A 122,565-nucleotide genomic window follows, 5' to 3' on the forward strand; every position below is an offset into this window, starting at 1 on the left:
TAGCCCACTTTTCGTATCTAGCTAACTCCAAGTATCTTTCACCCTAATATCTACCTTCTCCATTAGACTGTCAAATTCAGCTTGTGTGTATGCTTTTGCCATCGAGAAGTATATCTCGCTTAACTTGGCATGGCCCCTTTTGAATTTCTTATATATGTTGTTCCATAGATGCCATATACAAGCAAAATGTGGTACATCTGGATACACTCTCGATACAGATTTAATGATACTCTCATTTCTATCTGAAATGATGCACATGTTTTCCCTGTCACCGTATACTTTCTTGAATTGCTCAAAGAACCACGTCCAAGCAGCATCGTTCTCTGAATCAATAACACCATATGCTAGTGGCAATATATGACCTGTAAAGACAGTTGAATACATATTTTTAAAACATGTATTTCAATCTTTAAAATATTAACAGATTTTATTATAATTCACGTACTCACCTGCACCATCCAACGTGCCGAAACGAATGTCCCGGTGTAATAAGATTTTAGGTGACTTCCATACACAACAACAATGGGTCTACGATGATCAAACCCCTTTATAAAGGCATACAAAGATATATACACGTACATGAATTCATTTTTGGGCAATTTTACCATTTTGATGTGGGAACCTGGATATGTCATGTCCATTGTATATAAGTATCCTGGTAATTTTTGTATGAATTAGCCGGTTCACCTCTCAAAAAATTCATTGCCTTTTCTTTAGCCATCCACGCCAACATGTAGCTAACATCTACACCTAAATCTGATTTCACATCATCAATAATATCCTTTGGGGTGTATTTCCTCTTATGATTAGTAAGCTTAGGCCTAATCATACCACCTATAAGGCTGCTACTTGCCTGCCGCTGCTCATACACCTTGTCTTTCAGTGGACATGTATGGTTATCAGTGAACTCTCTCACTTTGAATAGTTTTGATTTGTTAATGCTTGAAGCCTTAAACCTCCATTCACAATCTTCTGACATACATAATAATGCATAGATGCAAAGAATTAATCATTGTACATATGATTAGCATAACTGTTTACAAAAAAATGCACTCATATACACACGAATACAATCTGACATGAATACATTCTGACATATATATATATAAATTATTATACAACTGAATTCAATTATAGTTATATGCATTTAAATACAATGAATACAACTGAATACAATTATTGTTATATGCATACACTTACAAAGTACAGTAAAAAAATACGAAAACAATTAGAGATACTGTAATGTAATTATATCAGTAAAATACATATAATTACATGTATTTAAGGACCATAAACAAACATATGTTAAACACATCAGTGATGATCAAGTGGAAATCCACAAATACGCATAAATACATCAACGTTTAACTTACAGCTCGAACCTATAATACAAAATACAAAAAAAAATAATATTAAATACACGCAAACCTGACAGCATTAGACCTATCAACCCGGAATTGAAACCTTTGAGATATAGCATAATTCTCCATCACCTCTTTCAATGTACCCTTATCCTTATATACTTGTCCAACAATAACCTCCCTTTGATTAGTTTTTGAAATTATCTAATCCGTGTTCAGTTTAAACACCCCAATTGCTTCTCCTGAATTGACAAGATCTAGAGCAAGTGTATCATCTGTACCAGAATCATACCTTTGGAGTGATTCGTCTATTTGCACAATATCTCCTTCACTTAAACTACCACAGGATACAAGTTCTTTTTCAATCGTTGTTATGCACAAAGGATACATCCCGAATCCTCTGTTCTCTTTTTTTCAACTCTATATATACCCTGTAACCCATGTCATTGTGTATTTCCATTGGCGTGCTATTCCCTTCTACTTTGTGTTGAATTTTAATGGACTTTGTGCTCAAATCTATGCTCAGTTGATTAGAAATTGAAGCAACCAAATCATTATACGACGCATACTCCTTTATCAGTATTCCCTCAATTGAAAAATCGACGTAATTGCCCTCATCGTTCCACTTGCCAGAATGATGCAACAACACTGTTAAACTTGCCATATGTATAATGGAAATATACCGTATTTGTATACAATTGTATCAATCGTAATTTTCCGTGGTTGAATTGAGAACTGCGGACAGAGAAAAGGGAGAAGTGAATGGAAGAACTGTGAACAGATGTTGCTCTTGTATTCGCTAATTTTTTTGTTGAATCGTGAATGGAAGAATACAGATTAATGGGTAATAGTTTTTGTTTGTTGAGTTAAATTAGGAGAATATAAGGTAATTTGATTTCCTTTCCGTTTTTAACTAGTTCAACCTTCCAGGTTTTACGCAAGTACCTTACTGTATTCACGATAAGATCGCGTGAATACAGTCAAATACATATCAACCTTAGCTGGAATTCCCTTTTTAACGCTTATTTTTGCTATTGTATTAATGAATACAATAGCTTAAATACATCAAATACATTATATAACCACATAAAAGGTATCTATAACACGTAATATAGAAAAAGGTATCTATAAATGACTAATTAGACCTAAAAGATGATGCTTTATGAAAAATTCTCAAAGAAAAAAGATTTGCTTTCAATAACAATTGTTCTGCTTTTAAATGTCCAAACTTGATTATTTTGCTTATTAAAGCGATGCGAAACTCTATACAGTTAGTATAATAGTATCGCTATATAACAACTATTCACTATAAAAGTTAATTTTTTTATAGAATCAATTTTCATATTATATTATAATATATGTTTTATATAACAACACTTCGCTATAATAATAATAAAAAAAAAAACAAATAAAGTTGTTTATAAAGAGGTTTGACAGTACATAGGGGCAGACGCACCTCAACTCAAACGGTGCGACACCACTTGTCGGAAAATTATACTAAATATATGAATAACTGATATGCAAAGATAAATGCATACAAATAAAATGAAGTTACAATGCCCAACAGAAAGTGCTCCGAGCTCGGTTGGTCGAGCGTTGTTCATTTGTTAGAATGATCTAGAGTACGATTTCTAGTTGCGGTAGTTCTTTGTAAATTTAAATTTTTTTAATCCATATAGTATACGGTTAAAAAGATAAAAGGGAAACAAAGCCAGTAAATTATGATGTGCTTGCAATATTTGAGCCACAATAAATTATTTTAAAGGTAATTATTTTAGCCATTAGGTGCAAGTTGCGATTTTGAGAATTGAGCATGCTATTTGCAGAATCAAATGAATGGCGTGTTTTTGAGTGAGATGTTTGATGCATTATACAAAAAAGTATTTAGTATTAATTCTAACAAGACTATTATAATACATTTAAAATATTGAAAACTTATCGAGTAGAATTGTAGTAATGTACATGAATTGTGTTTTATTCATTTATTATAGTTTGTGTTCTTAAAATTTTAATATGATATCATTACAATGATTTGTTCAGTTTATCATGTCTTCAAATATCGACACTGTTTATAAAAATTTCTGCGTACGCCCCTGACGATACAACAACAAGATATGTCTCACTCGTAAGATATGAATCATCACTAATTATACTCTTATTATAATAAAAAATAAAAACTAACTAAAGGAAAAAAAAAAAGATTCTCTCACGATAATCTAAAGATTAGCTTTCTAAAAAGCAAATTCAAACACTCACCAAAACAAAACTAGAATTAAGTATATTAGTATAGTACCCGCGCGATGCGCGAATCACATTAAAAATATTAATCTTAGCAAATTACAATTTTACTTGTTTAAGTACATGAGATTATACTGCTTTAACAAAATTAAACTATCTTCTTAATTTATTTCAGTATACCCAATAGATAAACTCTATGATGTCATACTTCATTCAAAATGTACTAATGAACTATTCCAAAAAACATATATATTAGAAGTTCTTGATAGTAAGAGATCTACGCCATTGTTTATTTTTTAACCCATATACAGATTCTTTTCTTATATTTTTTGTTCCTAAAAATATGTGTTTAGAAAACGATTGTGTTGAAGACAAACCAATTATTTTTCAAAAAATTATTCTCATTATTCTAGAAAATAGAGTTTTATTTTTATGAAACAAAAAGCTTATTGTTACCCATGAATAGCATGGGTTTAATTTGCTAATGAATATTTTTTAATTAAAATTCAAAAACTAACGACAATTGACTCAAATATTTTATCTTTTAATTAATAAATACTTACACTTAATTCAAAAATTAATTTATACCCAATTTTGTTATATTGCAATTAATATTGACCAAAATTTATCCTGTCAAATTTTTAATAGCTTGTCATTTGACTTAATATTTTTATCGACTATTCTCCTCTTACAATAGTTCTTAAAGATTGGTTATGCTCTAACACACATCTAAATGCTTAGTAGTCTATTTATGATTTATCTGATATTTTATATTTTTCGCAATGCCTTTTTGGTTAATCTGTTGAGATTAACATTAAAGGACTTGTTCTTGTCGATTCATTTTCATTTATAGATTATTAACGAAGCATCTATTTATGTATAAATATCACGACCCGAATTTCCTACCATCGGGTATTGTGATGGCGCCTACTATCGGAGCTAGGCAAGCCAAATATATAAATCACTTTTCCTGCTTTCTTCCATCAATAGAATAAACGAGCCAAAATTTAAGCGGAAGACTTTAAATCTAAAGCAACTGAAAACCAAAAGTGCGGAAGTTTAATACACATCACTACCCAAGGTCTGGTGTCACTAGCTCATGGACTACTACAGAATACTACAAACAATGTCTGAAAGGAAATACATCATGTTTGTCTGATACAAGATGAACAAACGAAAAACATGGAAAGGGACTTCGGCCTGCGAACGCCAGCTAGGCTACCTCGAGAGTCCCTGGACTGAAGATAGCTCCCAGAAGTCCTACTGTTGTGGTCCGTAAGATGCTCCCTGATCTGTGCACAAAAATGTACAGAGTGTAGCATCAGCACAACCGACCCCATGTGCTGGTGAGTGCCTGGCCTAACCCCGGCGAAGTAGTGACGAGGCTAGACAAGACCTACCACAATTAACCTGTACATATTTATATATACAAGTGCAAGAAAACAATAACAAGATAATACAAAGTAAAGCTAGGAGGGGACATACTATCGGGGAGTAACAGATAAAAATGAAATATTGGAAATAAACAGAAGAAACTCCGGTTCCCATGATATATATATACGGCGTGCCATACGATCCCATAATATCATATATAAGTGGACGGCGTGCCACAGGATCCCAATTTTCATATACCACATGGTAGGCGTACCACTCGTTCCCATTTCATCTTTATCACAATTCGCAATATGTCACCGACAATGGAGGTCAATAACCAATAATCACTCTAATTTGTGGAAGGAGTACCACTCGAACCCATTTCGTAAAATCATACGTGGACGGCGTGCCACACGATCCCATAATATCATATATAAGTGGACGGCGTGACACACGATCCCATAATATCATATATAAGTGGACGGCATGCCACACGATCCCATAATATCATATATAAGTGGACGGCGTGCCACACGATCCCATAGTATCATATATAAGTGGACAACGTGCCACACGATCCCATAATATCATACTCCCTTCATTTTAATTTATGTGAACCTATTTCCGTTTTAGTAAGTGCCAAAAAGAATGACCTTTTTCCCTATTTGGAAATAATTTACCTTTATGCAATGATTTATAACCACACAAAATATATGTGCTTCATTTTACACCACAAGTTCAAAAGTCTTCTCTCTTTTCTTAAACTCCGTGTCCAGTCAAATGGGTTCACATAAATTGAAACGGAGGGAGTATATAAGTGGACGGCGTGCCACACGATCCCATAATCTAATTCGAAACATCTGATTTAGTAAGGAGAGTTCCATTAGGGAAAATCAACAACATATCACTCTAACCCGGCAAGGGTACAACTAACAGCCCAAAATATTCCGACAATGGAGAGTATATATATCGGTCTACACATCCCGGCAAGGGAGTAATCACAACACATTCTCTTTTTAAATCCATTCTCCCTCAACTAACACATTCATGTTCGAGCTAACGCACCAAAAGTACACCAATCACAATTTTACCTCAACCGTTCACATTATATGAAACTCATCAAATAAACAAGGAGATTGTGTCACGTTATTCGAATTAAAAGCAATTAAGACTCACGGTCATGCTAGACTCCGGTGCATAGATAACCGTCACCATGCCTATACACCGTACTCCACATTAGCAAGTAGCAAATAACATCCTAATCCTATTCCCTCAAGCCAAAGTTAGAACAAACACTTACCTCGAATGCTCCAAACTCAACTCACGCTTCTAGTATAGCTTTACCTCTTGATTCCACCACCAATCCGCTCGAATCTAGTCATAAGTTACTTAATCACATTAATAATTACTAAATGAATCATCCCCAATGCATGAAAATAGATTTTTCAAGGTTTTTCCCAAAAAGGTCAAAAATACCCCCGGACCCACGTGGTCGAAACTCGAGGTTCGGACCAAAACCCGGTTACCCATTCTCCCACGAATCCAAATATATGATTTGTTTTGAAATCGGACCTCAAATTGAGGTACTTCTCAATTTGTAGAAAACCTAGGTTCTCCCCAAAGCACCCAATTTCTCCCATGAAAATCTTTGATTTGAATTTGAAATCATGTTAAAAGATGTCAAAGAATAAAGAAATTAAGTTAGAAATCACTTACCAATCGTTTTGGAGAAGAAAAGTTGTTTGGAAAATCGCCTCTTAGGTTTTGGGTTTTTGAAAAGTGGAAAAATGACTGAAAATCCCGAGTTTATATACTTTGCTGGGGGCTGGCGCGGACCGCGCAGAAATGCACCGCGGCCGCGTGGCTGCCAGCGCGGACCGCGCGGAAATGTACCGCGACCGCACCGAGGGAGGGAAGAAGTGGGTTCTCTGAACCCACCCAGCGCGGACCGCACTGATTTGGTGCCAGCCGCGCTGGTCGACCTGGCTACCGACCCTCTGAACCCCCACCACGCGGATCGCACAGAAAAAGCACCGTAGCCGCTTGGCTGCTAGCGCAGACCGCGCGGAAACGGCCGCGGCCGCGCTGGGCCTGCAACACCTGAACCTGCATTTTTTTAAGTCTAAGACCTCCCGGGCCCCACTCAAAACTCACCCGAGCCCTCGGGGCTCCAAACCAAACATACATATGATCTAAAAAACATCTTACTGTCTCATTTATGCGATCAAATAGCCAAAATAACATCATATACATAGAATCAAGCCTCAAAACACATGATTTTCTTTCAACTTTCATAAAACTCAAATTCCCCACTTTAAATCCGAAACACGTCATATGACGTCCGTTTTTAGCCAAACTTTACAGATAGTGCTTAAAACATATTTAAGACTCGTACCGGGCATCTGAACCAAAATACGAGCCCGATACCACAGTTTTCTGATCAATTTCCTTCTTCATTTTCCTTAATTAATTTCAGAAAACAATTTCACACAAAAATTCATTTCTCTGGCTTGGGACCTCGGAATTTAATTCTGGGCACACGCCCAAGTCCCATATTTTTCGACGGACCCTTCAGGACCGTCGAATCACAGGTTCGGGTCCGTTTACCCAAAATATTGACCGAAGTCAATATTATGCATATTAATATCAAAATCCATCAATTATTTCACATAATTCACTTATTCTAACATAAAACTTTCCGGCTACGCGCCCGAATTACGCACGCAAATCGAGGCAACTAAAAGAGAGGTTTTCAAGGCCTTGGAAGTGCGAAACAAGGAAGAACTACGGTGATGACCCTTTGGGTCGTCACATTCTCCACCTCTAAAACAACTGTTCGTCCTCGAACGGACAAAATAAAGAAGTACCTGAGTCGGGAAATAAATGAGGATAACGGCCCCGCATATCGGACTCGGACTCCCAGGTCGATGCCTCAGGAGGCTGACCTCTCCACTGAACACGCACCGAAGGAAAACTCTTCGACCTCAACTATCGAACCTGCCGGTCTAGAATAGCCACCGGCTCCTCCTCATATGACAGATTCTTGTCCAATTGGACAATGCTGAAATCCAACACGTGCGATGGATCGCCGTGATACTTCCGGAGCATAGATACATGAAACACGGGATGCACAACTGACAAGCTAGGTTGAAATGCAAGTCTATAAGCCACCTCTCCCACACGATCAAGAATCTCAAATGGACCGATGAACCTAGGGCTGAGCTTGCCCTTCTTCCCAAATGTCAGCACGTCCTTCATAGGCGATACACAGAGCAATACCCGCTCCCCAACCATGAAAGCAACATCTCTGACCTTGCGGTCTGCATAACTCTTTTGTCTGGACTGAGCTGTACGAAGTATATCCTGAATAATCCTGACCTTTTCCAAGGCCTCCTGAACCAGATCCGTACCCAATAATCGAGCCTCTCCCAGCTCAAACCATCCAACTGGAGACTGACATCGCCTACCATACAACGCCTCATACGGAGCCATCTGAATGCTGGACTAGTAGCTGTTGTTGCAGGCGAACTCTGCTAAAGGCAAAAACTGGTGCCACGAGCCTCCAAAATCAATGACACATGCTCGGAGCATGTCCTCAAGAATCTGAATAGTCCTCTCGGACTGACCGTCCGTCTGGGGATGAAATGTTGTACTCAACTCAACCTGGGTGCCCAACTCTGGCTGAACCGCTCTCCAGAAATGCGAGGTAAACTGCGTACCCCGATCCGAAATGATAGATAGTGGCACCCCATGAAGGCGAACAATCTCCCTGATATAAATCTCGGCTAAACTTTCGGATGAAATAGGTGGCTGCAACATGAACAAAATACGCTGACTTGGTCAGCCTATCAACAATGACCCAAACTGCATCAAACTTCTTCCGAGTCAACGGAAGTTCAGTAACAAAATCCATCGTAATCCTCTCCCACTTCCACTCGGGAAGAGCAATCCTCTGAAATAGATCACCAGGTCTTTGATGCTCGTACTTAACCTGCTGACAATTCAAACACCGAGCCACATGCGCAACGATGTCTTTCTTCATCTTGCACCACCAATAGTGCTGCCTCATATCCTGATACATCTTCACGGCGCCCGGGTGAATAGAATACCGAGAACTGTGGGCCTCCGCTAAGATCAACTCTCGAATCCCATCAACATTGGGCACACAAACTCGCCCTTGCAATCTCAATACGCCGTCATCATCTAAGGTTACTTTCTTGGCACCTCCATGCTGCACCGTGTCTCTCAAGACACACAAATAGGGATCATCGAATTGTCGATCACGGATACTCTCCAATAACGAAGAACGAGTGACCGTGCAAGCTAATACTCGACTAGGCTCAGAAATGTCCAACCTCACAAACTGATTGGCCAAAGCCTGAACGTCCAAAGCAAGCGGTCTCTCACCGACCGGAATATAAGCAAGACTGCCCATACTGGCTGACTTCCTACTCAAGGCATCGGCCACCACATTGGCCTTTCCCGGGTGATATAAGATAGTGATGTCATAATCTTTCAACAATTCCAACCACCTCCTCTGCCTCAAATTCAACTCCTTTTGCTTGAACAAATACTAAAGACTCTTATGATCCATGAACACATCACATGTCACACCATATAAGTAATGCCTCCAGATCTTTAAGGCATGAACGATGGCTGCCAACTCAAGATCATGCACCGAATAATTCTTCTCGTAGATCTTCAACTGCCTCGAAGCATAGGTAATGACTTTGCCATCTTGCATCAACACTGCACCAAGTCCAATACGAGATGCATCACAATAGACTGTATAAGGCCCTAAACCTGTGGGCAAAACCAATACCGGTGCCATAGTCAGAGCTGTCTTGAGCTTATGAAAGCTCGCCTCACACTCGTCTGACCATCTGAACTAGGCACCTTTCTGGGTCAATCTGGTCATAGGGGCTACAATGGATGAAAACCCCTCCACGAACCGACGGTAGTATCCTGCTAACCCTAGGAAACTCCGAATCTCCGTAGCTGAAGCTGGTCGAGGCTAGTTCTTGACTGCCTCTATCTTCTTCGGGTCTACCTGAATACCCTCTACTGACATGACATGACCCAGGAATGCGACCGAACTCAACCAAAATGCGCACTTTGAGAACTTGGCATACAACTGACTATCCTTCAGGGTCTGAAGAACCGCTCTGAGGTGCTGCTCATTCTCCTCCTGACTGCGGGAGTATATAGGAATATCGTCAATAAAGACTATCACGAACAAGTCCAAATAAGGTCTGAACACTCGGTTCATCAACTCTATGAACGCTGATGGGGCATTAGTCAATCCAAATGACATGACCAAAAAACTCATAGTGCCCATACCGAGTGCGAAATGCTGTCTTAGGTACATTAGACGCCCTAATCCTCAGCTGGTGGTAGCCAGATCTCAAATCTATCTTTGAAAACACCCTCGCACCCTGAAGCTGGTCGAATAAATTGTCGATCCTCGACAGTGGGTACTTGTTCTTAATCATCACCTTGTTCAATTACCAGTAATCAATGCACATCCTCATCGAACCATCCTTTTTCTTCACAAATAACACCGGTACGCCCCAAGGAGAAACACTAGGTCTAATGAAACCCTTCTCAAGCAAATCCTGAAGCTGACCCTTTAACTCTTTCAGTTCTGGCGGCGCCATACGATACGGCGGAATGGAAATAGGCTGAGTGCCCGGAGCCAGATCAATACAAAAATCAATATCCCTGTCGGGCGGCATGCCCGACAGGTCTGAAGGGAAGACATCGGGAAACTCCCGAACAATAGGAACAAAATCAATAGACGGGACCTCAGCGCTGGAGTCGCGAACATAAGCCAAATAGCTAGACACCCCTTCTCGACCATGCGTCGAGCCTTCACAGAAGAAATAACGCTGTGAGTGGTATGACCTGGGGTCCCTCTCCACTCTAGTCGGGGTAAATCTGGAAACGTCAAGGTCACGGTCTTGGCATGGAAATCCAAGATCGCATGATACGGGGACAACCAATCCATCCCTAATATGACGTTGAAATCCACCATATCCAAGAGCAATAAGTCAACACGGGTCTCAAGACCCCTGAATACCACAACACAGGAATGATGAACCCGGTCCACCACTATAGAATCCCCCGCTGGTGTAGACACATATACAGGAATACTCAAGGTCTCACTAGGCATAACCAAATAAGGTGCAAAATAGGACGACACATATGAATACGTAGATCCGGGATCAAATAGCATAGAAGTATCCCTATCACAGACCAGAATGGTACCTGTAATCACAGCATCTGATAACTCAGCCTCTGGCCTGGCTAGCAAAGCATAGCAACGGGGCTGGGCCCTACCTCTCTCAATTACATCCCTGGGATAATCCGCTGCTGACTGACCCCTACCTCTGGCGGTCTGAGCTCCACCTCTAAGACCTCTGCCTCCACCTCTATGTCCTCTAACCCCGCCTCTAGCTGGCTGGGCAGGCTGTGGGGCAACTAGTGCCTGAGTCATAGGGCGAGGTCCCTGCTGCTGAGAGTTGTCGGAAGCTCGAGGGCAATACCTGGCAATGTTCCTCACATCGCCGCAAGTGAAACAAGCCCTCGGCTGCTGAGAGTAATGAAGTGGCGGGGCACTGATAGTTGCTGATGGAGAACTGAAGAGCTGCTGGTCAGAATACTGCGGCTGAGAACCATGACTCATTGGTGAACCATGAGAAGTCTGGAGAGCTGACTGAAAGGGCCTCGGAGGATGGCCTCTACTATAAGAATCCCTACCTCCAGATGAGGTACCGCTGAATCTACCAGAATGGCGGGGCCTCTTATCAGACCCATGACCACCTCCCTGAGAAAGTGCTAGCTCTATCCAGCGGGCACCATCTGCCGCCTCCTGAAAGGTAATCTCACTCCCGGCACTCATGGCCATCTGAACACAGATCGGCTGAACCAACCCATCAACAAACCTCCGCACCCTCTCTCTCTCTTTCTCGGTGGGGAATATCACAATGGCATGGCGTGCAAGATCAATAAACTGTGTCTCATACTCGGTAACTGACATCGAACCCTGCTGGAGACGCTCAAACTGCCTGCGAAGGGCATCCCGCTGAGTAACTAGGAGAAACTTCCCCAGAAATAACTCTGAAAACTGATCCCAGGACAATGATGGCGACCCTGCTGGCCTGTCTAAACAGAAATCTCTCCACCAAGTCTTGGCGGATCCTGCTAGGCAAAAAGTGGCGAAGTCGACCCCATTGGTCTCTAAAATACCCATAGTCCGAAGAACCTCATGACAGCTGAATATGAAATCCTGAGCATCCTCTGAGGGGGTGACACTATATGTGGTTGTGAAGAGCTTGGTGAAACGATCAAGCCTCCACAAAGCATCCGCGGACATAGCCGCACCATCGTTGGACTGAGCCGCAATACCTGGCTGGGCTGCCACAGCTGGCTGAACTGCTGGAACCTGAGCTTGAGGAGCCACCGGCTTTGGAGTACGAGTATCAGGAGTCTGAACTCCTCCCCCATCCTGAGATGTGGCTGGAGCTACGGGAAGCAAACCCACTCTAGAAATGCCCTCTATAAAGCCTACCAGTCGGACCAAAGCATCCTGAAGCACTGGAGTGGCTATGAAACCCTCTGGGATCTGAGTTGGGCCCGCCGGAGCTGCTGGAGTCGGAACCCCTTCGTCGTAGTCAAGATGAGGCTCCACCTCTGGGACTGCCGCTCGGGGATGAGCTCTGCCCCGGCCTCGCCCCCTGCCCCTGATAGGAGTTGCTACTGGGGGCTTGGGCTGCTGTGCGGTAGAAGAGGAAGCACGTGTCCTCGCCATCTGCGAAAGAACAGAGTGGAAAGACAATCAGTACTTGAGAAACAGAATCGCACGACAAAAATGAACAAAGTGAAGTTTTCCTAACTTAGTAGCCTATGCGGGATAAATACAGACGTCTCCGTACCGATCCCTCAGACTCTACCGAGCTGTCCGTGAGTTGTGAGACCTAAGTAACCTAGTGCTTTGATACCAACTTGTCACGACCCGGATTTCCCACCATCGGGTGTCGTGATGGCGCCTACTATCGGATCTAGGCAAGCCAAATATATAAAACACTTTTCCTGCTTTCTTCCATCAATAGAATAAACGATACAAAATTTAAGCGGAAGACTTTAAATCTAAAGCAACTGAAAACTAAAAGTGCGGAAGTTTAATACATATCACTACCCAAGGTCTGGTGTCACTAGCTCACGGACTACTATAGAATACTACAAACAATGTCTGAAAGGAAATACATCATGTTTGTCTGATACAAGATGAACAAACGAAAAACATGGAAAGGAACTTCGGCCTGCGAACGCCAGCTAGGCTACCTCGAGAGTCCCTGGACTGAAGATAGCTCCCAGAAGTCCTACTGTTGTGATCCGTAAGCTGCTCCCTGATCTATGTACAAAAATGCACAGAGTGTAGCATCAGCACAACCGACCCCATGTGCTGGTGTGTGCCTGGCCTAACCCCGGCGAAGTAGTGACGAGGCTAGACAGGACCTACCACAATTAACCTGTACAGATATATATACAAGTGCAAGAAAACAATAACAAGATAATACAAAGTAAAGCTAGGAGGGGACATGCTACCGGGGAGTAACAGATAAAAATGAAATATCGGAAATAAACAGAAGAAACTCCGGTTCCCATGATATATATAGTGGACGGCGGCCACACGATCCCAAAATATCATATATAAGTGGACGGCGTGCCACATGATCCCAATTTTCATATACCACGTGGTAGGCGTACCACTCGTTCCCATTTCATCTTTATCACAGTGCACAATATGTCACCGGCAACGGAGGCCAATAACCAATAATCACTCTAATTTGTGGTAGGCGTACCACTCGATCCCATTTCGTAAAATCATACGTGGACGGCGTGCCACACGATCCCATAATATCATATATAAGTGGACGGCGTGACACACGATCCCATAATATCATATATAAGTGGACGGCGTGCCACACGATCCCATAGTATCATATATAAGTGGACGGCGTGCCACACGATCCCATAGTATCATATATAAGTGGACGGTGTGCCACACGATCCCATAATATCATATATAAGTGGACGGCGTGCCACACGATCCCATAATATCATATATAAGTGGACAACGTGCCACACGATCCCATAATATCATACTCCCTTCATTTTAATTTATGTTAACCTATTTCCGTTTTAGTAAGTGCCAAAAAGAATGACATTTTTCCCTATTTGGAAATAATTTACCTTTATGCAATGATTTATAACCACACAAAATATATGTGCTTCATTTTACACCACAAGTTCAAAAGTCTTCTCTCTTTTCTTAAACTCCGTGTCCAGTCAAATGGGTTCACATAAATTGAAACGGAGGGAGTATATAAGTGGACGGCGTGCCACACGATCCCATAATCTAATTCGAAACATCTGATTTAGTAAGGAGAGTTCCATTAGGGAAAATCAACAACATATCACTCTAACCCGGCAAGGGTACAACTAACAGCCCAAAATATTCCGACAATGGAGAGTATATATATCGGTCTACACATCCCGGCAAGGGAGTAATCACAACACATTCTCTTTTTAAATCCCTTCTCCCTCAACTAACACATTCATGTTCGAGCTAACGCTCCAAAAGTACACCAATCACAATTTTACCTCAACCGTTCACATTATATGAAACTCATCAAATAAACAAGGAGATTGTGTCACGTTATTCGAATTAAAAGCAATTAAGACTCACGGTCATGCTAGACTCCGGTGCATAGATAACCGTCACCATGCCTATACACCGTACTCCACATTAGCAAGTAGCAAATAACATCCTAATCCTATTCCCTCAAGCCAAAGTTAGAACAAACACTTACCTCGAATGCTCCAAACTCAACTCACGCTTCTAGTATAGCTTTACCTCTTGATTCCACCACCAATCCGCTCGAATCTAGTCATAAGTTACTTAATCACATTAATAATTACTAAATGAATCACTCCCCATGCATGAAAATAAATTTTACAAGGTTTTTCCCAAAATGGTCAAAAATACCCCTGGACCCACGTGGTCGAAACTCGAGGTTCGAACCAAAACCCGGTTACCCATTCTCCCACGAATCCAAATATATGATTTGTTTTGAAATCGGACCTCAAATTGAGGTACTTCTCAATTTGTAGAAAACCTAGGTTCTCCCCAAAGCACCCAATTTCTCCCATGAAAATCTTTGATTTGAATTTGAAATCATGTTAAAAGATGTCAAAGAATAAAGAAATTAAGTTAGAAATCACTTACCAATCGTTTTGGAGAAGAAAAGTTGTTTGGAAAATCGCCTCTTAGGTTTTGGGTTTTTGAAAAGTGGAAAAATGACTGAAAATCCCGAGTTTATATACTTTGCTGGGGGCTGGCGCGGACCGCGCAGAAATGCACCGCGGCTGCGTGGCTGCCAGCGCGGACCGCGCGGAAATGTACCGCGACCGCACCGAGGGAGGGAAGAAGTGGGTTCTCTGAACCCACCCAGCGCGGACCGCACTGATTTGGTGCCAGCCGCGCTGGTCGACCTGGCTACCGACCCTCTGAACCCCCACCACGCGGATCGCACAGAAAAGCACCGCAGCCGCTTGGCTGCTAGCGCAGACCGCGCGGAAACGGCCGCGGCCGCGCTGGGCCTGCAACACCTGAACCTGCATTTTTTTAAGTCTAAGACCTCCCGGGCCCCACTCAAAACTCACCCGAGCCCTCGGGACTCCAAACCAAACATACATATGATCTAAAAAACATCTTACTGTCTCATTTGTGCGATCAAATCGCCAAAATAACATCATATACATAGAATCAAGCCTCAAAACACATGATTTTCTTTCAACTTTCATAAAACTCAAATTCCCCACTTTAAATCCGAAACACGTCATATGACGTCCGTTTTTAGCCAAACTTTACAGATAGTGCTTAAAACATATTTAAGACTCATACCGGGCGTCGGAACCAAAATATGAGCCCGATACCACAGTTTTCTGATCAATTTCCTTCTTCATTTTTCTTAATTAATTTCAGAAAATAATTTCACACAAAAATTCATTTCTCAGGCTTGGGACCTCGGAATTTAATTCCGGGCACACGTCCAAGTCCCATATTTTTCTACGGACCCTCCGGGACCGTCGAATCACAGGTTCGGGTCCGTTTACCCAAAATATTGACCGAAGTCAATATTATGCATATTAATATCAAAATCCATCAATTTTTTCACATAATTCACTTATTCTAACATAAAACTTTCCGGCTACGCGCCCGAATTACGCACGCAAATCGAGGCAACTAAAAGAGAGGTTTTCAAGGCCTTGGAAGCGCGGAACAAGAAAGAACTACGGTGATGACCCTTTGGGACGTCACAATAAAAAATAGTTTTCTTGATATAGCACTGTGGAAGTTTATGTTGCCAGAATAAAATTGATTTCCTCGATGCAACCTTTACACTGTTTTATTCACATTTTTTTTTTTTTTGATATTGATCTCATTTTTATGATTCATTTCTTGCTACTAAATAAGAAGTGCTAGACGTTCTTGAGAACTAATTTTCAAATAACTATGTCAAGTTGGAAAAAAAAATTCAAATGCAGTACCTCGTCTTTTTTCTTAATACCTATTGGCAAAATCTATAAAAAAAAATTAAGGTAAATGAATCATTATTGATCAAACCTTGTCAAAAAACTTGAGGGCAAAGGAAATTATTATTAATATTGTATCCTGAATTTTTATGTATATTTCAATTTTACCTATTACTTGAAGAAAGAATAAAATATTTACCAAAAAAATCATATAATTATTGAATAACTCTATGTTCATTATTTTTATATGATATTATGCACTCTTATTATTAAATTATTAATAACTTTTATTACCTTGTCACTTGGATTAACATTCCGTTCACTGCTCTCCTTTTAATATAATATAAGTATATTTGTTTTACTCCGAAATTACTTATTATTTATTTATTTTTCACAATTTTGTAATTTTCTGTCTATATTCAAATTATAAATATCCACATATTATTTCTATTTCCTGTTTGTATTTTTTTCTACATGATATTTTAATTGATTTTTCCTATTTAATCTACCTTTAATAAAAGTAATGTCATATTTAAAGCTAAGATTTGATTTTTACTTCATTCAAAGTATAAACAAAAATGTCATATTGATTTTTTGGTGTGTGTGTTTTGTTAACATAGGCAAAAGATCTAGAGCAATTAGTATCAAAATCGCATGCTTGACCCAAAAAAAAATTGAAAAATTAAAAAGTTAAAATATTCACTAATTGATTACATTTTCTTTAACTTAGTTTTGAAATTAGTAATTATTACTCTAAATTTTTTGATTCTTTTCTTTTCATGTTTTATTAAAATGAGAAAAATATTGGATCAATTAGTAACAAAATCTTACTTTACATTCAACGTTAGATTATATTTGATTGGTATGATTTAGTGTTGATTGATGAATGCACCATTTATGGGTATGGAATATAGGTATTAATTCAAAAAATTTATTGATATTTCTTATTAGATTTTATCCCGATTCTTATTAGATTTTGTTCAAAATCTATTTAGATTATGTTCAAAATCTATTTAGATTTATGTTTTAAAAGTGCCAAGTGACATTTTCTCAATACACTACTTGGATTAAATACATGCTTCACTACCCTGCTTTTAATATAATATAGATATGGCTCAATACTGCTTCAATGCAATGGCCTATCATATTTAATTAACCATTAAGTTAATTAAACAAGATTACAAAGATAATTAAACCTCATCATATTTAATTTAAGGAATTTTTACCTCCTATAGCAAAGGTTGAACCTTATTTATTTTAAATAAATACCCTTTTAAGAAATTATATTACATAGCTACCTTTTGATTTTTATAGCCAAATATCTATTTACGGTCACCTCCTACTCTTAAGCCATAAAATACGCATTGTATTATTTTTCTCTCTCATTCTTTCAGATTTTTCTCCACCCTCTCTCTCTCAACTCCAGTCTTTCTCCATGAATACAACCACAATTTGTCACGACCCAAAAATCCCTCCGAAGAAGTTGTGATGGCACCTAGTCTCTAAACTAGGTAAGCCTAACATTAACTGAAATAACCTTGATATTTATTAACTTTAAATTAAATTACTCTGATCAAATTACAATTCCCAAAACCGGTGGTACTAGTCATAAGCCTTTCTAAGAATAGCTATACAAAATAAATACATCATTGTTTCGAACAAAAAGAACATATAGAAATAAGTACAATTGAAGGTGACTCCGAGGCCTGCGAACGTACTACAACAGGTTTACCTTGAGTCTCCACTGCAATGATCCGCACAGCCACTAACGATCAAATACCCGGATCTGTACACAAAAAAATATACAGAAGTGTAGTATCAGCACAACCGGCCCCATGTGTTGGTAAGTGCCTAGCCTAACCTCGGCGAAGTAGTGATGAGGCTAGGACCAGACTACCAAATAAACCTGTGCAATATAGCGTACAAAATAATAGGAAGCAGATAACAATGATGGCAACAATGATCAACCAGTGATATAAGTAGCAGGCAACAAGAATACCATAAATGCTTCTCAACAAATAATAAATACAAGTGCAATCAATTAATCGAGTCGTTCAAATATAAATCTTTCGCCTATAAATCCTTCAAGTAATAATCTCTAAGATAATATGTTTTTCAATAAATATATTTCGAATATTTTTCCTTCAAATAAGTAACTTCCAAGTAAGCATCTTTTGAATATAATTCTTTCAAGTGAAGGTCACCTTGTGACACCTCAGTTTATAATCATAAACAATATAGGTCTCAACCTACTTTCATATTTTCATGGCACCTCGTGCCCATATTTTTCTGCCTCATATTGCACAACAATATCCTCATATTACTCGATTCATAGGTTCCATAACCCAATACAATTAAGAGTGTTCAAGGAGCCTCATTCACTTAACATAAAGTAGAGTACAACTCCCAACACAAATAGGAAATCAACAAGAAAAGATGAAGTTATTTTTTTGAAATCATTTGATAAAGGAAATACCATTTTCAATTAAAGTACAATATCGAATGAATTATTACCTTTAATACGATAAATCAATAAATCAAAACATAGAAGAAATTCCTTTTTAAGTAAAGTACAACCTCAAACGGTTTAAGGAAAATTTAACTGAGAAATTAATTGAGTTAAAAATGTAACAATTGTTGAAATTTGAAGTATTGAATATATATATATATATAACAAATAGGGCGAGGTATATATATATATATATATAACAAATAGGGCGAGGTATTGTCAACACTATAGATTCCCACATAAAAGATCACAGCCGTAAAGGAATCTAAACCATTAAAACACTTGAATTGATAACCACAATTTCAACGGAGACAGAATAATCACGGAAGGAGTACAGCGGCTAGGGCCCTACTGAGATAAAATAAGATATAAAGTATGACAGATAAGATAAGCAATTCAGTGGCAAGCTAACAATAAGAATGTTAATACGAGAAAGTAAGGAATGCAATAACCGAAACAGAGGCTAAAACAATCACTACGATAAGAACCGACATCTCTCAGTATCCCGAGGATCTCTTGGTATCCTCAATCTGTACCAGGGATCTCTTGGTATCCCGAGGATCTCTGGGTATCCTCATTATATACTAGGGATCTCTTGGCATCCCGAGGATCTCTTGGTATCCTCATTACATACTAGGGATCTCTTGGTATCCCGAGGATCTCTTGGTACCCTCATTACATACTAGTGATCTCTTGGTATCCCGAGGATCTCTTGGTATCCTCAATATGAATGCTAGGGATCTCTTGGTATCTTCACTATGAATGCTAGGGATCTCTTGGTATCCCGAGGATCTCTTGGTATCCTCAATATGAATGTGCAGGGGGATCTCTCGAGAATCTAACCCGTAGTCCCAAAGTAAATACACAACACAACCAACAGAATCAACAGTTACATCACAACAGAAGGATCAGATATCACCGCAATACATATAACAATAACAAATGATAATAATACAAGGTAAGACGAGTAAATCAACTCAGGGGCTATAAATCACGAGAAAAATAGTAGGACCAGCTCAAGGAATAACCACAGAAAAGAATACTGGCATAAATGAAATAGTTCAATAATGGGGAAACTAACACATAACAATAGTCCTACTATATATAAGTCAATAATAAGGAAAGCAACACGAATCAAGTAGCTATGAAAATATAACACAACAATAGGAGAGGCGAAACTCTTTAGTTAAGTCAAATAAGAGTCACATTAATCAAAGTATAAGACTCACGTGCATGCTTGACTCCAACGTATAGATACTACCATGCCTGTACGTCATACTCGACAAATAACACATAACAATTATGACACAATTCCTAATCCCTCAAGCTAAGGTTAGACCAAACACTTACCTCGCTTTGCAACCAAATTCAAGATTCCAATAAACCTTTGCCTTGAAAATCGTGTTTAAAGGCTTCAAATCTAGTCACAAATAATTTAATATACTCAATACAAATAGTAGAAATTAATTCCATATGAATTTACTAATTTTTCGAATTAAAATCTGAAATTTAACTCAAAAATTGCCCGTGGGGCCCACTTCTCGGAATCATACGAAACTCACAAAATGTGATAACCCATTCCGATACGAGTTCAGCCATACAAAAATTATCGAATTCCGACATCGGATTGGCTTTCAAATCTTATATTTTCGTCTTTGGAAGATTTGGAAAAAAATCTGATTTTTCTTCCATAAATTCATAGATTCATGATGTAAATGAGTGTAGAATCATTATCTATAAAGGATTTATGATAAATAACACTTACCTCATTCAAATTTGTGAAAACCCTTCTGAAAATCGCCCAAACCAAGCTCCCCCAACTCTATTTTTGTCAAAAAATGGCCAAAACCCCTGTTTTATAACATTTTACGATTCGGGCGCCACAGGTGGCGCCGGACGCTTCCTGTGGCGCCGGTTCCAGTAGCCAAAAATAATCCCGGCGCCATGGATGGCGCCCCGCGCTACCCTGGGCGCTGGCGATGGGAAATTATTTTTCCCCGACACGAAAATGGGCATAACTCTCTCATACGATGTCCGAATTGGACGATTCTTTTTGCTATGGCTCCAAAATTTCGATACGCATCTAATGCTTCAATCAAAACTGAATTTGGAGCTCATTTTCTTAATATGATACCACTTATTCTTGAAGAAACGACATCGAAACATTCTTGAAATGCCCAAGTTAAACTCCATCAACCATCCAAAATCCACTTGAGGCCCTCGGGAATTCAACAAATATATTAACAAGTCTTAAAACATCATATGGACTTACCTAGGGTTTCAAATCATTCCAAGCAAATATTGAAACGTCAATTCACACCTCGATTCGGACTTATGAGTTTCAAACTTTTCAATTTACAAAACTTGTGCCAAAACATATCAAATGAATCTGGAATGACTTCAAATTTGGCACACAAGTAATAAATGACATAATGGAGCTATTTTAATTTTCAGAATCGGATTCCGACCCCGATATCAAAAAGTCAACTCTCGGTCAAACTTTCCAAAAATCATCTATTTCCCAACTTTTGCCAAAATGCGCCGTATTATCATACGGACTTCCAAATCCAAATCCGAATATGCGCATAAGTCCAAAATCATCATACGAAGCTATTGGAATCATCAAAATTCCATTCCAAAGTCATTTACATAAAAGTCAACTCTCTGGTCAACTGTTTTCTTTTAAGCTTCTTAAATTAGAATTTTTCTTCCAATTGATCCCAAATTATCTGAAAACCAAACTTGATTACACACGCGAGTTATAATACATGTTACGAAGCTTTTCAAGGTCTTAAGCCGTTGAATGGGACGCTAATTCTTAAAACGACTAGTCAGGTCATTACACAATTCTCCCAAATACAAATCGAAACGGGAATGAGAGAGAAAAATTGACGAAAGCATTGTAATGCTAGAAAGTTGTTTGCTGCTCGGATCGAAACATGAGGGTTCTAGGGTTCTGCGTCTTCCTTTTCTCTTCAGATTATATTACCAATCTGGAATTTAGAAACAAAACTCTATATAAATCTCTGTCTTCCTCTTTTCTTCGTCGTTCTAGGGTTCTGCCCAATCTGGGGTTTTCCATCCCAATCCACAAGCGCCATTCAAATTCATTTGTAAAGAATAGGTTTTTTAAAGCGCACGTGAGGGTATTATGGTGACAGGAACAATGGCGTTTCGAGTCAGAATCGCGGCCCTCTCAACGAGACGACATTAGGGTTGTTCTTAAACAAAGACGACGGAGTTTGGGGCTGAGCAACTTGAATTTTCTGTTAATATATTTCAATGTATCTCGCTGTATTTCCATGTGTTTTATTGTATTCATTGTCTTTTTTTTATTGTATTTCAATGTATCTCACCATATTTCATGTATTTTATTGTATTCACTGTCTCGCTGTATTCCATGAATGTATTCATATATTTTTTTAATTAAAATAATTTATGTATTCAGATGTATATATATATATATATATATATATATATATTCAAATTGCTCTGTTTTTGTTGTATTTATCGACTGGAAAAAATATTCAGCATATTTTCTCTATATTTTTGGGGTGTTTTTCGGTTGAGAATCTTTTTTGTAACTGAAAATACAAATTTTGTTTGTTATAATTGAGTTTGTTGAGTTATATTAGGAGTCTATTATGTTAATTGATTCACTTTCTGTTTAAAAATAGCTGTAATCCCCTATTTTACGTCGGGAATACAGTCGAATACAAAAATCTGTCTAGCTGTAATCCCCTATTTCACGTATAAAAATGCTACTGTATTCATGAATACAATAGCTTAAATACATTGAATACACTCTAAAAAACCTGAAAAAATAGCTATAGGAAGTAATATAGTAAATGATAGGTATAACTAGCTAATAACCACTAAAACATAGTGGTTTATGAAAGTTTCTCTTAATTTAACAAGTCCTTAACGGGAGATTAGTTATAACTTGGGCCATCTGCTCTTTCTTAAGGGAGAAATTCAAAAATTGGTAGATTTACAAGTGGTCATTCAAAAATAGCCACAGTTTTAAAAGTAATCGAAATTTAGTCACTTTTCATGTAAAGATAAATCTGAACGAAAACACTGTTCAAAATCCGGAAAAATACTCCAGCATAATATAGTGGAGTTCCAGTATAATATACCGGTCCAACATAACATACTGGAGTTTGGAGCACCAGTGCTCCAGTCTCCAGTATATTATATTGGAGCCAGCAAAGTATACCGGTCCAGCATAATATGCTGGAAGTTCATACACAGGTGCACCAAACTCCAGTATATTATGCTGGACCGGTCTTTGTTGCAACAAAATAGTGGGAGATTAGTTATAACTTGGGCCATCTACTCTTTCTTAAGGGAGAAATTAAAAAATTGCCAGATTTACAAGTGGTCATTCAAAAATAGCCACAGTTTCAAAAGTAATAGAAATTTAGTCACTTTTCATGTAAAGATAAATCTGAACGAAAATACTGTCCAAAATCCGGAAAAATACTCCAGCATAATATAGTGGAATTCCAGTATAATATACCGGTCCAGCATAACATACTGGAGTTTGGAGCACCGGTGCTCCAGTCTCCAGTATATTATATTGGAGCCAGCAAAGTATACTGGTCCAACATAATATGCTGGAAGTTCATACACAGGTGCACCGAACTCCAGTATATTATGCTGGACCGGTCTTTGTTGCAGCAAAATAGTGGCTAATTTTTAATGACTTGGTAAGCGCTGACTATTTTTGAAGACCAGTCCGAAAACTAGCTAGACCGTGCTATTTTAACCTTTCTTAAATAATGAATCAAGCCCAATTATTTTTCTTTGGGTATTTCTGTTTTCCTGTTTTGATATCTAGCTTTTATTTCTTTGAGAAAATTATTTGTGTTATAAATATATTATATTATGGATGTTCATTTAGTACTCCATTGTAAATAAGCTTCCTGAAGAAGCTTATCATTTTGGTACTCCGTTATGGATAAATATTACCCCCGACAGAAGATTATCTATATCTGGTACAGTAGAAGCTTACAAGCAACTTACAAGAAGCTTACACAACAGCTTACAAACAACTTACAAGCAGCTTACACAGCAGCTTGTAGTAGCAGCATAGCTTCCTTTCTTCTATAAATAGAGGAGATTTCAGTTCATTATGCACATGAATTTGAAGTTGAATAATAAATCTTTCTCTGTATCTCTACTTGTCTTTGATTTTACTTTAAAGTTCTTTATTTTATAACACGTTATCAGAACGAGACTCTGCCATTTTGAGCACTTACTTCAAATTTAATTTCTATTTCAGTGTTTATCTTTGATGTAAGATGATGCTTTTACATCCGTGGTTTGATCTTGTTCATTCCGAGCATCATAAGGCAGATTATATCCTTGAGGTGGTGAGCTTTTCTTCTTGGCGGTAGAGATGTGGATATCACTTACGTCTGGAGTGGCCAAATTTATGTAAAGTAACTTGTGTCTTTTGCTTATATTTGCTTTAATATCTTTATCATCACTTGCTTGGTTATATGCTACGTATACAATACCTATTTTGGTATTTATTTTCTTCATCCTAATTATCTTAATAAAGGATTACAAAGTGGATAACATTGTTAGATCCACTTAAACTCCAGCAGAGTTTGCAAGAAATATATAACCACCAGAAGTGGTTATGTTTTGTATATCTCATTGTAACTAAAATTTGTTAACCACCAGAAGTGGTATATGCCTATAACCACCAAAAGTGATAATTTAAGCTTTCTATGGTTACAATTGAAGATAAGTTAGAGAAAATTTCTCTACTGTACTTGCATGCCTCGATTTGCTCCTAAAGTAGCAATTTCTTAAAAGAGGTTCTAAGCCATCACACAATTTGGTGTGATTAATTCACGTTCAAATAATTATGTTCCGTTCCCTGAAGGATGAGAACTTTTGATAAATATTAATCCATTCCTGAAGTAAATGTGACAATATTAATAAAGCTCGTAAATATGAACGCGCTTTTGATGTGAATATATTACAATTCACCTCCAGAAGAGGTAATATGATTGAAGGAATATATACTCAATATTTCGTATTTTAAATTTGCTCCTCAAGAAGTAACACAATTGAAATTATCTCCTGACGCAGGAAAATATTATGAAACTGTGTCTTTCTGTGCTTAAACAAAATAAGAAGCTATTCAAAATTATTTTTGAAGCACATTTTCATTCCCTAGAGTGAATGAAGAAATACCACAACTCACCTCCTGAAGAGGTAGAATAACAAAGGATATAAAATTTATTTTTGTGGCATAAAGATCATTGCCGCACGTACCCGTTGTACGTAAAATATCTTAAATAATTTTATTAATAATCATTCTAAGGCAAAAAGCATTCTTCTAGAATGCTTTGTACTACAACCACATTAATATGTTATGGTTAGTTATCGAGTTCCCCGAAGGAAATAACAACTCATGTATCTTTCCCTGAAGGATGTAATGATTATGTGGTTGCCGCTTTGATATAAAATATTCAGATGTTAATGACATTTCTCCCTGAAAGAGATATTTGTCACAAAGTTGGTGGTAAATATACTGAAATTCTTAATTTCTTACATTTATAAATTTAGAATTGTCTTTATAATGTTCATTTTATTATGATTTTCTCTCATGATACCGGAAGTGTCTGAGCAATATTTGATAGTACAAAATATATCAACAACTCCTGAAGAGCTAACTGTTTGTCTAGAAAACATATGACACCAATAGTGTCTGATAAATATTAAATTATGGATAATAAATGAAGGCTTTCGAAGAGTTTATATACAAATATGTCATTCATATTATATGATTATGGTCAAAACATATGTTGTAGTAAACCTGAAGTTTACTAATACAACTGACTATCATATTGAGACTACAAATGATTGGAAGATTGAAAATCTTCATGTTTCCACAATCATATGGGGTAAAATAATATGTATATGAGAAGTTACCCGCCTTATTCTTCAATTTTGTACTATATCATATATCAGAGTAAACCAGAAGTTTACTAATGCAAAAGCAATCACAATAAATCAGAAGTTTACTAATGCAAAAGTTTATGTCATAGTAAACCAGAAGTTTATTAAGAGATAACACATGCCATGATAAACTTGAAGTTTTTATTTGCAATTTTTAAATGAGCTATTTGAGATTCAGATAAGCATATACTGAAGAACTAGAAGACTCTTCAAGAATTCTCTTGTGCTACTTGTTCTCATAATAAATTGGTTATACCAGCTAAAGTTGGGACTAAGACCCCTGAATTCTGGAATATATAAAAGGTGAATATGGGCTCATTCACCTATCATGTGAACCACTTATAGATGCATATATAAGATGATTACATGTGTGTTCATTGTCAACCTTCAGTTTGACATTTGAAATTGCTTTTCTCAACTAAGAGCAAAACTTTCAGATTATGAAATCAAGACAGTTCATCTTGATAATGCTGGTTTACATCCAAGCTGGTTTAGCATTGAATACCTCCTATTAATGGCTAAACCATTGCTTATGAGAACAAAGCTTATGTGTTGGTCTAAGATTTTCTAAATTGCATATAACAACACTTGTATGCATCAGACCAACAATATATGATAAGTCCTCCCCCCCACAATTGGTTTAAGATCAGAAACCAAATATTTTTACTATCTTTTGATGTGTGGTATATGATTAATTTCTCTATCACAATGCACAAAGATATGTTTCCCAAAGAAGATTGAGAATATATGTTAGTTTTCTAATATTTGGAGGATGGAATAAACAGCTGAAAAATATGCTATATGAATCGAATTATCATTAATATGATCCTCACTTAGAAGATAATTCAAGTCAAATGCCAGAAGCATTTGCTGATCCAAAATCAAATATCATATTTTAGTTGTAAATGCTCCTATTAAAAATTTAAAGTCCCTGAAGGATAGAGTTTACTGTACGCATGAAGCGTGGTAGACCAATCTGTTCCAAAGGTAACAATCCTTGAAAAATGATAAGGAGCTAATGATCAAATGATCATAATGAGGAGGAAATGAGCTCTAGAAGAGCTCACAACATAACATTTCATGAAACTCCAGAAGAAATTCAGGTACCTGAATATAAAGAAAGTGATGAGATCTCAACAAGTTATGTCTCTTGCGAACCGATACAAAATGATCCTCGACGATATATTTGATACAATATAGTGAAAAATACTGTGAAATATTGTGAGGATCGAACCAGTAGTCCAGACGCCTGAAGATGTCATGCCATTTAAATGCGAGTCATAACCTATGTGACTCATTTGATCAAATCTCTATAAAGATCCCCGAATGATTTAAAATGCCTGAAGCATATTCAAATCTCAGGAAATGTACTCAATCAGATTACAAAGATCTTTGTACGGTTTAAAGCAATCTGGGTGTATGTGGTATTATCGCCTCAGTGAATATTTACTGAAAGAAAGTTACATATATGATATTATTTGTCTATGTATTCAGAATTTGATATACTTGCTATTTATGCTGATGACATAAATCTTGTTGGAACTCCAGAAGAGCTCCAAAAGACAATTGAATATCTTAAGAAAGATCTTGATGAGACAAATTTTTGTCTTGGTCTGCAAATTGTACATTTAGCGGACATGATCTTTATCCATCAATCTGCCTATGCAGAAAGGGTCTTAAAACGCTTTTACATGGACAAAGCGCCCATTGAGTACAAAATAGTTGTTCGATCACTTGAAGTGGATAAGGATTTGTTACGACCTCCAGAAGAGGACGAGGAACTCATTGGTCCCGAAGTACCCTATCTCAGTGCAATTGGTGCATTAATGTATCTTGCTAGTGCTACAAGGCCTGACATAGCATTTTCTGTTAATTTACTAGCAAGATATAGTTCTTCTCCTACACGGATTAAGGATCCGTTCTTACCTCCAGAAGAGAATGATGAACTTCTTGGTCCAGATATACCCAAGTCTCTGCACTGTACTATTTTTCCCTTGCTCGGGTTTTTTCCCACTGAATTTTTCCTGGTAAGGTTTTATTATCCATTTAGTACTCCACTGAAGTTTTATACAAGCAGCTGATGCCGGCAGGTTGCAAGCAACTCAATGAAATGACTTGTAGCAGCTTCTTCGTTTGATGAGATTAATTTAAATCGATCTGAAATAGTGGTGGATAATATTCTCTACAAATTCAAATTTTGAGAAGATGATATACAAGATTGGAATGCGGAGACTCGAATATTTGAAACAAGGTTTTCATCAAGGGGAGTAAAATACGCGATGCACTCGTTTTTTCTTGCTAAGGTTTTTTCCCACGGGGTTTTCCTTATAAGGTTTTTAATGAGACACCTAGCAATGCGTATTACTAAATATGTGTACTCTTTTTCCTTCACTAGGATTTTTTTCCACGGGGTTTTTCTAGTAAGGTATTAATGAGGCACATTATCTTTTAATGAACATCCAAGGGGGAGTGTTATAAATAGATATTATATTATGGATGTTCATTTAGTACTCCGTTGTAAATAAGCTTCCTGAAGAAGCTTATCATTTCGGTACTCCGTTATGGATAAATATTACCCCCGACAGAAGATTATCTATATCTGGTACTGTAGCAGCTTACAAGAAGCTTACACAGCAGCTTGCAGTAGCAGCTTACAAGCAACTTACAAATCGCTTACACAGCAGCTTGCAGTAGCAACTTACACATCAACTTTTTTTCTTCTATAGATAAAAGAGATTTCAGTTCATTATGTAAATGAATTTGAAGTTGAATAATAAATCTTTATGTCTCTCTACTTATCTTTGATTTCTTTACTTTAAAGTCTTTATTTTATAACAATTTGAACACATGAGAGAGTAGAGTTACCTTATTTCCTCAAATAAAATTCATGTAATTTCTAAAATCGATTCTTTAGATTCTACGGCGGAATCTTCTAGGTGAGATTCTCATTTTCCTTAAACTTCTTTCATAAGCTGTAAAGACTCTTTAGTTAGTTTTTATTTCTTTTTCATTTTCAAACATCCCCCCCCCCCCCCGGCCCCTTATCTTATTTCCTGGCCATTCTCAGGTAAAATTCTTTTGCTTTTAGCTTCCATGATTATTCTTTTATTCTATGTAAACTGATTTTTTATTTTTATATACTTCTTTGCCTAATTTTTGTGGAGTTTTTTTTTTTTTTGTTGAAAGAACTTATTTTTACCAAATTCTTGATCTTTTTCTGCTCTCCCTTTTGTTGATCAATTTGGGTTTTTAGTTTTCTAGTTCTTGTAGTTTTTCAGATTTTTTTGGTGGAGTGAAGTTTTAATTTTATTGGGTTTTCAGTATTTGTTTTTGTGCAGATAGTTTTGTGGGTCTGCAGCGTATGATTGAAGAGCCATAGCACAATTGAATTAGGTTAGTGTAGATTTTGGAACTTATATTGTGGTTCATGAATTGTTTATTGTTGTAGTTCCCTGTTGGTTTGGTTAATATATGTTTGTAGAATCTTAATTATCTTTATAATAAATGCATGTAGATTGTATAGATCCCCTACTTTATTGGTTTTGTTTGCTAGAACTTTTTCATGATTTATGTCATCAAATATTTTCTTTTTTGGGGTACTTTTAGGGTTGGTTTCTTTTTGGGTGAGGGGAGGGGTGAGAGTGCGTAACCTATCGCAACCCTCCTCCTTTACCTAGGCTTGAGATTGGCAATGTGAGCAAGCACACACAGGCATAATGTAGTATGGGTCTAAGATAAGCTTAAATGGAACTACTTAGTTTGGGAGGATTCATATAGCCAAACCCAACTTGCTTGGTGTCGAGGTGTAGTAGTTGTTAAGATTTTGGTTTATTTGTCTCGTGTTTTCTTATTTTTGGATTTCAGAGTACTTCATATTGTTTCTTTCTCTTGGGTCATTTTACTATTTTGCTTTTGTTACTGTTTCTTTTCATGCTTAATACATTACCGAATTCCTTTTTGTTATTGTTGTGTTTATGCTTTCCTTGAGCTGAAGGTCTATTGGAAACAACCTCTCTACCCCCACAAGGGTAGGGATAAGGTTTGCATACATACATACTACTATCCCCAGAACCCACGATGTGGGATTACACTGGGTATGTTGTTATTGTTGTTGTTGTTTATGGAGATGGGTTGGAAGAGGGATGAGGTTGCTTGGGTGGAGTGGAAGGGCTAAACCAATAGTTAAAGCTTGCAACTTTATTAGGACAAGCTTGTTTATGGATAATTCTAACAATTTGACATCAGTTATCAGAAATATTTAGTTGAGTTGTCACGATGGATCTTTGGCAGCTCTTTGAGATTGTTTATCAACAATACTACGGCTACGGCTCAATGCCAAGCTAGATTTTTTCACATATTTTAAATGATTTGAGAATATTTGGGATATTGCTGAAGTTTAAATAGCTTGCCTATTTGGAATTTCTTTTGAATGGGAAGCAGTGGGACTAAGAGTACGGATTAAGTATAGCTTGTGTACTTGCATGTGTACGTGTGCAATATATATATATATATAGGTTTTGTTATTCCAAGCTTATAGTTTAAAATTATACAGTATGTATTTAACCCTACTTAGCATCTAATCATCTATGTGCATGTTATAAGCCATTATGTGATCATAGTCGAGATGGAATAGGTCATATTTGCAACTTCTTTTTTCATGCATTACTAGTGTAGGATAAAATAATAGTAACCATTTTCCTAAGGTACAAATAATAGCTACCATATGGTGACATGCCATTCATCAGATTTGGATCAACACACAAAATTTTACTTGGACAACAGTAAGATACGCATTTTCGGTGAAAATTTGGAAGATTTCTGTGGGCTCTATTTGCAACTGGAAATCAGACCTACTTAGTGTTAATTCAGTGAAGTTGATGAATTTTTATCTTATGAACATGAAAATGGCATCAGGAGACATGACGTGCACAGAGAATTAACAAGAAATATGTTGATTGGATTGGATAAAAAATCCTTGGTTAGAGGCAATTCAATCAAGAGGTGAGAGTCTTTCGCTGAATACTGCATAAGAATACATGTTGCTATGCTAAACTAGAATGCTCTTCATGCAGTTTAGTTATAGTTTGCTGTCTCTCTCTCTCTGGGAGTTCTGGGGTTCTCTCACTTGGACTTGTGAATTTATCCGTGTAAACCTGAAGAGATCTTGTAGACATTTTTATGATTTAGCCTAGCTGCTTATGATAATTGGAAAGTTTCAAGGATCATAAAGAGGCAACCTTTTCTCATTTGCACAATTACTGGAAGCTACTGTTATTAGTTATATTTTCATAGAAATTCTTCCTTTCCTCATCATTATTTTACTTTTGAGAAGAATGGAGACCAGATGGAGTCAAATAAATTAGGTATTTGTAGTCATTTCATAATTGCAACTTTTGATGGAAAATTTATTATAGATAGAATGGAGGCCCTTGCAATTTTATAATCGTACATGGATAATGGATTATCCTTCATTGCTGTGGAGTGTTTTTCATCATTGTTTGGGTTTGAAATACCATATATATCATTATTTAATACACGTAGAAATTTTTATTGTTGTACATGGATTGTGATTCATTGCTGTGGATCGTTTCATTCATCATTGTTTGGGCTCTTGATATATGAGATACCATGTACATTATAAATATTCAATGCATGCCGAAAGTTTGATGGGTCTTTTCATATTTTCGGTCAAACTTATAATTGTCGGGTTGGTAGAGGAAGTTCCATTTTGGGATTGTATAACATTGCTATTTGAGAGCGTGACATCACTTTCAAGGGTTGCACTGATGTTGCACCTAATCTAAAGATATTGCAGTGAGAAATGCCTACTTTGGGTTGGGATACTGGAAACCCAGAGGTATACTAGACGTAATCTACCTTGATTAAGTGGATTAGCTTTCCAGATTATGTAGCTGAGAGAGAGAGAGGATATTTATGTGAATTGTAGTTTGAAGGTGGGGCCTACCTTTTTCACTGGATTTGTTTCCTTCTTCTGCTTCTAGAACATGGAGAATGCTATTGAAGCGCATGCTTTCCATTTTCAAGACAAAGTTAAAAGAAAGTTTATATGATTTTAAGTTTTGAATAGGAAGTAATAGTTACATTTGTTCAGCAAAATGATTTCAGAGTGGTTTCTCATTGATATGCAGAATGTGATTTTCTGTTTCTCCTTCCGCCCCCCCCCCCCCCCCAAAAAAAAAAAGAAAAAAGAAAAAAAGAAAACCAAAATAAAAATAAAAGAAGCCCTTTTTCTCTTTTCCGCCGTAGCTTGTCCCCAAGTAGAGAGAAAGCGAGGTGGTTTCAGAACCTTCAGGTTTACGATTGATTTGTTGAAATGGGATGTAGTGTATTAGATATCATTCAGTAGAATGATTTCACTAAGGTTTCTTAATGATATAAAGTATGATTTCATATTGTTCTATTTCCCTTTTCTTTCTTTCTCCCTAAATTTTCTCATTTGCTGTAGATATTAGAATGATTAGTTTGTTCACAAGGAGCTGGAGTCTAATTTTGATACCATGGGGCTTAGATTTGGACCCATAACCACTAAACCATCCCTTAGCTTAAGCACATATATCAAGTGGAGGCAGGGTGATTAGTTTGTAGCCTATGCTTGGAGGAGTTCTTTGTGATGACAGAATTAAAAGCTCTTCCATCACTGATACCTGATTTTTGGCTAGGTTGTGGGACCGAATTGGGAAGAATTGAGTTTGATTATATTGGAGGAAATTTCCTATATTGGAGTTTAAGGTAGGAGAATGTGAGTCCTGTGCAGGTACTTTGGTGGATAAGTGTGTGTCAGCTTGAAGGTTCTTGGTCAACTGTTTAAAGGACAAAGTAGGTTAGCGCGCACCATTATTTCTTATTCTCATTGATACTAAGAGATTTTAGTCCTGTGTTGTTGCGTTCCGTGAAACGCTTTTTATCTCTCTCTCTCTCTCTTGGTTACTCATTTAGGGTATATTGGCATCTGCGTTTTTAGTGGAAGTCGATACTTTCTTTCATATTCAATGTGTTTCAAGTGCTCGTATTAATTAAGAGCAGCTGAGACTCTGTAGTTTTGACCTCTTGTAAGCAGTGAAGCGCTTTCTCCAATGTAACTTCATAGTCGCAATCATGTGACGTCCATTTGAACTTGACATGTTTCGGGAGAGTAGCTCTATAGATCTTGCATGAAGGTTTCTGCCAAGGGAATACCTTCATTGGATCGAGGTTTGATAGGATTAGGATGTTGTTTTAAACATTTTTGAGAAGCTTTTATAGTAGAAAAGAATTGCTTGAATCCATGAATCCATGAATCCGGCCATCTTAGTTTAAAACCGTCATTGAACAAGGTCATTCTCTTCCATTGCAGGTGCCATGTATAATTAGGAACATAATGTATCATGTCTTTGTTCATCTGAACTGCATAATTCTTCTTGGTTTCCATTTAGGATATCTTTTTTTTTGAGTATCTGTTTAGTATTTTATCTAATTTGTATATATCATTATTTTCCATTTGGTAAGCTTATTATATTTAGCCTTTTAAAATATATGCTCTTGCTTTAATGAGTGGATGACACCTGAATAGTTAGTAATTTAAGGCCTTGATTCATTTCAAGCTAAAGGATTCAATCTCTCCTTTTTCAGGTTATTGATTCCTCCTCGTGCAGCTTTGACCATCTTAGGTGGTTTGTGCTACTCTTCATTGAAGCAAACATGAATCAACCACATCAATATGGTGAAGATCAAGTAAGCTGCAAATTTCCTGTTAGTAATTGTATCACTGTTTCTTAAACTATGCCTTAATTCTAAGTTATGCTCGACAGGATGAACCCACTGTGATAGGTTTCGAAGTTCCAAGATCACCCGATGCAAGTTACAACAACGTGTATCCTGGGAATGAAGATGAAGGGCGGGAACCGCCAATGCTCCCGTCACATCTGCACCATACCTTGTTAAACCACCAAGCGACTAGAGATCAATCTGCATCCCTCCCCTTGCCACAAAATGTGGTTTTAAACCATCTCTATATCGAGAACAGAGAAGCCCCAAGATCAGTTGTGGCACTAGGGGTAACACATCGTTTTCGTTCAAAATATGTTACAGTTGTGCTTTACAAACCAGTTCAAAGGAGAGGAGGTAGTAACAACGCCTAAAGCACGTGATGGAAGCACCATCTTTGTTTGTTTTGATGGAAACAATAGAGGTAAATACACAGCAATTGAGCAGCGGGAGAACATTTACTTCTACACAGCTGCCTGTAAAAGTAGGAAAAATTTAGGATCTTGATCATCCTTGGACTTGAATAGTTGAAATTAGATTTTGGTTGGTTTCAAAAAATTTGCTTGTACTATGGAAAAAATTAGTCATGTTCTTGGGGTGAGCTTGGGGTAAGCAGAGTTTTATGGTTGTGCATTGCACTGTAGCACCAGATTGATGAAAATTGAAACAGTGAAGTTTCTGATGATTATATATTCAATATGTATGATGCACTTTACAATTATGTACTCTTCGCCTATTCTACAAAACTATTTGAGCTATCATATATGAAGAAAAAAGATGTTGATAATGGCTCAATAGACAAGTAGCTGCTGATTTTCCCATTGGGGTTGTAAAGATGTTAATCTGCAACATGAATTGATTGAGAGTAGCAATGCTTTGTTAACTTCTCCAGCAGCTGCTCCTTTCTTGATTAACAAAATGATGTGATCCATGAAAAGTGAATCACATGGCAATGTAATAGGCCCACAACTAGGCAGCCCAAATTCTTCTTCAAACATTTGCAAAAGTTGCCTAATGGCCTCATTTTCCAGATAAGATAATGGTATCGCAAAGCGCATTTGATCAGCTGTGTACACTACAAAATGGCCTTTCTCAACTATAGATGATGATGTTGTACTGCAGTTGTCTGCATCATTGCCATTTTTTGGAAGTGAAATCCTCTTCCTCTGCATGCGCACAAACTTGTGCCATTTCATGGCCATCTTGATGAGTTTCTTAGCGCTTAGCATTGTTTGACAGTAAACTAAATAAAACTGAAAACTTTGAAGGAAATTGATACTGCTTGTCTTGGATGATGAGAAGTTTCATAAAAGAGGATTATTTATACTAGAGGCCTTAGATAGGCTTTGAGTTGCAGCTGAAGCTTTTGCAACTATTCACCAAAGGCAAAACCATGTGGTGATGCCTGTTGGTAATGTTTGATATGGGGTCATTTAGATTGTGGATAAAGCTAGTTTGAATCATAAATGATATGTTTCTCCCTGTCTTCTCTTTGGTAGAAAGAAGACATTATTAGTCAAAATTCAATCCTTTTGGACAAGTTAGGAGAGCTAATACCCAAGGTTATGAGAAAAGGTAGGGCCTTTTGACAACATTACCAAATGCTTGTCAGTCAGTATGAAGGCAATCCATGTGTGCTACATATGGTATTTTTGTTCTAGTTGGGGTTACCAAATCCTTTCCCAATCTTTTACCAGTAAATATCAGGATGTCTTATGACATTACTTGTTATAAATACACATCCAATTTTTCAAAAATTTTCTTTTCTTTTCACTCTTCTAGACAAATAAAATAATCTTATAGTTCCAGGGTCTGTTGTCAAAGGGTTGCAGCCATTTTCATTTGATCAAATTTGTTCCACTAAAATTGACTAAAAGAATTAAACTTTGTCTATAGTCATGGTTCCTCCTTCAGTTTTGTTTGCAAATATAATATGTGCTACAATGTTCAGACCAATGTGCCTGATATTTTATGTGACCTTACTCCTGGTTTTATTGGCTGCAGCAACTAGAATTATTTACAGCTCTCATCCCCTCCCTTATGTGGTTGTACATTGAACTGCCTCATTATACAAAGTTCCTAAGTCGACCAATGTATATAATACATAAGAACAATAACAACAACAATAACAAACTCAGTGGAGTCCCACAAGTGGGGTCTGGGGAGGATAATGTATACGCATGCCTTACTCCTACCCTTGGGAGGTAGAGATGTTGTTTCTGATAGACCCTTGACTCAACAAGATGAAAAGCAACACTAGAAACAAGCAATATCAACCACAAAGGCCAGAAAGATAATAACAACAATCTAAGAACCAGAAAAATAGACAGAAGGAAGCTTGTTTCAATATTTTGTTTCAGTGTGTCTGTCTAAAAATAGATAATGCCTGAAGGCGTTCATCATTATACATTTGGATATGAATGATTTGTTGCTAGAAACCAAAATCCAAGTGGAGCTGGGGTAAGTATGAGGTATGATCAGTCAACCATTGAAATTTTTTATAACGTTCCAAATGATTGCTGCGATCTGCAGCTTCCTTCTCAATCTAGTGTTATCAAGTATGAGATTTTGCTGCAGTTAAAGGGGAGCACTTCTACTATTACACTTCATTTACTCTTTTGAGTTAATTTCATATCAGCATGACTTGCTTGGACATTATTCGTATATCTGAAAGTCTTGATCGACAAAGTTGACTATTCGGATAAAAAATAAGTGTATTTCTGTAAATAGTGCCAGATCAAGATGAGAATCTAAAAGTCCTCAATCACCAAATTGGAAGCTATAAATCTAAATCTGGTTAAATTCAGAAAAATCTCTATTGCATTTACACACTTTCAATTGCCTACTTTTCATCTGCTATACAATCTGTTTTGATCTATCATTTACTAAAGATAATCATCATGACTTAATAAACAAGAAGCTGCTGGTTTCCCCATTCTTGGTGTAAAGAAGAAGTTGAACAACAGCATGAAGTAACTGATAGGAGCAATGCTTTGTGAATATCTCCAGCAGCTGCACCTTTCTTTATTAGTGAAATGATGTAGTCCATGAATGCTGAATCACAAGGTAATGTAATAGGGCCTCCACTTGGCAGCCCGAACTCTTCCTCAGACATGTTTAAAAGTTGCAAAATGGCCTCATTTCCCAGATAAGCCAAGGGAATTACAAAGCACCTTTGATCAGTTGTATACACTACAAATTGGCCTTTTCCGGCTATAAAGGTTGAAGGTGTACTACAACTGTCTGCATCATTGAGATTTCTTGGAAGTGAAATCCTTTTCCTCTGCATGGATGCAAACTTTTGCCATCTCCTTGCCAGCTTGATGAGATTTTTTAACACTGACCATCGTTCTTTTCTCCGAAAGATTGGAACACAAGAAGGTAATTCATATATATATATATATATATATATATATATATATATATATATATATATATATATATATATATATATCTAGAGACCTTTGATGGCTGAAACGATAATGCTTGTGGTTGATGATGAAAAGGTCATGGAAGGGGTATTATTTATACAAGAGGTTGGAAACAGTAGTTGAGTTGGATCTGAAGTTTTTGCCTGTTGGCCATGTTGATATGGGGCCTTCAATTTATGGATGAAGCTAGTTTGGATTCATGTAAGATGATAAGTTTCTTCCTTTGTCCGCTTTGGTTGACACCAGAATGGACATATTAGTTCTGATATCAACTCATATGTAGGATTTCTCATATGTGCCAATAGTTAAAGACCTTTAAATGAAGATTTGATTTTCAGTGGTAGATTTATGTTTTTGCTGGGGAAAGGGAAAACCATGTGGTGCTGCCTTCTTAGACATGTAAATAGGGAACATTTAAATTGCGACAATGGCTGGTTGTGCTATAAAAACCACAAAGAAGGATTAAGTTTGTTCTGGTTCTGCTTTGCTTTTGCCTATATCTTTTGGGGCTTATCCATTCCAGTGGCAGCTGTTGGTTAGCTTAATGATTATGCAAAATAAAGTGTGTGTTCTAAATCAGCAATCTTTTTATAACCAAAATAAGCCTTCATCAACATGAACGAGATGAACGATATCGATTTGATGGTAAAAATGGTTTTATGCTGCTTTTTACATAACTTTCTTCTGAGTTAGTCATATCACCACCTCATCCATTAATTGTGAAAGCCACAAGATGGACCAGTTGCGCGACCAGCTGGGTAGATAAATACTTGTAATGATTTTTGTCCTATGGAGAGATATATTGCCCCAAAATAAAAAAGAAAAAAAGAAAGAAAAAAAGAAAGAAAAAAAGAAAGAAAGACCTATAATGAATGCACCATAATACCAGTGGTTCATAATTTATTGAATTTGAGGCTTGCTATACTCTTCATTTTCATCTATGCATATTGTAGAACTATGATCTTGTTAGTCAACAGAAATGCACCATTCAAAGTAATCATACTTGATTTCATTACTTAGTCCAACTTACTAAGACCACTTGTTTTAGAAAATATATCGTAAGTAGTAAACTAGTTTACCAATTAGTCGACTAGAAATAGAAACAAGATAATAGTAATGCAGAAATAAAGTATAGAAATTAAAGACACCAGAATTTTATACTGGTTCGGATTCAATGTGAATCCTAGTCCAGTCCCCTTGGGTTGCAAGGGTGTTCTCTTTCAGTGATTGAAGTTTCTTGCGTACAGAATGGTTGATGTAGCTTTACACCAACAAAACAATCTCTATGTCACTTTTCTCTTCTTTGATACAAAGCTTTTCCAGTGTTTATCTCTACAAAGCTTTTCCAATGTTTATCTCTTTTTCTTCTCTCACTAATTACACAACAGATCTATAAGAACTACAATGCTTGTTTGGAGTAGAACAAAATGAGTGAAAATGGTTCGTTCAAAGTATGTTCGCTTCAAGTCTGGAACGTATGTATATATACACTTTATGAGGCCTTCTTGACTCGTGAATCTGGAGAGATTGCAAACCCACGGGAATTGATCTTTGAAAGGAATCACAGATTGATTTTTTCTAAGAATAACGTCAGATTTTCGTTGATCTTCCTTGATTTGTGGTCTTGATGAGCTTCTTATCCGCTAGGCATATCTTTTTGTTACTTGAAGTGTATCCGCTAGATCCCTTAATTTTTGGCTTCATCGGTCTTCACTGCTTCCCTTTGCAATCTCGTTTCCCTTTGATTTCGGGACCTTTCAGTAATAGCTTCCATCAATCATTTATAGAATTATAGAATCACTGATTGATTCTTCTTCCGGATCTCCGTTGCTTCTTCCTTTTTCATCGCTAATCATTGATTCCTTTTCTTGCGTTGCTAATTGTTTCCTTAATCTATTCTTGATTGGTATTGCTTCTTGATTCCTTTGTTTTATTCCTTGTGATCCTGCACCAAATGTGATATATTATTTTTTATCATTGAAAATTATAGTTAACAATCTCCCCCCCTTTTGATGATGACAAATATATATATAAAAAATAATATATAAACAACAGTTAATTTTCCTGTAGTCGACTCCCCCTCAATAGGTGCTGCATATACTTTAGTTGACTCTCCCTCAATAGGTGCTTCAGTCGACTCCCCCTCAACATGTGACTCCCCTTCAACAGATGCTTCAGTCGACTTCCCTTCAACATTTCCAACAGTCTGTCCTGCAATGTACAAACTTCTTTCTCCCCTGTTTTGACATCAGCAAAGAGGGGATATACAAATATACTAATTATAGGCCAATATTATACATCATAGGCAAATATTATAGGCATGCAGAGTTTAGAAAAACATCTAGCGACTGGTTATCCAGTCTAAAACAACAAAACATCAAAAAAAAATTGTTTGAAACTTTCACAATTAACACCTTAAGAAATAAGTAAGAGTGTTGCAAATCGCCTCCTTCGGACGTTCCAAGCTAGCATTAGCTGAAACTGCCACCCCATCAATCCTGTTTCCTTCAAAGCTTTGTCTGCATTTTCTCCAAGTTTGAAAATTTTAACTCTCATCTTTGAAACATCGGACCTAGTCTCCTTGGAGATCGCATGGATGTCCCCAACAATGGATTGAGTTGCAGCAAGAAGATCCTTGATGATGATCAACTTGTTGTCAATAGCAGTTAGTTTCTCCATAAGATCAGGATCACTTACACTATGATGGGAAACAAAGGCTTTGATCTTGGAATCAGGATGAACATTCTTGACTTCACCTTCCTGTTTATTCACCCAGGAACCCTTAGCACACACATACCCCATACTAACGAAAGCCCGAGAGTTGTAGGATTTTGAAACAGAGACAAAAGGGTATTATGAGATAGAGATGTTGTGGGCTTCCAAAATGTGGGTGATAGCCATACCATAGGGTAAACTGGTGGGATCATCAGCACTCTCAATTATGAAATTTATGACCCATGAAGATAGTTTAACCTTGAGTTTGATCACAAGACAGTAGACAAGAAAGGTATCACGTTGAGAGAAGGTCGAGAATGATCCAGTATGAGAAAGTAGAGTAGTTGCCACAATGTCGTCCAGAACTCGGGTCTCAAAACTAACATCACTAGGACCTAACTAGTTAGGAAGGAAGTGAGATTGACACTCAGCAATACAACATTTTGCTTGATCAAAAGAGATTTCAAAGTCATCAGGACAAGCATTCTTGAAAAGCATAGAAAAACAAGAGCAGTTACACTGAAAAATTGAGTCAAACATGGCACAATCAAAGATGCGTTTTCCTAAAACTAGGGATTCCAACTTATCAGGCTTGCTAGAGTGAACATTAGCATTAAATATTCTCACTAAAGGTTCATAGACTTTGGATGGGGTACAAAGAGGAATTTAGACCATCCTTGAAAAACAAACAGATCTTTTACCTTGAAATTGAGGGCCTCCATATCGTCAAGGTAAACTATTCTGCCATGAGCAATGGGCTTGTCTTTCAAAGCAACAGAGAAATCCCTATTTGGAGTATCCCAGAAATTGAGGTCGGACTCAAGAGAACTCGAGAGGTCTACTTTGGATTTCCTAGGGGGTAAGAGATTCAAAGGGATGTTCCATAGGCCTTTTTCCAGGGGCTTTTCTCCTATTTGGTGAGAATGGTCTGATAATTCTGCCTGAGATGAGGAAAACCCTTCTGAGTGGTCGGGCCCTAGGTCTACTTGCTCTAGGGGCTGAGAGGAGGATTTTCCCTTGGAACGAGTACTTTTTCTAGTGGAGGCAGACGAATTCTTGGAGTGTTTAGCCATGAAAAAATTTGAGAAAGATTTCAAAGAATTTTGAAGAGGGTTTCTTGAGAGATAGGAACAATGAAGTCAGAGAAGACTGGTTTAGAGGATTAAAAAGAACAGGATTTTGACGGTTGAGTGCAGGAAAGGAAAGGGTGTCAGTGAAAGGTCATGATGATTGCTTTTCCTTTCTTGAAAGTTGTGGTTGATGGGAAAGAGAGGGAAAACAAATTTGCTAAATTAATGCATACTTACACAAAAAAAAACTTTACAACATTAGACATACAAGAATTAAAACTAACACATAGGTCCTAATTTTATGATTAAGAGAAATAATACCAAGTAATTCTCTTAGAGAGCAAAATCTATCTTCAAGTAAAGGCTTAGTAAAAATGTCTGCTAATTGATCAGTGGTGCCAACAAATGACAATTCTATATCTCCTTTGAGGACATGATCTCTAAAGAAATGATGTTTGATATCTATATGCTTAGCCCTAGAATGATGCACAAGATTATTTGAAAGACATATAACGCTAGAGTTGTCACAAAATATTTGAATAAGTTTAAAAAATAATTCATAGTCACCTAGTTGATGAGACATCCATAGTAACTGTGCACAACATTATCTATTGGTAATATATTCTGCCTCTGTTATGGATAATACAACTGAGCCTTGTTTCTTACTATTACATGATATTAAATCCTTTTCCAATAATTAGCATGTCCCGCTAGTGCCTTTTCTGTCTTTTTTATCACCTGCAAGATCAACATCTGAAAAACCTTTCAACTTAAAATTGTTAGAACGTGGATACCATAGTCCATAAGAAATAGTTCTGATGAGATAATGAATTATTCTCCTTACTACAGTTAGATGCGACTCCTTAGGAGCTGACTTAAACCTGACACATTTACATATACTAAATATAATATCTGGTCGACTGGCAGTTAAATAAAGCAAAGAGCCAATCATTCCGCGATATTTAGTTTCATCAATAGGATTTCCTTTTTCATCCTTGTCAAGACTTGTTGCTGGGCTCATAGGCATGGCAATTGCTTTAGCACTGCTCATACTAAACTTCTAGATTAACTCCTTTGTATATTTTGTCTGTCACACAAACGTTCCTTCTTCAGATTGTTGAATTTGTAGTCCAAGAAAAAACATAAGTTCTCCCATCATGCTCATTTCAAACTCACTTTGCATAAGATTAGCAAATTCCTTGCAAAAAAGAGGATTAACACTTCCAAAAATAATATCATCAACATAAACTTGAATAATAAGATTACCTTTTAATGATCTTTTGATGAATAATGTAGTATCTACTTTACCTCTTATAAACCAATGATCAAGTAGAAATGAACTGAGCCTTTCATACCAGACTCGTGGAGCTTGTTTAAGTCCATACAGAGCTTTAGTCAACTTATACACATGGTAAGGGAATTTTGAGTCTTCAAAATCAGGTGGTTATTTTACATATACCTCCTCATCAATAAAACCATTTAAAAAGGTACTTTTGATATCCATCTGAAAAAGTCTAAATCGTTTGAAGGATGTGTATGCAAGAAGAATCCATATAGATTGTAGTCGTGCTACTGGTGCAAAGGTTTCATCGTAGTCAACTCCTTCTTGCTGTGAGTATCCTTGAGCTACTAATCTGGCTTTGTTTCTCACAATTTTTCCATCCTCATTAAACTTATTTTTGAAAACCCATTTTGTTCCAATTATAGTAGCATCTGTAGGCTTAGGCAGTAGTTTCTAAACTTGGTTTTTATCAAATTGATCTAGCTCTTTCCGCATTGCTTGTGTTACATCTCGCGTTTTCGTACATTAAAAGTTTCGTCTTCAGTTAATCGACGTAAACTCGAGGATGAGATTATCTTGAGGTTAACGTATTTATGCTAGTTATAACAAGCGATAAGTAAGTGTCATGAAGGATAATTTATACACGAATAAAAAAATAGGTTTTGTTGAAGGTTGCCGATTTGGGATAAAATACGGGTTGAGCGATGATATCCGATATTTATGGACTAATACCATACAATGTACCATATGACTGTGATAATATGATGTATAAAGTATATTAAAAATGAGTAGTATTTTTAGGTAATTTGAGATAATTCTTAATTATGCGGGTAATGGGTAATTATTAAAATATGTGATAAAAATTAATTCTCCCCCCCCCCCAAATAAAATGTGGCAGAAGGCCACAAATTAAGGTAATGACTCTTAGTCATTCCATGAATAGGTGGAAATCTAAAGATAATTAGAATTTCCCAAATAAGACTTAATTACAAGTTCCATCATTTGGACAAAAAGAACCAAACGTACTTAATTCAAAAGCAAGGAACATATATCTTTCCTAGTTCAGTACTACAAGAACAGAAGCTTAGTTCGTTCAAAATACTTCAAAGAACATAAGATTAATTCCATCCAAATTTTACGGTTCTAAATTCAATTCCAACGAGAATTGTTAGAATCATAGCAACGTAAAATTTTGTGGTTCTAAAAGAGTACGGTACAATCTTCGCCAAGAATATTATACGGAGTTTTACCTACTCCAGGTATGTTAAGGCCATTCTTTCTTTCTTTTTGGCATGGTCCAAGTTATACAGAAGAAATGAGCAAACACACAGTTTTCATAAACGACTCTATTCATAGAAATATTAGGGGTCTTTGTGTTCTTGATTCCCCATGTGACATATTATTATATCTTTTGTTCATGGGTCTCAAAATAATACGCAGTTGATAAAGCTTATCCGAGAAGAATATTGAGATTTTAAACATATTTTCATGCATTATATTCATTTATGCATGTACATTGATCCATGACCAGATGACATTATATACACATATTTATATGTGTATATTTACATATATGGGATATGAAAAAAGGTTGTGGCATTATATCACAACACCACTTGATCAGCTGGTATATGTTGATGATGTTGCCCATAGTGGCCGAGACGATATGATGAGATGCCCTCAGAGGCTTGATGATATTATGTACACCTATACCTATGCATAACACAACATTTATATGCGCGTGCATGACATTATAAATGTTTTCAGAATTTTAAAAAATATTCAGATTTACAGATGGATTTCTTTATTTCATGTTTCATCTATGTCTTTAACGTACTGATTTTCATGCCTTACATACTCAGTACATTTTTCGTACTGGCGCCCTATTTCACGGGCCTTGCATTTCATGCCCGCATGTATAGGTAGGCAAGCTGACAGTCCCCCTTTTTAGGATCCTTGATCAGCGAGAGTTGGCATGCTCCACTTGATCTGGAGCTGCTTTTGATTTTGGTACGATATATTTGTATATATATGGGTATAGTGTGGCTCAGTCCTATCTTTGTATAGTTATATTTCTACTAGAGGTCTGTAGACAGTATGTCTAGTTGGATAGTATGTGGCCTTACCGACTTCCAGTTTTGAGGTACATAGTTGTCTATAGCAGCCTGGTCGGCTCGCCCTATGTATGTTGCACGTATATGTACATATGCCTTTTTGGGCAATTTTCCTTCATGTATATTATTCTCGTAATTCAGTAGATGTTATTCAGGTTTATATCTTAGATGCATACTTAGGGGTGTTTGACAAGTAGGACTCAGGCACCCGTCGCGACCCATTATTTTGGGTCGTGACAAAAGTGGTATCAGAGCAGTTCTGTCCTAGCATTTTCTCCAAACCGTGTCTAGTAGAGTCTTGTTTATAGGTTTGATGTGCACCACACTTATAGACATGAGACTACAGGACATATAGGATGTTATCCTCTCTTTTTATCTTAGATCGTGCGAAATAAGAATTCATGTTCCTAACAATATATTACGTTTTCAACAATGCCTCCGAAGACTACAGCTGCCTAGAAGGGAAAGTCCTTGGCTGGCAAAACTACTAGTCGAGTGCCACGAGTTACCAAAGCTCAGGGAGAGTCTCATAATGAGATTCTATCTCAGACTTCACATACCCCGCCCTTTCCAGAAGAACTCCGAGGGGCACTAGCTCTAGTGCCCGCCCCTGTACATTCAGCACCTCAGCCAGATACACCGAGTTAGGAGATGAGAGATGCTATTCAGCTATTAACCCAATTAGTAGCCGCATAGGCTCATCGTCAGGAGGTAGGTATTGGTCATGCAGATAGGTTCGTCAGTGCGAGAGTTCGTGACTTCATTAATTTAGACACTCCAGTATTCACTGGAGCATATCCAAACAAGGACCCTCAGGTATTTATTGATAGAGTGCAAAGGACGTTAAGGTTAATGAAGGCCACTACGACTGAGTTAGTTGAGCTAGCTTCCTATAGACTCCGAGATGTTGCAGTTAAGTGGTACGAGTCTTCGGAATTGTCCAGAGGTAAGGATGCCCCTCCAGCAGTAATGCAGGAGTTTATAGAAGCTTTTCTTCGTCATTATCTGCCACCAAAGCTTAGATGGGCTAGAGTTGATAGGTTCTTGACCCTTCGACAAGGTAACATGAGTGTTCAGAAGTACAGTCTTCAGTTTGATTCGTTGGCTAGGTATGATCTCACTATTGTATCTAAGATAGAGGATCGGGTTCATCGGTTCGTTATGGAATTAACAACTTACTTGGTTAACGATTGTATGTCGGTCTCACTTTAGCCAAACATGGATATTTCTTGTATTTAGGCATACACTCAGGATGTAGAGGAGCGTAGGAAGAAACAGAGGGCCGATCGTGAGCATGATAGGGCCCAGAATAAGAGAGCAAGGTGTTCAGGTCCTTTTAGTGAGTTTCAAGGTGGTCAGAGACAACAATACCCGATATATCCAGCGCAGCCATCGACTAGCGTATCCCCTCATTTTGGTGGTAAGAGATTTGATCATTTCACATATTCAGGGTCTGGTCAGAATTTCAAGGCCTCAGATTCTCAGTATAGGGGTGAGTCAAGTGTGATGACCCGACCGGTCGTCTTAAGAATTAATGCCCTGATCCCCTATTAACTACTTTTTCTGTGTTTATTTATGCTATTTTGATTTGCCGGGATGTTCGGTTTTGAGTTTCGGAGAGTTTTGGGACGCTTAGTCCCTAAATCAGAGCTTAAGTGTTGGAAATTTGACTATAGTTGGAATAGTGTGAAGACGACCTCAAAATAGAATTCCGATGGTTCCATTAGCTCCGTTGGGAAATCTAGGGCTTAGGGGCATGTTCAAATTTTATTTTGGAGATCCGTAGCTAATTTAGGCTTGAAATAGTGAGATTTTGATCCGAGGGTCGGAATGGAATTCCGGAAGTTGGAGTAGCTCCGTAGTGTTGAATGTGACGTGTGCACAAAATTTCAGGTCATTCGGATGAGGGTTGGTAGACTTTTTGATCGAAAGCGTATTTTTAGAGTTTTGGAGTTCTTACGCTTGAATTCGTGGTTGATTCGTCGTTTCGATGTTGTATTAGGTGTTTTAAGGATTAGTATAAGTTTGGACATGGGTATTGACTTGTTGGTGCCTTTGGTTGAGGTCCCGAGGGCCTCGAGATGATTTCAGATGGTTGACGGAAGGATTTTGAGTTTGGAGTTTGTCACGACCCAATTTAGGATTGTGACCGGCGCTTAGGAGCAAGTGCTCCCAAGTAAGCCTCATCGGTAATTTTACAGAAAATCGGACAGAGTTTCCCCTGTTTTTGGACCATCCCAAAAATTTTCCTGTCTCAAATCAACAACCAAACATCCTAATATCATACCAAACTATCGACAACTTGTCAATTAACCAATACAAGTCTCCACCATAACTAAACCACCAACTAACCACTACAAATACTAATTTATCTACAACTTTGATAAATGAGAACGATACTCAACATAAGACTACAATAACAAAAGAATACTCATGACACTAAAATAATGACTATGGAGCGACTCTATGAATTCAATGAAAAGACCATAACAATAAATGAAATCTCTGCCCACGCGAACAAGTGAGACGCTCACCGAGAAATATCGACCTGTGCGCTCTAATTAACGAAATCCTCGCCTGTGTCAACTTCTGTCTCTGTAAAAAAAATTAGCGGGAATGAGTCGCTAGCTCAGTGAGTAATAACAATTAACCACAACCGTTTTTATTTGGGGACAAGTCAGAAACATGCTAGTATCTCAAAGAGAAAATACACAAAAATTCCCTTTCAGAAACAATCAATAATTTTCAGTCTCATCACACTTTTCTTGTAGTAAAATATAATCAACAATTCAGTAATAAGCTCGATAACCACTGTATAATATCAGTATTCACATTTTTAGGAGGTTTCAATGAACGGCTCATGTAATCGGTATAACTGTGGACTTCTTTGCAAGGAGTCAAATATAACGGTAGTCCCTACTCAAGGGAAATCAGTAACGATATGCTAGTTCTACCTTCCTACTAGAGAGGGCTATAACGGTAATTTGTAATTATAAGGTGCACCAAGTCTAACGAACCCGCCGTTAGCTACGGTATCCTTCAATGACTACTCCCATTTATACTTGTCTCTGTAATCCATATATACTCGTAGAAAATATAGGGCATTTCGGTTCTTATCAAATCATATAATTTCATTTCGATAATAGTAAATTCAAGTAACGGTAAAATAGATCTAGTGACAACGAAAATATTTAAAACCACGGTAATCATCTCAAATAACTATTTCAGTATTATATCGAGTAAAAGACTTGTCCCACATGCAGCTCAAAATAATCGATAACATATTCATATTAAAAATCATGTGTAAATCATGCAAGTTATGAAAACACAAATTGTGGTAAGATTACTACTCACAGTACTTGTGTCGAAATACCAACTGCTTCACATCAAGCAACTCGTACAAATTCCTCCAATCAATCTATAATTACATAATATAGATCTCATATTAATTGCCTCATTTATGCTAAATCCATCACTAATTTAGAATACTCAATCATCGGGGTTCATGTTTGAGTATTAGTTTGTGAATTTATATTTAATCATAGAACTAGTCCATAATTCTATCAATTTCAAACTATTTAGTATAATTTATCCCTCTAAAACTAGACCTATCAGTGCTTAAACCAAACCTTTATAGCCTTATTATCTCCATAGTAATTGTATATATAAGAGAAAGGTGATATTGAATTCTTTTATACTACATGAAATTGCATAGATTCAGTGAAATAATTCAACAGATGAGAAGAAGAAGGTTAACCTCTTGAGTCGAAGGAGAACTTTAATACTTTCAATTTTCACTCCCAATTCTTCTTAAGCCTTTGCCCAAAGCTTTCTTCTTCTTCTCTTTTCTTTTTCTTCTTCTGTGGTTTCGTTTTGTTTTCCGTTTTCCTATAGAAGCCTTGGCTTCTTTTGTTTGCTAACCCTTGCCAACCTTGGCAGGTTATTTTTCTAATGGGCTTCGGTCCCTTTTTTGTTTCTTTCTTTTCCCTTTTTTTTGTTTTGTTTCATTTTGTTTCATTGTTTTTTTAAGTTACTTTCTTATAGTTATTATTATTATTATTATTATTATTATTATTATTATTATTATTATGACCAATACACCCTTATTTACAAAAATATAGGGTATTACATCCTCCTCACCTTATGAAATTCGGTCCCCGAATTTAACTCAAGTACGTACCTGTAGACTGAAACAAATGGGGGTACTTGACTCGCATAGTATCTTCTATTTCCCAAGTAGCTTCTTCAACTATATGATTTCTCCATAAGACTCTCACGAACACGATTTATTTTGATCGTAGTTTTCTTATTTGTCTATTAATAATAGCCATTGGCTCCTCCTCGTAAGACAACCTCTCATCGAGTGGTATAGTCAGTGCTTCAATCACTTGAGATGAGTCTGATATACATTTTCTTAGCATTGAGACGTGAAACACTGGCTGAATAAAGGACAACTCAACAGGAAGTGCCAAACGAAAAGCCACAACTCCCACTCGGCCTAGTATCTCATATGGTCCTATAAACCTGGGGCTCAACTTGCCTCTTTTCCCAAACCGCATCACACCTTTCATAGGGGAGACTCGTAGGAACACTTTGTCCCCAATTGTGAACACTAAATCTCTTCTTCTCTTATCAGCATAAGACTTTTGTCTACTTTGAGCTGTAAGCAATCTCTGTCTGATCAACTGGACCTTGTTTATAGCTTCTTGTACTAGGTCGGGTCCCAATAAATTAGTCTCACCAGCTTCAAACCATCCGAAAGGAGAACGACATCTTATACCATACAATGCTTTGTACGATGCCATTTGAATACTAGACTGGAAGCTATTGTTGTAAGCAAATTCAGCTAAAGGTAGATAAGCATCCCAACTACCTCCAAACTCAAGAATGCAAGCTCTCAACATATCCTCCAAAATCTGTATAGTACGTTCAGACTGCCCGTCTGTCTGTGGATGAAATGCAGTACTAAGATCTACTCGTGTACCCAATACTTTTTGAAAAGATTTCCAAAAGCCTAAGGTAAATTGTGATCCTCTATCAGAGATGATGGATATTGGAACTCCGTGAAGCCGGACAATTTCGTTCATAAATATCTGTGCATACCTAACTCCACCATATATAGTCTTCACCGGCAAAAAGTGTGCTAATTTTGTCAGTCGATCTACAATCACCCATACCGAGTCATAACCTCTAAGGGTTCGTGGTAGCCCGGTGACAAAATCCATAGTAATTCTTTCCCATTTCCACTATGGAATCTCAATTTGTTGTAGTAGTCCTGCGGGTAGCTGATGCTCAGCCTTGGCCTGCTGACAAGTCAAACAACTAGAAACAAAGTTAGCAACATCTTTCTTCATACCTTCCCACCAATAAAATTGCTTCAGGTCATGGTACATTTTTGTGGATCCAGGATGTATAGTGTATTTAGAGTTGTGGGCTTCTTCAAGAATAGCATGTCTCAACCTATCTACGTCTGCTACACATAGCCTGTCACCCATTCGAAGAATACCATCACTTTCAACAATCATATCCTTGCTTTTACCAGTTAAGACCTCATCTATGTATTTACATAATTGTTCATCCTTATATTGGGTAGCCTTAATGCGCTTAACTAATGAAGACTTAGCCTGAGCACAAGCTAACAATGCCTCTGAATTTCTGACACTAAATCTGATACCTGTATCTTCTAGTCTCTGAATATCTTTGGCCAAAAGTCTCTTTGCAGGGGCTATATGTGCCAAACTCCCCATAAATTTTCGACTCAATACATCAGCCACCACATTGGCTTTTCCAGGATGATACAAAATAGAACAATCATAGTCTTTGAGTAGTTCTATGATGCTGCCAAAGATTTAGATCTCTCTGCTGAAAGATATACTTCAGACTTTTATGGTAAGTATAAATCTCACAAGTTTCGCCGTATAAATAATGTCTCCAAATTTTAGAGCAAATACCACTACATCTATCTCCAAATCATGTGTAGGATAGTGTTTCTCGTGCTTTTTCAATTATCTCGAAGCATAAGCTATAACACAACTATTTTTCATGAGAACACATCCTAATCCCACCCTCGAGGCGTCACAGAATACTGTAAATCCTCCAGAACCTGATGCTAAGACTAATATTGGTGCAATTGTCAAACATGTTTTGAGTTTTTGAAATCTCTGCTCACATTCCTCCATCCACTGAAACTTTGCATTTTTCTGTGTTAGCTTGGTCAGCGGCGCTGCTATTCTGGAGAAATCCTGCACAAAATGCCTATAATAGCCTGCTAAGCCTAAAAAGCTGTGAATCTCTGTAGGAGAAGTAGGTTTGGGCCATTTCTACACAACTTCAATCTTCTTAGGATCTACCATAATTCCATCTTTGGATACAACATTCCCCAAAAATGCTACCAAGTCTAGCCAAAATTCACACTTCGAGAACTTAGCATAAAGCCGATGTTCTCGCAAAGCCTGCAATACAGTCTTGAGATGATCCTCGTGTTCTCCTTGGCTACAAGAATATATTAGGATATCATAAATAAATACTATTACAAATCTATCCAGAAACGACTTGAACACCCTATTCATTAAATTCATGAATGCCGCTGGAGCATTAGTCAGTCTGAAAGGCATCACAAGAAACTCATAGTGCCCGTATCGAGTTCTGAAAGCAATCTTAGAAATATCTTCGTCTTTGATTCTAAGTTGATGATAACCAGAACAGAGGTCAATCTTTGAAAAGTGGACAGCTCCTTGTAACTGATCAAACATGTCATCTATACGGGGCAAAAGATATTTATTGCGTATTTTTATCTTGTTTAACTGCTTGTAGTCAATGCACATTCTCAGGGATCCGTCTTTCTTCTTTACGAACAGTACTGGTGCACCCTATGGTGATACACTAGGTCTAATAAAACCCTTATCTAACAAATCTTGTAACTTTTGCTTTAGCTCCCTCAACTCTGCTGGTGCCATTCGATATGGGGGTATCAATATGGGTTGTGTGTCAGGTATCAAATCAATACCAAAGTCTATTTCTCGTACTGGAGGCAATCCTGGTAAATCCTCAGGAAATACATCAGAAAATTCTCTCACTACTGGTACATTTTCTATACTAACTGTTTCCTTTCTTGTGTCATTTACAATAGCTAAGAGACCCAAACAACCTTTCTTTAGAAGTCGTTGAGCCTTTATAAAAGATACAATTTTGCAAGTCTCTGGAACCTGACTCCCTCTTAGAATAAAACTGCGTTCATTTGGTATCTCAAACCTTACTATCTTTGCATGACAATTGACTATAGCATAGCAAGAAGATAACCAATCCATTCCCACCAGCATGTCAAAGTCAATCATATTAAGTACAATAAGGTCATCTAGAGTATCTCTACCCTCAACCCGAATCTGACAAGCACAATACACGTATTCAGCTAATAGAAACTCTCCAACAGGAGAAACAACTAGAAAAGGATCATTCAATAGCTCAGGCTGTCTACTAAACCTCACAACAAAGTACGAGGACACATAAGAGTGAGTAAATCCCGAATCAATCAACGCAAGTGCATCAAATGAACAGACAGAAAGAATACCTGTAACCACTGCATTCGATGCCTGAGCATCCTATCTAGTAAATGCAAAAAACTCTCGCCTGACCTCTACCAGCATTCCCTTGACCTTGATTCACAGTAGCACGGTCTGCATCACCTCGACCTTTGTTTCATGTACCTGTAGCACCTGAAGTATTACGAGTAGTCTGAGTCGGTGCAGCTGACTGAATAGAAGCCTGGTTGAAATTTCTCGGAGGCTGAGGGCAATCCCTCAAGTGATGTCCCAACTGGCCACACGGAAAGCACTCTCCCATCAGAACACGACATTGGACCAAATGTGATCTACCACAGGTCTGGCAGACTGGAGTAGTGGCATATATCTACCTAGAATTACGATGTCCAGAAGATGATGGTGCCCTATTACCTTGTCTATAATGTGGTCTGTATGTGGACTGTGAAGACATGTGTGTCCTTGTTTGAGAACCCTGTTGTTGTTGTTGTCCCTGATTTCCTGCTCTTCTATTTTCACTAAAATCGCCATTGAAAGCCCCTCTTGTCTTGGCCTTCTTACATAATTCACTAGCTGCACACTCTTCACGTCCCTTGTTTTCAATCTTTCTAGCAAGGTCGACTATAATCAGAGTAGGATAAAGTCTTCATCTGTGGGGCTATTGCAGTGTATAGATGACCAACCAATCCATCAACAAACCTCTGAATTCGAGCTTCTTCGGTAGGCACTAAGTGAGGAGCATATATAGCCAGCTTACAAAACTTAGTGTTATATGTTGACACATCCATATCTGGAGTTTGAACCAATCTCTTAACGTCTCTAGCATATTGTTGCATCAGACTGTCTGGAAGAAAATAATTCTTGAACAACTTAGTGAACTCGTCCCATGTCAGTGGTGGTGCTCTTGCTGGCTTTCCTAGCAATACAGTTTCATACCATGTGTTGGCCATATCCTCTAGTTTATATGCTGCGAGCTTCACAGCTCTCTCACTAGAACATCCAAGAGCACGTAATGCCTTAAGTGTCCTATCCAAGAAACTTTGAGGATCTGCTGAATTATCGTAACCTATGAATTTTGGTGATTTCAGTTTTAGGAACTCGTGTAGAGATACTTCCTTATTCCCGAAAGATTGAGTCTGTGTAGGTTCTTGTGTCTGTAAAGTAGCCTGAGGAGCTGAACTTCTGCCCTGAGTAGGCACCAATGCCTCTAACATATTCAATAACCTTGCCATTATATCTGCAGGTAAGGCAACAGTAGGTACAACAGTTGGCACTGGTGATGGAGTGTTCTGAACTCCCTTCTCTTGCACTTGATCTGGCACAACAGCTTGGGTTTGACCCATGTTCCCAACTTGAGGTTGAGGAGCATTCTGTATTCTAGCTTGATGAACCCCAACTTGACCGCCACCCCGAGTAGCACCACGACCAGCACGACGTCCAACAGATGAAGGTGTGCGTGTCCTATCCATCTGCAAAAGAAATATTCCAAAGTCAATCTCAAGTTATCTCAACGCACGATCAAAGAATGAAAGAAGGGAAAACATTCCTAGATGTTCAGTAGCCTCAAGATCATAAGTATGGGTGCCTATATACCCATGAACAAGACTCAACTAAGCATTGCTCCATGCCTCGGGACTTAAAGCCTAAGCTCTAATACCAACTTTGTCACGACCCAATTTAGGATTGTGACCGGCGCTTAGGAGCAGATGCTCCCAAGTAAGCCTCATTGGTAATTTTACAGAAAATCGGACAGAGTTTTCCCTGTTTTTGGACCATCCCAAAAAATTTCCTGTCTCAAATCAACAACCAAACATCCTAATATCATACTAAACTATCGACAACTTGTCAATTAACCAATACAAGTCTCCACCATAACTAAACCACCAACTAACCACTAAAATACTAAGAAAAATAATTTTCAGTAATAAGTACTGAAACAAAAAAATGCCCTTTTAGAAACAATCAATAATTTTTAGTCTCATCACGGTTTTCTTGGAGTAAAATATAATTAACAATTCAGTAATAAGCCCGATAACCACTGTATAATATCAGTATTCACATTTTTAGGAGGTTTCAATGAACGAATCATGTAATCGGTATAATTGTGGACTTCTTTGCAAGAAGTCAAATATAACGGTAGTCCTTACTCAAGGGAAATCGGTAACGGTATGCTAGTTCTACCTTCCCACTAGCGAGGACTATAACGGTAAATTGTAATTACAAGGTGCACCAGGTCTAACGAATCCGACGTTAGCTACGGGATTCTTCAATGACTACTCCCATTTATACTTGTCTCTATAATCCATATATACTCGTAGAAAATATTTTAAAACAATATAGGGCATTTCGGTTCTTATCAAATCATATAATTTCATTTCGATAATAGTAAATTCAAGTAACGATAAAACAGATCTAGTGACAACGAAAATATTTAAAACCACGGTAATCATCTCAAATAACTATTTCGGTATCATATCGAGTAAAAGACTTGTCCCACATGCAACTCAAAATAATCGGTAACATATTCATATCAAAAATCATGTGTAAATCATGCAAGTTATGAAAACACAAATTGCGGTAAGATTACTACTCACAGTATTCATGCCGAAATACCAACTGATTCACCTCAAGCAACTCGTACAAATTCCTCCAATAAATCTATAATTACATAATATCGATCTCATATTAATTGCCTCATTTATGCTAAATCCATCACTAATTTTGATGCACAGTGTGTTCCAGCCATATCTTGACTCGTTCGTCATTGTCTTTATTGATGATATTCTGGTGTATTCTCGGAGTCGGGAAGATCATGAGCAACACCTGTGGACAGTGCTCCAAACCTTGAGAGAAAAGAAGTTATATGCTAAGTTCTTGAAATGTGAGTTTTGGTTGGATTCCATGGCATTCTTAGGCCACGTTATGTCGAGTGAGGGTATTCAAGTGGATCCGAAGAATGTAGAGGCCGTGTAGAGTTGGCCCTGACCATCCTCAGCTACAGAGATCCGCAGTTTTCTTGGCTTGGCGAGTTATTACCGTCTCTTTATTGAGGGGTTTTCATCGATTGCAGCCCTTATGACCAGACTGACCTAGAAGGGTGCTCCGTCCTAGTGGACATAAGAGTGTGAGGCAAGCTTTCAGAAGCTCAAGACAGCTTTGACTACAACCCCGATTTTGATATTACCTACATGTTCGGGGTCTTACACTGTTTATTGTGATGCCTCGAGGATTGGCCTTATAGCGTTTTTGATGCAGGATGGTAGGGTGATTGCCTACACGTTCAGATAGTTGAAGGTTCATGAGAAGAATTATCCGGTCCACGACCTAGAGTTAGCTGCCATTGTTCACGCCCTAAAGATCTGGCATCATTATTTGTACGGTATGCCTAGTGAGATTTATACGGATCATCGGAGCTTGCAATAGCTGTTCAAGTAAAAGAATCTAAATTTGCACCAAAAGAGGTTGTTAGAGTTGCTGAAGGACTATGATATCACTATTTTATATCACCCGGTCAAGGCCAATGTGGTAGCCGATGCCTTGAGTCACCGGGCAGAGAGTTTTGGGAGTTTGGCTTATTTACCAGCATCGAAGAGGCCTATGGCGATGGACGTTTAGGCCTTAGCCAGCAAGTTTGTGAGATTGGATCTTTCGGAGCCCAGTCGGGTTCTAGCTTACGTGGTTTCTCGATATTCCTTATTTGATCATATTAGGGAGCGTCATTATGATGACCCTCATTTGCTTGTCCTCAAGGACAAGGTCCAGCATGGTGATGCTAGAGATGTGACTATTGGTAATGACGTGTATTGAGGATGCAGGGTTGGATTTGTGTACTCAATATTGATGGGCTTCGGGAGTTGATTTTGGAGGAGGCCCACAGTTCGCGGTATTCCATTCATCCGGGTGCCACCAAAATGTATCAGAATTTGAGGCAACACTATTGGTGGAGGTGGATGAAGAAGGATATAGTTGGATTTGTAGCTCGGTGCCTCAACTGTCAGCATGTGAAGTATGAGCACCAGAGACTGGGTGGGTTGCTTCAACAAATAGAGATTCCAGAGTGGAAGTGGGAGCGGATCACCATGGACTTTGTAGTTGGGCTCCCACGGACTTTGAGAAAGTTCGATGCTATTTGGGTGATCGTGGATCGGCTGACCAAGTCCGCGCACTTCATTACTGTGTGTACTACCTATTCTTCGGAGCATCTAGCGGAGATTTATATCCGGGAGATTGTTCGTCTTCATGGTATTCCAATTTCCATCATTTCAGATATAGGTACTCAGTTCACATCACGGTTTTGGAGGGCCGTTCAGCATGAGTTGGGTACTCAGGTGGAGTTGAGTACAACATTTCACCCTCAGACAGACGGAAAGTCCAAGCGCACTATTCAGATTCTTGAGGACATGCTCCGTGCATGTGTGATTGAGTTTGGAGGGTCTTGGGATCAGTTCTTTCCATTGGAGGAGTTTGCTTACAACAACAACTATCAGTCCAACATTCAGATGGAACAGTATAAGGCTGTATATAATATGCGGTGTAGATACCCGGTGGGTTGGTTTGAGCCGGGTGAGGCTAGATTGTTGGGCACAAACTTGGTTCAGGATACTTTGGAGAAGGTCAAGGTGATTCAGGATAGACTCCGTACAACCCAGTACCTACAGAAGAGTTATGCGGATCAAAAGGTTTGTGATGTTTCCTATATGGTTGGAGAGCGGGTTCTACTTCGGGTTTCGCCTATGAAGGGCGTTATGAGATTCGGGAAGCAAGGAAAGTTGAGTCCGAGGTTTATTGGTCCTTTTGAGATATTACAGCATGTTGGGGAGGTTGCTTATGAGCTTGCCTTACCTCCCAGCTTGGCAGAAGTTCATCCGATATTTCATATTTCGATGCTCCAGAGGTATCACGGTGATCCGTCGCACGTGTTAGATTTTAGTTCAGTGCAATTGGACAAGGATCTATCCTGTGTTGAGGAGCTAGTGGCAATATTGGACAGGTAGGTTAGAAAGCTGAGGTCAAAGAACATTGCATCAGTAAAAGTTCAATGGCGGGGTCAGCCGGTCGAGGAGGCGACCTGGGAGATTAAGTAAGATATGCGCAGCCGTTACCCTCATCTTTTCACTACTTCAGGTATGTCTCTATGCTCGTTCGAGGATAAACAAATGTTTCAGTGTAGGAGGATGTGATGACTCAGCCGATCGTCTTAAGAATTAACACCCCGACCCCCTATTAACTACTTTCCCCGTGTTTATTTCTGCTATTTTGATTTGTCGGGATGTTCGGTTTTGAATTTCAGAGAGTTTTGGGACACTTAGTCCCTAAATGAGACCTTAAGTGTTGGAAATTTGATCGTAGTTAGAACAATGTGAAGACGCTGGTTCCGTTAGCTCCGTTGGGTGATTTCGGGCTTAGGGGCTTTTTCGGATTTTGTTTTGGAGGTCCGTAGCTAATTTAGGCTTGAAATGCCAAAAGGTCGAATTTTGAAGTTTCCAGTTCGATAGTGAGATTTTGATCCGATGGTCGGAATGGAATTCCGGAAGTTGGAGTAGCTCCGTAGTGTTGAATGTGACGTGTGTGCAAATTTTTAGGTCATTCGGACGAGGGTTGGTAGACGTTTTTGATCGAAAGCGTATTTTTAGAGTTTTGGAGTTCTTAGGCTTGAATTCGTGGTTGATTTGTCGTTTCGATGTTGTTTTAGGTGTTTTAAGGATTGGTATAAGTTTGGACAGGGCTATTGGACTTGTTGGTGCCTTTAGTTGAGGTCTCGGGGCCTCGGGATGATTTCGGATGGTTGACGGAAGGATTTTGAGTTTGGAATTGCAGCTGAAGCTGCTGATTCTATCATACCCGCACCTGCAGTTGGGTCCCGCAGGTGCGTAGCCGTAGAAGCGATATTTTTCATCGCAGAAGCGGAATTGGGTAGGAGCAGCAGGGTCCGCAGATGCGGGAAATTTACCGCAAAAGAGGTACCGCATCTGCGAATGGGGAATCGCAGGAGCGGAAACAGGCTGGGTTAGTGATTGCCGCAGATGCGACCGTTGGTCTGCAAAACCGGGAGTGCAGGTGCGGTCCCATGACCGCAAAAGCGGATTAATTGGGCAGAAACATATAAATTCTTGCCTTCGCGAATTTGAGCTATTTTTCACCTCTTTTCAAACGGGAAGAAGGCTTGGGGGAGCATTTTCAAGAGAGATTTTTAGAGGAGTTCATTGGGGTAAGGTATTTGGTCCCTAAACTCGTTATTGGAGAGATTTTTATCATTATAAGCATGAAAAAATTAAGAAAAATCAGTGGTAATTTGGGGGTTAGGGCTTGATTAATTAGAGACTTTTGAGTGATGATTTGAAGGACCATTTGAGGTCCGATTTTGGTACTTTTGGTATGAATGAACTCGTGAGAGTGTGAAGATTCTGGAAATGTAAATTTTACTTGATTTCGAGACGTGGGCCCGAGGGGCATTTTGGTTATTTTACCTAATTTCGCAACTTGCTTAGAATGTCTTTGTAGAATAAGTTACTTGAAGTGTTATTTACATTATGAAATTGAATTGAATATATTTGGGCCATTTAGGGTCGAGTACTCGTGGCAAGAACGTGGTCTCGGGTTGATTTTTGAGCCGGTTCGAGGTAAGTGGCTTGCCTAACCTTGTGTGAGGGACCTTCCCCTTAGGATTTGGTATTACTGTTAATTGAAATGCCTTGTACGTGAGGTGACGAGTGTGTACTTGTGCTAATTGTTGAAAATCCGGTTTTTATTAAGTAATTACTAGTATGTTTCTTTTCCTATTTATATTACCTGCACTTAAATCCTGTTATATCAAGTCAGATGAGGCCGCCCTTGCCACGATGTGCTCAATGTGGTAAGCAGCATACCGGGAAGTACCGTATGTGATTAGGTGTTTGTTATACATGTGGTTATCTGGGCCACATTATGAGGGATTTGCCGACGAGAGGCAATGCAAGCATGGCTCAGGCAGTAGGATCTATAGCTGGTTCGTCATTATCCGTACGCCCCTATGGGCAAGGTCCATAAGCACCAATGAGTCGTGGTAGAGGTAGAGGTAGAACATCTAGCTCGAACAGTCCTCAGAATCGCATTTATGCGTTGGCAGGACAACAAGATCAGGAGTCATCGCCTAATGTTGTTACAGGTATATTATCAGTCTCCTTATATGATATATATGCAATGATTGACCCAGGTTCCACCTTATCATATGTTACTCCGTTTGTTGCTAGTAAGTTTGGAATAAAATCTAAATTGGCTAAACCTTTTGAGGTGTCTACACCTATTGGGGACTCAGTGATAGCTAAGCAAGTACATAGGGTTTGTATAAAAGTAGTTCATAATCGATCTACCGTACCGGTCTTAATTGAGTTAGATATGGTAGAATTTGATATTATAATGGGTATGGATTGGTTGGCTTCTTGTCATGTCAATGTTTATTGTAGATCAAAGATAGTCCGGTTTCAATATCTAGGGGAGCCTGTTTTGGAGTGGAAAGGTAATACGGCATCACCGAGAGGAAGATTTATTTCCTATCTCAAGGCAAGGAAGATGATCAGAAAGGGCTTTATTTATCACTTAGTTCGGGTTTAGGATGTGGAAGTAGAGTCACTAACCATTCAGTTCATCCCTGTGGTTAATGAGTTTACCGATGTTTTTCCCGATGAGCTTTCGGGTCTCCCGCCAGAGCGAGAAATTGAGTTTGCTATTGACCTACTACCAAATACTCATCCAATTTATATTCCTCCTTATAGAATAGCCCCCACAGAGCTGAAAGAGTTGAAGGAACAACTAAAGGATTTGCTTGAAAAAGGCTTTATCAGACCTAGCATATCACCATGGGGAGCACCTGTGTTATTTTTGAGGAAGAAAGATGGTTCCTTACGGATGTGTATTGATTATAGATAGTTGAATAAGGTGAAGATCAAGAATAAGTACCCGCTCCTGAGGATTGATGATTTATTTGATCAATTACAAAGTGCCAAGTGTTTTTCAAAGATAGACTTGAGGTCCGGGTACCATCAGGTAAGGGTTAAGGAGGATGATTAACCAATACCCCAGCAGTATTCATGGATTTGATTAACCGTGTGTTCAGGCACTTTTTAGATCTGTTCGTAATTGTATTTATCGATGATATATTGGTATATTCTCATTCAGAGTCTGAGCATGCAGATCACTTGCGTATTGTGCTCAGAGTTCTACAAGAAGGGAAGTTGTATGCAAAATTCTCTAAATGTGACTTTTGGTTGAACTCTGTAGCTTTCCTTGGGCATATCATTTTGGGTGAAGGAATCCGGGTGGATACACAAAAGATTGAGGCAGTAAAGACTGGGCCTAGACCCACAACACCGACGGAGGTTCGTAGCTTTCTCGGTTTGGCAGACTATTACAAGAGATTTGTGGAGGGATTTTCTTCCCTTTCAGCACCTTTGACAAAGTTGACTCAGAAGGGAGCAAAGCTTCAATGGACCGATGCTTGCGAACGGAGTTTCCAGGCATTAAAGGACAGATTAACTTCAGCACCGGTTATAATGCTCCAGAAGGGACCAATGGTTATGTGATCTATTGTGATGCTTCAAGCATTGGATTGGGTTGTGTGCTTATGCAACATGGTAAGGTCGTAGCTTGTGCTTCTTGACAACTAAGAAAGCACGAGAAGAACTATCCAACCCACGATTTAGAGCTAGCCACGATAATTCATGCACAAAAGATGTGGAGGCACTACTTGTATGGAATTCATGTTGATATCTATACGGATCATAAGAGCATGCAATATATCTTCAAGCAAAAGGAATTAAATTTACGTCAAAGGAGACGGTTGGAGCTACTTAAATACTATGATGTTGATATTTTATACCATCCAGGGAAGGCAAACGTAGTAGCTAACGCCCTCAGGCGTATATCTATGGGTAGTCTGTCATATTTATAGCTAGAAAAGAGGGGAATAGCCCATGAGGTTCATCAGCTAGCTAGTCTTGTAGTTCGGTTACTGGACTCAGGTGATATTGGAATTACTATTCAGGATACGACAACGTCCTCTTTAGTAACTAAAGTAAAGGAACACCAATACGAAGATCCTGTGTTAGTTCATTATAGGGATACCACCCCTCAGAAGGAGGAGACACCATTTGAAATTACAAAAGATTGGTCCTCAGATATTAAGGACGATTATGTGTCCCTAATGTTACAGGGCTGCATCGGCAGGTTATGGGAAAAACTCACTATTCTTGTTATTCTGTCCATCCATGAGCGACAAAGATGTATCATGATATCAGGGAAGTGTATTGGTGGGACGGAATGAAAAAGGATATAGTAGAGTTTGTTTCTCAGTGTCCTAACTGTCAGCAGGTTAAGATTGAACATCAAAAACCCGGTGAATTATTGCAGGCTATGGAGATTTCGACTTGAAAATGAGAAGTAATCAATACGGATTTCATCGTAGGCTTACCTCGTACCCAGTGTAAGTTCTACTCGATATGTGTGATTGTTGATAGTCTTCAAAGTCAGCCCATGTTTTGCCCGTTAGGACTACATATTCCACAGAGGATTATGCAAGGCTTTATATTAAGGAGATAGTACGACTTCATGGTGTCCCTGTTTCTATTATCTCTAATTGAGGAGCTCAATTTACAGCTAACTTCTGGAGGTCCTTCCAAAAAGGATTGGGGACTCAAGTAAGTCTTAGTACATCATTTCATCCCCAGACAGATGGACAGGTTGAGCGTACTATTTAACACTGGAGGATATGTTACGAGCTTGTGTAATAGACTTAAAAGGTAGCTGGGATGATCATCTACCGCTTATTGAGTTCGCATATAATAATAGCTACCATTCTAGTATTCAGATGGCTCCATACGAAGCTCTTTACAAACGAAAGTGTAGGTCGCCTATAGGGTGGTTTGATGTTGGAGAATCTGGATTACACGGGCCAGACCTGGTTCAACAAGCCATAAAAAAGTAAAGCTTATCCAAGATCGACTATTGACAGCTCAGAGTCATCAAAAGTCATATTCTGACGTGCGGTGACGAGATTTAGAGTTCAGGGTTAATGATTGGGTATTCTTCAAAGTGTCACCTATGAAGGGTGTGATGAAGTTTGGAAAGAAAGTCAAACTTAGCCCATGATATATTGGGCCTTATAGGATCATTCGGAGAGTGGGCCAAGTAGCTTATGAGTAAGAATTGCCCTCGGAATTGGAGTCTGTCCATACGATTTTTCACGTATCTATGGTACAAAAGTGCATTGGCGATCCTACCCGAGTGGTGCCCATGAGTGATGTACATATTACAGAGGACTTATCATATAAGGAATTCCGGTTGCCGTCCTAGACCGACAAATCCGCAAGCTACGGAATAAGGAGGTAGCCTCCGTGAAAGTACTTTGGAGAAACAACAATGTGAAAGAAATGACTTGGGAGGCCGAGGAAGACATAAGGTCTAGATATCCCTACTTATTTCCTCCTCTAGAGAAGGGTCCGACTGGAACATCACAACCATAAGGTACGTGTATAAATTCTTGTGTTGGTTATTGTCGTTGGTCGTGTGAGTCAATTATCGTTATTGATGATAATGGTCCTATGTGGCGTTAAATTATTGAGTTTCTACAGGAAGAGTGGGTAGTACCGTTGTTACAAAGGCGACCCTGCCAAAGTTATATAGATCCCGGGGAGTTGAACATTCGAGGACGAATATTTCTAAGGGGGGGGAAAGATGTTACATCTCATGTTTTCGTACGTTAAAAGTTTCGTCTTCAGTTGATCGATGTAGACTCGGGGATGAGATTATCTTGAGGTTAACGTATTTATGCTATTTATAACAAGCGATAAGTAAGTGTCATGAAGGATAAAGGATACACGAATTAAAGAAAACGGGTTTCGTTGAAGGTTGCCGATTTGGGATAAAATACGAGTCGAGCGATAATACCCGATATTTATGGACTAATACCATACAAGGTACCATATGACCATGATAATATAATATATAAAGTATATTAAAAATGAGTAGTATTTTTAGGTAATTTGAGATAATTCTTAATTATTCGGGTAATGGATTAATTACCGGGTAACAGGACATTACCTAGTTAATTATTAAAATATGTGATAAAGATTAATTTCCCTCCTCCCCCCCCCCCAAAAAAAATGTGGTAGAAGGCCACAAATTAAGGGAATGACTCTTAGTCATTCCATAAATAGGTGGCAATCTAAGGATAATTAGAATTTCCCAAATAAGACTTAATTACAAGTCTTGTTCCATCATTTGGACAAAAAGAACCAAACGTTCTTAATTCAAAAGTAGGAACATATATCTTTCCTAGTTCAGTACTACAAGAACAAAAGCTTAGTTCGTTCAAAATACTTTGAAGAACAGAAGCTTAATTCCATCCAAATTTTGCGGTTCCAAATTTAATTCCAACGAGAATTGTTGGAATCGTAGCAACGTAAAATTTTGTGGTTCTAAAAGAGTATGGTGCAATCTTCGCCAAGAATATTATACGGATTTCTTCCTACTCCAGGTATGTTAAGACCATCACTTCTTTCTTTTTGGCATGGTCCAAGTTATACAAAAGAAACGAGCAAACGCACAGTTTTCATAAACGACTATATTCATAGAAATATTAGGGGTCTCTGTGTTCTTGATTCCCGATATGACATATTATTATATCTTTTGTTCATAGGTCTCAAAACAATACGTAGTTGATAAAGCTTATTCGAAAAGAATATTGAGATTTTTAACATATTTTCATGCATTTTATTCATTTATACATGTACATTGATCCAGGACCAGACGACATTATATACACGTATTTATATGTGTATATTTACGTATATGTTATATGGGAAAAAGGTTATGGCTTTATATACGCCTCACCACCTGATTAGCTAGTATATGTTGATGTTGTTGCCCACAGTAACCGAGACAATATGATGGGATGCCCTCAGAGGCTTGATGATATTATGTACACCTATACCTATGCATGACACGACATTCATATGCATGTGCATGACATTATAAATATTTTAGAATTTACAAAAATATTCAGATTTACAGATTGATTTCTTTATTCCATGTTTCATCTATGTCTTTTACGTACTGATTTTCATGCCTTACATACTAAGTATATTTTTCGTACCGACGCCCTATTTCATGGGGCTTGAGTTTCATGCCCGTAGATGTAGGTAGGCAAGCTGATGGTCCCCCTTCTTAGGATCCTTGATCAGCAAGAGTTGGCGTGCTCCACTTGATTTGGAGCTGTTTTTGATTTTGGTACGATATGTTTGTATATATATGGGTATGACGTGGCTCAGTCCTGTCTTTGTACAGTTATGTTTCTATTAGAGGTCTGCAGACAGTATGTCTAGTTAGATAGTATGTGGTCTTGCCAGTTTCCAGTTTTGAGGTACATAGTTGTCTATAGAAGCTTGGCCGGCTCGCCCTACGTATGTTGCACGTATATGTACATATGCCTTTTTGGGCAGGTTTCCTTCATGTATATTATTCTCGTAATTCAGCAGATGTTATTCAGGTTTATGATTCATTCTTAGGGGTGTTTGACAAGTAGGACTCCGGCACCCGTCGCGGCCCATCGATTTGGGCAGTGACAGCTTGTATCCAGTTGGAGTCTTTTAGAGATTTCTCAACCTTTTTTGGTTCAATCTGGGAGATGAGTGCTACATTTGCCTTTTTCTTGAGAGCTCCCATAGTTTTCATTCCTTCACTTGGATCTCCTATGATAAACTTTTGAGGATATTCTAGTTCACTTCTCCACTCATTAGGACGTGTTGCACTCGATGAGTTGTTGACTCCTTCTATGATTCTGGTAGACTATTGACAGGCTCATTAGTCGACTCTGTGACTCCGTCTAGCCTATCAGTTGACTTTTGAGTTTTTCTTTACTATGGTGTTTCTTGACTGATATCTTCATCACCTACAATAATTCCTTTCTTGGCCGTAGTATTATTTTCATCAAATATGTCATGTACTGATTCTTCTACAGATAAAGTACGTTTATTATAAACTCTGAAAGATCTACTGTTAATGGAATAACCCAAAAAATATCTTCATCTCTTCTTGGATTGTTGTGGATAAAACATTTGCTACCAAAAGGATGAAAATAACCTATGTTGGGCCATTTACCTTTCCATAGTTCATATGGAGTCTTCTTCAAAATAGGTCTTATAAAACATCCGTTGAGAATGTGGCAGGCTGTGCTGACTGCTTCTGCCCAAAAATGGTTTGTCAAGGAATATTCTAATATCATTGTTCTTGTCATATCTTGTAGAATTCTATTTTTCCACTCAACTACTCCATTCCGTTGAGGTGATCTTGGATATGAAAAGTTGTGGATATATCCTTGATTATTGCAGAAATCTTCAAATGCTCTGCTTTCGAATTCTCCTCCATGATCACTTTGAATAGTTGTAATCAAATACCCCTTTTCTCTTTCAACTTTCTTACAAACGATCTTAAAGTTTTTCAAAGCTTCATCTTTGTGAGATAGAAAATTACCCATGTAAAACGTGAGTAGTCATCAACAATAACAAAAGCATATCGTTTTCCTCCTATACTAACAATTTTGGTGGGTCCAAACAAATTCATATAGAGCAATTGTAAAGGCTTGGTGGTAGACACAATGTCTTTATTTTTGAAGGAGTTTCTACTTTGTTTACCAATTTACCATGCATCACATACATGATTTCTAAAAAAGTTGAGTTTAGGGAGACTAGTAACTAAATCTTGCCTGGAGAGTTTCTCAATAAGATGCATGCTTGCATGACCAAGTTTCTTATGCCACAACCATGGATCATCAGATATAGATGCTAAGCAAATGTGACTATCTATATTTTCAAAACCATCAAGAATATAAACATTTCCATACCTTTTTCTTAGGAGTATTATTTTACCTGTCTCATCTTCTATGGCACACCCTTTTTTCTTGAATTTAACTTCGTACCTTGAATCACATAGTTGACTTATACTTAGGAGATTGTAGTTGAGTCCATCTAGATACACTTCAGTAATATCACAATTGTTATTGAATGGAATTGTGCCAGTGCCAACTATCTTTCCTTTTGAGTCATCGCCAAATTTGACACTCACTCCATTTATCTTTGTAGCTTCTTTGAATAGGTTTTTGTCACCTGTCATGTGGTTGAAACACGCACTATCTAAGTATCATTTTTCTTTGCGGCAGTTCCTATGGTGTTCCTGCAAAACAAAATTATCACTTTCTTTTAGGTACCCAAACTTGCTTGGGTCCTTGTTGGTTAGTTCTACTAAGATCAGGATTATTTTTGGGTTTCCAAATCCATCCTGAAATATTAGATTTACGAAATCGACAGTAAGAGTATTTATGTCCACTTTTATTACAGTAGTGACACATAGGGGCTGATCCATTTTTTGATCTTCCACATGTGTTAGTACTTGTGGTTGTGGACTTAGTTCTAACAAGTCTTTTTCCAGTTAACTTGTAAGTCACTTGATTATACTTGACAGAACTGTGACTGGTGGACTTGCGCATGCCATTAAGTTGCATTCGCAATTCTTGAATTTCATCTTAAAGTACTTCTTTTTTAATTTCACATACTTCAAGCTTGAGTTCCCAGTCTTTCTTTTCCCTATTGAGTCTCCTTAGTTCATTCATCATTTTTTGAGACTCCTTTAGAGTAAGGTCAAGAATATCTTGCAATTCATTACATCTATCACAATTATAAGGTCTTACCTCACTTGTTTCACCTCGTTTCATAAAACAATTTTCATTATCATCTTTGCATTCGTCGTCTGATGCATCTTCATCGGTCCAGGAGCCATAGAGTTTGTTCATGTCGTTTTCCAGAATTGTCATGAAGCAAAAATTTTCTATTTCCTCGTGTTCCGAACTGTCTTCATCACTCCAACTTCCAAAAGATTTATTTTTATTGAATCTTCTGGAAATTTTTCTTTTAAGATTTGGGCATTCAGCTTGAACATGCCCATATCTTCCATACTCATAACATTTTTCGTCATTCTTGTCTTGTTCATTATATTGCCTGGTTCTCCTGAGGGCATCCTACCTCTTCTTTTGTTTATGTATCTTCTCATTAGACCATCTATGTTCCTTGATACCATGGAAATATCTTCTTTAAGAGCTTCTAGGTCGTCATCAATATCATTTTTTGGTCTTTTAGTTGTAGCTTTGAAGGCGATTGTTTTCTTCTTTTCTTCCTAGTTTGTTTTCTTAAGGCGAATTTTCTCGAATGCTATAAGATCTCCTCGAAGCTCATTATATGAAAGTTTGTTTAGATCTTGTGATTCGAGTGCAACTACTTTTTGAATGGCCTACTTTTAACTTGCTATACAATCTGTTTTGATCTATCATTTACTAAAGATAATGATCATGACTCAATAAACAAGTAGCTGTTGGTTTCCCGGTTCTTGATGCAAAGAAGAAGTTGAACAACAACTTGAAGTAATTGAGAAAAGCAATGCTTTGTGAAGATCTCCAGCTGCTGCTCCTTTCTTAATTAGCAAAATGATGTAATCCAAGAAAAATGAATCACATGGCAACATAATAGGTCCACAACTTGGCAGCCCAAATTCTTCTTCAGACATTTCCAAGAGTTGCCTAATGACCTCATTTTCCAGGTAGGACAATGGAATCACAAAGCGCCTTTGATCAGCTGCGTACACTACAAAATGGCCTTTCTCAACTATAGATGATGATGTTGTACTGCAGTTGTCTGCATCATTAACATTTCTTGGAAGTGAAATCCTCTTCCTCTGCATTGCTGCAAACTTCTGCCATTTTTTGGCCATCTTGATGAGTTTCTTAGCACTGAGCATTGTTTGACAGTAACCTAGATAAAATTGAAAACTTTGGAGGAAACTGATACTGCTTGTCTTGGATGATGAGAAGTTTAATAAAAGAGGATTACTTATACTAGAGGCCTTAGATAGGCTTTGAGTTGCAGCTGAAGCTTTTGAAACTATTCACCAAAGGCAAAACCATGTGGTGGTACCTGTTGGTCATTTAGAGTGTGAATAAAGCTAGTTTCAATCATAGATGGTATGTTTCTCCCTGTCTTCTCTTTGGTAGAACGAAGACATTATTGGTCAAAATTCAATTCTTGGAACAAGTTAGGAAGAGCTAATTCTTGGGCCTTCTGTCTCTCAAATTTGGCCTGATAAGCAACATTACCAAATGCTTGTCTGTCAGTAGGAAGGCAGTTCCATGTTTGCTACATGTGGTATTGTTGGTCTAGTTGGGCTTACCAAATGCTTTACCAGTCTTTCACCAGTAAATTTCAGGATGTCTTATGACATTACTTATTATAAATACACATCCAATTTTTCAAAAATTTCTTTCTTTTTACTCTTCTAGACAAAAAAATAATCCTATTGTTCCAGGGTCTGTTGTCAAAGTGTTGCAGCCATTTTCATTTGATCAAATTTGTTCCACTAAAATTGACTAAATGAATTAAACTTTGTCTATAGTCATGGTTCCTCCTTCAGTTTTGTTTGCAAATATAATATGCGCTACAATGTTCAGACCAATGTGCCTGATATTTTATGTGATCTTACTCCTGGTTTTGTTGGCTGCAGCAACTAGAATTATTTACAGCTCTCATCCCCTCCCCTATGTGGTTGTACATTGAACTGCCTCATTATACAAAGTTCCTAAGTGACCAATGTATATAATGTATTAGAATCTTGTTTCAATATTATGTTTTAGTGTGTCTGTCTAAAGAATGAAATTATTCACCACTATACATTTGGATATGAATGGTAACAATTTTTGTAAAAACTAAAATCCAAATGGAGTTGGGATAAGTATGCGGTATGACCAAAGCCAACGGTTGAGTTTTTCTATAAGATTCCAAATAATTGTTGTAATCTGCAGCTTCCATTTCAATCTAGTTTGATCAGGTATGAGATTTTTCTACCGTTAGTGTTAGGATATACTATAAACCATGCATATTGTCATAGTATTCTTTATAGAATAATTATTTATTTATTTATTCAATACAATAAAGTTTTATTTAAAATAGATCATGTATTTGTCTGTGCGTCCGTTGATTATATAGTAGATGATTTAGTGTATAGAGTTTAGCTTATACACGAAAGATTAAATAATCGGTTCTTATAAGTCATAAAGTTTATGTTCACAATCTAATAATGGAATTGGACAAACCATCGGAATGATTGTAGCACGAGATTAAATGTAATTTATCTTGATTTGTTTAATTCTAACTTCTTGTGCTAGTACATTTTGTATGTATTGAACGGATCAAGTAGAGATAAGTATTTTATATTGACTCAATAAAATAATTTTTCTAATCCATTCAATGTACTTATAGTCTTAATCTTGATATAATTATTATTAGTTGTGTGTGTCATTTATTGCTTTAATTTATTAAAAGACGAGATTCTTTGTGGGTCAATAAGCTTGGGAAATTAGACAATAATAATATACATTGGTGAAGTAATAATTAGTTGATAGAATCCATGTCTCAGTTTTTGAGATTGATGATACTCCTTTATGAAAGCTTATAAGTTTTCATGTGTAAATCCGGCCAGTGGATTTTGTATCCGACACATGAAATAAGTTAAGCAAAAATCTAAAGGAAGTAATCAATAAATTAATTGTCAGTAATTTAATTTGATTGGTTAGTATCTGAATCTTAACATTGGGAGTTAAATAAGGTTTTATGAAAGAATTTCGAAATTGAACTAAGGAGTGCAATTACAAATTTTTAGTGGAATAATTCGTAATTTATTATGGTAGAAATTAATTTTAAAATTTTGAAATTAATTCCATAATAGGAAGGCTTGTTAATTAAATTATGTGGTCCCTACTGTGCCTAAATAATACTCCTTGTGTTCCAATTTATGTGAATCTATTTTCTTTTTGGTATGTTCCAAAAAGAATGACCCCTTTCTAAATTTGGAAATAATTTAGCTTAAACTCCCAATTCTACCCTTCTGAGAAGCTTTTATAACCACACAAATACTTTGGACCCCTTTTTGACTTGAGGACCACACATTCTAAAAGTCTTTTTTTTTTCTAAACTTCGTGCCCAGTCAAACAAGTTCACATAAATTGGAACAGAGAGAGTAGAAAATAAAGGAAACCTTCCTTAGTGGAAGAAAAAAACCTAACAGGTTTTGGAAAATGGTTTTAACTTAAAAAATGTAGCTATATATACTCCATATAGGGCTGGCCGTTTTTTGCAATGGTTTTTACACGTTTTCTTCCTTGAAATTTCGCCCACCCGAAATTCTCCCTTTCCGAATATTATTTGAATAACACGGTAGAAGACTGTAGAGGTTTTACTGAGATCCCGGACTTGCAACTCTAGAACTGGAGACTGAGATTAATCTGCTTTGTTCACGCTTCAAGAGGTAACTCGAATAATCTCCATATGTGCTAATTATTTAATTTACACGTGAATATGATACTGTAATTGCTTCCGCTGCGGTATATAATCCAACAAATTGTATCATAGCCTACTCACGTCTAATTAAATGATTAGGATGAACAATGAAAAGTAGTATCATGTTAATATACAAGTTTTGAATTACATGCAAAGATTGTTTTTCTGTAAAATGGCATTATTTTTAGCATGAATATTTGTTTTGCGTATTATGCTTATTCTGAAAATCATGTAATAACTGATTATTTTGATGATATTTGATTATAATAATCTGAAAATTTTGTTAATCCATGAAAAACGCAAAAGTCACTATATGGCCGAATTGGCCAGAAAATCGAAGGTCAACATGTTGAAAGACTCCGATTGACCTGAAACTTGGCAGGTCCATGCGAAATGGTCTAGTGAGCAATACTCATCATCTTTGCTCATGATGCAAGCCATTTTGGACTTTCGGGTTCGTTTAGATTGTGTTTTGGATTTTTTTAATTTTCTGGAAATTTTTCAAAATATTTTTGAGTTGTTTTTAATCCAATGGTGGTAGGGATCATTTCCTATGGAATCCAGGGTTAAATTCTGGTGATATAATGTTTTTACACGTTGGCATAGGTCTTCTTCCATATCGGATAAAATCATTACGGATAATCACTAGGTTATACTAGTTGTTGATTATTTGTATTTATTCTCCATCTGAGTATGCATGTTGTTTCAATGGGACTAGTATATATTGAATGTTGATATTCACTTGACTTAAATTAACTATTTACTCTCCATCTGAGCATGAGCTGTTTAAATTCATGGAGTGAATAATTTGTCATTACATATGTATATTGCAAGAATAACTCTTTTTCCATCCAAATTTGTTGTTCAAGGTGCATGGGTTATATTTATGTAGTGTGTTTTGAATTTTAATATTCAATAACACATGACTGATTTTGATCTATTTATTTAATTGTCTCTCAGATTAACAATGACTGCTTTCAATCCCCTTACTGCTATTTTTACTCAAAACAAACTTGAGAGTCCGAATTATGCTAATTGGAAACGAAACTTGGATATTGCCCTAATTGTTGAAGAGTAAAAATTTGTGTTCGATGAGGTGTGTTCAGAAAAACTTGGAGACGATGCTACGAATGATGAACGAAAGGCTTACCGAAAAAGGGTTAAGGCTGATGAGATGGCGTGATGTTACATTCTGGCATCTATGTCAAATATTCTACAACATCAGCATCAGTCTATGGAGTCTTCTTATGACATTCTAGAAAATCTCAAAGAAATGTTTGGAGATCAGAATCGTGAGGCTAAGCAGACTGCCATGAAAGCTCTTCTGAATACCAAAATGGTTGAAGGTTCATCTGTTAGGGATCATGTTCTAAAGATGATCAGTCTTCTGAATGAACTGGAGGTCCTTGGAGCTAACATTGATAAGGATACGCAGGTTGAAATGATCCTACAGACTCTGCCAGACATTTTTCAGCAGTTTCGCCTTAATTATAACATGAACAAAAAGGATTTGTCACTTGCGAAATTTATTGAATGAGCTGCAGTCGGCAGTGACTATTATCAAGCAACAAGCTCCTCCCGTGGCATTGAATTTTAAAGCAGGTTCTTCTTCTAAGCCGAGAGGCAGGTAGAAGAATAAAAAGGCTAAAAAACTCTCTGCTGGTGGTAGAACTGCTGGTGTGAAGAAGGTTAAGGGCAAGTGTTATTACTGCAAGAAGCCTGAGCATCATAAGAAGCGGTGTCCGGCTTATCTGGCCAAGCTGAATAATAAATCAGGTGATTTACATCTACTTGTCATTAAAACTCTCTTAGCGGCTGTTTCTACCATGTCATGGTGTGTAGATTTGGGAGCCACTAATCGTGCCTGCGCTTATTTATAGGGGTTTTAGGTAACACGGTGGCTAAGTAGAGAAGAAATGAATGTTTATCAAGTAGATGGTTCTACAACCCCAACTTTAGCATTAGGAAATACTAGACGGGTCGTGCCCGTGCTATGCACAGGCTATGCCCGATATCTCAGTTCAATATTGATAATTTGTTTCTACATTAAACTTTCAACTCACTATTAACAACTCAAGTGGAGCAATGAAAATATGACTGCCATCTGAAAAATTGGTACTTGATACCTCGGATATGCAACTCAGGGTGTCTCGTTTGAAAATTTTGAAGTCCAGTCTAGCGAAATAGTGGCATTGCATCAACAGAAATATTTAAATTAATGCGATATCGACATTTACTTGTTGTACATTATATGTCTGCTACAAATGATATGTTAATTATCCTCTCTCTTCAAAAACGAGAGCTTGAAATAATTCAATAATTTTATTCTGCAACTCTTCAATCTCCGTACATTGGAGTGCTAGCAATAAGTAGATCTTTAAGAGCGATCGGGCGATGTAACTTCTGAGTGTAGACACTTTAAGGTTCTAAGATCGCTAGTAAAGATTAGTCTTCTACAGTTGTGCTAATCGGTCAGCAAATGTTGAAGCAACAACTATCAAGGCATTTGACATACTTTGGTTACCCTTAATCCACTTGGTTTCCAACTGCATCTTCAGAATATTCTAAATCTGATGTAATCAACCTACAAATGATTAAGTTATGCTTTAATTCAAATATTTTATCTAAAGAGGCAAACCAATTTAAAATAACCTCATCTATGCATGAAATTCATATTACCCAAACTCTCCAAAGAAAACAAATAGAAGTTGTAAAATAAAATCAAAAGTGTGCGGATGCAAAAAATTATTGAAAAAAAAAAACTAATAGAGAACGTTTTACATAATAGCTTAGAGAACCTAGATTCTTTCTAAAAGAATCTACTTAATATAACTGCAGAAACACTTGCACGAAAATCGACTTTGTAGTGGCATGAAACCTCTGCATATATGTAATGTGTTGGTTGTTACCAAAACTGGAAACAAACTAAGCCAATCCATTAAAGAGTTACGTCTACAACAAAATAGTTAAGTTCATTCACGAAAAGTACTTTAAGTCGTAAAATATGTTAGACTTCTTCCATAGCATCACTAAATCAAATTTAGCAAAGAAATAAATAATAGTAGGACAACCAAAATTGAAGTCATGAATCATTTTTTTCCTATTCTCCCTATGTAAAGGGCAAACTCGAAAAGGATTGAACTGTAAAATATCATGCAACACACGGCAATGCACTTTCCCAAGAAGTTAAAGTGCATTTACTTTCATCAAAGAGTTGGAAGTGCCCCAACACATTGAACTTTTCAGTATCCTTCTATTTCTATTTTTTGCAATAAAGTTTTATAGTCCATCTTAATCTAAAGATTTACAGAATTAATCAATCTGATTTGCTTCAGTCTATATAGTGCACAAACAATTTAGTTAAAAAAATCCTATATCGGATAATATTTTATAAGTGATTGATGCATCCATCTTCAAAGGCATATTACTGCTAGAATCAACTTACTTGCCATCAGTAGAAGATTTTAGGAGTGTGCACGGCAAGAGGTCCTTTTTTGTTGAGACCAAAAGTATTTGGAAACAGAGAGGAATCAAGCATGGGTAGAGGAAAAAAATTTATCTTACGACACTATGTTCAATAACCAGGAAAACGCTAGAAGGATATTGACAACTCTGAATCACTTATAAATAATAACATGGTACAATATTTGTCCCAACAGACTTGAAGTGACAGACCATAAAACTTTATCCTATGTAAGGAACAATTCTCAAATTCTTTTTGCATAAGAGAAAGAACCATGAATTATATGAAATAGTTGTCAAGGGGGTGAAAAAAGGATGACAAATTGATGGATCTCACAAGGCATTGCTCTTGTTGCTAAGTGTTTCCATTTCATTTTAAAGAAGTTGCAATATCCTTATTTGCATTCTTTTGAAACTTGAATATGGAGTTCATTTATTGTTGAATCATGTATCCAAAGTTTAAGAAATGCCTCATAAGACTCAGAAAAATATGCACAACACTTTATCTATGACACATATTTATTGTCACATTAATATGTCATCAGTCTTTGAAAGTTATCTTCTTTTCTTGCTACTAACATCTGAAATTTTGAGGCTCAGTTACCTGATGATAGATTTGGGGAAGCAATAGCAACTTCTTATCATGATAATCCTGAGAGTCGCAGCTTGCTGACATATTTCAAGTGCAAAGCGAGCATATTTTTTATCTGGATTGATGCGTAAAGTGCATGGTTCAATAATAATAGCCTAATCACATTAATACCATATTATAAGCTCAAATGTACCTGAGATTATTAGAATTAGCTAATAAATTCTCATGAAGAAAATTCAGTTGTCATTGTTTATGTATTTTTTAATCCAACTATTATACATCTAGTAACCACACTTCCATTAATTTTCCAAGAGTATCCAGGATATCATATGAAAAAGTAGTACATTCATGTAAATACTTTAGTGTTCTAACAGTGATATCATATGAAAAAGGAGCACATTCATGTAAATACTTCAGTGTTCTAATAGATACGATGTATAAAGGGATACAGTAATGAATAAAAGACATAAAGTCTTTTTATTGACAAAAAAACTGACAAAGGGCTATAGTAATTGCAGTGTTATAAATAGCGCTCGCCTCAACGCTAATAGCGTGAGACGAGGCGATGCGAGCAGCCTGCGCTATTTTTCCTCTGTTGCATTGCGATTGTAAAAGGCGAGCGCCTCTGCTTGTGTAGCAAGAGGTGCTATGTAGCGAGAGGCGAGCTGTGGCATCGCTTTTTGAAAAAAAGAACGAAAAAGGCGCAGATTAGGGCTTAAAACATTAGGGCTTGCAGTGATTTCACGTTTCTTTCTTCTTCAACCTTCAAACAACAGAGCACCCAAGTCTACCCAGCCTAGGTAAGCTTCTCTTCTTCTTTCTCCTCTCTTTCTTTCTTTTTTTCCTTCTTCTTCTGTAATGATCCGACCTGTTGTTTTAAGAATTTACGCCCCGATCCCCTATTAACTGCATTCCCGAGTTGTTTCTGCTATTGTGAGTTGCCGAGAGGAATTATCTGGAGTTTCGGAGAGTTTTGGGATACTTGGTCCTTAAATGAGAGCTTAAGTTCTCGAAATTTCACCGTAGTCGGAATAGTGTGAAGACGGCCACAGAACGGAATTCTGATGGTTCCATTAGCTACGTTGGGTGATTTCGGGTTTAGGAGCGTGTTCAGATTGTATTTTGGAGGTCTCTAGCTAATTTAGGCTTGAAAAGCCGAAAGTTAAATTTTTGAAGTTTTCGGTTCGATAGTGAGATTTTGATCCGAGGGCCGGAATGAAATTCCGGAAGTTGGAGTAGCTTCGTAGTGTTGAATATGACTTGTGTGAAAATTTCAGGTCATTCGGACGAGGTTTGATAGAATTTTTGATTGAAAGCATAATTTGAGAGTTTTTGGAATTCTTAGGCTTGAATCCGATGTAAAATTTGTGTTTTGATGTTGTTTTGAGTGTTATGAAGATTGGAACACGTTTGAATGATGTTTTAAGATTGATTGGCATGTTTGGTTGAGGTCCCGAAGGCCTCGGGTGTGTTTCGGGGTGGTTTCGGATCATTTCGGGCTGTTTTGCAATAGCTGAAGCTGGTATTTGGTGTTGTTCTTCGCGTCCACGAGGGTCCTCTCACGTTCACGAAGAAGGATTTGGCTTCTGGGATTTTGTTCTTCGCGTTCGCGAAGAAGAAGAAATTCTGTTACGCAGGTCTTACTTCGGAGGCTCATATCTCTCAATCTAGAATGAATTTTGAGATGATTCAAAAACAAAAGTTGTAGAACTTTGAATCTAGTTTCCAAAAACTTATTATATTAGTCATTTGGATATATAAAGCAAAAGTTATGGCCATTATACTAGAGGCTATCCGAGAAGAGTTTGGAAAATGATTTTTTGAAATTTTGTTCTTCGCGAACGTGAGAGGAGAACCGCGAACGCGAAGAACAAATCCCTGGGCAGCAGAATAAAGTCCAAACCCGTCTCACTCTTCCATTTTTGGACCAAGGGAGCTCGGGTGAGGCGATATTTTGAGAGATTTTCAAGGAAAACATCGGGGTAAGTGTTCTTAACTCAATTTTAGTTAAATTACTCGAATCCGTCGTTGTTTTTAACATTTAATTGGTGATTTTAGTTGGTAAAATCTTGAAAACCCTCTTGGTTTAATTTGAAGATTTGAGGGTCGAGTTGATGTCGGATTTTGGTAAAATTGATATGGTTAGGCTCGTGGTTGAATGGGTTGTCGGATTTTGTGAGTTTCGTCGGATTCCGAGACGTGGCCCCACGGGCAAATTTTGGGTTAATTTCGGATTTTGTTATATTTGTATTTTCATATGGAATTAATGCCTATAATTAGTATTGACTGAATTGAATTAAATATGGCTAGATTCGGATCGATTGGAGGCCGATTCGAGGGGAAAAGGCATTTCAAAGTAGGATTTTTCTCGGATTGAGGTGAGTAATGATTGTAAATGATGCTATGAGGGTTTGAAACCCCGGATTGCACATCGTAGTGCTATATTGATGTGAGACACACGTTTGATGACGAGTGTATGGTCGTATACTATTGGGAATTGTGACTTGGTCCATCCCGCATTGATGATTTTACCGCGTATTTGACTGAGCCTTATTTGTTTTCATTATGCTTTGGGATAATTGCCATATTTGGGCTTCGTACCAACTATTTGAATCCTTCGGGGATTTTTACTACCATTTCCTCACTGTTTTAACTTATTACTTGAACTCAGTTCTGTTATTTTTCCACTGTTTTACTACTCAATCATTTTACTCAGTTTTGAGATTTAAATGATATTCTAAATTATGTTTTGGGCTGAGAAATGTTGTTTTACTATTGCCCGAGGGGCTTGTGATGATTTTGGACTGATTAAAGGCCGAGGGCATAGTTGTGAGGATACACTGGTACTGATATGAGGCCGAGGGCATGGGATACTTATATACGCCACGAGGTGGCTTGATTGATATGAGGCCGAGGGCCTAGATTTGATGCCACGAGATGGCTTGATATTGTGCTTGGGCCGTAAAGGGCCCCTCCTGGAGTCTGTACACCTCCATTGAGCGCGGATACCCATTGTGATCTAATATTGAGCCCGAGGGGCTATTACTGTTCTGATATTGAGCCCGAAGGGCTGTTACTGATTTGATATTGAGCCTGAGGGGCTATTACTGTTCTGATATTGAGCTCGAGGGGCTGTTACTATTCTGATATTGAGCCCGAGGGGCTGGTACTGCTCTGAGATTGAGCTCGAGGGGCTAGTACTGTTCTGAGATTGAGCTCGAGGGGCGGATTTGTTGATACCATGCCCGAGGGGTGAATTTCCATTTTGTTACTCACTTGTAAACTACTTGTTTTACTTGTTGGAAAAAGGGATTTTCACTTGATTTCTCACTGCTTTACTGTTTAAAGTGATTTTACTGCTTCAGTATGGAATGCCTTGTGTTTTTACGTGATTTTTTTTTATCTTCAGTCATTATTTATATTTATTACTAACTAGGTCAGAGTACTCACATTACTTCCTGCACCATGTGTGTAGATTCAGGCGTTGCTGGTTCCGCTTCTGAGTGTTGATTCCTCTAGTTTCAGGTGGCTTTCAGGGATTACGAGGTAGCTGTTGACGTCCACAGCCCTGTGGCTCTATTATATTGTCTTTTATATTCCTTACGGACATGGTACTAGTTATTGGATTTAGCAGAAGGCGACTCCGAGCATTTTTCGGTTGTTACGGGGTTACACCAAGGGTCTGCGTTCAGTCCTTTCCTATTTGCCCTGGTGATGGATGCACTAACTCATCATATTTAAAGAGATGTGCCATGGTGCATGCTATTTGCTGATGACATAGTTCTAATCGATGAGACACGAGGCGGCGTCAACGAGAGGCTAGAGGTTTGGAGACAGGCCCTTGAGTCTAAAGGCTTCAGGTTGAGCAGGACGAAGACAGAATACCTCGAGTGCAAATTTGGGGCCGAGCCGACGGAAGCGGGAGTGGAAGTGAGGCTTGACTCTCAAGTCATTCCTAAGAGGAGTAGTTTCAAGTACCTTGGGTCAGTTATTCAGGTGATCGGGAAGATCGACGAGGATGTTACACACCGTACAGGGGTGGGGTGGATGAAGTGGAGGTTAGCGTCGGGAGTCCTGTGTGACAAGAAAGTGCCAATGTTACTAAAAGGTAAGTTTTATAAAGCAGTGGTTAGGCCTTCCATGTTGTATGGGACCGAGTGTTGGCCGGTTAAGAACTCACACATCCAGAAGATGAAAGTAGCAGAGATGAGGATGTTGAGGTGGATGTGCGAGCATACAAAGATGGATAAGATTAGGAATGAAGATATTCGAGAGAAGGTGGGCGTGGCCCCTATGGAGGACAAGATGCGGGAAGCAAGACTTAGATGGTTCGGGCACATTCAGAGGAGGAGCACTGAGGCACCGGTGAGGAGGTGTGAATGACTGGCTGTGGTGGGCACAAGGAGAGGTAGAGGGAAACCTAAGAAGTATTGGGGAGAGGTGATCAGGCTGGAAATGGCGCGACTTAGGATTACTGAGGACATGGCCCTTGACAGGGAGTTGTGGAGGTCGAGCATTAAGGTTGTAGGCTAGGGGGAAGTTGTGAGTATTTCTACAGCGCACTAAAGTGAGACTATCCAGTTAGGAGTTAGTCTTAGGATGCTACTGGTCAGCTACTGATGCAGGGCTTTATCTGCTGGATATTATTATATCTTCCATCTTTTTCGTACTTCCTATATTTCTTATATTGATGTTATTTTTATTTTATGTTATGGTATGTTATTTTATGTTATTTTATTATGAGTCTATTGATAGTACTAAAATATCGTCTCTTGTCGCTTTCTTAAGCCGAGGGTCTCCTGGAAACAGCCTCTCTGCCCCTCGGAGTAGGGGTAAGGTCTGCGTACATATTACCCTCCCTAGACCCCACTAGTGGGATTATACTGGGTTGTTGTTGTTGTTGTATTATGACTCATAGATGCTCATGACTTGTGACACCCCGGTTAGGGCTGTGTCGGGCTGGATTTCCACATTTTTATCTATATTTTCCGCTATTTAGTATTATTAAACCATGTTTAGACTATATTTGTGATAATTAACTGCTTTAAAAGATGAATTGGGTTAGACTGGCTGGCCTTGTCTTCACGAGAGGCGCCATCACGACCGGGTTCGGGGTTAGGGTCGTGACATCTTCTTTTTATTTATTGCTCTGTTTTTTGCCGAGCAACAGTGCAGAACAGAGAGTCTGTCTGTTACTCTGTTTTTTTTCGTTTTTCTTTTCTTCTGATCTTCTCTTCATCTTTCTAATTTTTTCCTCTGTTTGTTGTCGAGCAACAGTGCAACAAAAAAAGGACAGAGAGTCTTTTTATTCTCTGTTTTTTTCCGTTCTTCTTCTGGTCTTCTCTTCTTCTTCTTTTTTTGTTGCTCTATTTTTTATTGAGCAGCAGTACTGTGCCCTGTTTTTGTAGAGGCAGAGGCAAAGAACTTCTTCAAAACTTCAAACCTGAAATTTCCTCCTTTTTCAGTTATAGAGTAGAATTAATTGCATATTGTGAATTGATATATTTATTAATATATCATTGTTATTGAGTTTTTAGTTATATATATAATATTTTATTTTTTTGTATAAATTGTCGCTTCACATAAAAAAGGCAAGCACTTTGCTGCGCGTCTATCGCCTCATTGAAGCGGGCCCTCTTCGCTATTTGTCGCCGCACGCTATACAAAACACTGGGTAATTGCACCTTGATCAAAATGTAGGGCACACTCAAAGATTTTATATTTTCTTTCTCCTGATAAACTTCACGTGAAGAATGTTATATAATCAAATCTTTAATATATTTTTAAACCTTAAGATTTTGAACTATGGAAAAAAATATTTTGTATTTTGTAGTGAAACTAAGAATTTTTTTTCACCAAAGAACAGTCTTTATTGTGAAAAGTACTATTATACGAACTACTTTTTGTTCAAAGTAACTATCTTTATTGTGAAAAGTACTACATGAACTTCTCCTCAGCAAAAAATAATATTGTAAAAAAAATTAATTACCTTTTAGACAGTTTCAATCGAGGGAGAAAACATAAAGAATCGGTTGCCTTCAAATTACCAACCTGTTACATGCAAGGGAACAGAACATCATCAAGTTTGTCCGTGCCAACCCACAATGATAAAACGATAAGTAGAACTGTCTCAGTAGAACTATACCTGATATTTTAGGCTTCTCAAATTTCTCAAACAATAAATCGGTGGATTAAGCACATCTGATCAACTGCTTGTCTGTTGAGAAGTAGCATGAACTTTGCATGGGTATTCAATTATGACCATCAAATACAATCATGTTCCACAAGTATTAATGAGCCATCTCATTAATATATCTTCACTATTATCATCAACACTTAACTACCAAAAATACATATTTTAGCAATGAAATAAGAGTTATTGCGTAGAAATAGAGATATTACCTTCCAACAGAAGATCGAGGCCATTCATTATATAGATCAAAAGGTAGACTTCGCATTTTAGGAGAAGCTATTGACAATTGACACGATACCACAACATGAATATGAATTCATACATCACATAATATAAAGATTAATAATAATATTCTAACACTAATTATCCAAAAGGTAGATAAAACACATGAAATCGCATAACTCTGCGGCACAAATAAACTCTGAATTCAATTTACCACCAAGATGTTGTGGTTAAGCCCGGTGTTGTCAAAGGGGCACGCTTTAGCCCTGAAGCTCAAAAACGCTCACGGATGGTGCTTCCTCTCGCTTAAGTTGTGCTCTAGTGTATGCAAAGCACTAAGGCGTGAACACTCATTGCCCATGAATTCTATTTTGAATGGAACGGTACTAAACAACAAATATAATTGGCAAATAAGTATATTAGTTATTAAGGAAAAGACTTACTTTTTCCCTAAATTACATATATATTTTTATTTTTTTCCTTTATTCCACCTTTTTTTTTTACTAAAACCCACACTTCAATTGCGTTTTGCGCTTAAAGCCCCAATACGTATGGAATGTTTTTTAGAGCTTTTCGCCTTTGACAAAACTCGTTAAGCCAATCACTTAATTCTGTAGTACAGAAAGTTGAACCATAATATTGTTGTAACTATTTACTACTCTATATATTGAGCATGATTTCTTAAATCTCCTTATACTTTTATACTATAACATCAACTAAACTTTAATTCCAAGCAAGAAACTGATAGATATATAAACACAAATGTATGGTGAAAAATATACCCACATCTAATAAACATGATTATACTAAAGAATGTGGAGTACAACTTCAAAGTACAAATAGGTATAAACGAATTTCTTGCTCAATAAGACTAACCAACAAAATATGAGTTAGTTTGTGCTCTTATAGTAATCATGTTTTCCCTAAATGTCACCAAAGATCACATAGACACATAGAAAAGAACATAACAGAAGTTTACAATGCGTCATTATATATGGTTTAGCAAGTTAGTAAATTTTCTTTTTCCTTCTTCACATTCTTCTTTGGAGTGTGGATCTGATGATTCAAGACATATTTCACATAACTTTGAAGAAAGGAATAATTTGTTCATAGTTACAAAATACTCCACACAACATGAAGCAGTACCAAAACAAAAATGAAAAGAAGAAACAAATACCAGGAAAAAAGAAAGTAAGAATAATATCGACTTGCATTCTTCTCAAACCTCCAATGCAAATTCCTTCATCATTTTGTTGTGTGACATGCCCAAGTGCCCAACCCTTGAAACAAATGACTTTGATATCATATTCACTATATGTAGCTACAATAACTTTAAAAAAAATTATAACGCTTTGTGCATCAGTTAAATAGCCATGACCAGCATCATTGCCACATTCAAAAGAATGAACTCCTATTTGTATCAATCATGAATTGAGCCCAATAATAGATCTTTTCCAGAATAGCATAGTGCATCATGAGATATGCACATTTTGATGTTTACCATGGTTTATTGATTATGCATGATGATTCCTATCAATTGATAGTAGTTTTCCTGTTCATCGAGTCAGCTCCTCTCAAATTCGCCAATGACTTTTTTCTCGATCAGGTCATTGGTTTATGCTTGTCATGGTTTCAAAACAGAAGACCACCCCATGTCTGTTGCAATGCATGAAATACATTGAAATAATGAAGAGTTTAAGAACCAAATAGTGCCTCGCAAAAGATTTCCTTATCAAACACCTTATGTGCATACCTCTACAACTGTATGGTAATGGTGAGAGGTATTTATAGGAATCACATATTACACAAAACTCATAAGAGAGAGAACAAAAACTGGAGAGCAGAAGTATCTCACTACTTTAGATCCACTTTTTTAAGAACCAAGAAATCAAATCTAAAGAAAATCAGAAAAATAAACTTTTTGAATTCACCTTAAATAGGCAACTTCAAATAATAAAATTTGCACACAAAAACACCGTTACACAACCAAAATTAGAAACAAAAAACACGCACCTAAGTATTTATTTCCAAGCATGCATATGAAAATTAGATAGAACTTCTGACATGTATGTAGATCTAGCAAGAAACTATTCAAAAGAATGTAAAAACAAACACAACAGAGGCTGGAACATTAGTATCAAGCAAGTGATAAAATTAGAAAGAGACAGAATCCATGAAATTAAAAAAAATAAAAAATAGGAGAAAACTCAAATCTCTTAAAGTAGCTAAGCAAGAGGAAAATTGCAGAGAGCGAAAAATCTAAGATATGAAGAAAATCAAATTGGATCTATCAACATCACATCACCAAGAAATGGGTGCAACAAAGAAAGAAGGAGAATGAAGTAGAATCTACTAAAAATCACAAGGACAGTAGAGTTAACGCCATAAGCAACCACAAAATTTTTAAAATTTAAAAGATTGAAGAACAGAAAAAGAGTAGAAAAAAGCTGAGATACTCACAAACAGAGATGGTCTTCTAAATAAGAGATAAATTATGAGTTATGATGTACTACTATAGACTATAATTGAATGTAAGTGCAGTACACGTGGTTAATTTGGTCAAATTAATAGTAGCACACGTGTCCCTTGAGAAGGTATAAAGAATTACCTATTTACTCTTAAATTTTTTGAAATTGCAGTGTTCGTCCCAATGTTCGTACACCATAAGTGCGGCTTCTAAATAATAGTAACTAGTATTTCGTTTGGTAGTGATAGAGTATTAGCTTTAAAAGACACAATATATGTAGAAGGAATTTAATTTCAGTTTCTAGTGCTATGAGAAATAGTTATGACATTAATTTTCATGATATTGATAAATGTGTTATTAGTCATAATAAATGTTATCTCTCTTCGACTACATTGATTAATGGTCTTTTTATTGTTGACTCTATTTCTAAACCGTTATAACCTAAAGAACTGAATTATATTAATTTACCAAATAAGAGAAAACGTTCTTCTGAATTGAGTGAAACATATTTATGGCACTTGTGTTTGGGTCATATAAATCTAAACAAAATTTCAAGGTTGGTTAAGGATGAACCTTTAAGTTTATTAAAAGTGGAAGCACTACTAACTTGTGAATCTTGTTTAGAAGGAAAAATAACAAAACATATTTCCCCTCAAAAGGAAATCGAGCAAGTGATAAATTAGAGTTAATTCATTCTGATTTGTGTGGTCCAATGAATGTCCAAGCAAGAGGCGGTTTTGAGTATTTTGTGACTTTCACAGATGATTACTCAAAATATGGATATATTTATTATCATGACCCCAACCCCGAACCTGGTCGTGATGGCGCCTGTCGTGAAGACAAGACCAGCCAGTTTAACCCAATTCGCCTTTTAAAACAGTTAAGCAACACAAAAATAGTCTAAACATGATTAATAACCCTGAATAGCGGAAATAACGATAACAATGCGGAAAAATCCAACCTGACACAGTCCTAACCGGGGTGTCACAAGTCACGAGCATCTACAGGCCATGATACAAGTCTGCTAAATTCAATATCTAGTACAAATGTTTGAAGGAAATAGAAATGACAAGATAGTAGAGACACGGGGCTGCAGACGCCAATAGCTACCTCGTTGTCTCCGAATACCGCTTGGAACTGGAGGAATTAGCACTCAGGAGCGGAACCAGCGACGCCTGAATCTGCACACATGGTGTAGGGAGTAATGTTAATACTCTGACCCATTGAGTAATAAATATAAATAATGATTGAAGGTAAGAAAACGCGTAAGGCACAAGGCATTACATAATGAAGCAGTAAAAGAATCACTTAAAACAGTAAAACAGTGGAAAGTCAAGTAAAAATCCCTTTTCAACAAGTAAAACAAGTAATTGACAGGTAAGTAAATAAATAGAAGTTCGCCCCTCGGACACAGTATCAACAAATCCGCCCCTCGGGCAACATCTTAGAATAGTACCAGCCCCTCGGGTTCAATCTCAAAACAATCCAGCCCCTCGGTCTCAATCTCACATCACAATAGGTACCCGCGCTCACTGGGGGTATACAGACTCCGGGAGGGCCCCCTTATAGCCCAAGCGCAATATCAAGCCATCTCGTGGCATCAAGTCTAGGCCCTCGGCCTCCACCTCATGGCGTATATATGTATCTCAGGCCCTCGGCCTCATATCAGTACCGGTATATCCTCATAACTAGGCCCTCGGCCTTACTCAGTCCGAAAATCATCACAAGCCCCTCGGGCAATAGTAAAACAGTATCTCTCAGCCCAAAACATCATTTAAAATATCATTTAAGTCTCAAAACTGAGTAAAAATGGATGAGTGGTAAAACGGTGGAAAAATAACGAGACTGAGTTCAAGAAATAAGTCAAAACAGTGAGGAAATGGTAAAAAAAAAAATCCCCGAAGCGTTCAAATAGTTGGCACGAAGCCTAAATATGGCATTCAGCCCAAATAATGATGATAGCAAATAGTTTTCAATCAAATACGCGGTAAAATCATCAATTGGGACGAATCAAGTCACAATCTCCAATAGTGCACGACCCCACGCTCGTCATCAAGTGTGTGCCTCACCTCAATATAGCACTACGATGTGCAATCCGGGATTTCAAACCCTCAGAGCATCATTTACAATCATTACTCACCTCGAATCGGCTAAATCTCTAGCTCGCAATGCCTTTGCCCCTCGAATCGGCGTCCACACGCATCGAATATATCCAAAATCAGAATGAGAACATCAAAATATGCTAAGGGAACAAGGCCCAAGCGAAAAAAATCAATAAAGGGCACAAATCCCGAAATTACCAAAATTCGAGCCCCCGGCCCACTTCTCAAAACTCAGAATTTTTTGCATCAATAAATTCCTCATCTCCCCACGAATCTATACATATCAAGAATACCAAAATCGGAGTTCAAATGACCCCTCAAATCCTCAATTCAAGGCTTCTTAAACTCAAGCCCTAATCCCCATTTTTAGCCTTTTTAATTCCCTTAATTTCAGTCTTAATCCATGAAATACTACCATTGAAATTTGTTTTAGGTCCAAAATCCTTACCTTAACGAAGTTCCCTTGAAATCCCTCTTCCAAATCGTCCAAAAGCTCTCAAGCCGGAGTCAAAAATGGTGGAATAACTCAAACTCGCGAAAATGAAATAACTTATATGTTCTGCCCAGGCATACCCACATATGCGGTCCAAAATCTGCTTCTGCGGTACCGCATTTGCGATTAACACTCCGTTTCTGCGAAAATCACTAAAGTCGGCCACTGCCGCATCTGCGATCCTTCTTCCGCATTTGCGGCCCCCACAACCGCATTTGCGGTTTCCTGACACTCCCCTCCTAAACCGCTTCTGCGGCTTCTCCCTCGCACATGCGGCCCCCAAACTGCAGGTGCGAAAACATTAGAAGCAGCAATTTCTGCAATCTCTCAAGTCTCAAATCTTCCCGTTAACCATTTGAAATCACACCGAGGCCCCCGGGACCTCAAACAAAAGCACAAACGTGACCCAATACCTTATTCAAACTTGTTCCAATCATCAAAATACCTCAAACGACATCAAATCAGCCAAAATACCTCGGATTCAAACCTAAGTTTTTAAAATATTTCCGAAATACGCTTTCGATAAAAAACCCAAGCAAACCACGTCCGAATGACTTGAAATTTTACACAAACATCCCAAATGTCGTACAAAGCTACTGCAACTCTCGGAATTCCATTCTGACCCCTATATCAAAATCTCGCCTACAACCGGAAATCGCCAAAATGAACACTTCGCTAATTCAAGCTTAATTCTACTCCAAACCTCCAGGACCCATTTCGATCACGCTCCTAAGTGACAAATCACCTCCCGAAGCTAACCGAACCACCAGAACTCACATCTGAGCCCTCTAACATATAAATCAACATCTAGTTGACTTTTCCAACTTAAACCTTCTTAAAAGAGACTAAGTGTCTCATTTCTTACGAAATCCTCTCCGAACTCAAACTAATCAACCCAATCACATAAAACATGGATAACGAAGCATAAAGAAGCAGAAATGGGGGAAAACATAGCGGTAACTCATGAGACGACTGGCTGAGTCGTCACATCCTCCCCAACTTAAACAAACGTTCATCCTCGAACGAGTCAAGAAACATACCTGAAGCCTCAAACAGGTGAGGATATCTACTCCGCATCTCCTGCTTGGTCTCCCAGATAGCCTCCTCCACAAGCTGACCTCTCCACTACACTTTCACTGACGCTATATCCTTTGACCTCAACTTTTGAACCCGACGACCCAAAATAGCTACTGGCTCTACATCATAGGTCAACTCATCATCTAACTGAACCGTGTTGATATCCAAAACATGAGACGGATCCCTAATATACTTCTGGAGCATAGAAACATGAAATACCGGATGCACACTCGACAAGTTGGGTGGTAAAGCAAGCTCATAAGCCACCTCCCCAATCCTCCGGAGCACCTCAAAAGGCCCAATGAACCGAGGACTCAATTTCCCTTTCTTCCCAAACCTCATAACACCCTTTATGAGTGAAACCTTCAACAGAACCTTCTCGCCAACCATGTAGGACATATCTTGAACCTTCCTATCAGCATAACTCTTTTGCCTCGACTGTGCTGTACGAAGCCTCTCCTGAATCACCTTCACCTTTTCCAAAGCATCCTGTACCAAATCAGTCCCCAATAGCCTAGCCTCACCAGGCTCAAACCAACCAACTGGAGATCTACACCGCCTCCCATACAAAGCCTCATATGGAGCCATCTGAATACTCGACTGGTAGCTGTTGTTGTAGGCAAACTCTGCAAGCAGTAGGAACTCATCCCATGATCCTCCAAAATCAATGACATAAGCACGCAACATGTCCTTCAATATCCAAATAGTACGCTCGGACTGCCCGTTTGTTTGAGGATGAAAAGCTGTGCTCAATACTACATGAGTACCCAACTCTCTCTGCACGGCCCTCTAAAACTGCGAAGTAAACTGAATACCTCTATCTGAAATGATGGAAATTGGGACACCATGCAAACGAACAATCTCTCGAATATAGATCCTTGCCAACCGCTCTAAAAAATAGGTAGTACACACAGGAATGAAATGCGCGAACTTTGTCAGTCGATCCACAATCATCCAAATAGCATCGAACTTCTTCAAAGTCCGTGGAAGTCCAACAACAAAGTCTATAGTGATTCTCTCACACTTCTACTCAGGAATATCCATCTGCTGTAGCAAGCCACCCGGTCTCTGATGCTCATATTTCACATGCTGACAATTGAGACACCGAGCTACAAATCGCACAATATCTTTCTTTATTCTTCTCCACCAATAGTGCTGCCTCAAATCATGACACATCTTCGCGGCACCCGGATGAATGGAATACCGCGAGCTATGGGCCTCCTCTAGAATCAACTCCCGAAGCCCATCCACATTGGGCACGCAAATCCGGCCCTGTATCCTCAACACTCCATCATCACCAACAGTCACATCTCTAGAATTATCATGTTGAACTCTGTCTCTAAGGACAAGCAAATGCGGATCATCATACTGGCGCTCTCTGATGCGATCATAATTCATATAAGGAAGACCGAAAAACCACACAAGCCAACACCCGACTGGGCTATGAAATATCTAATTTTACAAATTGATTAGCCAAGTCCTGAACATCAACTACAAGAGGTCTCTCCCCAACTGGAATATATGCAAAACTCCCCATACTCACTGCCTTTCGGCTCAAATTCGGCCACCACATTGGCTTTTCCTGGATAGTACAATATAGTGATATCATAATCTTTAAGCAACTCCAACCATCTCCGCTTCCTCAAATTAAGATCCTTTTGCTTGAACAAATGCTGAAAACTACGATGATTAGTGAATACCTCACAAGATATGCCATAGAAGTAATGCCTCCAAATCGTTAATGCATGAACTATGGCAGCCAACTCCAAATCATGCACGAGGTAGTTCTTCTCATGATGCTTCAACTGACGAGAAGCATAAGCAATAACTTTACCCTCATGCATCAATACACAACCAATCCCAACTCTCGAAGCATCACAATACACGGTATATGAACCTGAAGCTGATGGCAAAACCAACACTGGAGCTGTGGTCAAAGCTATCTTGAGTTTCTGAAAGCTCTCCTCACACTCGTCCAACCATAGAAATGAAGCACCCTTATGAGTCAACTTGGTCAAGGGCGATACGATGGATGAGAATCCCTGAACAAACCGGCGATAATAGCCTGCCAAACCAATAAAGCCGCGAATCTCTATGGCTGAGGACGGTCAGGGCCAACTCTGAACCACCTCTATCTTCTTCGGATCAACCTGAATACCCTCGCTGGACACCACGTGCCCCAAGAAAGCCACTAAACCAAGCCAAAACTCACACTTGAAGAATTTTGCATAAAGCTTCTCCTCCCTCAATCTCTGCAACAGAACTCTCAAATGCTCCACGTGCTCCTCCTGGCTACGCGAATACACCAGAATATCATCAATGAAGACGATGACAAACGAATCAAGATAAGGACAGAATACGTTATTCATCAAATGCATGAACGTTGTTGCGGCATTGGTCAGCCCAAAAGACATCACCAAGAACTCATAATGACCATAACGGGTCCTGAAAGCCATCTTAAGAATATCCGAATCACTAATCTTCAATTGGTGATAACCCGAACGAAGATCAATCTTGGAGAACACCCTCGCTCCCTGGAGCTGATCAAATAATTCATCAAGGAGAGGCAAAGGATACTTGTTCTTAATTGTTACCTTGTTCAATTGCCTATAATCAATGCACATTCTCATTGTGTCATCCTTCTTCTTCACAAATAGAACCGGTGCACCCCAAGGTGACACACTAGGCTGAATGAACCCCTTATCTAAGAGCTCCTGAAGCTGCTCCTTTAACTCCTTCAACCCTGCTAGTGCCATACGATACGACGGAATAGAAATGGGCTGAGTGACCGGCACCAGGTCAATATCAAAATCAATATCCTTATCCTGTGGCATGCCCGACAGGTCTGCAGGAAACACATCGGGAAAATCCCTCACAACTAGAACAAAATCAATACTGGGAGTCTCAGCTCCGACATCCCTCACAAATGCTAGATATGAAAGACAACCCTTCCCAACCATACATTGGGCCTTCAAGAAAGAGATCACTCTACTAGGAACGTAATCAGTCACACCTCGCCACTCGATCCGTGGCACACCCGGTATAGCCAATGTGACTGTCTTAGCATGACAGTCTAGAATAGCATGACACGGAGATAGCCAATCCATGCCCAAAATGACATCAACATCCACCATGCTCAGTAGTAATATATCCACTCGGGTCTCTAGACCCCCAATATCACCACACACGACCGGTACACATGGTCTACAATAATAGTATCACCCACTGGGGTAGATACATGAATAAGTAAAGCAAGAAACTCAAGGGGCGTACCCAAATAATGAGCAAAATATGAGGACACATAAAAAAAGGTGGAACCTGGATCAAATAATACAGAGGCATCTCTGTGGCAGACTAAAACAATACCTGTAATGACAACATTTGAAGCAATAGCATCCGGTCTACCTGGGATAGCATAGAAATGAGCCTGACCGCACTAGCAAATGCACTCGGCATAGAAGAGCCCTGAGCTAATGGGGCACAAGATGAACTCTAAGCTGGAAGGGCGCTGAGTGAGGACTAGCCCTACTGAGATCCATGATAACCATGACCTGAAGATGCCCCACGATAACCTGGGCGGGCTGACTGAGCAGGCCTGAATAAACGGCCTCTACCATGCTGAAACTGGCCCCTAGAAGGAGCACCATTATAACTGCCCGATCCTCGAGGCCTCTTGGCCTCCCTATCCTCTCGCTCCTGATGGTGAACTGACTCAATCTCACAAGCGATATCAACCATCTCCTCGAACATAGCATCCATCACTCTCTCTGGTCATAAGAATACAGAGATGATAAGTAAGACCATCAACAAATCTCCTGATCCTCTCTCGATCTGTCGAAACCAACCAGATGGCATGACAAGCCAACTCAGAAAACCTCGACTCATACTGTGACACAGTCATATCCCCCTGTCGCAACCACTCAAACTATTTACGCAGTTCCTCTCTACGGGACTGCGGCATATACTTCTCCAGGAAGAGAACGGAGAACTGCTGCCAAGTAAAGGGCGCTACACTAACTGGCCTACGCTTCTCATACGCCTCCCACCAAGTGAATGCAGCCCCAGAAAATTGAAAGGTAGTAAGTGCCACACCACTAGTCTCAAGAATCCTTGCTATACGAAGCATCCACTGGCACTTATCCAAGAAAGCCTGGGCATCCTTGCCCTCTGCTCCGCTGAATGTCGGAGGCTGGAGTCTACCAAATCTCTCAAGTCGATGCTGTGCATCATCTGACATAATTGGTACTACAAACTCCTGAGCTAGTGCAATCGGCTCGACTGGAAGTGCCCCCGGTGTTTGAAGTCCCTGCACTACCTGCTCAGGTGTGCGCGCGGCGGGAGTCTGATTGCCTCCCCTGACCTATGAAGTAGCTGCGGCTGTAGTGGCTGAAACCTCCTGAGCCATGCCAGTGCAAACTGATAAGATCTGTGCCAATGCCTCCTGAAGACTCGGGATCACGATGAGCACAATTGGTGCCTGAATTGGTGCTACTGGAGCATCCATAGCTAGAGCCTGATCCTGAGCTAGGGCATCTGGTAGATCTACAGGTGCTGCCCTCGCTGCCCTGCCTCTGCCACGACCATGACCACATTGGCCTCTAGTGGCCTTAGTTGGTGGCACTGGTGGTCGTCCATCCCGTTTGGTAGCTCGTGTCCTCACCATCTGTGAGAGAATAGAATAACAGAAGTTTAGTACTCAGACCAACAAGTTTGCATGACAAGAATTTCAAGAATTTGAAGTTTTTCCTAAAGGTTCTGTAGCCTCTCGAGGATAAATATAGACGTCTCCGTACCAATCCGCGAGACTCTACTAAACCTGCTCATGACTCATGAAACCTATGTAACCTAGGCTCTGATACCAACTTGTCATGACCCCAATCTCAAACCCGGTCGTGATGGCACCTCTCGTGAAGATAAGGCCAGCCCGTTTAACCCAATTCGCCTATTAAAATAGTTAAGTAACACAAAAATAGTCTAAACATGATTAATAACCATGAATAGTGGAAATAACGATAACAATGTGGAAAAATCCAACCCGACACAGTCCTAACCGGGGTGTCACAAGTCACGAGCATCTATAGGCCATGATACAAGTCTGCTAAATCCAATATCTAGTACAAATGTTTGAAAGAAATAGAAATGACAAGATAGTAGAGACACGGGGCTGCGGACGCCAACAACTACCTCATAGTCTCTGAATACCTCCTGGAACTGGAGGAATCAGCACTCAGGAACGGAACCAGCGACGCCTGAATTTGCACACATGGTGTAGGGAGTAATGTGAATACTCCAATCCAGTGAGTAATAAATATAAATAATGACTGAAGGTAAGAAAACACGTAAGGCATTCCATAATGAAACAATAAAAGAATCACTTAAAATAGTAAAACAGTGAAGAGTCAAGTAAAAATCCCCTTTCAACAAGTAAAACAAGTAATTGACAGGTAAGTAAACAAATAGAAGTTCGCCCCTCGGGCACAGTATCAACAAATCTGCCCCTCGGGCAACATCTCAGAACAGTACCAGCCCCTCGGGCTCAATCTCAGAACAATGTCAGCCCCTCGGGCTCAATCTCACATCACAATGGATACCCGCTCTCACTGGGAGTGTACAAACTTTGGGAGGGGCCTCTTAGGCCCAAACGCAATACCAAGTCATCTCGTGGCATCAAGTCTAGGCCCTCGACCTCATATCAATCAAGCCACCTCGTGGCGTATATATGTATCTCAGACCCTCGGCCTTATATCAGTACCAGTATATCCTTACAACTAGGCCCTTGGCCTTACTCAGTCCGAAAATCATCACAATCCCCTCAGGCAATAGTAAAACAAAATCTCTAAGCCTAAAACATCATTTAAAATATCATTTAAGTCTTAAAAGTGAGTAAAAATGGCTGAGTAGTAAAACGGTGGAAAAATAACGGGACTGAGTTCAAGAAATAAGTCAAAACAGTGAGGAAATGGTAATAAAAATCCCCAAAGGGTTCAAATAATTGGCACAAAGCCCAAATATGACATTCAACCCAAATAATGATGATAGAAAATAGTTTTCAATCAAATACGCGATAAAATCATCAATCGGGATGGACCAAGTCACAATCCCCAATAGTGCACCACCCACGCTCGTCATCAAGCGTGTGCCTCACCTCAATATAGCACTATGATGTGCAATCCTGGGTTTCAAACCTTTAGAGAATCATTTACAATCATTACTCACCTCGAACCGGCTAAATCTCTGGCTCGCGATGCCTTTGCCCCTCGAATCAGCCCCACACGTGTTGAATCTATCTAAAATCAAAACGAGAACATCAAAATATGCTAAGGGAACAAGGCCCAAGCGAAAACAATCAATAAAGGGCACAAATCCCGAAATTACCAAAACCTGAGCCCCGGGCCCACATCTCGAAACTTAGAAATATTTGCATCAATAGATTCCTCATCTCCCCATGAGTCTATGCATATCAAGAATACCAAAATCGGAGTTCAAATGACCCCTCAAATCCTTAATTTAAGGCATCTTAAACTCAAGCCCTAATCCCCCATATTTAGCCTTTTTAATTCCTTTAATTTCAGTCTTAACCCATGAAATACTACCATAGAAATGTGCTTTAGGTCCAAAATCCTTACCTTAACGAAGTTCCCTTGAAATACCTTTTCCAAATCGTCCAAAAACTCTCAAGCTGGAGTAAAAAAATGGTGGAATAACTCAAACTCGCGAAAATGAAATAACATATACGTTCTGCCCAGGCATACCCGCATCTGCGGTCCAAAATCCACTTCTGCGATACCGCATTTGTGGTTAACACTCTGCTTCTGTGGAAATCACTAAAGCCGCCACTACCGCATTTGCGATCCTTCTTCTGCATTTGCAGTTTCGCAGATGTGGCCCCACGACCGCATTTGCGATTTCCTGACACTCTCCTCCAAAACTGCTTCTGTGGCTTCTCCCTTGCACATGAGGCGCCGCACCTGCGACCCCCAAACCGCAGGTGCGAAAACAGCAGAAGCATCAATTTCTGCAATCTCTCAAGTCTCAAATCTTCCCGTTAACCATTCGAAATCACCCCGAGGCCTCCGGGACCTCAACCAAAAGCACAAACATGACCCAATACCTTATTCAAACTTGTTCCAATCATCAAAACACCTCAAACGACATCAAATCAACCAAAATACCTCGGATTCAAGCCTAAGTTTCTAAAATCTTTCTGAAATATGCTTTCGATCAAAAACCCAACCAAACCACGTCTGAATGACCTGAAATTTTACACACACATCCCAAATGACATAACGAAGCTACTGCAACTCTCGGAATTCAATTCCATCGCCAAAATGAACACTTCGCCAATTCAAGCTTAATTCTACTCCGAACCTCTAGAACCCATTCCGATCAAGCTCCTAAGTCAAAAATCACCCCCCAAAGCTAACCGAACCACCAAAACTCACCTCTGAGTCCTCTAACACATAAGTCAACATCCTGTTGACTTTTCCAACTTAAACCTTCTTAAAAGAGACTAAGTGTCTCATTTTTTACGAAATCCTCTCCGAACTCAAACTAATCAACCCGATCACATAAAATACGGATAACGAAGCATAAGGAAGCAGAAATGGAGGAAAACAGAGGGGTAACTCATGAGACGACTGGCCAGGTCGTCACATTTATTTGTTACATCGAAAGTCTGAATGTTTTGAAAAGTTCAAAGAATTTAAGACAGATACTAAAAAGTGATACAATAAATATATCAAGACACTATGATCTGATCGTGGTAGGGAGTACCTCTCTACGAATTAATTAGTTATTTACCAGAATGTGGAATTATATCTCAATTATCTGCATCTGGAATTCCACAACAAAATGGTGTAGTTGAAAGAAGAAGTAGGACTCTTATGGAAATGGTTAGATCAATGATGAGTTATTCCAGTTTGCCTTCGTCCTTTTGGGGACATGCCTTAGAAACAACGAATTACATTCTGAATTTAGTTCCTTTAAAGTTAGTACCTTTAACCCCTACAAAATTATAGACTAGGCGTAAGCCTAGTCTGTGGCATATTCGAGTTTGGGGTTTTCCGGCACATGTGCTAAAGGGAAAACGGATAAATTGGAGGTGAGAACGGATGTCTGTGTGTTTGTGGGTTATCCAAAAGGGATGAAAGGTAGTTTATTCTATTGTCCTAAAGAAAAGAAGGTAATTGTTAGCACAAATGCTAAGTTTCTTGAAGAGGACTATTTGATGAACCATTCCTAGAAGTAAACTTGTTTTACAGAAACTTAGTAAGGGAATGGAAACTCAGTCATCTAAAAAACAAAACAACCAGATGCAAACCCCGGAAGTCGATTTTGACATACCATTGCATTTTAGTAGTGGGAGAAATGTCAATAGACTTGATGTCCCGCAAGAACAAGTGTTCGAAGTCATACTACCACAAAGTAGTGGGAGTTATGTTGAGCAGACTGTACAACATGAAGAAGTCATTGATATCCCTGTGGATAACATGGAGACTCAGGTTCCTAATAATGATATGGTTCAACCACAAGATCATAATGGTGTAGTTGTAACTGATGTAGTGCGTAGTCGTAGTAGGAGATAAATAAGACATGCAGTTTGTTTTACGCTCTTGGGAGAATCATATGATAGGATCCCTGAGGAGCCTCCTTCTGAGCCTGTCAATTACGACCAAGCACTACACGATAAAGATGCCGATAAGTGGGTTGCTGCTATGAAATCAGAGATGGGGTCTATGTACTCTAATCAAGTCTGGAATTTTGTAGATACACCTGATGGGGTTAAACCCATTGGATGCAAGTGGATCTATAAGAAAGAGAGAGGTGTAGACGGAAAAGTACAAACTTTTAAAGCAAGGCTTGTAGCAAAAGAGTTTACTCAGAAAGAAGGGATCGATTATGAGGAAACCTTCTCGCCGGTAGCCATGCTTAATTATATTAGGATTCTCTTAACCATTGTTGATCATTATGATTATGAGATTTGGCAAATGGATGTCAAGATAGCTTTCCTTAATAGAAGTCTTGATGAGTGCATCTATATTATGGAACCATACGGTTTTGTGGAAAGTGGCAAGGAACACATATTGTGTAAGTTTAAAAAGTCTATTTATGGACTGAAACATGCATCTAGGGCATAGAACACTTATTTTGAGAAAGCAATTAAAACTTTTGATTGTGATCAGTGTCTTAACAAGTCTTGTGTATACAAAAAGTGCGATGGGGACAAAGTGATATTTTTAATCTTATATATAGATGACATATTTCTCAAAGGAAATAATGTGGGCATGTTGGGTTCAGTTAAACACTGGTTGTCCGCGCACTTCGATATGAAAGATTTGGGAGAAGCGACTCATATCCTTGGGATCAAGCTCTTACGAGATCGCAAGAAAAGGATATTAGGTTTATCCCAAGCTCTTTATATTGATACAATACTCTTCAGGTTTAGCATGCATGATTCCAAGAAAGGATTTCTCCCTTTCAGGCATGAAATTTCTCTATCTAAAGATCAGTCTCCTAAAACTGACGAAGAGATAGAAAAGATTAAGGCGGTCCCCTATGCATCTGTTGTGGGGAGTCTGATGTATGCTATGTTATGTACTAGACGTGATATCTGCTTTGCCATTGGAGTTGTTAGCAGATTTTAGTCTAATCTTGGGAAAGAGCATTGGACACCGGTTAAGCATATAATCAAGTACCTGAAAAGGACTAGGGATTACATGTTAGTCTACCATTCAGATGACCTTATGCCTATTGGGTGCACTAATTCGTATTTCCAATCAGATAGACATTCTAGAAAGTCTACCTCAGGAAATGTGTTTACTCTAGGAGGTGGAGCCATAAATTAGAGGAGCATCAAACAAACTTGTGTTGTTGATTCCACCATGGAAGTCGAATATATGGTTGCCTCTGAGGCAGCCAAAGAGGCAGTTTGGCTCGGGAACTTCCTAAGAGAGTTGGGTGTGGTTCCCTCGATTCAAGTACCAATAATACTTTATTATGATAATAGTGATGCGGTTGCAAATTCGAAGGAACCACGAAGCCATAAAAGAGCAAAGCACATTAAGCGTAAATATCCTTTAATTCATGAGATAGTGCAAAGAGGGGATGTAGTAGTCACCAAGATTGCGTCAAAGAACAACTTGACGGACCCATTTACTAAGAGCTTGCCATAGAAGACTTTTGATAGGCATGTAGACGGAATGAGTGTCAGAATTGTAGACGCATGTATGAGTCTAAGTGGGAGATTGTTAGGATATACTATAAACCATGCGTATTGTTATAGTATTCTTTATGGAATAATTATTTATTTATTTATTCAATTCAATAAAGTTTTATTTAAATAGATCATGTATTTGTCTGTGCGTCCGTTACTTATATAGTAGATGATTTAGTGTATAGAGTTTAGCTTATACACGGAAGATTAAATAATTGGTTCTTATATGTCATAAAGTTTATGTTCACAATCTAATGACGTAATTGAACAAACCATCGAAATGGTTGTAGCACAAGATTAAATGCAATTTATCTTGATTATGGGAATGGTTTAATTTCAATTTCTTGTGCTAGTACATTTGTATGTATTGAACAGATCAAGTAGAGATAAGTATTTTATACTGACTCAATAAAATAATTTCTCTAGTCCATTCAATATACTTATACTCTTAATCTTAATATAATTATTATTAATTGTGTGTGTCATTTATTGTTTTGATTTATTAAAAGGCGAGATTCTTTTGTGGGTCAATAAACCTGGCAAATTGGACAATAATGATATACATTGGCGAAGTAATAATTAGCTCATAGAATCCATGTCTCGATTTTTGAGATTGATGATACTCCTTTATAAAAGCTTATAAGTTTTCATGTGTAAATCCGGCCGATAAATTTTGTGTTCGACACATGAAATAAGTTAAGCGAAAGTCTAAAGGAAGTAATCAATAAATCAAATTGTCAGCAATTTAATTTGATTGGTTAGTATCTGAATCTTAACACGGGGAGTTAAATAAAGTTTTATGGAAGAATTTCGAAATTGAACTAAGGAGTGTAATTACGAATTTTTAGTGGAATAATTCATAATTTATTATGGTAGAAATTAATTTTAAAATTTTAAAATTAATTCTATAATAGAAAGCCTTGTTAATTAAATTCTATGGTACCTATTGTGCCTAAATAATAGGAAATAAAGGAAATCTTTCCTTAGTGAAAAAAAACCTAACAGGTTTTGGAAAAGGGTTTTAACCTAAAAAACGTGGCTATATATACTCCATATAGGGCTGACCGTTTTTTGCACTAGTTTTTACACGTTTTCTTCCTTGGAATTTCGCCCACCCGAAATTTTCCCTTTCCGGATATTATTTGGGTAACACGGTAGAAGACTGTGGAGGTTTTGCTGAGATCGCAGTTGTAACACAAGTGAATTTAGTGTTCCGAGGCCTAAAAACCTCCCTTTTACCTCACCTTGATTTACGTGCGTGGTCAGACCTATATTCGGAAAGCCTTCTATGTGAAAATATGAGAAATAGAAAATTTCTAGAGTTAAAATTTGATTATGGTTGACTTTGGTCAATATTTTGAGCAAACGGACCCGGATCCGTGTTCCGACGATCCTGGGAGGTCCGCAGTAAAATATGGGACTTGGGTCTATGCCCGGAAATGAATTTCGAGGTCCCAAACCTTAGAAATCAATTTTTGAAAGAAATTATTTTACTGAATTATCTAAGAAATGAAAAAAAAATTAATGTTTGAAACCATTGTTATCGGGCCCGTATTTTGGTTTCGGAGCCCGGTACAAACTTGTTATAGTATTTGAAAGATAACTGTGAAATTTGGTGAAAAACGGAGTTTATTTGACGTGAGTTGGACTTCCGGTTGAAGAGTTATGAACTTTGAGAGTTCTTGATGAAAATGTTGAGTTTTGAGGTTTAATTCATGATTTTACATGTTATTTTGATGATGTGATCGCACGAGTAGGTCCATATGATGTCTGTGAGTTAGTATGCACACTTGGTTTGGAGTTCCGAGAGCTCGGGTGAGTTTCGGGTAGGTTCCGGGATGTCTTAGGCTTAAAAACATAGTTGTTGCAGGTTCAGAGAAGTGGAAAGCCTCTGAACAAAACCAGTGCGGTCCGCACAAAATGGAGTGCTGCCGCGGAGGGACCTATGCGGCCGCACTAGTTTTTGTGCGGTCTGCGGTGAAGAAACAATTCACTGGTCCGACTTCGGAAGCCTATATCTTTTGATGTACAAGGAAATTTGAGATGATTCAAAAACGAAAGTTGTAGCCCTTCGTTCCGCGTTTCCAGAAAAGTAAAGAAAATACAATTTGGGAATCTGTACGGAAAGTTATGGCCAAAATACTAAAGTATGCCACTGCAGTCCACATGGGTGCGGTCCACACAGGGGCTGAGAGGGGTATATTAAGACGGAATTTTCAGTTATTTTTCATTTTTCAAAACCCCAAAAACCTAAGAGGCAATTTCTCAAACAACATTTCTTCTCCAAAACATTGGTAAGTGATTTCTAACTCGTTTTCTTCAATCATTAACATCTTTTCACATGATTTCAACTCAAAATCAATGATTTTCATGGGGAAATTGGGTGTTTTGGGTAGAACCTAGGTTTTTCAAAAAAAATGGGGATTGGACCTCGATTTGAGGTCCGATTTCAAAATAAATTATATATTTGGGTTCGTGGGGGAATGGGTAATCAGGTTTTGGTTCGAACCTCGGGTTTTGACCATGTTGGCCCGGGGGCAATTTTTGACTTTTTGGATAAAACTTTAGAAAACGCATTTCCATGCATTGAGGTTGATTCATTTAGCGTTTATTGATGTAATTAAGTAACTTGTGACTAGATACGAGCGAATTGGTGATTGAATCAAGGGATAAAGCTATAGTTGAATCGTGAATTGTGTTTGAGGCATCGAGGTAAGTGTTTGGTCTAACCTTAACTTGAGGGATTAGGAGTTGTGTCTTATTTGCTACATGTTAATTATGGAGTACGACGTATAGGCATGGTGACGAGTATCTATATGTTGGTGTCAAGCATGCCCGTGAGTCTTGTATTATAATTGTTATGACTCCGTTGTGGTTTATTGTGCTTCATATGTTATTATCACTACTGTTCCCTTTCCAGGATGTTTGTTTGATATTATTGTTCCCTTGTTGGGATATTTGTTTGATAGTATTGTTCCCTTGCCGGGATGTTGTTGAAATATCATTGTTCCCTTGCCGGGAAGTTGTTATATTGCTCTTGTTCCCTTGTCGGGATTCCTTGTGATTATTGTTGGCTTGTAACTGGGAGCGGGTGGTACGCCTACCACAAGATGTAATAAAATAGGAGCAGGTGGTACGCCTACCACAAGATATAATGAAATGGGAGCGGGTGGTAAGCCTACCACAAGATATAATGAAATGGGAGCGGGTGGTACGCCTACCACAAGATATAATGAAATGGGAGCGGGTGGTATGCCTACCACGAGATAAATGAAATGGGATGGGGTTGCACGCCTGCAACGAGATGTGAAAAGAAAGTGAAATTTGCCTTTGTTTTCCTTATTCTTATTAGTGGTTGGATTTTGATTCCTTTATAGTTATCTTGATATTCTGTTTTACTTGTTATTCCCCGAAGCATGTTTTTCCCCTACCATCTTTACTTGTCTATTCTTGCTTTACTTTCCGCTGTATATTATATAACTGCACAGGTTTATTTGGTAGTCTGGTCCTAGCCTCGTCACTACTTCGCTGAGGTTAGGCTAGGCACTTACCAGCATATGGGGTCGGTTGTGCTAATACTACACTCTGCACTATGTGCAGATCCCAGAGTAGCTCTTGGACCGTCGTTTGAAGGCTACCTTCAGTCCACGCGGAGATCCAAAGTAGACCTGCAGGCGTCCGCAGGCCCTGGCATCTCCTCTATTTTTTATTTCCCGTTTCATCTTTTTGCTTTAGAAACAGTGTGTCTTTTATTCTCAGACCTTGTATTTAGAAGTCTTAGACCGTTTGTGACACCATGGCATCAGGTTTTGGGTGATTAAGGCTTAAGTAGTTGTAATAGCTACATAATCAGATATTTTATTGTTTTTCTTCCGCTTAATTAAATATTCTGCTGTTTATACATTATCGCTTTATATCTGCTCAAAAGAATTAATTGGATAATAGAGTAATTATTTTAAAGGATTGACTTGCCTAGCTCACATTAGTAGGCGCCATCATGACTCCCGAGGGTGGGAAATTCGGGTCGTGACAAATTGGTATCAGAGCTCTAGGTTACTTGGGTCTCACAGTTCACAGACAAGCTTAGTAGAGTCTAAGGGATTGGTGTCACACCTCCTTTTTTCGCCCCCGCGAGGGCGTAGGGAGTTTTTTCCAATTAAAGGACAATCGAAACGGGATTGGTTTGTTTATTTCAGAGTCGCCACTTGGGAGTTTTAGGGTGTCCCAAATCACCAATTTTAATCCCAAATCGAGGAAAAGAATGACTCCATATTACAGTCTGCGTACCAGAAATCCGGATAAGGAATTCTGTTAACCCGGGAGAAGGTGTTAGGAATTCCCGAGTTCCGTGGTTCTAGCACGGTCGCTCAACTGTCATATTAGGCTTATTTATCTGATTTTTAATATAATTATGAACCAATGTGCCAATTTTAACTTTTTACCACTTTATTATTATTATTTTAAAGAATGTGAACATCGCTTAAAACATGTCTTTGGACTGCGTCACATGAAATGCACCCCCCAATCCGGAACATATTTTATTTGATGTTTTGGGATTTGGATTTGGGTCGCATGAAATGCACACCCAAGCTTAAGAAAGTAAACTATTAAACACGCGCCTAAAGAGACTATCGCATTATTATTTTGGGAAGGCCGTGAAATTCGCTAGACGACCCTCCTGAATTCTAAGTAATTTTAAAACAAGTATTTACTGAGGGCCCCGCAATTTGTATTTTTATTCGGCGAGGCTCATCTCATTCTTATTTTTTAAAAGGAATTTGCAACGTCATGGAAATGCATCTCCGACCACGTCACAATCAATGTACCCGTGATTAGAGACACATTTCGACTTCGTTGAGATTTGGATTTGGGTCACATAAATGTGCACCCGAGTTTAAGGAGATAGCATTATTAAATACGCGCCTAAAGTGACTAGCGTATCATTATTTTGGGAAAGGCCGTGGAATTTCGCTAAACGGCCTATCCCGAATTCTAAGTGTTTTAATAGATACGTTTAGAGGGCCCCGTAGCTTGTGCATTTTTTTTGTTTGTCGAGGCTCGTCTCATTTTTATTATTTAAGGGCAAACTTAAGACAACTGTGATTTTCTACTTTTGCGATGGACATAGAATTTGCTAAAATGACACACTTCGGATTCTGATTTCAAAGGATTACTCCTACCAACGGTTTAAGCCCATATTTACGCAACTCCTAAGAGCATGTCACTAGACTATGTCTATTGAGCAAAATCACGTAAAAATAAATCTACAACCTAACTTCAATGTTCCCTAATAATACAAGTACTAGAAACAAAAACTTAAACAAAACAGAAAAAAGAAAACTAGGCATAATTATGCATCTTTTGCCAGAATCTCAACCATATGCTCATATAAAACAAAACAAGTGAATAACCATATACATATGAGCAGGGAACAACTAAAAATCTACTGAAGCAAACGAGGGAAAATGCCAAACAAATGCCTCAAACAAATCTGAAAAAAAACAACTAACCGCGAGGCAGCGTTATTCTTGAAATGCGATGAACCGTAGGCGGACCTTGACGTCTCGGACAACGACCTTGACGTACCGGACCTCGACGAGCAAAGCGACCTCACCGGAAAATAGAAAGATCGGACCAAGACTGTCAACGACCCAAGGGGTTGGTTACTACTATTTTTTTGACGCAGCAACTGGTACGTGAATATGAAGCGAAAGGGGTCGTTGGCGACGAAGGCGAAGAAGTGCAGCGACAGCTGCTCGGCAACCCAGCAGCGCAGCAACAGCTGCTGCCCGAACGACGAGCAGCAGTAGGGTCGACGGGGCTGAACGACGAAGCAGGTGATGATGATGGTTATGGTGTTTGGACGTAGGGTCGACGGACAGTGACGGGTGGTGGCGATCATACTGGTACAACTGGTAGCGGGCAGCGATGGTGGTAGATGACTGCTGGGGATGCGAGGGGCTGTTTGGGCAGTGGTCGACGGGCAGTGACGGGTGGTGGAGTTGGGGCTGGTTGTGGTGATGATGGAGGGAGCTAGGAGGAGGAGGAGTGACGATGGTTATGGGTTTTGCTGGTTGGATGTGGGTCACGATGGGGAAGGTGACGGACTGGAGCTGGAGCTCCGACGAGGGGGGGGGGTTGCGGATGGTAGTTTTGGATAGTAGGGTTTTTTTGTTAGGCTTTCTTTGTTCCTTCCTCCTGAAGAAGGAGATGAACCGTTCCCGTTTCTATCTTCCTCCAAAATTTGTTTTTTCAAAAATCCCCCCTTTCCCTATGTTTGCCCGTGCATTTGTAGCTCTTGCCAAGAAAATGGACCCCACGTGTTTAGGGGTCCAAGGTTTGTGTCCCCCATGTGCGGTGGGGTTTCCTGTGTACGGTGTTCCGTCCGTGTTCCCCACGCTTGTCCCCCATGTGTGGTGGACTCGGATTATTATGGGCTAGGCCCGAAAATTAGGCCTAACAAACGGGTAGTTTGAACCCGAATATTATTCTTTTGCCCGGACCCGAGATTAAGAACACGATGTTGCTCAACTACTCCTATATAAGCAAAATAACTACCAAAAGACTAATATTTAAGACAAAACTATATCTTTTTGAATATTTTTTCAAGATTAAAATAGCTACGAAACATTAATAAAACAATTTTTGTAATTTTCGCTTTTTTATATAAAGATAAAATATAAAGTAATATTTTTGCATTTTTCAAAATTAAAATGACTACAAAACATTAATAGAACTATATTTTTTGGTAATTTTCGAAATTATGTAAAGTACAGAATTAAGGTACAGTTTTTTTGTATTTTTTCAAGTTTATGATAAATACATAAACTAAAATTCATATATATATATTTTTGTAATTTTTCTTTTGTGACGAAATAAAGTAAAATAGTTAAAATAGCTATATTAGACCCAATTTCACATATTCATGCTAAAAATGTGAAAATTCTCGGGGAGGGTAAAAAATCAGGTGTCTACAGCTACCCCTCTTTGACTGGAAACACAAAGAGTTTTCTGACAAAGAACGACTAGACATGTTTTTGACCCGACCATTACTTGGACGGACTACACTAAGGAAAGGAAGGGAATGTGACCGAGCCCTGGTATCTGAGCTGCCTACATATCCTTGGTTATACAGGAATCAGGCCACGTGTAGTTCGGAAATGAGAGAGATGGTAAAGTGTACCGAGGTGAAGAGCCGATCGAGGTGCCGTTCCGTTGAGGTTCCGGTCCGTGGTCCTGTCATTACATCAAAAATGAAAACTGAAAAAGACTAACTAAGCCTATCAGCTACTAGTTACAAGGATTCCTATCTTTAAGTCTTCTGAAACTTGATCTTGAGTCTTGAATGGTGCTTCATACAGACTTTGGATTTGAACTTTGATACTTGCTAGTTGTAGGCGCTAGTTCTTGAACAGACCACATATGTTCTCCACTTCCGTACTTTGGATTTTTTTTTCTTCTTTCTTTTTTTGTTCTTGTTTTTGTGACTAGCTTTTGTTGACTATCTCAGACTGTTGACTCGCATTCTTGAGGCGAGCTTCTTGTTGTTTCTAACTTGGATTGAATGCTGGGGATTTTGTTGTAGCCTTCTGCCTTCCAATGGGTTATGGCTTGACCTTGAACGACGATCCCGCTGTTCTACAGGCGGACCCCTAACTTCTTCAATCTTTGACATATAACAACCTCCGCTCTACAGGCAGGCTCCTGACAACCAAAACAAACAACACAAATGAAATTTCCTAACCCAGTTTGCACTGGGAAGGTTTGTGAGTCGTTAGCAAAATCGTAACCCACCGACACTACTGATGCAATGCTAAGAGTGAACTAAAGGCTAGACTAGGATGTGCATCTCCTACGAGTAAAATCTCAATTTAGGAAGTGAGTCTCCTAAAATAAAATATAACTTGAAAAAGCCAAGCTAGGAAGCGCGCCTCCTATTGGTAAGACATGGAACGTATTCCCTTGTTATATAGGTGGGCGCCTGGCTTCAACACTTGAAATGAAAAGACTGAAATGTATTCCTCTCGTTATACAGGTGGGCGCCTGGCTTCAACACTTGAAATGAAAAGACTGAAATGTATTCCTCTCGTTATACAGGTGGGTACCTGGCATGAAATGTAAAGACTGAAATGTATTCCTCTCGTTATACAGGTGGGCGCCTGGCTTCAACACTTGAAATGAAAAGACTGAAATGTATGCCTCTGTTCTATGGGCGGGCTCCAAACTTCAACACTTGAAATGAAAAGACTGAAATGTATGCCTCTCGTTATACAGGTGGGCGCCTGGCCATGAAGTTTAAAGACCGAAATGTATTCCTCTCGTTATACAGGTGGGCGCCTGGCACATGAAAGGTATTCCCACATTATACTGGTGAGCGACCTAGAACATGAAGTATTCCCGCATTATACTGGTGGGCGACCTAGAACAGAAAGTATTCCCGCATTATACTAGTGGGCGAACTAGAACAGAAAGTATTCCCACATTATACTGGTGGGCAACCTAGAACAGAAAGTATTCCCGCATTATACTGGTGGGCGACCTAGAACAGAAAGTATTCCCGCATTATACTGATGGGCGACCTAGAACATAAAATGTATTCCCACATTATACTGGTGGGCGACCTAGAGCAGAAATGTATTCCCGCATTATACTGGTGGGCGACCTAGAACATGAATGTATTCCCGCATTATACTGGTGGGCAACGTAGAACAGAAATGTATTCCCGCATTATACTGGTGGGCGACCTAGAACATGAATGTATTCCCGTATTATACTGGTGGGCGACCTAGAACATAAAAAGTATTCCCGCATTATACTGGTGGGCGACCTAGGACATGAATATATTCCCGCATTATACTGGTGGGCGACCTAGAACATGAAAGTATTCCCGCATTATACTGGTGGGCGACCTAGAACATGAATGTATTCCCGCATTATACTGGTGGGCGACCTAGAACAAAAAAGTATTCCCGCATTATACTGGTGGGCGACCTAGAACAGAAATGTATTCCCGTATTATACTGGTGGGCGACCTAGAACAGAAATGTATTCCCACATTATACTGGTGGGCGACCTAGAACAGAAAGTATTCCCGCATTTTACTGGTGGGCGACCTAGAACAAAAAGTATTCCCGCATTTTACTGGTGGGCGACCTAGAACAGAAAGTATTCCCGCATTTTACTGGTGGGCGACCTAGAACAGAAAGTATTCCCGCATTTTACTGGTGGGTGACCTAGAACATGAATGTATTCCCGCATTTTACTGGTGGGCGACCTAGAACAGAAAGTATTCCCGCATTTTACTGGTGGGCGACCTAGACCATGAATGAAAAGACAGAAATGTATGCCTCTGTTATATGGGCGGGCTCCCAACTTCAATACTAACTTAGGAGGAAATGCCTCTCCTATGGGTAAAACTAAACTTAGGAGGAAATGCGTCTCCTATGGGTAAAAGTAAACTTAGGAGGAAATGCGTCTCCTATGAGTAAAAGTAAACTTAGGAAGTGCGTCTCCTATTGGTAAAACTAAACTTAGGACGTGCATCTCCTATTGGTAAAGACGTGGAATGTATTCCCTTGTTATACAGGTGGGCGCCTAATGGTAAAGACACGAAATGTATTCCCTTGTTATACAGGTGGGCGCCTAACTAGAATATGAAATGAACAGACAAAAAATATTCCTCTCGTTATTCAGGTGGGCGCCTGTTTTCAACCACAACTTTGAGAATAAAATCCTATTTGAGGGCGGATGAATCCAACGTATCCTATTTGAGGGCGAATGAACCCAACGTATCCTATTCGAGGGCGGATGAACCCAACATATCCTGTTTGAGGGCGGATGAACCCGACATATCCTGTTCGAGGGCGGATGAACCCGACATATCCTGTTCGAGGGCGGATGAACCCGACATATCCTCTTCGAGGGCGGATGAACCCGACATATCCTATTCGAGGGCGGATGAACCCGAACTATCCTATTCGAGGGCGGATGAACCCAACATATCCTGTTGAGGGCGGATGAACCCAAACTATCCTATTCGAGGGCGAATGAACCCGACATATCCTGTTTGAGGGAGGATGAACCCGACATATCCTGTTTGAGGGCGGATGAAACCAAACTATCCTGTTGGAGGGCGGATGAACCCAAACTATCCTGTTGGAGGGCGGATGAACCCAAACTATCCTGTTGGAGGGCGGATGAACTCAAACTATCCTATTTGAGGGCGGATGAACCCAAGCTATCCTATTTGAGGGCGGATGAACCCAAACTATCCTGTTTGAGGGCGAATGAACCCGACATATCCTGTTTGAGGGAGGATGAACCCAACATATCCTGTTTGAGGGCGGATGAACCCGACATATCCTATTCGAGGGCGGATGAACCCGACATATCCAGTTTGAGGGCGGATGAACCCGACTATCCTGTTGGAGGGCGGATGAACCCAAACTATCCTATTTGAGGGCGGATGAACCCAAGCTATCCTATTTGAGGGCGGATGAACCCAAACTATCCTGTTTGAGGGCGGATGAACCTGACATATCCTTTTTGAGGGCGGATGAACCCGAGCTATCCTATTTGAGGGCGGATGAACCCAACATATCCTGTTTGAGGGCGGATGAACCCAACATATCTTGTTTGAGGGCGGATGAACCCGACATATCCTATTCGAGGGCGGATGAACCCGACATATCCTGTTTGAGGGCGGATGAACCCGACATATCCTATTCGAGGGCGTATGAACCCGACATATCCTATTTGAGGGCGGATGAACCCAAGCTATCCTATTTGAGGGCGGATGAACCCACACTGTCCTGTTTGAGGGCGGATGAACCCGAGCTATCCTATTTGAGGGCGGATGAACCCAACATATCCTGTTTGAGGGCGGATGAACCCAACATATCCTGTTTGAGGGCGGATGAACCCGACATATCCTATTCTAGGGCGGATGAACCCGACATATCCTATTCGAGGGCGGATGAACCCGACATATCCTATTCGAGGGCGGATGAACCCGACATATCCTATTCGAGGGCGGATGAACCCGACATATCCTGTTTGAGGGCGGATGAACCCGACATATCCTATTTGAGGGCGGATGGACCCGACATATCCTGTTTGAGGGCGGATGAACCCGACATATCCTATTCGAGGGCGGATGAACCCGACATATCCTTAAGACTTGAAAATGTCTTACCTCGAATACTTGCTGGGGATTATTTTGCTTGGGATGAATTTTCCTTTTCTTCCTTCCCCATTATGACCCTCTTGAAACTTGGTCGAAAATCTGTCGAAGATGCTTCTACATCTTGATGATCTGCTGGGGATAACATTGTTGAGGATAACTCCGCTGAGTAAATATGTTATCTTACTCCTTCCAGAACTACTTCCTCTTAAGTAGGACGTTTCATTCTCTGCAAACTACTTCCCTTTATTATTATTATTATTATTATTTTTTTATTTTTATTATTATTTTTTTTTTTATTATTATTAGCTTTTTCCTTTGAAGACTAACTCCCTTGAGACTCGTTTTGCCTTTCCCCGAAAGGAACCGCTGAGGATACCGACTTTCCAACCTTGTGTTGGACTCCTCGAAACTGCTAGGGATAACACTGTTGAGGAATTATTTACTTACATGTTGGGGGGTAAAATGTTATCAGCTGGGGATAACGCTGTTGAGGATAACACTGCCGGGGGATTTTGATTCCTTCAGAACTAGTGCTTCACTCTTCGGAAGGATGTTGGCCTCTTGCTTTTTCTGAGCTCAAGTTTCATCCCTTTGCTGGGGAACAACTTCCTCCATTGAAACTTATTATGTTGGGGGCAACACTGGTTCTAAGACCACTTCCCTCGAGACGGGCGTTATCTTTTATTCTTCCCCGAATGGGTACCTGACTTCCAGAAAATTTTCTAAATGGAAGGAAAATTTTCTGCCCCAGTTTGATAATATCCCTGTGCATGCATTTCTGGCATCAATGCCGTTTCCTTTACCTGTTTCAAATCAAACAAAATTTGTTAGTTTAAAATGCGGTGGTTAGTTGTGATACTCCTACTGGGATGGCTTTTCCCTTTCTCCTTCCTTGCTCTGCGTTCCACAGCTTGTTGGGGATGATATTATGTGCTGGGGATAATCCCTTCCTGCTAGGGATATCCCTCTTCTTTTGTGACATAGCTCGAAAACTGGCATTTCCCCGACCTTTTAGTTTAGTATGAATTTCCCAAATCATGCTCATTGCTCTCCTTGATTTGCCTACGGGCTTTGGCCTTGAGGTTTATAACCTTTGATTTTGGCAAGGATATCCCTCTTGACACTCGTCAATCCTTTTGTCAATTCCCTTTTGCTGGGGATATCTTTTTTGACACTGGCCTCGCGCTTGTTCCTTGCTGACTATACCACTTGGATGTACTAGTCAGATCTCATCTTGCATATTTGGAAAGCTGATGGCATATTTTGAAGTCAATTCACACTTGTTCTGACCAAACAGACTCTATTGGGGATTTTTCTATGAAAGGAAAAAGATAAAAGGGGACAGAATAAAAAGACAAAGGAAAAAGATGACTCTTTAACAAAAGAAACTATAAATAAAAACCTATCAAATGCAGATACCGACTCTAATGGTCATGACATGCACATGTGGCCTATCCTCTACCGCCAATCATCCTTCAAGATCTTCAATTGGCAGTTCCCCATCTGATTCTCAATCCTATTCGACTTGTAGTGCCCGAAGGGTTTTCACTATCAAGTCTCTCTCATTTTTGGTTTTTCTCTCAGCTTTCATCGCCTTATGGTGCCTGTGAAGGTTTTCACCGATAAGACTCTCTCATTTGTATCACTTCCCAGCTGGGGATTTGGAGTGTCGCCGGTATGACTCTTTCTGCTGGAGGTTAGAGTCATTTCTGCTATGGAACAGAATGTTATGTTCGCCAGTAAGACTCTTCATTTGTCTGACTTGGCATCTTTTGAAGACTGATCAGAAGGTCTTTCTTTGGACCGTAATGTGGGTTTTGGATAGGGCTAGAAAAAAAGGGTATTAAAGGCTCAAAAAATTCATCGATTTTGGGTCATTAATTACAACCTTCGGAACTAGATTTATTTACAACGAACGCAACCTCTGCCCCAGTTTCTTGCTTGGGGATATCTTAATTGATTGATTTTTTTTCAAAACTATGACCGAGCCGTGAAGCGCCTACGTATCCTCTTTGAGGAATCAGGTCAAACGTAGTTCCCAATTCCTCTTTTTCATTTGACTTTTTTTTTTCTTTGTTATCATTTTTATTTTCTTTTCTCTTTTTCTCTTTTTTTTTTCGTTTTTTTTTTCGTTGCTACTGATTCTGAACGAGGGGTATGAAAGAAGATAAATAAGGCTCAAAAGGGGTAACGAAGGATAAAGTGTTTAGGTAGCAGAACAAAATGCCTTCGTCATTCCAATATTCAAAACATGCCAAGTGCAAACAACACAATTAAACAATAGATTTATAGTCTCTTCCGATGGTGCTGGACTTGACAATTATGTTAAACATTTGCTTTTCCCTTTGTCATTTCTAAAACACCGTTGGGCGACACTCTCATTATCATGAATGACCCTCATGCCAATTTGGCGAATCTTGCTTTTAACGGTTTTATTTGTGTTTTACTTGCCCTAGTTCCACATGACTCGGGCTCCAAATAATCTCAAACCGTTCTTATTTCCTTTAAATGCTCTGATCACCTTCCTAGGGTTTTATGATTAACTTTTAAGATTAGGCCCAAACTGTGTGCGCATGTCATGTCACTAGAATCGGTACTGAACAAAAATGATAAAATGACTAAACAAAAAGATGACTGGGAATAATCAAAGACTGAATTTTTGCATTGTACTGAACAAATGGTTAAAAAAACAAAACAAACCGGAATAAAATCCTAAACAACCTGGACAAAACTTAAACCAACCGCTATGACAAAACTGAAAGATAAAAAGAAAGATATTGACACAAACAATATCCGAATTACAATCCTAATAATCCAAACAACAGAAATGACAACCAAATAAGCCACCAAGAAGCTTCTCTCTTGCTAACCAAGGAACGGAGCGTCCTCCCACTTTATCAAAACTAGCATCTCAGCCACCGAGCTTCGCATCAGTATTGTCCAGCCCATTGCCAATTTCAATGTCATCAACCTTAGTCCACAAGTCCCAATAGGATTCGAGCGCTTCTGTTATCAGGCCTGATCCCCGCAAAGTGTGTATCATGATATGCAGGTAAAAGATTCTGGGTGTCATTGTCCGGCTTACCACAAACCAACCACCTTAACTTTCTTTGCAAAACCAACAGGTTAGAATGGACTCAGTCGGTCCTCATTATTAACAACATCTTTTTTTCATTTCTCTATCTTTTTTTTTTTCGATTTTTTCTTTTTTCTTTTTTTTTCTTTTTCCTTTCTCCCTTTTTTTCATTTTCTTTTTTGCTTTTTTCATTTTGCTTTTTTTCATTTTTCTTTTCTTTTTCCATTTTTTTTGTCGCGGTCGAATCTTATGGAGATTGCCTACGTATCATGACCCCGCATGAATCAGACCTTGCGTAGTTCGGACCAATAAAAGATAAACAATAATAAATATTTTTTTTCTCAATTTTTCATATTAAAATAAACTGGGTTTCAAAGGTTTGAAGATGACCTACAAACTCCAAAATCAAACAACCCACATATTCTAATCAAAAGATTTACAAACGGCCAGTTTTTTTTTCCCGTTTGACAAATGCAACCAAACGGTTATTTTTGCAAATGTAGCCCCTTCCAAATTTCACATGAATTTTGAGGCCGGGGAGGATTATTTTATGACACTTTACACACTTGTCCATTCTTTTACGAAAATAGCCTTTCGACAATTGAAAGATACTCTAAGGCTATTTCGGCAAGAACGGTTTAAAACGCGGCCGAAGCTGACTCGGCTTATTTTGACCAAAAATCCAAACGGTATTTACCTGACCGTTGACTCTTTTTTTTTCAAATTACAATAAAAACCTAGTGTTGCAAACCCGGCCCTTCAGCGCCTCGGAGACGAAGATTTTTTAAGACTGTGTGGGTCAACTAGACCAAAAATCCTAAACATGACCCAAAAGGTGGCTGTTTATGCAAAGTCAGCCTTCCGGCGTCCCTTTCGGGAACATTCGGCTGTGTCTTGATAAAACAGCGTCACCCGACTTCTTTATGACTCTTTTATCATTTTTCAATTTAGAAAACTCAATATTGCAAGCACGACCTTTCAACGTCTCGGGGACGAAGATTTTTAAGGCTGTGTGGGTCAACTAGACCAAATCTTAAAAAATGACACTTTACACACTTGTCCATTCTTTTACGAAAATAGCCTTTCGACAATTGAAAGATACTCTAAGGCTATTTCGGCAAGAACGGTTTAAAACGCGGCCGAAGCTGGCTCGGCTTATTTTGACCAAAAATCCAAACGGTATTTACCTAACCGTTGACTCTTTTTTTTTCAAATTACAATAAAAACCTAGTGTTGCAAACCCGGCCCTTCAGCGCCTCGGGGACGAAGATTTTTTAAGGCTGTGTGGGTCAACTGGACCAAAAATCCTAAACATGACCCAAAAGGTAGCTGTTTATGCAAAGTCAGCCTTCCGGCGTCCCTTTCGGGAACATTCGGCTGTGTCTTGATAAAACAACGTCACCCGACTTCTTTATGACTCTTTTATCATTTTTCATTTTAGAAAACTCAATATTGCAAGCACGGCCTTTCAACGTCTCGGGGACGAAGATTTTTAAGGCTGTGTGGGTCAATTGGACCAAATCTTAAAAAATGACCCCAAAGGTGGCTGTTTATGCAAAGTCAGCCTTCCGACGTCCCTTTCGGGAACATTCGGCTATTCATGACAAAACAGCATCACCCGCCCTTTTTATGACAGAATTGAAATTTTGAAATGTTTTTTTTGGCTATTTTAGCAAAAGGTGGGGTTGGACCCGATGAGGGTTGCCTACGTATCTCACATCCGGTGAGAATCAAACCCGCGTATTTCGGGAAAATAAACTATTTTTTGAGAAGACCATTTTCCTTTTTCTATTTTTTACAACAATCAAACAAACTATTATTTTCCATTCATAACAAACAAACAAACTAACAAAAACATAAAACATTCCTTCTTTTTTTCTTTTTGTTTTGAAATTTCGGTAGAGTTTCGACACTACTTGGACATTGTTTTTTTTTTCCTAAAAATAAGTTGTTATATCTCTACACTGTTATTTTCTCCTCTTTTTCAGGATTTTCTAATTTGTGGAAAATGATGACAACATACAAAATCTTTTTGAATTTTTCAATGATCTTTTTATTTATTATTATTTTGTTATTATTTTAAAAAATGTGGCATGGGGGACATAGGGAATTCCAAGACTTCTTGGATTCCACAAATGTTCCCCATGTGCTTTTCCAAAAATGAAGCATGGGGGACATAGGGAATTCCAAGACTTCTTGGATTACACAAATGGTCCCTATGTGCTTTTCCCAAAAATGAAGCATGGGGGGACATAGGGGATTCCAAGACTTCTTGGATTCCACAAATGTTCCCCATGTACTTTTCCCAAAAAATGAAGCGTGGGGGACATGTGGAATACCAAGGCTTCTTGAATTCCACAATGTTCCCTATGTGCTTAATTAACATAATAGCATGCGTATCTAAAAAATCGTGCAACTTTCTTATTTAACGTGATCAACATGATAAGGAGTGCCATTTGTCCTCAACTATCATTGGTCCGTCAAATGACCCATTCACCCTTGAATAAATACAACAGGTAGCACATAGGATGCCAAAAATGGTCTATTATTTTCAGGGACGGACCCAACCCCCTGTGTTGAGTCCCCTAAGTCAAATGCACATGATGCAAATAGGCGTTCCTACTAGGGATCCGGCATGAAGTTGAGTTATTCTAGGTTCAGAACCTGGGTGTTTGTTGTAGACCTGGCTTACCCGAGCGGACAGCTCGAGCCGAGGGGGGCAGCGTACCGGGAATACAGAAGCTTCACCGGCTTAGCAACTTCTCCGAAACTCGTTCTAAATTGGGATTTGACACTATACAGAAAAGAAGTCGTACGAAGTACGCCCTTCTTCATGATTAAGAAGACTCAGAGAGAAGATGGGTTTCGGCACAGTTTATATACAGTTCAAATAATATCAAAGCAGTAAAAACATCATTTAGCACATTGAGCCCAAAGATGTAACAAAATCAGATAAAACCAAATATAACAATTTATCTAAGCTCGAATTTCTAACCCTAAACTAGTGGTTCTGGGTTTTTAATCCCTAGTAGAGTCGCTAGAGCTGTCACACCTCCTTTTTCCGCCACTGCGAGGGCGTAGGGAGTTTTTTCCAATTAAAGGACAATCGAAACGGGATTGGTTTGTTTATTTCAGAGTCGCCACTTGGGAGTTTTAGGGTGTCCCAAGTCACCAATTTTAATCCCGAATCGAGGAAAAGAATGACTCCATATTACAGTCTGCGTACCAGAAATCCGGATAAGGAATTCTGTTAACCCGGGAGAAGGTGTTAGGCATTCCCGAGTTCCGTGGTTCTAGCACGGTCGCTCAACTGTCATATTCGGCTTATTTATCTGATTTTAATACAATTATGAACCAATGTGCCAATTTTAACTTTTTACCACTTTATTATTATTATTTTAAAGAATGTGAACATCGCTTAAAACATGTCTTTGGACTGCGTCACATGAAATGCACCCCCCAATCCGGAACATATTTTATTTGATGTTTTGGGATTTGGATTTGGGTCGCATGAAATGCACACCCAAGCTTAAGAAAGTAAACTATTAAACATGCGCCTAAAGAGACTATCGCGTTATTATTTTGGGAAGGCCGTGAAATTCGCTAGACGACCCTCCTGAATTCTAAGTAATTTTAAAACAAGTATTTACTGAGGGCCCCACAATTTGTATTTTTATTCGGTGAGGCTCATCTCATTCTTATTTTTTAAACGGAATTTGCAACGTCATGGAAATGCATCTCCGACCACGTCACAATCAATGTACCCGTGATTAGAGACACATTTCGACTTCGTTGAGATTTGGATTTGGGTTACATAAATGTGCACCCGAGTTTAAGGAGATAGCATTATTAAATACGCGCCTAAAGTGACTAGCGAATCATTATTTTGGGAAAGGCCGTGGAATTTCGCTAAACGGCCTATCCCGAATTCTAAGTGTTTTAATAGATACGTTTAGAGGGCCCCGTAGCTTGTGCATTTTTTTTGTTTGTCGAGGCTCGTCTCATTTTTATTATTTAAGGGCAAACTTAAGACAACTGCGATTTTCTACTTTTGCGATGGACATAGAATTTGCTAAAATGACACACTTCGGATTCTGATTTCAAAGGATTACTCCTACCAACGGTTTAAGCCCATATTTACGCAACTCCTAAGAGCATGTCACTAGACTATGTCTATTGAGCAAAATCACGTAAAAATAAATCTACAACCTAACTTCAATGTTCCCTAATAATACAAGTACTAGAAACAAAAACTTAAACAAAACAGAAAAAAGAAAACTAGGCATAATTATGCATCTTTTGCCAGAATCTCAACCATATGCTCATATAAAACAAAACAAGTGAATAACCATATACATATGAGCAGGGAACAACTAAAAATCTACTGAAGGAAACGAGGAAAAATGCCAAACAAATCTGAAAAAAAAACAACTAACCGCGAGGCAGCGTTATCCTTGAAACGCGACGAACCGTAGGCGGACCTTGACATCTCGGACAACGACCTTGACGTATCGGACCTCGACGAGCAAAGCGACCTCACCGGAAAACAGAAAGATCGGACCAAGACTGTCAACGACCCGAGGGGTTGGTTACTACTATTTTTTTTTGATGCAGCAACTGGTACGTGAATACGAAGCGAAAGGGGTCGTTGGCAACGAAGGCGAAGAAGTGCAGCGACAACTGCTCGGCAACCCAGCAGCGCAGCAACAGCTGCTGCCCGAACGACGAGCAGCAGTAGGGTCGACGGGGCTGAACAACGAAGCAGGTGATGATGATGGTTATGGTGTTTGGACGTAGGGTCGATGGACAGTGACGGGTGGTGGCGATCATGCTGGTACAACTGGTAGCGGGCAGCGATGGTGGTAGATGACTGCTGGGGATGCGAGGGGCTGTTTGGTCAGTGGTCGACGGGCAGTGACGGGTGGTGGAGTTGGGGCTGGTTGTGGTGACGATGGAGGGAGCTAGGAGGAGGAGGAGTGAGGATGGTTATGAGTTTTGCTGGGTGGAGGTGGGTCACGATGGGGAAGGTGACGGACTGGAGCTGGAGCTCCGACGAGGGGGGGGGTTGCGGATGGTAGTTTTGGATAGTAGGGGTTTTTTGTTAGGCTTTCTTTGTTCCTTCTTCCTGAAGAAGGAGATGAACCGTTTTTTCAAAACCTGTTTTTTCAAAAACCCCCCTTTCCCTATGTTTGCCCGTGCATTTGTAGCTCTTGCCAAGAAAATGGACCCCACGTGTTTAGGGGTCCAAGGTTTGTGTCCCCCATGCGCGGTGGGGTTCCCCGTGTATGGTGTTCCGTCCGTGTTCCCCACGCTTGTCCCCCATGTGTGGTGGACTCGGATTATTATAGGCTAGGCCCGAAAATTAGGCCTAACAAACGGGTAGTTTGAACCCGAATATTATTCTTTTTCCCGAACCCGAGATTAAGAACACGGCGTTGCTCAACTACTCATATATAAGCAAAATAACTACCAAAAGACTAATATTTAAGACAAAACTATATCTTTTTGAATATTTTTTCAAGATTAAAATAGCTATGAAACATTAATAAAATTATTTTTGTAATTTTCGGTTTTTTATATAAAGATAAAATATAAAGTAATATTTTTGCATTTTTCAAAATTAAAATGACTACAAAATATTAATAGAACTATATTTTTTTGGTAATTTTCGAAATTATGTAAAGTACAAAATTAAGGTACAGTTTTTTTGTATTTTTTCAAGTTTATGATAAATACATAAACTAAAATTCATATATATATATTTTTGTAATTTTTCTTTTGCGACGAAATAAAGTAAAATAGTTAAAATAGCTATATTAGACCCAATTTCACATATTCACGCTAAAAATGTGAAAATTCTCGGGGAGGATCAAAAATCAGGTGTCTATAATCGGTACAGAGATGTCTGTATTTATCCCCAGAGTCTACAGAGTTACGAAAACATCACATTTATTCTTTCCTGTCGTACGATTTGGTTTCTCACAGCTAATTGAATTTCTACTATGTTCTTTCGCGGATGGCGAGAACATGTGCTTCCTCATTCACTGACCAACAGCCCGAGCCCCCAGTAGAAACTCCCACGAGGGGCAGAGGGCGAGGTCGAGGCTGTGCTAGAGGGTGAGGTAGGGGCAGAGCTCAGCCCAGAGCAGCAGCACCAGCTCAGCCCTGGCAATTCCAATGGGCCCAACTCAGGTCCTAGAGGGGTTTATTACTACCCCCGTACTCCAGGATGCTTTGGTCCATCTAGTGGGCCTTATGGAGAGTGTCACCCGGGAAGGCTTGCTTCCTATAGCACCAGCCGTCTCTCAGGCTGGAGGAGGAGCCCAGACTCCTGCTACTCGCACTCCAGAGCAGGTAGCTCCCCATATTCAGACTCCAGTGGTTCAACCAGTTGGAGCAGTTCAGCCGGGTATGGTAGCTCAGACTGGTGATGGAGCAGCTATGTCTGCTGATGCTTTGTGGAGGCTGGATAGGTTCACCAAACTCTTCACTACTACTTTTAGTGGTGCATCTACTGAGGATCCCCAAGATTATCTAGACAGTTGTCACGAGGTTTTCAGGAACATGGGGATAGTTGAGACCAATGAGGTCAATTTTGCCACTTTTTGCTTGTCTGCATCCGCCAAGACTTGGTGGAGGGATTTCTGTTTGGCTAGTCTAGCTGGATCACCAGCTTTGATTTAGGAGCAGTTTACTCAGCTATTTCTGGAGAAGTTTCTCCCCATCACTAAGAGAGAGGACTATCGGAGGCAGTTTGAGCGTCTCTAGCAGGGTTCTATGACTGTTACCCAGCATGAGACCAGATTCATCGACCTTGCTCGTCATGTTCTTTTCATACTTCCCACCGAGAGAGAGAGTGATGAGGTTCATTGATGGACTTATTCAGCCAATTCGTCTTCATATGGCTAGGGAGACTGGGAGTGAGATATCTTTCCAGGAGGCGGCCAATGTGGCCCGGAGAGTTGAGATGGTTCTATCATAGGGAGGTGATCATGGGTTGGACAAGAGGCCCCGTCCTTTAAGTAGATTCAGTGGTATCTCGTTTGGAGGTAGGGATTCATATGGTAGGGGCCATCCTTCCAGGCCTTTTCAGTCAGTGCTTCAGGTTTCTCACAGCGCTTCAGGTGGCTGTGGTTCTCAGATGCAGTATTCTGATCAGCAGTCCTACAATGCACTACCAGCTCCTATCAGTGCACCACCACTTCAGAGTTTCCAGGGTCGTCAGCCCCAGCAGTCGAGGGCTTGTTTTACTTGTGGCGACACGAGGCACATTGCTAGGTATTGCCCTCGAGCACCGAGTAGCTCTCAGCATCAGGGTTCTCGTGCCATGGTTCAGGCACTAGTTGTTCCACAGCCCACCCAGCCAACTAGAGGTAGGGGTAGAGGTGCTAGAGGTGGAGGTAGAGGTATTAGAAGTGGAGCTCAGGCCGCTAGAGGTGGAGGCCAGCCAGCAGCAGGTTGTCCTAGAGATGTAGTTCAGTGTGGTGGGGCCCAGCCCCGATGTTATGTTCTTCTAGCCAGGCCCGAGTCTGAGGCTTCCGATGCAGTTAATACAGGTACGGTTCTGGTTTGTGATAGAGATGCTTCAGTGTTATTTGATCCAGGGTCTACGTCCTCGTATGTGTCCTCTTATTTTGCACCATATCTGGTCATGCCTAGTGATTCTTTAAGTGATCCTGTTTATGTATCTACACCGATGGGAGATTCTATTATGGTAGTTCGAGTCCATCGTTCATGTATAGTTATGGTTGGAGGTCTTGAGACTCGTGTAGATTTGCTTCTTTTGAACATGGTCGATTTTGATGTCATATTACGGATGGACTGGTTATCACCTTACCACGCTATCTTGGACTGTCATGCCAAGATTGTGACCTTAGCCTTACCGGGTTTACCTCGTTTAAAGTGGAGAGGGACTCCTAGTCATTCTACCCGTAGTGTTATCTCTTATGTGAAGGCTCGTCGTATGGTCGAGAAGGGGTGTTTGACCTATTTGGCATATGTTCGCGATTCTAGTGCTGAGGTTCCTTCTATTGATTCTATGCCCATTGTTCATGAATTTCCTGAGGTATTTCCTTCAGACCTACCGGGTATGCCACCCGACAGGGATATTGACTTTTGCATTGATTTGGCTCCGGGCACTCAGCCCATTTCTATCTCGCCGTATCGTATGGCCCCGCCTGAGTTGAAAGAGTTGAAAGAGCAGTTGCAAGACTTGCTTGAAAAAGGTTTCATTAGGCCTAGTGTTTCGCCTTGGGGTGGTACGCCTACCACAAGATATAATAAAATGAGAGCGGGTGGTACGCCTACCACAAGATATAATGAAATGGGAGCGGATGGTACACCTACCACAAGATATAATGAAATGGGAATGGGTGGTATGCTTACCACGAGATAAATGACATGCGATCGGGTTGCACGCCTCCAACGAGATGTGAAAAGAAAGTGAAATCTGCCTTTGTTTTCCTTATTCTTGTTAGTGGTTGGATTTGATTCCTGTATAGTTCTCTTGATATTATGTTTTACCTGTAATTCCCCGAAGCATGTTTTCCCCCTCCTATCTTTACTTGTCTATTCTTGCTTTACTTTCCGCTGTATATTATATAACTGCATAGGTTTATTTGGTAGTCTGGTCCTAGCCTCGTCACTACTTCACCGAGGTTAGGCTAGGCACTTACCAGCACATGGGGTCGGTTGTGCTGATACTACACTCTGCACTATGTGCAGATCCCGGATCAGCTCTTGGACCGTAGTTTGGAGGCTACCTTCAGTCCACGCGGAGATCCAAGGTAGACCTGCAGGCGTCCGCAGGCCCTGACATCTCCTCTATCTTTTATTTCCTGTTTCATCTTTTTGCTTCAAAAACTGTGTGTCTTTTATTCTCGGACCTTGTATTTAGCAGTCTTAGACCGTTTGTGACACTATGACACCAGGTTTTGGGTGATTAAGGCTTAAGTAATTGTAATAGCTACAAAATCAGATATTTTATTGTTTTTCTTCCACTTAATTAAATATTCCGTTGTTTATACATTATCGCTTTATATCTGTTAAAAAGAATTAATTGGATAATGGAGTAATTAGTTTAAAGGATTAGCTTGCCTAGCTCACATTAGTAGGCGCTATCACGACTCCCGAGGGTGGGAAATTCGGGTCGTGACATCAGCCTTGCAACTCTAGAATTGGAGACTGAGACTAATTTATTTTGTTCACGCTTCAAGAGGTAACTCGAATAATCTCCGTATGTGCTAATTGTTTAATTTACACGTGAATATGATACTGTAATTGCTTTCGCTGCCATATATAATCCAACAGTTAGAAGGGAACACTTATACTAAAACACTTCATTTTCTTTTGATTTAATTTTCTTGTCAGCAAGACTTGGGTGGACATTATTCGTTTATTTGAAAGTTTTGATCGACAAAGTTGACTATTCGGATAAAAAATAAGTGTTTCTTGTAAATTGTGCCAGACCAAATTGGAAGCTATAAATCTAAATCTGCTTAAATTCAGATAAAAATCTATTGTATTTACAAACTTTCAATTGCCTACTTTTCATCTGCGTTTGATCTATCATTTACTAAAGATAATGATCATAACTCAATAAACAAGAAGCTGCTGGTTTCCCCATTCTTGGTGTACAGAAGAAGTTGAACAACAACATGAAGTAACCGAGAGGAGCAATGCTTTGTGAATATCTCCAGCAGCTGCACCTTTCTTGATTAGCGAAACGATGTAGTCCAGGAAAGCTGAATCACATGGTAATGTAATAGGGCCTCCACTTGGCAGCCCGAACTCTTCCTCAGACATGTTTAAAAGTTGCAAGATAACCTCATTTTCCAGATAAGCCAATGGAATCACAAAGCGCCTTTGATCAGTTGTATAAACTACAAACTGGCCTTTTCCGACTATAAAGGATGAAGATGTACATCATCATTTCTTGGAAGTGAAATCCTTTTCTTTTGCATGGCTGCAAACTTTTGCCATTTCCTTGCTATCTTGATGAGTTTCTTAGCACTAAGCATCGTTCTTTTCTCCGGAAGATTGGAACACAAGAAAGTAAAGTAGAAATCTAGAGACCTTTGATAGATGAGTAGATAATACTTGTGGTTGTTGATGAAAAGGCTCATGGAAGGGGTATTATTTATACAAGAGGCTAAAAACAAGATTTGAGTTGGATCTGAAGTTTTTGCCACTAACCACTGGATTGGACAAAACCATGTGTTGATGCCTGTTGTCCATGTTGATATGTGGCCTTAAATTTATGGATGAAGCTAATTTGAATTCATGTAAGATGATAAGTTTCTTCCTTTCCACTGTGGTTGACACCAGAATGGACATATTAGTTCTGATATCAACTCATATTTAAGTCTTCTCATATGTGCCAAAAGTTAGAGACCTTTAAATGAAGATTTGATTTTTCAGTGGTAGATTATGTTTTGCTGGTGAAAAGCAAAACCATGTGTTGCTACCTTCTTGGTCATGTAGATAGGTAACATTTTAAGTGTGACAATGGCTGGTTGTGCTATAAAAACCACAAAAAAGGATTAAGTTTGTTCTGGTTCTACTTTTCTTTTGCCAATATCTTTTGGATACATTCCAGAGCCAGCTGCTGGTTAGCTTAATGATAATGCAAAAGCGAGTGTTTGTTCTAAATAAGCAACTTAGTCCAACTTACTAAGACCACTTGATTTTGTTAGGTGGGTTTTCTGTCAATGGGTCCAGTAATGGTTTATTTACATTAGAGTTATGAGCTCATTTGGAATTGCACATGCAATGTCTTGGTATAAATTGTGACAATAAACATCTTTGCGATGAAACTTACTGGAATCTGCAGCTTCATTTTCAAATCTATGATTGGTCAAATATGTTAAAGGGGATCACTTTTATGATTTAACTAATTGTGTGGGAATGATTCATACATCTGCTAGTTTTAATCCACAATGTTGACTACTGGCATAAAAAATAAGGTCCTTGTAAATTATACCAGGTCCAAGATGAGAATGCTATAAGTTCAACTGAATCGAAAGTTTGAGATCTATAAATCTGTTTAAATTTCAGATAAAATGGTATTCCATCTACAATACACAGTTTCAATTGCCTACTT

The 122,565-nt window shown here is 38.9% G+C and overlaps 4 protein-coding genes, 2 long non-coding RNA genes and 1 pseudogene across 18 annotated transcripts; 1 reads left to right on the forward strand and 6 right to left on the reverse strand.

Moving 5' to 3' along the window:
* The first annotated feature begins 28,983 nt into the window (after positions 1-28,983).
* Positions 28,984-34,623, forward strand: LOC104215136 (uncharacterized). Of its 4 annotated transcripts, none has more exons than XR_011403806.1 (4): positions 28,984-29,000; positions 29,386-29,457; positions 33,694-33,795; positions 33,873-34,623. It is a non-coding gene; the product is annotated as an uncharacterized lncRNA (long non-coding RNA). The 4 variants fall into 4 exon arrangements; XR_011403805.1 differs by lacking the exon at positions 28,984-29,000 and adding an exon at positions 29,052-29,131; XR_708101.2 differs by lacking the exon at positions 28,984-29,000 and adding an exon at positions 30,979-31,065 and having other exon boundaries at positions 29,210-29,457.
* Positions 34,624-41,741: 7,118 nt separating this feature from the next.
* LOC138881726 (uncharacterized mitochondrial protein AtMg00240-like) lies at positions 41,742-42,095 on the reverse strand. Its single transcript, XM_070161975.1, has one exon. It carries the CDS (start codon positions 42,093-42,095, stop codon positions 41,742-41,744), a length of 354 nt encoding a protein of 117 aa, XP_070018076.1.
* Positions 42,096-46,336: 4,241 nt separating this feature from the next.
* LOC138882341 (uncharacterized) lies at positions 46,337-67,351 on the reverse strand. 4 transcript variants are annotated; one of them, XM_070163011.1, is made up of 4 exons: positions 66,692-67,351; positions 65,107-66,177; positions 52,008-53,444; positions 46,337-47,035 (listed from the first exon to the last, which is right to left on the reverse strand). In XM_070163011.1, the coding sequence occupies exons 2-3, from the start codon at positions 65,119-65,121 to the stop codon at positions 52,584-52,586; spliced, it is 876 nt and encodes a 291-aa protein (XP_070019112.1). In that variant the 5' UTR covers positions 65,122-66,177; positions 66,692-67,351; the 3' UTR covers positions 46,337-47,035; positions 52,008-52,583. The 4 variants fall into 4 exon arrangements, with proteins under 4 accessions (XP_070019112.1, XP_070019114.1, XP_070019113.1 ...); XM_070163013.1 differs by having other exon boundaries at positions 65,924-67,351; XM_070163012.1 differs by having other exon boundaries at positions 65,874-67,351.
* On the reverse strand, positions 51,310-52,506 carry LOC138881727 (uncharacterized). The gene is made up of 3 exons (XM_070161976.1): positions 52,390-52,506; positions 52,144-52,252; positions 51,310-52,016 (listed from the first exon to the last, which is right to left on the reverse strand). The coding sequence occupies exons 1-3, from the start codon at positions 52,504-52,506 to the stop codon at positions 51,310-51,312; spliced, it is 933 nt and encodes a 310-aa protein (XP_070018077.1).
* Positions 67,351-67,764, reverse strand: LOC104215133 (auxin-responsive protein SAUR68-like). Its single transcript, XM_009764881.2, has one exon. The coding sequence runs from the start codon at positions 67,762-67,764 to the stop codon at positions 67,351-67,353; it is 414 nt and encodes a 137-aa protein (XP_009763183.2).
* Positions 67,765-72,574: 4,810 nt separating this feature from the next.
* LOC104215132 (uncharacterized) lies at positions 72,575-83,355 on the reverse strand. Of its 7 annotated transcripts, none has more exons than XR_011403931.1 (5): positions 83,312-83,355; positions 80,582-82,131; positions 80,426-80,487; positions 74,449-74,551; positions 72,575-72,966 (listed from the first exon to the last, which is right to left on the reverse strand). It is a non-coding gene; the product is annotated as an uncharacterized lncRNA (long non-coding RNA). The 7 variants fall into 7 exon arrangements; XR_011403928.1 differs by lacking the exon at positions 83,312-83,355 and adding an exon at positions 82,353-83,305; XR_011403930.1 differs by lacking the exon at positions 83,312-83,355 and having other exon boundaries at positions 80,582-80,905; positions 82,029-83,305.
* A 37,703-nt stretch (positions 83,356-121,058) lies between these two features.
* Positions 121,059-121,483, reverse strand: LOC104232987 (auxin-responsive protein SAUR68-like; annotated as a pseudogene).
* Positions 121,484-122,565: the final 1,082 nt, after the last annotated feature.

This window comes from Nicotiana sylvestris, chromosome 11, assembly GCF_000393655.2.
Source record: "Nicotiana sylvestris chromosome 11, ASM39365v2, whole genome shotgun sequence".
NCBI lineage: Eukaryota > Viridiplantae > Streptophyta > Magnoliopsida > Solanales > Solanaceae > Nicotiana > Nicotiana sylvestris.

Bases quoted from the DNA above. Each gene is read 5' to 3' on its own strand.
- LOC138881726 (XM_070161975.1), bottom strand. From the start codon at position 42,095: ATGAGCAGTGCTAAAGCAATTGCCATGCCTATGAGCCCAGCAACAAGT.
- LOC138881727 (XM_070161976.1), bottom strand. From the start codon at position 52,506: ATGGCGATTTTAGTGAAAATAGAAGAGCAGGAAATCAGGGACAACAAC. The intron at 52,253-52,389 runs GTAATAGGGCAC...CCGTGTGGCCAG, and splicing joins CAGACCACATTATAGACAAG to TTGGGACATCACTTGAGGGA. The intron at 52,017-52,143 runs GTACATGAAACA...CATCGAATGCAG, and splicing joins TAATACTTCAGGTGCTACAG to TGGTTACAGGTATTCTTTCT.
- LOC104215133 (XM_009764881.2), bottom strand. From the start codon at position 67,764: ATGGCCAAAAAATGGCAGAAGTTTGCAGCAATGCAGAGGAAGAGGATT.